The sequence below is a fragment of the Prunus persica genome, chromosome G1, assembly GCF_000346465.2.
Source record: "Prunus persica cultivar Lovell chromosome G1, Prunus_persica_NCBIv2, whole genome shotgun sequence".
Taxonomy (NCBI): domain Eukaryota; kingdom Viridiplantae; phylum Streptophyta; class Magnoliopsida; order Rosales; family Rosaceae; genus Prunus; species Prunus persica.
This window is the reverse complement of record NC_034009.1, coordinates 23,243,117-23,362,312: the sequence shown is the minus strand read 5'-3', so window position 1 is coordinate 23,362,312 and position 119,196 is coordinate 23,243,117. Positions and strand designations below refer to the sequence as shown.

The 119,196-nt window shown below is 37.3% G+C and overlaps 4 protein-coding genes and 1 long non-coding RNA gene across 10 annotated transcripts; all 5 read left to right on the top strand.

Annotated features, from left to right (window-relative positions):
• LOC18790611 (protein TIFY 9) lies at window positions 22,373-24,552 on the top strand. The gene is made up of 4 exons (XM_007223892.2): window positions 22,373-23,016; window positions 23,138-23,267; window positions 23,665-23,722; window positions 23,956-24,552. The coding sequence occupies exons 1-4, from the start codon at window positions 22,432-22,434 to the stop codon at window positions 23,990-23,992; spliced, it is 810 nt and encodes a 269-aa protein (XP_007223954.2). The 5' UTR covers window positions 22,373-22,431; the 3' UTR covers window positions 23,993-24,552.
• Window positions 25,548-26,682, top strand: LOC109948404. The gene is made up of 2 exons (XR_002271029.1): window positions 25,548-26,162; window positions 26,258-26,682. It is a non-coding gene; the product is annotated as an uncharacterized LOC109948404 (long non-coding RNA).
• LOC18793076 (40S ribosomal protein S27-2) lies at window positions 29,628-30,938 on the top strand. Its single transcript, XM_007226624.2, has 4 exons — window positions 29,628-29,791; window positions 30,112-30,213; window positions 30,327-30,355; window positions 30,494-30,938. The coding sequence occupies exons 1-4, from the start codon at window positions 29,789-29,791 to the stop codon at window positions 30,618-30,620; spliced, it is 261 nt and encodes an 86-aa protein (XP_007226686.2). The 5' UTR covers window positions 29,628-29,788; the 3' UTR covers window positions 30,621-30,938.
• Window positions 32,340-39,286, top strand: LOC18793962 (putative pentatricopeptide repeat-containing protein At5g13230, mitochondrial). 6 transcript variants are annotated; one of them, XM_020554473.1, is made up of 3 exons: window positions 32,340-35,111; window positions 37,868-38,039; window positions 38,821-39,286. In XM_020554473.1, exon 1 carries the CDS (start codon window positions 32,518-32,520, stop codon window positions 35,023-35,025), a length of 2,508 nt encoding a protein of 835 aa, XP_020410062.1. In that variant the 5' UTR covers window positions 32,340-32,517; the 3' UTR covers window positions 35,026-35,111; window positions 37,868-38,039; window positions 38,821-39,286. The 6 variants fall into 6 exon arrangements, with proteins under 6 accessions (XP_020410062.1, XP_020410063.1, XP_020410061.1 ...); XM_020554474.1 differs by lacking the exon at window positions 38,821-39,286 and adding an exon at window positions 38,134-38,428; XM_020554472.1 differs by lacking the exon at window positions 38,821-39,286 and adding an exon at window positions 38,127-38,428.
• On the top strand, window positions 56,029-64,251 carry LOC18791080. Its single transcript, XM_007227570.2, has 4 exons — window positions 56,029-57,477; window positions 57,634-57,684; window positions 57,806-57,878; window positions 63,632-64,251. The coding sequence occupies exons 1-4, from the start codon at window positions 56,531-56,533 to the stop codon at window positions 63,809-63,811; spliced, it is 1,251 nt and encodes a 416-aa protein (XP_007227632.2). The 5' UTR covers window positions 56,029-56,530; the 3' UTR covers window positions 63,812-64,251.

Below are 119,196 nucleotides of genomic sequence, written 5' to 3'. Positions count from 1 at the left end.
TCAATTCATTCAATTAAAATGCATATCAAATTATCAATTAAACAAACTATCATAATTGATCATACCTCGAGTCATGTGCCACGTAGCCTCTTCCTCCATGAGTTTGCTACATAAAGTGCCAAATTAGAAAAATAAAATAAAAAACTAAAAGAATAAATAAAACCAAAAGAGAAAGAACAAAAATACCTTGTGATTGGAATTTGGGACTACTGGCTGCTGTAAGAGCCTCAACGCAAGGAGGCTTCTTTAATTCAATTCATATTACAATTTGGACTCCGCTTTATATTAATGACAGCAGGTTCTACGGTGGAGGTAAGACTTCATATGGCAGGTTTCACCTCTTTTTTTTTTTTTTTTTTGGTCGTTGCGTTTTGGACAGGGACTTTAAAAAAAAGCTTTTTATTATAAATGGTCCCCAAGTTTAGCGAAATTATCACCTTTCGTCCTTTTTTTGTCGGTGACATTAATGGTCTTTAAGGTTACTCTCTATACATCAAATTGGTCCATACGGTTAATTTCCGTCAAATTTTCCGTTAATGTGCTAACATAGCACATATATGGAGCCCACACATCCAATTATATAAAGCTAAGTGGATTTTGAATAAAATATACCATAAAATTAAAATCCATAAAAAAAATTTAGATAAAGGAGAATAAAAACTTCAATTTTCAAAAAAAATTTGCAACCATCTCTCTCTCTCTCTCTCTCTCTCTCTCTCTCTCTCTCTTCCATGATCCAAACCACCCCCCAACCCCAGCCAGCCCTACCCGCAGTGCAAAAGCCCTTTCTTATGCTCTCACTCAACTCAATGCCCGTGACCAATTTTGTATTTCCTGCCATCTTCTTTTCTTGATTCTTTCTTGGAAGAGAGCAAGGTCTAAAATATCGATAGTCTAAAAATACGGAAATTTTGATGGAAATATCGGGATATTATCGATATCGATAAAAATTGAATAAAAACCATGGAAATAGTAAGAAAAACTTGAAAAAAATTTATTGAAACTTTGGAGGATGTTTATTTAGTCAATTATCTATTAGTTTATCACAAAAAATGGGAAGGAAATGCATTGCATGATGGGTACTGATTTAAGTTGATTATATAGTAAGCTGACAAACACTGTGAGTGTAGAAAATATGTAGTAATTAATCAAAGATGATTAAACACACCATAATTATTTATATATAATTATTTACTTTAATATTTTACACTTTATACATTGTATGGTAAGATACATGAGTGACTTAGTACCACATAGAGTTCCCATGTACGTATTATTTAAAAAAAAAAAGCAACATGGTGGTTAAGGCGTTGGAGGAGTGAAATGGTAGGGGTTCGAATCCCTTTTGCGTGTGTGCTTTGTGTTTTTTTTCTTTCCTTTTTTCCATTACATCGATATTTTTGATATTTTTGATATTATAGTGATATTTTGATAAAATATTGCTGAAGTGTGAGCGAAATTATACACATCGATATTTTTCGATATTGTCGATATTTATACGATATGTGTATGAATATATTCCAAAATATCCGTGACTCGAAAAAACGATAATATCCTCAATATTTCGTCAATATTATCGATATTTTCGACTATAGAAGAGAGAAAAAGAGAGAGAGAGCTCCGGAGAAATTGTTAGAAAAACTAATTATAAATATTCAAATTTATAATAATGTGAATGGAAATTATATTAAGTGTAGGACTAGTGGCTTTTCAATATGGTACATGATCATCGATTTTTTGGTATTGACCATTGGCCCTGTGTGTGACTATTTAATTTACACAAAATAAAATATTAATTTTAGTATCAACATTTACGATTGATGGGATGAGGCTTTCTATGAAAAGTCACTAATAAAATAATATTTTATGAAAGGTTGCAATTCAAAATTGCAGAGCAGTGCTAAACATTGTCATTACTCTGGTCTTGGTCAACGTGCATTTGTTGGGTAAATGGTGTATCAGTGTGTATCAAGACTGGCAGTCAAAGGTAGTGTCGACACATACTTCGAAGACATAATACCGTAAGACTTGCTCTCAAGTGGTATAATTACTATTTGTTTAGGCCCAAAAATTTACAATTGGGCCCAAATAAATTTCTGGCCCAACGCAATGCCGAGAAGACCAGATTTGGAGCATGCAAAAGTTCGTTCTTCACACTCGCACGAGTCATAATCCATATGCCATGCCAAATAAATATGCAATCTGTCATGCTAAGAGTTGAAATAAGCACTGGCTTTATGAGCCCAAGCTAATTATCCCGTCAAGCGTCATATCCCTCCTCAAAGCGACACAATTCAAGTACGGCAAGCAACATGTAATGCCAAGCGAAAAATCATTATTATTACACCTAGCCACGCTACAAGCTTAAGTGGGCTCAAGCCACATAAATGCCTGGAGCTTGCTTGAGTGGGTTGTGGTAGGGATGATAACGAGCTTTCATGAGGCACATTGATGAGCCGAGAAAAGGAAGTTTTGGGCTGCTTGGGAGTCCCAAAATTCAAGCCCATTTCTTGAGCCCAAATATGTGGGTAAGCATAAAAGAGAGGAAAAAGCTCAAATACCCTAGAAAATTGGCCCAAATACCCTAGAAAATTAACCAATCACTTAAGAAAATTAGCCCATGTCCTTAATGGGCTAACTCATCACTTTAGCAAGGCCCAAGCAAGCCAAGAAAAATATCTATAGTCTCCAGCACTTAGCTGGAAACATGAACCACGATGAAAAGCCAAAGTGTTATGTCGGGGAGTTGCTGAAAGGCTCCCGCACATGGGCTAAGAACGAACACCAAGGTGGAACACGCAAAGAATTAGGGGATATTAGCACGCGTAGGAGCCAAGGCACCCTTCAGACCAGCCAAAGTTATCTATCTCATTCCTTTACCAGACCTTGCACCAAACCTTGTTGTGAAATAGGGGAGGAAATGAGGAGAGATGATAGCAAAAAAAATAAAAAATCACCACTGAAACAGCTAAAGCCTAGAGCTCCCAAAACCTTGTTTTTGTGTGATTGGGTAGAGGGAATTTCACCAAATAGGATGAGTCAAAGGAAAAGAAGAGAAATGAGAGGAAAGACTTGGCCAAATTGGATAGAAACTATTAGGGTTTCTTAGGAAGAAGGAGCTTCCAATGCCAATAAAAGGAGGCTTCTTCTACCCAGCAAAATCATGATCCAGGGTGTGACCAAGCTTTGTCAAGCAACTGGAAATTCACTCAAACCACATTTAGAGAGCAAGCTTCATCTCTCACCCCTGAAACCTATGCAAATTCGCCCCCCATTCCTCCATATCCTCCCATTTTCTCTTCTGGTAAATCATTCCACAGCTTGACAGAGTTTTCGTCAAGTTACCGGAAATTACTCAACACATCCATTATACCCCCATCTCTCTCCCTCTTCAATAAACCCTCTTAGAATCCACTCCCCCTTACCTTAGAACCCCTATCTTTCTTAAGAACTCACAACTCTCTCTCTGTCTATGCTAAACTCATGATTGTTTTGCCCCTATGCCATTAGCCTCTCATGCCAAGCTATGATTCTACCTGTAAGCACTAAGAATTTATTTGTAAACAGCCATTATTGTTTGTGGTGATGGTAACCAAGGTGTTTCCTAAGGCTTTACTATCCTTTCGAAATATTTTGGGGTCTGATCTTTGAACTCAGACGCAGGGGGTAATTTCACATGTTTCTTTTTTCGGTAGCCTAAGCCCATTCATCAGGCTGATAGAATCCTCTCCCACATAAATTGGCGACTTCATTGGGGATCAGGCTATTATCTTCACCGATGCCTCCAAAGAAGAAGACCAGAAGCAATACCATGGCTTCCCAAGACGGACCAAACCATGCTAACTCGAAATCAAGGTAAAATGCCTCTCCTAGAGAAGAAGAACATGCAAGTGAGAGAGGTTTTACCCTTTCAGACCTCATTGCAACCATCCATGCTATGGGGTAAACCCAGAGAGTGATGGCAGACACAATCATATAGCTGAAAAACTCAGTCTCTAAGACAAGCAAAGAAAATGAAAGACCTCTCCAAGAGGAATCTGCTGCTATCGGAAAGGGTTCTAAACAAAAGAGACCATCTTTTGTCACTCAAGAAGATGTCATCGCTATGCTGAAGAAGGAACTAAGTCGAAACCAAGAGGATTGGAAGTATGTCCCTCAACCACCATATCCATTAAGCCTACTCCAGCAGCCATACCCCAATGGCTATGGAGCACCAAGCTTTGTCCTTTTCGATGGAAGGAAAGGAAGCCTGAAGGAGCATGTCAACCGTTTCATTGACGTCTTGGGACCACACGCTGGTGATCATAATCTCCGTCTCCGAGAGTTTTCAAAAAGCCTTACCGACCGTGCTTATACGTGGTACACAACATTGGCACCAGGCTTTATTTACTCTTGGGAAGATTTGTCAAGCAGGTTATGTAAGAAATATTTCCAGCATGAAGAAAGAGTTACAACCACTCAACTCAACAACATTCGCCAAAAACATGGGGAAGATCCTGTGGACTTCGTGCGCAGGTTCCGAGACCTGGCTCTGGACTGCTATGATGAGAATGATGAAGAAGCGCTTGTTGAAATTTGTATCAGCAACATTGTGGTAGATTACAGAGTCTATCTAGAGAATATTGACATAAACTAATTTTCTCGGCTACTGGAAGCAGTGAGGAAAACAAGCATTTCAGTTAAACTAAATGGGCAGGAAGCTTGGAAGAGTGAAGAGGAAGAGCGCCACTTGGGGGCTTCATTTGGTCAGCAAGATTATTGAGAGACAGCTGCCGTAACCTCTCATAATCTCACAGAAGTTGAAGAAAGTACAATGGGTTATGAGCTACAAATCACTCTTTGATTAGTTTGGTTATGAGCCGCATGCAAGTAAAGCAGCAGTTGTGGCTCTGTTAAATATCTCTGCAGAGCATGGTAGCCTTGTACAACGCATGCCAAATACATGCCAACCTAAGCCACAAGCTTTCATGCTGTTACAAGTCATGCACACCCCTTGGCCCTTTCATACTTGGGGGCTTGATTTGATTGGAGTATTCATCATTGCAAAGTGGCTCAAAACCTCACTACTGCTGAGTTGCTTTCGCACCTATCCTTTTGTTTTTGGCTTTTCAAATTTATTTCAAAGATGAACTCCTTTTGTGTTTTCACCATATGTTTTCACAACTTTTGTAGAATGCACCATCATTATGGCATGCCAAGGTGTAAGATGATATTTGCACTGAGAATGAGGTATTTTGGAAAAAGAAAAAAGCCTCTAGAATTCTTTCCTTGCTTTTATCTTCTTTGTTTTGCAAAACATGTTCTTTGAAAAAAAAAAAAATTGACAAGCAAACTTTCCTTAAAAAAAGCTAAGCCTCTCAGTAGTAACTATACCAAGCAAAGCCACTTAGAGGGGACCCCAAGCTGTTAACAAGCACCATGCACAAGCAATATCATGTGTCAATCTTGAAAAGAAAAAAGGGAGATCGTGCTATCAAGGAAAATATTTCTAGTCCCTGCAATATTTGAAGAGAGTGAATGCGTTTGGGTGCTATGAAAGAAAAAAAAAATCAGATCATGTAAGAAAGGCCTTGTGGAGGTAGAAAAAATGCAGAGGCAATGGGGCAAACACTTTTGTGATCCTGTAAAAAAATTGGCAGCATGTACCTTGCACCTACCACAACCCAACCTGTTAAAATCTCAAGCAAGTCTTGCATTTCAACCAAGCAAAGTGTACAGAACAAGTTGGAAATCATTATCTCAATGCATCCAAACCTCAACAAATTCATGCATTTCATTATTTCCAACCAAACAAAGAGTACAAACAGGCCGCAGCTTAATATCTCAAGCATTCTACATCAAAAGTTCTGACAGAAAGTATGCACCAATGTTGTGTTTCAAGTTTCCAACAACATGAGCTTTAGGCTCTCAAAAAAAAAAAAGGGTTACAACTCAAACCCAAATGCAGTCAACTGTGCTAAAGATCGATACACCTTGTGGTTTTAAATGGAAAAGCTACATGCATCGAGCCAGCTCCCCACAACAAAGAAATGCAACCTGCAAGAAAAAATAAGGATGCGTGTTAGAGAGGGATGGTGCTGGAAGATTTGGACTTGCTAAATAATATATATATTACGGTGTAAAGAAGGAGAATTGGGTACCTCAATTAGATCACGGTGCATGACTAAAACAAAACAGAAGAAGCGTGGAGAGATGATCCTTTCGATGTTTCCATCACACGCCAAGCGCCATTCTTAGTTGCTCATTTGTCAAGGAGAAGGTCGTGTAGCTTACGACACTGGCTCTCCAATTTGTGTTCCTGAAGGCTTAACACATTAACGACAACTCTTGTTTAAGGGGGACTCGAGATGCATCTTTATGCTACAAGCAGCCCGTGCTCTAAAAAATAATGTGACATATAACTTCTTCTAAATATGAAGCGGGAAGTCCACGCGAGGTCCTAATAAGATGCTTGCTCAAACCCTTTCGGAACACTACTCCCTTCGTGATGCTGCAGGGGTATTGAAAAAACTCAAGAAGTCGCTGGAAACACGTCTTTCTTCTATACAAGACCTGGAAATGAGAGTAGCCTCCAAAGCTTACTCAGTGCCTATGATCAAGTCTTGGCAAATGTTTCTAAGCTATGAAGGTAGCTGTCCCTTCTTCAACCCATTGTACAAGGGAAAATAGGCCATCACTCATCACAGAGGTCATTGTGACTCAGTGCTTGAATCTCTCCAAGAATTGCCAACAAAGAATATGCTGCAAAAGGTTAAAGTACAAAGTAAGTTCTCTGTGTTAAAGCCAAACAATCTCCACACTAGCATGCAAGCAATAGAAACTTCACATGCCAAGCAAAGCAAGCTATCTCATGTCAAGCGAAATGCATAAACAAAAAAAAAAATTTCGAAGCATCATGCAATCTATTACTCAAGCTCATGACAAGCAAAGTTCTCATTTCATGCTCAATCAATCATTCTAGCAGACCTTTTTTTTATTTTTTTTATTTCCACATAGCTAGTGTTACAAATTGAACACTACTTGCCTTCTAGTAACCTTTTTCACCAAAAACAAAAAAACAAAACAAAAACAAAAACAACAACAACAACAACAACAAAATCCCTATGAGTTATACAACATTCTTGCAGACCCATTGTAATAACCCAAAACAAAATATCTAAAAAGTAACAAAATATCTAAAAAGTAGGATTAATATCTTCTAGCAAAAAGACAATTTTGCCCTCGCATTATTTAATAGGGGAAAAAGTTGAATTTTTGATCGAGAAAGAATTTGGCAATTCCGCTTGCACTGTTGCGTAGAGCACGGCGAAACGAGTCCGTAGACACGGAGTAGACTCGAATCGGAGTTGTAACGAAGAAAATACGATCAAAATACCGCGAAAGGCAAAACGGTAATTTGGGAAACAGTCAGATTTTTATCTCTTCTCTCTCTCCTCCCCCGTCAGTTTTCTCTCTCCTCTCCTCTCTCTCCTCCCGCGCGATTCTCCCCCAACCTCCGCCTCTTCTCATCGACACCCCGGCCACCACAGGCTGGCTTCATCTCCGCCGTTGGTACCGTCGGGACCGTGACATCCTCGCCGTTCATCCCCGACCCGCCGCCGACCTGGGGAAGCCCGGAACTGGCCGGAATCTGCCATTTTTGCCGCTTTTCCAGTTCGAACTTTGAGCTCCTCGTTCTCCCTCAATTCTCCACCCAATCGATCGAGTGAGGTATGGTTTCTCATCTATTTTTCGTGTTATAACTGATGGATGTATGGGTTTCGATCGATTTTAGCTCTAGAACGTTATATTTTCAACTTGAAAATCGGCCGAAACTTTGGCCGCCGTGATCGGCCATTTCCGGTCACTTTTTGGGGTATGTCCAAGAACAAAATTGACTCCAAATGAGGTGTTTTACCTAGGATAGGAGTTTGGAGTCTTGGTTTCGAGTTTTTCCAGCAACCCATAATCGCTTTGGACACCCAATCTGCCCGCACGTGTGGAGGCGCGTGGGCGAGGGTGGTGAAGTGACTCTGTGTAGTTTTATGATCCTCGTGTTGTCACGAGCGCGTAGGATTTCGCAGATCTCGATTTGGAGTCCGTTTGAGCCCCGAACGAATTTTCCATATCCGATCCTTAGGTGCAGTGTCGTCAAATCGTTGGATCGCATTCAATTCTGGATATGTCGTACTACCTGATTTCAGGATCGTGTAGGATTCGACGGATTGCGAATCGGAGTCCCGGATACTCCGAAATCGCGAACCCTGGGGCTAGGGTTTGGATTTTAAGCGATAACGCGATCTTGGCCAATCCGACCGTCCGTTTCGGACCAAATTCGCGGAACGTGGTTCCTTCTCTATGAGACACCTTCAGAGAAGCCCAGATTGGCCATTGGAGATTGTGGACCCCACGGGTCCCGGATCGGCCGGTCTGGTAATTTATCGCTTAGTGAGGCTTCGAGTCTCTTAAGGCCGTTCTAATTGTCTAAAAGGTTAAAGTGGGCATAGGAGTAACTCTAAAACGTGTACACGCATTTCTAAGAGCCGGGGGCAGGGTGTTAAATTTAAATTCTTTTATTGAGCAGTTTTATTAATTTAATCTTTATGAGTAATCAGGCACCAGAGAACCAACGGAACCACAGGAGGGACCTTTAAGAGGTCCAGCTAGCTCGGACCAGCAGTGAGTGGACTTTCTTTCATAAATGATTTTATACAAATGAGTTATATAAATGATTTATATACATGAGTTTACATAAATGATTTTATATTAATTTTATATAAATAAGTTTATCTGAATAAGGTTTATGAACTGTTTCTTTCGAGCATGATTTGTACTGTTAAATACTTTGATTTACGTGAGGCTTAGTTACTGAAGCTCCAGTAATATAAAAAGTTGAGTTTGAGGTTCGAATCAGATGAGATAGCAGCAGAATTGAGATTGCAGTTATTAATCAGATTTTTCTAAAATTATTTATTTTTGGAAAACCACCATGTACCCGCTCTTTATTTGGTGATTACCCTCAGACAGACCGATGTCTATGGACATCCAGTCTGTTTACAGTTCTGTCAGTGCACTTGACATTGCCTCACGAGTTTCGGGGACGCTCGGACCGTGAGTGCCAGGATTTGCGGCTCGGTTGACTCTGTGTCCCCGAGACCTGTCAGGATTTGCGGCTCGGCTGGCTCTGTTTCCCCGAGACCTACCAGGATTTCCGGCTCGGCAGACTTGGTGTCCCGAGACCTGCCAGGATTTGCGGCTCGGCTGACTCTGTGTCCCCGAGACCTGCCAGGATTGTGGATCAGGCTGACTACGGTCCCCTGTATCTTGTCAGAGCGGCTCGAGTTGACTTGGTGTCATCGAGACCTGCCGGCGGATCAGGCTGACCATCGTCCCCTGATTTCGCCAGTTTGCTGCTCGGTTAGACTTTGTGTCGCCTGAGACCTGCCAGGGGATTTGACGGATTTTACAGGGGTACAATTAGGTGGTAGTTTCAAAGGATTTTGAGCTCTTTTATGCAGTTAGTGTTTTCACCCATTATATATCATCTTCTTCGATATTCACGCGTGTGTTATATCCATATATCCTTGTTCAGTTATACGAGTATCTATACAAATATATTTATCTATGTTTATTGGAATATCTCGAGTTGAATTATAATCATGCGTTAGATTTTCTATCCCTATGTATTCAAAACGGGGGTTATTATGTTCTAAATTGCTTTCAAGAACTTTATTTTTGTCCACTCACAACTTTAAACTTGTTTTTCGCCCCCAGGCGGTAGAAGTGCGCAGGATCCACCACCGGGCCATTCCTAGCTTCCGCGCCACCAAGTAAGGTAGAGTTTGTGGAAAAGTCCTTGAAACCCTGTAAACTTTAGAAAATGCTCTGATATCTAGTTTAGTGGGAAACTGGAGCTGGTGAATACTCGGTTATTCTATTCTGGCAGTTTGTGTGGATTTATTTAATTGTTTAACAGGTGGAAGATTTTGGGTTTAGTCAAAATACAGGGGAGACTCTGCCGAAATTTCGGCAGAAGTACAGGGAAAGTTTTCATAGTAACTGTAGCAGGAAGGGTAAAATGGTCATTTGTGCCCGTCAGTTGCCAGATGTCGGACACGCACAGGGCTTGGTTCAAATTCCAAAGTGGAATTGGGATCGGTTCCTGTCACCCATCATACACATGTTTGTATTTATCTCTATAAAGCCAAAAAAATAAATAGTTATCCATGTCCAAGCTCTAAGCTCATAAAAAGAAACCAATGGTGCTTTCCTCAAGCTTTCAACAGCCTCTAGTCCTATGTATTAATCATGCGGTTACACGCATATGTTAATGGTGCATATAGTTCAACAACAATCAAAAAAGGCGGTCAAGAACGTAGCACATGAGAAATATACGCCAAGCATGGCAAGTTAAGCTCACGCCAGAGGAAACGCTTAAGCAAATATCCAAGCAGCATGCAATTTATCCATGACAAGAAAAATTCTCAAGCAATTCCCATGACAAGCAAAACGATTCAAGCATTACAGAGCATGCATTCTGTCAATTTCTATTTCCACAACATGAGGAAAAAAGTCCAGATTTAATCAAACATGTGTTAAACAAGTCTAGGCCAAGATATCAGTCTATATCTATTCTTACAGAGTTAAAAAGAAGGACCTGAGATTCTAGCAAATGAGCAGAGCTACTTACCAAAAGACCGAGACAGAGGTCCAGATGAAGCTGGCGTGCTTAGAGCTTCCAGTAGTAAGGAAAGCAACGAAGGCTTCTAGCGCCTCTTCTTTTCATATGCCAGAGACATACAAATCTACAAAAATAGAAGCAGTGGATCACACAAAAGTTAGGCTTTTTTTCACTAAGCACAGAGTGGCCTAGCAAGCAATAAAGAAAAATGAAGAAAAGAAAATGGAGCAATCCATACCAGCGATCAAAAAAGGGATAACCCCAAAAACTGACGCAAACCCTTCCTTGCTGACGATTACTCTAACAAAAGATGGATGAGTCAAAAGGAGTGGGCGCTTGGCTACCAAAACAAAGAGCAAAACCCATGGGCATGAAAAACCCAACAAACCCCTAAATAGATTCAAGAAATTGCAACAGAAAATGGCATACCTTGTTAATCTCCTCAAAGGATAGCCTCAGATGCACCAAGAAATAAGGAATTGGGAATTCCGGAAGAAAAGTCTACATAGAGACAATCTCGTTCAGCAACAGCAAGTGGGTTTCTTCATGCAGGGGATGACGGAGTCAGGTTCGGCTCGAGCACCCTTTCTTACGGTTGAAGACATGAGGCTCTTCTTGATCTCACTCTCTCTCGCTCTGAGTTCGTTAGAGGAAGAAAAGGAAAAAGAAGATGAAGGTGATGGGAAAGGGTTACTCTAGTGCGCGTAAAGATGAAAAAGAAGAAAGGAGAAGGTTGGTATATGAGAAACCACAAATAATTGCTGGAGCTTATGAATTTGATTTTTGGATCAAGTTTAATTATTTGGCCCATTCCAACACTTGTTCTTGGCCCTAATAATTAAGGGGGCTAATGTTGAGGCTCAAAAATTCAGGGTTGGGCCCAAATAAATTCTCAGCCCAATGCAATGCCTTATTAAGAAAAGACCAAATTTGGAGCATGCAAAAGTTCGTCATTCACACTCGCTTGAGTCATGATCCACATGCCATGCTAAAAAAATATGCAATCTGTCATGCTAAGAGTTGAAATAAGTACTGGTTTTACGAGCCCAAGCTAATTATCCCGTCAAGCGTCATATCCGTCTTCAAATTTCAAGTACGCCAAATCATTATTATTACACCTAGCCACGCTACAAGCTTAAGTGGGTCCAAGCCACGCAAACGCCCGGGGCTTGCTTGAGCGGGTTGTGGTATGGATGGTAAGGAGCTTTCATGAGGCCCATTGATGAGCCAAGAAATGGAAGTTTTGGGCTGCTTGGGAGCCCCAAAACTCAAGCCCATTTCTTGAGCTCAAATATGTGGGTAAGCATAAAAGAAAGGAAAAAACCCAAATACCCTGGAAAATTGGCCCAAATGTCCTAGAAAATTAGCCCATCACTTAAGAAAATTAGCCCATGTTCTTAATGGGCTAACTCATCACTTTAGCAAGGCCTAAGCAAGCCAAGAAAAATATCTATAGTCTCCAGCGCTTAGCAGGAAACATAAACCACGATGAAAAGCCAAAGTGTTATGTTGGTGAGCTGCTGAGAGGCTCTAGCATATGGGCTAAGAACAAACACCAAGGTGGAACACACAAAGAACCAGAGGATATTAGCAAGCATAGGAGCCAAGGCACCCTTCAGACCAGCCAAAGTTATCTATCTCCTTCCTTTATCAAACCTTGCCGTGAAATAGGGGAGGAAATGAGGAGAGATGATAGCAAAAAAAATAAAAAAATCACCACTGAAACAGCTAAAGCCTAGAGCTCCCAAAAACCCTGTTTTTGTGCGATTGAGTAGAGGGAATTTCACCAAATAGGATGAGTCAAAGGAAGAGAAAAGGAATGAGAGGAAAGACTTGGGTAAATTGGATAGAAACTATTAAGGTTTCTTGGGAAGAAAGAGCTTCCAGTGCCAATAAAAGGAGGCTTTTTCTACCCAGCAAAATCATGATACAAGGTGCGACCAAGCTTTGTCAAGCAACTAGAAATTCACTCAAACCACATTCAGAGAACAAGCTTCATCTCTCACCCTTGAAACTTATGCAAATTCGAGCCCCATTCCTCCATATCCTCCCATTTTCTCTCTGGTACATCATTCCACAGCTTGACAGAGTTTTCATCAAGCTACCGAAAACTACTCAACACACCCATTATACCCCCATCTCTCTCCCTCTTCAATAAACCCTCTTAGAATCCACTCCCTCTTACCTTAGAACCCCTGTCTTTCATAAGAACTTACAACTCTCTCTGTTTCTATGCTAAACTCATGATTGTTTTGCTCCCATGCCACAAGCCTCTCATGCCAAGCTAAGATTCTACCTGTAAGCACTAAGAATTTATTTGTAAGCAGCCATTATTGTTTGTTGGTGAAGGTAACCAAGGTGTTTCCTAAGGCTTTACTATCTTTCAAAATATTTTGGGGTCTGATCTTTGAACTCAAATACAGGGGTTAATTTCACATGTTTCTCTTTTCGGTAGGCCAAGCCCATTCGTGAGGCTGCTAGAATCCTCTCCCACACTATTGACTATATAAGGTCAAGAGATAATTTAGCGGATTCGTTTATGAAAGGTTTGACGAGAGAGATAGTTAACAAATCATCAAGGGGAATGAGTCTAAAGCCTATATCTCAATAGTTGCCATGATGGACACCCAACATAGTTGACTGGAGATCCCAAGACCTAGGTTCAAAGGGACAACTAAGTTATGTGAGACTAAAGTGCAAGCATTGTAGGGATTCTATCCCTTGCCCATTCCTATAATGATACAATGCTCCCTGCATCGTGTATGGTCAAGCTAAGCTTTTAATAATTCCTGTGAGGAAATCCAAGTTGGGTGTAGCAGGATACTCTTTATTGGAAGTCACCTATAAAAGTACGAAATGAGGCTGTTTCTATGAGAATTGTCAGGCTCAATTATCTAAAGTATTGATGAACACCAAGAATGATCCATAGCCGTAAGGACACAACCTAGAACCAAATGTGTATGAAAAGGTATGATGTTTTACACGACGGCTGAACAGTTCAAGACATCATGTTCACTAAATAGCTAGTAAATCCGGTTTTACTTCACTATGGAAGGTTCAAGGCCAAAAGCTACCTATCTTGATGTGGTGCATTTTCATTCGAACTCTCTCAAGTGTCTGCATTGTACATTTGCATTTGTGACCAATTTCCATTCATGTGGGGAATTGTTAGAAAATTAAATTGTAAATATTTAATTTTATAATAATGTGAGTGGAAATTATATTAAGTTGTGGGAACAATGACTTTTCAATATGGTACATGATCCTCTTTTTTTGGTATATGACCATTGGCCCTGTGTTTAAGTTACACGAAATAAAATATTAATTTTATTATCAACATTTACTGTTGATGGGATGAGATTTCTATGAAAAGTCACTAATAAAATAATATTTTATGAAAGGTTACAATTCAAAATTGCAGAGAAGTGCTAAGCATTAGGGGTGGGTAATGTCCAGTTATGTCTGATTTCCATTGAAAATTTACAAATGATCCAATTTTATGCAAAAATAGATATTAGGCCATAAAAAAGAGATGTTTTGAAGTTCACTTAGGCAAATATTAGTTATGAGATTAAAAATGTTGCATTGGATTTAAATGATTTTGTAAAAAAAATAATTATATACACAACTGGTTCAGTCCGATTTGTAAGGTGTGAAATCATAATCGAAACCTATTGGAATCAGTTCGGTTTGGTTTGGTGCCATTTGAACCAATCTGGTTTGGTTCGGTGTCGGTTTGTTGACTTTTTTAGTCAATTGGTTTTTTTTTTCTTCTAGTTTTTTCATCCTGTCCGGCTCGATGTTCCTATTTTCCAATCTTGATGCCAACACCTACTAAACATTGCCATTATTTTGGTCTTGGTCAATGTGCTAATGTATTTGTTGGGTAAATGGTGTATCCGCGTGTATCAAGATTGATAGCCAAAAGTAGTGGCTACCCAAACATGAAAAGTTACACTGGTTCTCGCATGAAAACATACGACATTGTGTAAATTTTCAGTCGCATCTTTCCTAAACAGATGCTTAACTCTCTATAAATAGAGAGCAGTCCCAAAGTTCTGATTCATCCAATTGTCATCCGACAATAGTAGTTTTTGGAGCATTAATATCATTGTATTTTTAGAAATATAGTGAGATAGTAAGAGATAGTTCATACACAAGTTCGTGTTCGCTTTGCTTGGGGATTAGAGTGCTACTTCAACAAGAAGTCGATCGTTGTATCCTGGGAGACGTTTGCTAAGCAAATCCTAAAAGCACATGAGAGGAGACAATTTCGTCTTAAGGAAATAGAACCAAGTTCTAGACTTGATCATCTGTAAAGTATTCTTAATTTTCCTTGTCATTATATTCTTGTATTTATTTCGAATTTATAGTGAAATTTTATTTCCGAAATTCTGTAAATAGAGAGAGAAAGAGAGAGAGAGAGAGAGAGAGAGAGAGAGAGAGAGAGAGAGAGAGAGAGAGAGAGAGAGAGAGAGAAGAGAGAGAAGAGAGAGAAGAGAGAGAGGGAGGGGAGGGATGAATTCAATTTTTTTACTTATCGGAATTTTAATCTCCTTTTTCTTCAATTTTTTTTGTGAATTTTAATGTTTATGATATATTTTAGGCTTATTTACGGGAGTGCTCCCTGAAACTTTGGTCGAACATCGCTTTACCCCTTGAATGTTAAAATGACCCAGAGTACCCCATTGACCAAGGTTTAGTGGTTCACTTTGCCCCCCACTGTTAACTCAGTAAAAATTCGGTTAAAAACGCTGATGTGGCACAAATAGGACTTACTCTTTGTTGAAATATGTCACCTAACTGCCACATGTAAAAAAACAATAAAATATTTTATTTAAAAATTTTAACAAATAGAAAAAAAAAATTACATTACTTCTCTCTTCTCTCTCCCTCTTTCTCTCTCTACCTGAGTCCTGACCTCCTCCCCTACCAACCCACTTGGGGTAGCCATCATTGCCCCACCAGCTCCTCCCCTCGCTCAAACCAGCTTAGCCGTCCCAAAACCCTCAAAACCACTCCTTCCAAACGGAGCTGGAGCACACCGACTCGCTACTGTGGATGGAGTACAGGAAGATGAAAAGGCATGTGGCGTTTGCGAGAGCGACAGGGGACGGCATTTTCAACATGATCATATGGGACGTGGTGGTCAACCCCTCGTTTTAGCGGCTGGGGCTGGGGCTGGGGTTTGGGAAAGCAGTGATGGAGAAGTTGGTGGAGGAGTTGGTGGCGAAAGGGATTTGTAATATTGCTTAGCAAGTAAATGTTCATTGGATAGCATAGTTGTAAAGATTTCTTTTGTTTGGTAAACATAAATGGTAAGGATAAGCAGCAAAGCACATGCCATTAAAGAAATTCTTGTGCATGAAATTTAAGCAGCAAAGCACAGCCCCAAATGGAAAGTCAAACCCATTCAAACATCATACAAATCAAGAGGGATAATACCCAAAACCATTCAAGAAATCAAAACCAATAGAGCTGGGGCGCTCCTTCTATTTATAAATTAAATTTTGTTTTTGTTTTATGGTTTAGAAAATATTTGGAGTTTTTGGGTTCTGTTTGGTAGGCAAGAAAATTTCAATAGGAAGTTGAGATTTTGGAGGTGGGTTTGGTTGGGGAAGGAGTGGTTTTGAGGATTTTTGGGATGCGAAGCTAGTTAGATGGAAGAGAGGAGCTGGTGGGCAGGAGGTGGGGGCAGTGATGGCTACCCCAAGTGGGTTGGTGGGGGGAGGGAGTCGGGTACAGAGAAAGAAAGAGGAGGAGAAAAGAGAAAGGGGTGAGAGAAGTAATGTAATTTTCTATTTTTTTGTAAATAAAATATTTTATTATATTTTTCACATGTGGCACTTACATGGCATGTATTTTAACAAAAGAACGGGCCCTATTTATGCCACATCATCATTTTTAACAAAATTTTAAACAGAGTTAACCGTGGAGGGGCAAAGTGAACCACCAAACCTTGGTTAATGGTGTATTTTGGGTCATTTTAACGTTCAAGGGGTAAAGTGTGATTTGACCAAAGTTTCAGGGGACATTACAGTAAATAAGTCTATCTTTTATTTAAATTCACTTGGCTTTATATAATTGGATGCGTTGGGTTATTCGTTTTATTAGTCTTTGAACTTAGACCCGATTTGCATTTGAGTCCCTCAATTTTCAAAATCGTTTATGTGGTCCTTCAACTTCAGTTTTTTTGAAACAAATGGTTCTACCGTCAATTTTGTTAACTTTCTATTAAATGTAGTGGTAAAATGGTATTTATATATGTATTTTTTAATTTTAAATTAATTAAAATATGAATAAAATATTTTTAAAAAAAAAATTCAAGTTTTTAGGAATAAGAACTAATTTTAATTTTTTAGTTTGACTAAGGATTGGAATAAGATTTTTTAATTTTTAGTTTCTATTTTTTAACTTTATTTTTTGGGTAAAAGGAATAGTCAGAAATTGGAAATTAAAAATAATACAAAAATACCATTTTACCCCTGCATTTAACAGAAAAAGTTAACAAAATTAACGGCATGACCATTTGTCTTAATGAAACTAAAGTTGAAGGACCACGGGAACGATTTTGGAAATTGAGGGACTTAAATTGCGATCGGGTCAAAGTTCAGGGACTAATAAAACGAATAAATCTGGATGTGTGGACTCCACATATGTGCCATGTAAACATTCTAACAGAAAATTTGACAGAAGCTAACGTTATGGACCAATTTGACGTATAGAGAGCAACCTTAAGGACCATTAATGTCATAAAAAACATTAAGAACGAAAGGTGATAATTTCGTTAACTTCATGGACCATTTGTAGTAAAAAGCCAAAATAAAAAAAGATATGTGCGCAGCCCAGCAACACAGGCACAACAAATAGAAAAGAGTTTTGCTGAGTCATTTCATCGAGTGGTTGGTGGGCACTTCCATGGCAGACCAGAGGGGCAAATTTTGCGACCTCCAATCCAAATCGTTTTTCTGTGAAGGGCACCTCTTTGGATCTCCGTGACTGTGGGTCCACCAATGCTTATAGATGATGTTGAAAATATAACATGTCACAAGAAACACAACCCATATATAAAATCATACTGAATATTATTTTTTTGTCGAAAAAAAAAATATATTCAGTATGTTTTTATATATGATGTAACATGGATCTATGATGTGGTAATTAAACATAGTGGGTTAGGTTAGCTCAACTTAAAATTAAATGAGAATCGACCTACACAATTGTAAATTGCATTTAAAACCTCATTATCTGATTCTAGTGTTTTGATGCATAATTAAAATTAAAAAAATTGTACGGCTTAATGGAAAACTCACGGAACTCTAGCCCCTTGATCAGAAAACTCACGGTCTATGCTTGATTTTTATAAACTTGTAATTTATATGTTGGAACTTCTTTGGCCCTTTATAGCTATGTGTGGAGACATACATTTGTGCAACTGGTGTTGTTGATGTAGTCCTCCGTATTTGGATTAACCCTTTGTGATTATTGCACTTCCGTATTTGTAATAATCTTATGTGGTTATCTATATTTGTACTTATTCTTGTAACTGTAGACTTTTATACCTGAATTATAAATACAATATATCATTTTTATCTTTTAAAAAAAAAAAGTAAAATAAATTATCATGCGTACGTGTACCTAAACTCAACCCTAGTGTGACATAGGAACGGTTTTCCCTCAAGGACAACTTTCTTTAAATATAGCAAACCACTGCAAAAGGCATTGAAATCCATTTTGGTAAGATTTAGTATTATTCGCATGAAACACGTGCCGATCTTATTATAAAGACTTCAACAAGAAGTTTTTTTTTTGTTGCCAAAATTAAAAAAGAGTTGAACAACCGCAAAATCTTCAGTGCGGTGGGGCCAAGCCAAAGACCTGTCAGTCACGTTGTTTAAATGTAGCTTAATTATTAATTAATTAATATTTTATTTTATAAGCTGTTGCTTTGGGGAATCTCTCTCAACGAAAATTCTCAATCCATAGAGGTAGGGATTTAGTAGGAAGGAACTCGTTGACGGTGCGGACGACAAAGCCGACGACTTTTGCGGTCACACTCTAGTATTTCTCGTGAGTGGCCTCCAATCCATAATTAACACGTGGCTACATGGCAATGTCGGGGATTTGAATCACGTGATTATTGATCTTGTTCGTTTTGGTTTTCCTTTCACGTTACCTGTACGACACGAACTGCCCACTGCCCACCACTGCGCACATAAATAAAAAAAATCATAATTCCTTCCTACCCCCCATTTCCCCAACAAGTACAAATCCATTGTTTTTCGCCAACTTTGCTTGAAAATTTCCTTCCAATTTCTCTTTCTTGTTGGTACTGAAATTTCCTGCCATTTTCATCATGATACCGATGTATCAGGCAGGCACGCAGACAAAATGGATTCACCAGATCAAAAATTTCTTTCTTCTACTATAGTTTTATTCAATCTTTCAAGATTAGTGGGGCCGACAATGAGATTCAAGGATCCTAAAAATCTGTTTATATCACACTTTAGACAAATCAAGACAACAAAAAGAGCACCAAACAAAATGTGATAGAACAGATAATTGATATTATTCATACTAGTCTAAAATATCGAGGATATTATCGTTTTTTCGAATCACGAATATTTCGAAACATATCCATGCACATATCGTATAAATATTGAGAATATCGACGATAATATTAAAAAATATCGACGTCGATAATTTCGCTCACACTTCAGAAATATTTTATTACAAATATCGCTATAATATCGCTAAAATATCAAAAATATCGATGTGATTAAAAAAAAAAAAGGAAAAAAACACAAAGGGGATTCAAGGTGTTTCCTCTTGTAAAATTAGTCATCCTTAGTTTGCTTTGTATTGTAGCGTTCAAGTGGTAAGTTCTTTTTTCTTCTAAATACTATGGACAGGCAAGGAATAATGGACCTTACATTTCTTACTTTGACAAAGTTCACAAGATGAGGACCATGGGAGTAGGCGCGCAGGACCAGGAATTGGTGCCATAGGGAAGGACTATGCTCGTAGAGAAGGAGGCAATGCGATTTTGTCAAGTCAAGAAGATGATTCGTTATATATCTGTTGGAGTTGGAAGTAATAATTATGATTATACTCATAACCAACCATTTCCCTACCCTTCATATCTCATTCCTTTTGGGAAGGAATCAAGCAGCTCATGGAAAGAATCCGAGACTCAATCTTCAAATGATTTTGCTCATGGACAACGTCAATTAATATGGGTGGCATGTTAACAATTACATGTAAAACTATTTTGGGGATTTATCATTTGATGACTACTCTTCACAATACACTTATTCTACACATAGAGATGATGAAGATAATAAAAAATTTGAACCCTATAGGAACTCTATATGGTACTAAGTCACTTAAGTATCTTACCATGCAATGTATAAAATGTAAAATATTGTAGTAAATCATTATATATAAATGATTGTGGTATGTTTAATCTTCTTTCATTAATTATTACATATTTTCTATACTCACAGTGTTTGTCAGCTCGCTATATAATCAACTTAAATTAGTTAAATCCATCATGCAATGCATTTCATTCCAACTTTTTGTGATAAACTAATAGATAATTGACTAAATAAGCATCCTCCAAAGTTTCAATAAAAATTTTCAAGTTTTTCTTACAATTTTCGTGGTTTTTATTCAATTTTTATCGATATCAATAATATCCCGATATTTCCATCGAAATTTTCGTGTTTTTGGACTACCGATATTTCCGATATCACCGATATTTTAGACCTTGATCCATACTATCTAAACAAATATCCGAATTATCGAAAATATAATTGATAGAATAATTAAAATTTGGGGCCCCTTGGGCGACCACTTTTTGGGGCTGTCCCGGAGATATATATATATATATATATATTTTTAATATAAATGATAGTCTAAACTATAAGGAGAAGTTGATTTTTCACACATACTATCAAGGTGTTATAGGGTTCGAACTTAAAACCCTTGGATATGCAAGTCAATGCCTTTTTCACTTGATAAAAAAAATATTTAAAAAAAATTGTGACTGGATAAAAAATAAAGCATACTAGCTAATCCACATATAAGTGGAATTTTAGCACTCCAAATTTAGGAAGTGTCATTTTTTTTTCTTGAAAAAAAAAAGTGTTTTGAGTTGTTAAATGGGTGTGGTTATATGGTACATGTTTTTCCTATATGAAATGAACGGATAAGGAAGCATGTAAAAGCTGTTGAAAGTATTTGTCTCACATTGAAAAGTTAAGGGACTAAGCTTGGATTTATAAAGGGTTGAGTTACTCCCCCTATTGCCAATTGATTTTGGGGTAGAATCTCAACTTTCTTCAAACAAGACAAACTTCACGTTGTCCATATTATAAATAAGACACCGCATGAACCAAATTAAACTTGATATGATAGAATTCAAATGCAAATGCTCCAATTATAATGCGTATAGCCTTGACATGAACAACAATTTCATTGCAGTTGCACCAATAAAGAAAGAGTAGGAAATGGGTTGCATTGAGTAGATCCATGTTTTTTTGGTTAAATGTACCAAAATGGTTGGCATTTTATGATCTTCACCAAATCGTCATGTGCCTTTGCGCCCCAATTATATGTGCACATGAATCTGATCATAAATCCAATAATCAAGGCTATTATTAGATAAGCTTAAATGATTACAAAGATTACAACGTGACAAAGGGACCAATTACATCAATGAGCTTAAAAGACAACAAACAAGTTTAAGTAAAAAAAACAAATAGGCTCACCTAATTTTTGGCCCCCGCCGTAAGGTACTTATAAGTTCAAACATTTCATAATTTATTTTTGGACAGCCATTGACAAACCATGTAACACACTCGACATTGTCTTCTTGCCTAAGCAAGCATCCCTACAAAACATAAAAATGTGACAAAATTTGATCACTGAATTTTAAAAATGAATAATGATTAAAAATTCAAGGAAGATTCACTATTATACCTAATATAGGAACCCAAATTATAAAAAAAAAACTCTATATGAAATGAACTTTAAAAATACACCTAAAGCCCATTTACAATATAACAAAAAGGCTTTTAATTTCTTTTGAATTACAAAATGCCATTGATTTTTTAAAACAAACACAACCCCAAACTCTCATAAAAAATCAAAAACACTCAACATGACATCAAAGTAATTTAATAATCAAAATTAAATTCAATAGAATCAGCTGTTATTTTTTAAGTTTTTTTTTGTTTATTTATAAAAATTAAATGGTGTATGATTTATTTATAATTTTAATCATGAGAATATATATCTCAAAATTCAAAGCAAGAAAAGTAAAAGCAAGAGAACATTCAAAAGCATTGAAAAGAAAATGAAGATTGAAAAAAAAGAAAAGGGGGGTTTGGAAATTGGAATAGTCATCTCATATTGCCGAAATCGAAAGGCATCTAGAAAAGCAAAGACCATGAGGTTTTACTCCGGCGAGTCTCAAAAACCACGAGGCCAAACAAAAGTTGAACCCATATCACACGTGTCAAGTCATTGAGAGGCTATTGGGACACACACAGGGATTAAGACCTACACACCACCAAACAATTGTCAAGTGGCCATTTGGACCCTTACAATAATTTTTATTATGTTTTAATTTTTGGGTTAAGAGTGTATTAGTTGGACCAGCTTCTCTCTCTCTTTTTTCTGATTGTTCCTCGTGGAAGACGTGTGCCCATTAAAGCACTCAAAAACAGTCCTCTCTGTCTGCCTGTCTCTTTCTCAGCTTCCTTAACATGAATCTCGTGCCTCTTTTAAGACCCTTCTCTCTCTCCCCCTCCTATTTAGAGAAAAACCCACTCCCGCCTTGTCATTTAAGTCGCTCCTCCAACCTCCCCAACATTCCCCCAAACAAGCAATTTAGCAAACAGTTTGCGAGCATGTCCAGGGCAACCGTTGAGCTCGATTTCTTCGGCATGGATCAGCATCGTGACCCTTCCTCCCCCTCCAAATCTCAGTTCCAGAAGTTCCTTCATCGCCAGAGAAGCTTCAGAGGCATTCAGAATGCCATGTACAAGATCAAGCCTCAGGTTCTCAAATCTGTGATTGCGTCTGGTTCAGTCCTTCTCAACCACCACCAACACGGCTCTGAAACTCCAATGGCTTCAAGGAAATCCTTCTCTGTGCCGTCCAGCCCCAAAGCAGAGCAAATCCCATTTCCCTCTTTGCCTGTTTACATTCCCACCGGCACCTCTGTCTCTTCTTTCATGCCTGCTCCAGCTGCTGCTGCTGCTGCTTCAGAAAAGCTTGAAGAAACAACAACGCCTCTGACGATTTTCTACAACGGAACCGTCTCTGTTTTCAATGTCCCTCGCGACAAGGTTTGTTCTCTTCTTTCTAAGATTTATAGTCATCATACATATGTGTTCACACAAAAGTTGAGAGTATTTGGTTTTTGTTCAATTGTTAACCGTTGAGAGACAAATGCTTGGATTTGTTTAGGCTGAGAGCCTATTGAAGCTTGCCTTGGAAGGAAACTCGGCCAAAGCTGCGGAATCAGCGTTAGCTGTGGATTCAAAACTTGCTCTTCACTCAAGCGACCAGCAACAGCTTCTGGATCCTCTTGACGGAGGTCAGTTCACTGCCTTTTTATTTTCAGTTTTCCTAAATGCTCGACCATTTTCTGCTTATTTTCCTTCAACTCTGATACTCGTATTAATTTGGATTATTGTGTATAGTCTTGGAGAGGAAACTTCGTTTAAACGTTAAACCTTGGTAAATAATAATAACCCATTCTCACTTTGCCTTTGTTACCTACAAACTTTGCAATTAAAAATCCAAGATAAACCTTAATACGAAGTAAAGTAGCAATTTTTCTCATCGTGAAATATATATATACCTTCTACTGAGGGATCTCTCAAATAGGACACTCTTTAGGATCTCTTAAGAATTTTTTTTTCAAATTAGACAGAATTTTGTGAATTGAAAATTTTAAGTGTTCTTATATTTAATTTTTATTAATTTTGCAGATTTACCAATTGCCCGCAGAAAGTCTCTGCAGAGGTTCCTAGAGAAGCGCAAAGAAAGGTAACCCACAAAACCAATTTCTTGCTTCATATATTTTTACCCTGCATAAAAACTTTTTTTCTTTTTTCTTTTGGTGAACTGCATAAAAACACCAGATTTCTTTTCCCCATGTATTTTATGTATGGCATAGCAGATTATTATGTATTTTATGCATTATAATTAATGAAGTTAAGCCTGACCCTGATCAGAAAAATAACAACGTTTTTTTTTTTTTTTTTTGGATATGAAAACAGGTTGAATTCGGTGTCCCCATTTGCCAGCCATGCCTAAGAAGCTTGCTTTATATTATAATATACGCGTCTTGACAACCACAAGGCAAGGCAGCAGAAGAAAGAAGACTCATTCCAAAGTCCTTTTTAGAAACACTTATTTAGTACTAGCTGAAAAGAGAAAGATAAGACCGACAATATAGTAGTTGTTATGTAGGTTTCCTTCTCAAAAGCACTTCTCCTGCTTAAATCCCAATACTCCTTTTTTCTCAAGTAGATTTGGTCATTCACGTTTTACTTAAGGGCCTTGACTCTTGTTGGGGCAAACCCTACCCACCTAGCAGCTACCTATTATTATTCGTTTGTCTCCTTCCTCGCACTTTCATTTCATGTGCTCTTCCAATGTGAACTTGAGACCATCCCTTCTTTTATTTGTATTTCTAAGGTTATTTTATTAGTATTATTAGTCACATGTTGTATACTCAACCTAGCTTCTACTTGCAAACCCAATTTGATATATTTTATATTAATATTGAATTTCGTGGAATCATGTGTTTTGGCTTTGCTACCTATTTTGGTCTCCTTTGGAATCAATTTGAATTCGTCTTGTTTGTACTTTAATGGCATATCTAAATTGAAATTTGGAAACGTGTGTGTTTTTTATGTGGATTGAAAATATAGTGGCTGATATATGTAAATTAGGCCAGTTGGTCAATGACTTAGTGAGCCCAACACCTTGCACCCAAATTTGAATCCCTATTCCTCAGCAAACTACTTGAGCTACAAACTCTTAATTTAAAGGGAGACTTTGGAAAAGCCCAAAGGAGAGAGAAAATTTTTAAAACAAGCAAAAATGGACAAAATTGCATTTATTTATTTTTTGATTTCCTAAGAAATCCTTTACATTTGCATGTCTTTGGTTTGAAAGTTGAGAGGTTATTCTGTCTTTTTTCAAAAAGCTTTGGCTTTTTCCAAAAGTGAAAGTTTTTTTATGGGTAAAACCTAAATTTACTTAATTTTTAAAATAGTTCAAATTATTGTTTGTATTTTAAAAAAAATCATAACCGACTTAGATTAGATGACCATTTTTTAAAAAATTTTAATTTTATAATGCACAAATTTTCAACACAAAGAAGCTGATTATTTATTCTCTGCACTCGAATTGAAAGATTTTGAATTTTGGTTTAGCTCTTCTTGTTGTGGCATGCATTCACTTTATAAACTTTAAGTAGTGAGTGGTTAGGTTAAGAGTTGGTAAAGAATATGAATACTACACCCACCAAAATGTTATTTACTTTAGACCCTATAATATATGCCGCCCTCAAATTATGTTGGGCAACGAACCAAGAAAATAAAAATCTTAGTGGTCAAAGACAAATTGAATTATTAGATAGCATCCGTGCCAAACCTCTCCTCGAGGTCGGAAAGTCAGGTCCAAATCTGGTATGCCTTTATTGAATTAATGTTATTTCATTTTTAGAAAAAGTCAATTTTTTTTTTTTCAAAAAAAATAAAAAAACTTCTCAACTTTGAAACTAAAGATATGCAAATGTAAAGAATTTCTTAGGACATCCAAAAATAAATATGGGAAATTTTATCCATTTTGGCTTCTTTTAAAAAATTTATCTCTCCTTTGACTGGTTTAACATTAGTGAGGAAGGCCGAGTATCTAAGGCATGTTTGGTAGGCCTCATTAGACTGAACTGCACAAAATAATACTTAAAGCCCTGTTTGGTTTGAAAATGGACTAACTTAATAAGACTGTATAGTCCCACGGGAAAAAAATGGCTCGCGCCATTCTAATATAGTGATGCAAAAAATTGGTTCGCAAAATAGCTCTCTCGCTTAATAGAACAAGCGAGTCCGACACAGCGCAAACCAGTTTCTTCTTCTTCTTCACCTGTGTCGTAATATCTTGGTGCAGCGTGTATCGACTCTGCCACAGAATCCTACCATTGACCTTCACAATGGAATTGATTTCAGGAATGATAAGTAATTGAAATATTTCTCCATTCTGAGGGTGCCATCCATGTGGGTCTTGATTGTAAGAGTGAATTTCTTGTTTCTAATGATGCTTTCAGGCCACCTGAAATTACAAAGCCTATGAATGTTGTGAACAACATGGTCATCAACCAATTGAACGAATCTGTTTGTACTTGAAGTGGGCTTTGTGGTTTTTCAATCGTGAATATCAGCGACATCGCAGATTCCCGAACCCAAATGCACGAAAGGTTTGCTTGTTTCTTTGTCTTATTTTGTTGCCATTATATCTGGGTCAGAGTCCATTGGTTTTGTTCATAAGATTAACAGGTTTCAGTTTTTGAAGATTTGGGTTTCGGGGCTTAATGCTTCTGGTGTTGTGAAAGAGTCCATAGCACAACATGCACTCCAACTGTTCGCTAAAATGTGGCACTCAATTGGGTTATGCAATGGGGTGGTAATGCAATTCTGATTTTGATTTGGGCTACCACATGGGCATTCGAGACAAAGGTAGTGATGAGTTTCTCAAGAGTTGCTTCATTGGAGGACTAATGACATGCTTAGTCATTGGTTTGGCACCAAAACATGCCAAATTTTAGTCTTGTTTGTGGTTGTGTTAAGTAGTCTAGCTTATCTATTGGATAACTTGTCCCCTGTTTTGTAATAAATAGATGCAAGACCAAATTTTTGGATTTTTCATGTATCTCATGGTGCCAAATTTAATTTCATGGTCCAAATTGCTATGAATGGGCTTGATGGCATTTTTGGAACGCTTTCTTTGTTGATTTGTTCTGACTTTTTGGAGAAATTTTGACTTTGACATCTACATGTAAATTTGGTATCTAGAAAGTATATTCATAGTTTTAAGATCTTATTAAATTATATTTAATTATCTAAAAATTATTATATTTAAATAATTATTTTTAGTCCGACACAACACAAACATAGGTATTCACTATTTTTACAATCCAGCTTCTTAGTCCGACGTAGCACCAAACATAGGTCAATACTTAATCCAGCTTAGGCCAATCCGAACTAATCCAAAACAGCCCCAGAATTTAGTATGGTCCATAATAGCTAGGTGTACCAAACGACCCCCTAGAGTTGGCAGGTTGGCTGTAAGTATGCACCCTTCGCCATATCTTCCAAATCCAAAATCAAAATGTGCAAAGATTTGACTTACTCGCCGGTTCAATAGGTTGTTAAATAGTCAGTTGTTTTCCAAATCCGAAAGAGTTTGGGTTCTATCTTTGGTTAGTTTTATCTCGTGGGAGATTTGGGAAACAAGGTGCAAGTTTCTCTTTGAGGACATTACAATCGATCCCAGAAGTGTGGTGGAACAGGCTGTCTCAGCAACAGAGGAATTTGATGTGGTGAGGCGCCAAGCTATCTCCACCAGAAATGAGGCTGGTGTTTTCACCCCGTCTGCTGGTATTTGGAAACCCCCTGTTAACGGTGCAATTAAGATCAACTTTGATGCTGCTTGGAAAAACCATGAGGTAGGATTGGGTGTGGTGATGAGAAATCAAAACAAGGATTTCTGCTATGGTTTTGCTAGTAAACGTTGTTGTAATAGTGCCTTGAATGCAGAAACAGAAGCAGCCATCGAGGCTCTAAGATGCACAAGACTGAGAGGCTACTCAAAGTTAGTGATGGAATCGGACTCAAAAGTCCTCATTGATAATATCAAGATTAATGTATGCATGAAGGCCTGGAACATGCTCCCTTTGCTAGATGAGATTAGACACCTGAGTGCAGGTTTCTCTGATGTAGAATGGTGTTGGATCCCTCGTGGAGCAAATCGCGCGGTTCATGTGACAGCGATAATAGGTTTAAGGGTGTTGTGTCCGCAAGGATAGGCTAACCAGCCACCTCCGTCCCTAGTGCGGGTTCTAGCTTTTGATGGACTTCCTAGTCCCCCTTAATTGTATCTTTTTAGTGTTTTGTCTCTGTAGAGAAAATTTGATTTCTAGACTCTTCGAGTTTAGTTTTTTTCCCTGAGTTTCTTTTATCTCTTCAGGTTAGTGTCAGTTTGTATTCCTCCTTTGTTATCAATGATAGCTTCTTCGTCCAAAAAAAAAAAAAACAATTAGTGAGGGAGGCCGAGTATCTAGAGTTAGCAGGTTGGCTGTAAGTTTGCACCCTTCGCCATATCTTCCAAATTCAAAATCAAAATGTGCAAAGATTTGACTTTTTCAGTTTCCCCATGTTGTCTGAGTTGGACCTCCTTTTTCCTAACCACGCGTAGACAAGCTGAATGTAGCAAGGGTTATAATGGCTGGCCCAGTATAGGCAACTTGCTGATTTTTTATACTCAGCTCAATGTTCATGGGCACAAGCTTAACAACATCTGCTACTTCATTCCCTTTGTTTGTTGGCTGAAGCAACTAACCCTAGCCCAAACCTTATTTGAAAGCCCACGAGTGAAGAGCCCATTCATTTTACTTATAAAAAGAAGAATCTTCCTCTCATTATCATTATTTGAATAATAACTTCACTCAAGTATAATCAAGTATAATCAAATGATTATGTGACTTATATGAAGGCCCGAAAGTCCATATAGTGAAAAGCGGAACAAGTTAATTTCGATTATACAAATGGATTACCATTAATTTAATCCTACTTGAGTTACTTGAGACTGATGATGAAAGAGTTTTTGTTAATCTTATTGATTATATTCCAAAGGAATGGGTGCCTTGCCATGGAAGGGACTTCTCAGTTTGAGAAGTCAAATTATAATAATGATCTAAACATTGCTTATAATTCTAGACAAGGGTAACAATGACTACAAATTTAGGGCAGTAACCTGAATTGAAACATGACGGAGAACATGCAAAACCTTGAAACTGCCCCTATAAATCAGATATTGGCCGGGTGAAATTGAGCCCTCACATTAAAACGCAAAAGCACATTTGAAACGGCCGAAAATTCACTTGCAAAAACCAGAAACTTTAAATTGACAATCTGTGCAACACCCTTTTCTTCAACGTAAGAAGAGAAAACAAAACATCTTCTAACAAAAAGAATGGAATTACTTTTGAGTTTTCTGTATGCCCGCAACGGAACTCAAGCGCCATCAAACAAGGTTCGCTCGGATCTCTCATAGGCAATGTCTCAAGGACCAATCAAACACAATCTGCAGAACCAATCTAATCCTTAAGAAAAAAGGAACTGTAAAATCTCCATTTAATAATTGAGAGGGAGAGAGAGAGAGAGAGAGGGAGAGGGGGGAAGAGGAGATTATGAGCATCAGTTTTAAAAAGCTCGAATTTTGGAAGCTTCATGGCTTTCGCCAATCAGTCGTCAATTCCAAATTTTTTCTCATCATATGCTCTCATCCTCTTTTAACTTTGCCTTCAGATAACACAAGCATAGAATAACAAAATAAGTTGCAGAGCAGAAAGAAAAATTAGAAAGAAGAAACGCAGAGCAAGTAGCATCAACGAAACAATAACGAAGAATTGTAGAACAGCCGCTGGAAGACGAGGCCAATACAGAAGCATCCGCAACACGCTTTATATAAAGACTGAGGAACTAAAGAAAACCCCCCGAAACCCTAATCGCCAACAACTCACTCGCACCTTCAACGCGACGCCGTTTCCTCCAGTATAGTCCTTCGGTCAGATTAGAAATATGAATATTGTAGGGGCCAATCACGAAATATTATAAATAAGACTGAAAGGACGGTAATGCCCCATATGGCGGTAAATGCGCAGATCTAAGTTTGTGTGGATCTGACGGCCTACATTTTTGGCACATTCGTTTATATTCATAGCCCTATAAACCCTAATCCCCTTCTCAGTCGCTCTCCTCTCTCTAAGCTCCCCAGAGGTTCTTGCGGCTCTGTTTTTGGTTTCTGCGATCTACAACAACCAAGATGGTAAGCCCAGCAGAACTATCTTGTACTTGTATTTTCCTAGACCTTTGTTACGATCTGAACCATCTTCTTCATTAGGCTTACAGATTTAACGCCATTTGTGAAAATCTTCTGCGCTAAATAACATCTTTCGTTTGTTTTCGTTTCCTGGGTGTATTGAAAACATGGCTTTGAATCTAGATATGATCCCATAAGCGGAAAATGAAACGCACTTTTAATTGATTCATTCTGTGCTTATCAAACTAATGGAAAAAAAATAAAAATTTTTTTTTTGAGCAAATGGATTATTTCGTGGTATATATTAAACTGCTGGTTGCTTACAGGTGCTCCAGAACGATATCGATTTGCTGCATCCACCAGCTGAGCTCGAGAAGAGGAAACACAAGCTCAAGCGTCTTGTGCAGTGTCCTAACTCTTTTTTCATGGTACTACTATTAATTATTCGATGCAGTATGCCTTTTTGGGACATTTGTTTCTTTTTGTTTGATTCTGATTTTCTAGAGAAAATTCTAATCTTGATTGTTTTAAATATGCACAGGACGTTAAGTGCCAAGGATGCTTCAACATGTAAGTAATTCTTCCCATCTTCCGTTACCTTTTCTGATGATTATATTGAAGTAGTTGCTGCATATGATTTAAATTTATGAAAAAAGGAAATTTATTCATTGTCTGGAGATTGAACCAAATTAAAATTCATTTGTGCAGAACCACCGTGTTCAGTCACTCGCAAACAGTTGTGGTTTGTGGGAACTGCCAGACAGTGTTGTGCCAGCCTACTGGTGGGCGTGCCAGGCTCACTGAGGGTTGCTCTTTCAGAAGGAAGGGAGACTGATGCTCAAGCTTTGATTGCATTGATGTGTATTTGGAGAATTGAGAAAGGGCTTTTTGAGGGTTGATTAAGGTTAAAATGTGGGTGCTCCTCATTTTTGTTTTGCTTTTTAGTTTTTAATATGTAATTTGTTAGGGGCGGCTTCTGGACCTTGTCATGGGAGTGCTATGTTATGCATCTGGTTTAGTTATGTTTGGTGGTTTACATTTTCAATTGCCCTTCAGATGAAGTATTGTTTGAAATTTTCATGTCTGCCCTTTTCAGATTAAATGACAGGTTATCGATGAACAAGTTCTTTTGCATGAAAATGTTTCATATCAATGTTCTTTGTTGTTCCATTTTGTATTCAAACTTTATGGGGTGTTGAAATACTACAGCTTTTCAATTGATGTCTTCTCAAATCCTCTGTTGCACGCCGTTTCATTTAGCGGGGATGAGTAATCCTGTGCTCCGTACCTCTGCTCATTTAGGTCTAAAGCTCGTTGGTTGGTTCATTTTAGGTTTCTCTGTTTTGTTCTAAGTATCAGCTACTCTTTAACTTGACTCTGAATGGGTACTGTGTACTCCATTTGCGTTTCGTTGATAATTTTAAACCCTTTCTAGTTTTATGAAAGAGTTTGGTGAAGACAGAATTGGAGTTTGTACACTTGAGTTATGAGTCATACGATGTTATGCATTGGTGCTTCTGAGCGTTTTTGTTTGTTTAAAGTCGTTGGACTTTAGTGCTGCTATAATTCACGAGGAGTTTGTTTTTAAGAAGTAATTCCAGCGAATTATGTTTCATATAGTTTGTGCTGTGAGTATTGTTTGAGTAGAACATTTGAAGGCTTTCTGTTTCATCTAACGGATTTAGGAAGGATTTGAAGATTTAAGGTTGTTTCAGTGCTTTTTGGTCGATCTCTAAACACTCAGTTTTCGTAATGGGCGCTTCTTGTTCCAAGGAATTTGGTTCTTTTTTTATGGGTTTTCCCCACTTGCTTAGAGGAAATTCGTGTGATACCAGAACTGCACCCCATGAAGTTCCAATGTACAGTATTAAATGCAAACCAACCGTTCGTATTGCTCTATGTTTAAGGAATGAAACGTTTGGGGATGTTTCACAAGAACATGATGATGGGGAATGCCATGAACTAAAAGAACAAATGTTGATGGATTTTTTTGGCTAAGGAGTCATTACCAGAATTTAAAAACCAATCAAAACCTAAGAATCTTTTTCAATTATTAACTTTGTATAATATGACGGTGTTACTCACAATAATCCATGTAATATTCGCTTTGGGTTGAATGCAATATTATTTTCTCTATTTAAAAAAAAAAAAGAGCTTCAATTTCAATTTGAACAACATAAGTAAATCTAACTGGATTATTTCCGCACACGTTAGTAGTCCCTCCAAAGTCTCTAATCACAAAACTGAGCTAGGCGGTTTTCAAGTAATTAATAGTCAATATATTGCCAATGGGTCCATAGCTCGGTTTCAAACTTTGACAAAAAAATAAATAAAAAGGCTTTATTATATAAAACAATATAAGCTATTAGTAAGAAAACAAAAATACACTTGTAAAAAAACAAAAATATGCAAATTAAAAATTAGAGATCACGCTTTGAATTTGACATAGTGGTTTAAAATGAGTATAACACTATTTTACTATCTTGACCAATAAAACTATTACACATGTGATAACAATTTCACTAAACATAGTATTATTGATCGAATACTAACAGTGCTATCCCGATTTCAACTTGCAACAAAGTTTTTCTCGCGAAGGTGAGCCTTCCCACTGCAACATATTTGGTCTCTCTCGACGCGTGTCTGTGTGGTGGGCCGAAGGGTGCAGTTTCTTATAGGAAGCCAAGGTTTACACAAATTACTTGCTTTTTCAAAAAGAAATTTACGCGGGCATGCTTAGATTGATTTGTCAAAAAACGTTTCAGTGTGCAAATTTCGCTACGCATTGTAAAACCAACGCTCGGATTAGCTTTTCGCGATGTGGGTACGCTGCCCAAGCAGCAGCAGCTGCCTCATTGCCCCAACACCCCCCTGTCCACGCAGAGCTTCCCAACTCGGAGTTCGACTCTCACGCATACGCTGCTATGCTTCAACATTGTATCCGAAACGGTGACTCGAATTCCGCAATGGTTCTTCACTGCGGGATCTTGAAGAAAGGTGGTTGCTTGGACTTGTTTGCTCTCAACATTCTTATTAATATGTACGTGAAAGCGGGTATGCTGTCTAATGCCACTACGCTGTTTGACGAAATGTCTGAAAGAAATACTATTTCTTTTGTTACGTTGATCCAGGGATTTGCGGACTCTCAACGTTTTTTTGATTCCGTAGAGTTGTTTCGCCGGCTGCATACAGAAGGCCATGAGCTTAACCAATTTGTTTTTACTACAATTTTGAAGTTACTTGTGAGGATGGGATGGGCTGAGCTGGCTTGGACCATCCATGCTTGTATTCATAAGCTTGCACATGGCTCTAATGCCTTTGTTGGGACTGCTCTCATTGATGCCTACTCTGTTTGCAGCCACGTTGATGTTTCTCGGGATGTTTTTGATGAGATTGTTTGTAAGGATATGGTAGCTTGGACTGGGATGGTAGCATGCTATGCTGAGAATGGCTGTTTTGAAGAAGCACTCAAACTCTTCAGTCAAATGCGGATGATTGGATTCAAGCCTAACAATTATACTTTTACGGGTGTGCTTAAGGCCTGTGTTGGTTTAGAGGCCTTAAATGAAGGGAAGAGCGTCCATGGGTGTGTAATGAAATCATGTTATGAAGGGGATCTATATGTGGGTACTGCATTGCTTGATATGTACACCAAGTTTGGAGATGTTGAGGAGGCTCGGCAAGTATTTCAAGAGATACCCAAAAATGACGTGGTTCCTTGGAGCCTCATGGTTTCACGGTGTGCTCAGAGTGACCGTTGTGAAGAGGCTCTGGACTTGTTTTGTCGGATGAGGCAAGCATTTGTTGTTCCCAACCAGTTTACATATGCTAGCACACTTCAAGCTTGTGCAACTATGGAGCGTCTAGATTTTGGGAAGCAAATCCATTGCCATGTAATCAAGGTTGGTCTTGATTCAGATGTCTTTGTTTCAAATGCTCTCATGGGTGTCTATGCTAAATGCGGAAAGTTAGAGAATTCTATGGACTTATTTGTGGAATCACCAAATAGAAATGATGTATCTTGGAACACGATGATTGTTGGATATGTTCAGTTAGGTGATGGGGAGAAGGCGTTGGCTTTGTTTTCAAATATGCTTAGATGCCAAGTGCAGGCTACAGAAGTGACGTACTCTAGTGCGCTCCGTGCTTCTGCTAGCCTAGCAGCATTGGAGCCAGGAGTTCAGATACATTCTATAACGGTCAAAACCATATATGACAAAGATACTGTAGTGGGTAATTCTTTAATAGACATGTATGCTAAGTGTGGGAGCATCAAAGACGCCCGCCTGGTGTTTGATAAGTTGAAGCAACGAGATGAGGTTTCATGGAATGCGATGATCTCAGGATATTCTATGCATGGTCTTGGCCTGGAGGCTCTAAAGATTTTTGAAATGATGCAGGAAACAAATTGCAAACCAAACAAGTTAACTTTTGTCGGTATTTTGTCAGCATGTAGCAATGCAGGACTATTGGATCAAGGACAGGCTTATTTTAATTCTATGGTGCAGAACTATAACGTTGAACTGTGCGTAGAGCACTATACTTGTATGGTCTGGCTGTTAGGGAGATCAGGCCATCTTGATAAGGCTGTGAATTTGATTCAGGAAATCCCATTTGAACCTAGTGTTATGGTATGGCGTGCTTTGCTCGGAGCTTGTGTTATCCATAATGATGTGGAACTTGGAAGGATTGCTGCCCAGCATGTTCTTGAAATGGATCCCCAAGATGATGCTACCCACGTGTTATTGTCAAACATATATGCCACTGCAAGGAGATGGGATAACGTGGCTTCTGTCAGAAAAACCATGAAAAGGAAAGGAGTAAAGAAGGAACCCGGCCTAAGTTGGATTGAGAACCAGGGCACAGTTCATTATTTCAGTGTGGGGGATACTTCACATCCTGACATGAAACTGATCAACGGGATGCTGGAATGGTTGAAAATGAGAACTTTAAAGGCAGGACATGTTCCCAATTATAGTGCCGTTTTGCTTGATGTGGAGGATGATGAAAAGGAGCGCTTCTTGTGGGTACACAGTGAAAGGTTAGCTCTAGCATTTGGGTTAATTAGAACATCACCTGGGAGCCCTATTCGTATCATTAAAAACCTTCGAATATGTGTGGATTGCCATGCCACAGTGAAGTTAATATCAAAAGTAGTGCAGCGAGATATTGTTGTTCGAGATATCAATCGATTCCATCACTTTCAGAATGGAATTTGCTCTTGTGGTGATTACTGGTGATTGATCTGCCTTATTGGGATCTATGATTCCTGGAGGGTTGAACTGATGAAGTCACCTTGTTCTCAAGGTAATGCGCTCCATCCCAGGTAATTCCTTATCGATGACCAATTATGTGAGCAATTACTTTCACTTTCTTGGGTCTAGCTAATGATTTTTCTTTACAGTTCTTAATGGTTCAAAACTGACTATTAAAACCTTCTACTAGTTGCATTCTGGCATGAATTTGTGCACATAGGTGTTGCCCACTTTTTTATGTCTCTTTTTTTTATGTTCTTCAAGTAATTCTAGGTCATGAAGTTCTCGTTGTGTAGAGTGCATAAGTCCACATGAAGGCGTTACTCATTGATTAATAATTTCTCTCGAAATCTTTGGCCTTTTAGTGTAGAATATCTAGTTTGGCCTTTGTGATAACCATTATAAAGTTTGCACCTCCTTTTCTCATTTGCAGTTCCCAGCATGTCCTTAAATAAAGACTTCTGGATCCAATTGTCTAAATGTGAACTGCCACTTCTACTGAACTTGCTAAATGATTTCTTATTGATACTTTGGAATTTTTTTTCCTTTTTCGCCGTTCTTGCTTTGACTAAGACAACTTCCTTGCTCCCATTGTATTCTTTTTATTTAATTTATATATTTCATTGTCTAATTTCAGAACTACGAACAAAAAGAACATAGTTTTCAATTTCAGTATTATTTGGCCTACCAATTATGACCAACGTGAAATAAGAGTATGACATTTCATGTAATGATTTTGTCCAGTACTAATCTATAATCATGATATTAACTTCATACTCATCGTGGAAGTTTTACACCACCTCATTACAGGTATTTGTCTGCATGCGTTGTCGTTGTCACTATAAAGATTATAAAGATAATGTAAATTGTACATCAATTTATCCCTATCTATTTGGGCGTCACAGTCAGTTTAGGAAGGAAATGTGACCTTGATCCTTATATTTCTTTATTTTTGTCCAACTTTTTTCCCTTTTAGAAAAGTGTGCTTATTTGGTTTGTACAAAATAACAAAATTTTATTTTTCTAACAATTGTTGATATGTTACATTTATGAATGTCTGTGTTCATGCACCCATGTGTACATAGTATTTTACCTAATTATATATGTATGTTGGCATATTCATGACCTTAATCCATATTCAAGTATAGGATCAAAGATTAATAATATTTTAATGGTTTTCCTTTCAATTGAAGTATGTGCAAGCATAATCAAATTGTGAATGCATTGACTTGATACAAAAGAATGCGTCATTTTCTCTTTTTAGTCTGAGCGTTGATAATCATAGATTCCGCGATATGCGATATCCATCAATTATCTACTATAAATTGCGTGTCATATCAAACTTGTTAGTCATTTGTGACATTAGACATCATATCACACTGAAAAAAATTCCATATTGGCACTTCAACTTTTGAATCATCTTAATTGCGATTATGTATCACGACTTTTTGACTTATGAGTCTCATCTTGTAGATATCGTTTTAGGTGGTAGTGGATTGAGAAAATTCATGATGGATTAGGTAATTATATACTTTTATACACTCCTTTGTTGAGATCACCAGGAATCAAAGGCTTTTTCGCCTGTCTTCACAAATTACTGAAGTGATATTTTAGGCTAGGGTCGAAATTTCTAGCCTTTAGGAAAATCTTTTGTGACAATAGACGAGGCATTACTAACTACTTACTCTAAACTACTATGATCACTTCAATAATTACATAACGCTATATTAAGCCTGGTATAACATGAATTTACTGTGAAATCAACTGATGAAATTTTTTATTGAGAATTGGTGCTGAGAAAGGTTTTCTGTGCTTACAAACCTCACCCATGTATCATGTGTTGTAGCTGCATATTTTCATTTGCTCAGAAACACTTTATGAAGCACTTATCTTTTGTGTTTCCCCAGAAGAAAATTTATCTATAATTTTCTGTAACTAATTGCATTCCATTTGAGGGAATTTATCTCTGAGAAAGCAACAGCTCATCTTACGGAAAACGAATCTAATTTATTGGTAAGGCTTTGGTTCAAAAGAGAATTGACAATCCAACTATAAAACCCACTATCACTAGAAATATTTTTAGTTATTCCAAATCTTGTTGAATTACTATTTGACTTCATTCTCATTGTGTTCCACTTAGACTTATTATGAGTTATATCTACCTTCTGATGGTGCGGTAAAGGTTGAACATTGGATAACATTTTTATCACCCACTTTGAAAGAGATTTAATGTCAATCATTTCCTAGAATGAATCAGTTATGTGTTGTAGTATACATGTTAAGTTATAATCTAAATATTTGTTGGCCATGTGTGTTTATAAGGAAATTGTCATTCGTAAAGTAGGAGCGCTTGTCATTGACTCAACTTGCTTTTGAGATCAGCAAGAACAAACTAATGTCTAAGGTTAATATTTTTCTACCTTTCATTGCTCTGAAGAATCTCAGTTTTGTTCAATTAATATGTCAATTCAAAATTCTTCAGGAAACTCATTATGGTACATGGAAATTTTTATAAAGTAACAAGCTAGTTAGCTATGAACTTGCATATTTTTTAAGTTAGCTATGAACTTGCATATTTTTTAACTTGTGTCTTTCCTGTAGCAAGAGAAACCATTTGTGTAATGGAAACAATTTTTATTGAGAATTTTTAACTGGTGGGCCATTTTCTCACACCTCTAACTCCTGGCAGAAGCTGTTTCTACAATTCATCTTCTTTTCCAGAATTATATGTCTGCATCATTACTATTGCCATTCTTAGTCTGGGCTTTCATGTTCATGTTGCGGATGCTAACTATTGGTGGAACTTGTTTTGTGCTTGACGACTTAGGTGTGTAACTAAAAGTGAGAGAAGATGTGGAGCTTGATACGTCAGCACCAGTTTGTAAGCGGTACACAGTGTGTTCTGTTGTCAAAGCAAGAGAATATTAAGGTGCCTCTGTTTGACAGCGAGACTTCTCCTATTCAAGACCAGTCTGATTCTGAGAATGTTGGTGGGAAAGGTAACTTACAGAAGGCTAAATATAGTCAGTTTCAGGAGATTGCTTACGTCAATTTTTTGATCAGGTTAGAGTGTTGCTTTTGTTAAGCTTTCAGGAATTTAGAGGTCTTGAATATACTTCCAAGTCACACAAGCTTGTCAGAATCTTATCTTGCCAATGGTGATTATTAGAAGAGATTGGTGAAACTATTTGGAACTTGTATGAGAATATTTACATGCTAGATTTTAGAGCCCTTTGAAGTAAACACATATAAATCTTGAAACTGTAACAGCTAGTCGTACAGGTCTAAATTCAAAATTGTTGTAGCATCATTGAAGTGGCCGCCAATGATGGTCTTTGTATCATGCAATGGATATGTATCCTTAATTAATTATACTCAATTTTGATCATCTGGCCCCTAAATTTTGTTGTCGTGCTCAAACCCTGTTTCATTACGTAGTCATAGGTCAATTATTTTCTTTTTAGAATTGAATGCAGGCTGTAACTTGTAAGTGGTAACAACATGAAAAGTTTTCCTTTGAGGAGCCTTGATAGTGGATCTGGTTCTAGGTAGAGATTGAATCTAAAGTACATTGATTCTGGGATGAAAATGTTTAGATGAGTTGAGTAGCCAAATGATGGGAGGCCATGATAAGTGGCAGTGATGAAATTAAATGGATCCCATTTTTGTTGGTTAAGAAGAGTGAGTTTTGTACAGAATGTCCTATATTTCCATAAATATTGATTTTAAGTTATAACACTTTTGAGGTTTATTGTTCACTGTTCTTCTGCCCTTGTATAGAAAATCTCCTAAACCCTAAATCCTTGGGCCATTTCTGAAGTTGTACGCGAGCCCGTCTGATCAGTGATTGCTTGGGAAGCTGACATCTCACTACAAAACATTGGGGGCTGGTCTGGTCTCACAAGGTTCGATTCGATTAACCTAAAATTCATTGACAGAGTTACAAAGGAAAGGAGAGGAAGACACAGTGTACACACACAACACTCTAAACAACAGAGCTGTGTCCTTGATGTTCCCATTCACATTAGCCAAGCTTTGAACGTTTAAGCTTTGAGAATAATGGGGGACAAAATTGTTTGGTGAAGCTCCTGTCTATGGCACATGACATGCATATATAGAAAACACACATACACATATATTATGTATGCATGGCGTGTAAAGTATTTGCATTGCAATTTGCAAATGTGCTTAACCTATAAATATAATATATATCGTGTGAACAGCCACCTTTCCTACAAAACTAAACAAAAAGAAAATTAATATAAGTGTCATATGAAAAGGGTAATTGAACATGATGAGGTTGTCTTATTTGACAATTGACATGTGCAGTAGTCATCACTAGCTAGTCTCTCTTGTTCAATGTTCCACTTGTTTTGTTTCTACGTGTACACCTACCTAGCTACCTAGCTACCTAGCTACCTAGCTACTTCCAACACAACACAACCCTACACTACACTTTTATATATATATATATATATATATATATTGTTCATATACGTACGCAAACAAAAACAAAAACATATACACATACGTGTTTGAAAACTGCAATGCAAAACAAAACAAAACAAAATCAACCACATTTTCCAAATTAAAGTCCTTTGCTTTGCAGCATTCATATCAATACAACCCTATGGAGACGACGTACGTTTCTCCTTCTGGTGAATATCCCTTGGACCAAAATTGTAGCTACAACAGAAGAAATAAGTAAAAGATATTAGGAGATTAACATAATTATACATATATTTATTTGTGTTGTGTTGGGAGAGTTGACTAATTAAAGAAATATATAAAAGAAAGATGATTGACGAGGAATCCTGTGCTGTGTCAAGATCTTAGTAGTGGAATTACAAGACGATCATGTAAAAAGCTATAAAAAAAAATGTTCTTCCTCTTCCTTCCTATAATAATGTTCCCATTACTAACTGTTTGACACTTTTCATCACTAATAATCACACGTCCACGTGACTCAACCATGACAATGCATTGCAACCCATCCATCCAGATCAACATGTGTCTTGTCTTTTTTTTTCCTTTAAGGAACCCAAAAAGAGGATATATAAAAATTCCATGGTCATGATAGCTCTGGTTATAAAATAATGCAGCAACTAGAGGCAATTAGAGAACAAATGGGAACAGGAGATTAATTATTTAATTAAGGCTAAATAATATAATATCTTGGAAAACTGTAGTTGCAGGCAAAGAGGCAATGTATGTGGATTAGTATTAGTAAGAGAAGATAATGAAATGATGGCGGTAATAGAAAATGGAAAATCAGAGAGAGAGAGAGAGAGAGAGAGAGAGAGTATATATATATATCTGTAGAAGAATAATATAATACAATACAATACAATTTGAGGGGTATTAGTTTAGGAGGGACCCACAGGAGAGCCCCCCACGAAGTCCGGCTTTGCACGCGCAGTCAGGAAGGAGGGGCCCACAGGAACAGCCCCACGCCTGTCCATGCAAAAGAAAAAAAAGAAAAATAAAAGCGTGGAATTTTATGGCCCTTGTCTTGTCGGGAATTTCGAGGGCCTAACGCTGTTATCGTGAACCTGCACGCACCCCCACACACCACCACCAACACAACACAACACACTTTTTTCATTTCATGCGCATTGCATGGCATTGGCTGCCTTTTCATTTCATTATCAATTCTCATCATTTTTCACCTTCTCATCTCAAGTTTTATGTGACATGTGTAAACTTAATGTTGGGTAAAATTATAAAACTCAATCCATGACTCAAGATCTTAAACTTTATAATTTTCACAATAGTAAGGCGGAAATTTAATTAAACTTCAATTACATACATATCTTGAATGATTAGTTTTCTACCATATGAAGATATTTGTTTTGAGAGATTTATAGGTGAGCCGTCAGTATAGAGAAAATAGATTTTTCTCTCTAGCCTTTTGCACATTAGAGAACCCTAATACCTGTTTTCATCAGTCTACACATAAGATGGATATGTGCATTATTATAGGCAAAGAGATGACTTGTTTCCTAGTGAAATCCATAATCAATTACCACTCATCACAATAATAAAATAGAAAACAACTTTTCTTTTTTTATCAATATAGTTATTATTAAATCAATTAAATAATTTATTTATCATATAAGTGACTTCATGTGGCCACACCGAATATTTATATAATATTCTTACAACATGGACATGGAGAATTACTTGCAAAAGAGGCTCCTCTCTCTCTCTCTCTCTTTCTCTCTCTCTCTCTCAAAGAATGCAACCAAACCTTATATTATATATAGCTCTACTTTAACATATATTTTTGACATGGCCATAATTCTGATATTCAAGTTGAACAACATATAGCTAGCTAGGTTGAAGTACTAGCTACTATATATAAAGGTTAGCTTTAGGCATATGCTTGCTTAGATATACTCCATCCCTGTTCCAAACATATGTGTACCTACTTCTTATAAGAAATTTCCAACTTGAATATCCATGTCAATTTCCATCCCAAAAGGTCACCTTTAGTCAACAAATTCACAAGGGATTTCAACAATCCCCTTACGCAGGGACGGACCCAGGAATTTTGTGTCGTGGGGTCATAGTGTAAAAGGTTGTGGGGGGTGGAGATTGGGGATTTAGGTATGAGGGTTTAGAAAATAGGTGTTTTGGGAAGAAAATTCGGGAGGAAGAAGAAGAGAAATTGATCTGTGTTTTTTTTTTATAACACCTGGGCCAAAACGACGTCGTTTTGGCCAGGTATTTAAAAAAAAAATTTCGCTGGTCCAAAACGACGGCGTTTTGGCCAGCGGATTTTTAAAAAAAATTCGCTGGTCCAAAACGACGCCGTTTTGGCCAGCGAGTTTTAAAAAAAAATTCGCGCGTCTGGTCCAAAACGACGCCGTTTTGGCCAGCGCGTTTTAGTCCAAAACGACGCCGTTTTGGCCAGTCTGTTTTTAAAAAAAAAATAGAAGCTGGGCCAAAACGACGCCGTTTTGGCCAGCTCCTTTGAAACAGAACACAGCCCCCTGTTCATCTTCTTCTTCCTCTTGTCTGCAGATCCCCTCTCTCATGGGGTCATACCCCATTTCAAAGCTACCTTGTAGCTTGCTTCCATGGACTCCATGGGGTCGTTTGACCCCATTGACCCCACTGTGGGTCCGTCCTTGCCCTTACGCATACACAAATGAACCCTTGTTGTTTAGTTCCTTTATTGTGCATAAGTCTTTGTTAACGTAACACACATACACTTCATTGGTGGTGGCTCTTATAGACTAATACATAAGTTTTCTTTAAGTATTCAGCCCAACAGGTCAAACTGTTAGTTGAAGAGACACCGATGAGCTAAATATAACATCATTAGGCAGGCTTGCATGCACTTAGCTCAACCCATACTCGGCTTCAGCTGAACACCATGCTAAAACTAATACATAATTGATCACTGTAACAACAAGAAGCTTTCTGGTTTTAGATAGCTTCTACAAAATCTTTTATGTAGAAGTCAATTTCTATTGAGGGACACCATTTAGAATCATGACGATTTGTTTTTTCAACGATTCAAATCGTATATTTTTCAAGTCTTCGTTAATAAATCATTTTTACAAAAAAAATCAGGCAAATTGAATATCCTTAAGCTAATTTGGATTTGTGTTGGTTCTCAAACAATGGTTTTGTTTGTTATGATCTCTTTGGTTATATTATAATTCTTGCACATTATGAAGAAATAAGAAAGGTGGTTGTTATTAAGTAGGTTATAATTGCTCTAAATGATGGTATTATTATAGATGCTCTTTCACACAATGAGGGGTGCCGTGGAAAAATCGAAATTGTTCAGGTCAGTGCGTGTAGGTATAATTATACACGTTGCATATTTTATTTGTACACAATAGTGGAGAGGTAATGATGATAACCCTTTACTCGTTATTCCCATTCACACAAACTCATCGGACAGGTACATGCTAATATGCTATTGCTATAGCATCTGACGAGTTGAAACAATATATAATATACACATGTACAAATATACATATACATATACATATGCATATACGGGTATGTATTTAGATTTCTATGTACATTAAGGCATATATACATGCACTAAAGAATGCCTAATGTTTGAAGGAAACTAGGAAACGAGTAAGTTGTTGTATATGTAAGTCATTGCCTTGCCTTCGCTTTGATAAAAAAATGTTTGGCTCTCTCTTTGTCAAATACGTTGGATTAGAACCTCCGCAAAAATGAGCTGGCTAGCATGAAAAGTACCATAATCAAGTATGAGTGAGAGAAAAGGAAAGTGAAAAAAGTTTGATTGCCTTCCAAGGCCATTCATTGGCATGCATAACTGGTTAAAAATAAAAATAAATTAGAGTAATAATAATCATACTTCTTATAAGAGATTATTTTTATAATTAAGTTGGACTTATTAACTGTGGCAAAGTAAAATGTTCATATTCGGCGGCTGCTCTTAGACCTGGAAATACTGTACAACACCTGTTAACACAACATGAAATTTCCCCGAGAAGAAAAAACAGTTTCGGTGGAAGTTCTATCACGAACCGGAAATATGACTAAGAACCTAATATTTTGATAAATTTCTTGGATGTACTTGAGTTTTGGGAATATGGTCTACTAGATATTTTGATGACAATAGCACACAGTAATTGTAAAATAATCCATCTAATTGATCTGTAGGAAGCAAAAACGTTATTAGAGATTGAATGTAGTAGCTAAGAGAGAGAGAGAGAGAGAGAGAGAGAGAGAGAGAGAGAGAGATGGGAAAAGGAGATGGAAAGAAAACGCAAAAGGTGATCACCAAGTCAATTTGAGTGTAATTGTTGCAAGTACCCTTTTGGTAGTAAAACTAATAATCAAACAGAGGGAAGTAAACAATGATAAAAAGGAAGAAAGTGGTAGAGGTTTTGTAAAAGAAAGAAAGCCATCTCTGAAAACCAGCCGGCCAAGGAAAAGAGAAAATGTAATAAAAATCAGAGGAAGGACTATGCAAAAAGAGTTGGGAATGATGAGGTTCGTAGTGATGATGGTGCGTGGGAAGCAGTGAAGAAGAAAAAGGGAATAGAAAAGAACGGAATATTTAGGGTTTGGTGACATGCAAAGTGTACATAAATTAATTTGGTTTAATTATATAATTACTAATTAAGTACTCTGTTTTCCTTCGTAATTTCCCATGCATGTGTGCTTTGATCAAATCACCAAGCGTGCCTGATGTGCCTGTGTGCTCTCATAGACATGAAAGAACAAGACCTCTGTTTATTGGGCTACTCAGCCTCTGCACCCTATACCAATTATTTTATTTACCAATTTCACTACAATGTCATCAATGTATATATAGCTAAATTACATGCAAGGTGTAGCGCTCGATTTGTAGTTTATAAACTTAATTTTCTCAATCAGACGGTGAGCATTTCAATGTGAAATGAATATATAATTACATCAACTGAGTAAAGTTCATTGGAGTTGATTATTTTCATTAATAATTAATGCGCACTTGATTATAAATAGATTAGTTCATAAAGTGGGGTGTGGATAAATTTATCCAAATGAAGAAAAAGGGGTGGGCACATAACGGTTTTTATTTATTTATGTGGAAATGAAATTGGGAGAATATTTCAATATATATATATATATCCTGTAGACGTGAGAGGCTTTTGCTTGCATTTAAAGGGGACATGCAATGCAAAGTGGTAATCCAAAACGGAGAATTTATAGAAAGTTGGCCCCCTTTTCATCACTTTGGAATGAATATTAATCACTTAGCTATAGTAAGTACCCCACAGGCCACAGCCCACTATGAGAGAGAGAGAGAGAGAGAGAGAGAGAGAGAGAGAGGCGCCTATGCCAAGCCAAAAGCTATCAAAAGGCATCTCCTCGATCGCACATATACATGTACAATTTTTTTAAAAAAAAATCTATCCAACAACAAAGTAGACACAAACCCTACGTACCTGTCTCTCCAAGACCAGTCCCTGTCACAAGATTGCAAAAGAAAGCATGGCATATGCTATATTGTTCATTTGTTTGTGCGATGAGTTTGTGGGGAGAGAGAGAGAGAGAGAGAGAGAGAGAGAGAGAGAGAGAGAGAGAGAGAGAGAGAGTTTTTAAAAGTTTGAACAGAATTTGGAGAACTGAATTGACCAGCAAGCAATAAGCAATCGATAGAGGGAGAGGGAGAGGGAGGGAGGGACATAAATTTCTAGTGCTATATAATTGCTTGATGAGAACCTCAGAGCAATAGTTTTTGCATAATCAAGTTGGTTTGTACTTTCTTTTGATATTTTAACAGAAAAGAACAAATTATACCCTTTAAAGATTAACTCTATTTCTCATTGAAACTTAGTCAATAATTAATCAATTCTTAATTTGATGATTTATACGGTCATCAACAGTCGAGACTATTACATGGTGCCATCAATTGACGTGTATGAGACAATGAATGATGGATAATATTGTGTGATATAGACAATACTATAGAATCCAAAATAAAGTCTTCAATGCTAATGATTGTGAATGTTTCTTTAGGTAACCTCAAAGTTTACAGTTTATTCTAGGGTTTTATAACTCTCCAATGACTTCTACTTTTCAGACCGCTTTGTAAGAAAAAGAAAAGGAGACAAAAGCATAATCCTATTTTCCTCTAAACTTAGTTTTGTCTATTGTCAACATTTTCTTCTAATAAACATATACGTATTGAATGTTTACTTTCTTGGAATGGGGGAAATCATGAATCAAGGAAGTTAAGATTACGAGAGATATAATCGAATTTTTTTTAAAAATAAAATAACACTAAAAAACAGAAAGATAGTACTTTCATTTATAATTCATTGCAAAACTAACTTAGTTTTGCATGTTGTCAACATTTTCTTCTAATAAAGGTATACGTATCAAATGTTTACTTACCTAGAATGAGGGAAGTTATGAATAAGAGAAGTTAAGATTACAAGAGGCATAATCAGTGGCAGACGCAGGATTGTGACCTCATAGGGTTATAGTCTAAAAGTGTCGAAATTTTTTTAAGAAGAAAATAACACTAAAAAACATAAATATAGTATTTCCATTCATAATTCATTGCAAAACTAACAATACAAGCTATAATTGTCCACGACAAGTTTTCATATTTTAAAAACATTGCATTATAGCTTCGTTATCAATACAAGCAAAAACGTCTCTCTCAATGTACTTATCTAATTCAATAGGTCTTGGTCATATGCTTGCACTTGAACTACTTGGATTAGACAAACTATAATTTTCTGTTAAAGTATCGTTCCATAATTCTACACATTAATTAATTAATTCAATCAATTATAAAGTCTACTCTAATCCAAATAATAATATCAATCAATATAAACTCTAATCCAATCCAATTATCCAAATAATAAAATCAATCAATTTCATAATCATATCAATAAATTCTAATTCAACAAAACATCACATATAAACTTTAGAGGCTGCTGCTGCTGGAGGAGTCGGGTAAGTTGTTGGGAATTTATTATTATTATTTTTCTAAACCTAACTCAAAACGACGCCGTTTTGAAGCCATGTTTAAACAAATATATATATATATATATATTTAAAGCGCCTGGACCAAAACGACGTTGTTTTGGCCATGCGTTTAAAAAAGAAAATTTGAAGCCTTGGGCGCACAAGGCTTTTGCGGCATTTCATAGAACAGGTGGTGTGCGCCATAGGGTCACACACCAGCAAGGCTTGGGGTAGCCTCAGACCTCCATAGCCATTTTTCCGGCGTCCATGGGGTTGACCCCATTTGTCCCTCTATGCGTTCGTCCCTGGACATAATGAGTATGAGATCAACTACTCCTATAATCAATATAATTTCTTTCTTTTTTGTATCAGGTATTGAATTGCTAATTATAATGGGTAACTCACGTACTTTTTGATTCCATAGGATGTTATCAAATGTATGGAAAATTAGGTATCAAAATAATTACAATACCTATTTTGTTGACTTGAGTCTCCTAATTAATTAAGGATATTTATTTCCTTGATTAATTAAGGGACTTACTTTCCTATTCTATATAGTTGACAAATCATTGTATAATTAGAAGATATTATCCTAATTGATTACTGTATCTATTTCCTTATAAAGCACTCAAGTAAACTCCTATATATACCTCCTTATGGAAAAGAATAAAACTCAACCCAAAATATTCAAACCATATTCATATTTTAGCATGGTATCAGAGTAATCGATCCTAGGTTGTCTCTAAACCCTTATCTCAAATTTCTTATATTCAAATCCAAAACCCTAAATCAAATTCCTCATATTTTTTCCCATATCCAAATCCTTCAAATCTAAAGTCCTGAAATCCTCTTATCAAAATTCCTAAACACATACCCTCAAATCTTATACACATACCTCTCAAATCCAATTCCTACATCAAATTCCTACATCAAATTCCTCAAATAAAATTCCTCCAATCACAATTCCTCACATTCTCATATCGCATCTTACTTCCGCTGCGATGTCAGGAACCCCTACGATTCTCCCCCTTATTGCAAACTCACAAAAGCATGCGGTTACTCCTGGTGACCCAGCTACCCGGACTCATGCTTCTATCGCTACCACCAAAGGTTCTAATTTTTATACGTCCTCTCAAAAATCTGCATGGATTATCGACTTGGGTGCTACGGATCACATGACATTTGATCCTACCCAACTTATTAGTCGCAAATCATCCACTCCGTCAGTGGTGTCTAATGCTAATGGTACCCCTCCCTTGTGGTTGGGGAGGGCTCTCTATCTCTCTCTACTTCCTACATCTGGATTATGTATTACTTGTTCCATCTTTGGACCATAACTTGCTATCTGTTGCACAACTTATTACTACTTTGGGGTGTACTGTAACATTTTGGCCGAATCATTATGTTTTTCAAGACATCTTCACAGGAAAGACGATTGGTTATGGTACTCGTCGAGGCAAACTCTACTACTTGGACTGGGCACCGGATAGTGAGGTTAAAGTTGTTCAAGCTTTCACAACCAATGGAACTCGTTCTGAGGGGGAAATAGATAAAATTTGGTTATGGCATAAACGTCTTGGGCATGCCTCGTTCGGTTATCTTAAGAAGTTGTTTCCATCATTATTTTTCAGTCTTGATGTTTGCAGCTTCCAGTGTGATATGTGTGAATTAGCTAAGAGCCATCGTGTCCCGTTCCCATTAAGTTCAAATAAGAGTTTGGTTCCATTTTCTCTTGTTCATTCTGATGTTTGGGGACCTGCTTAAATTGCCACTCCAGCAGGGGTGCGGTGGTTTGTCATGTTTATAGATGATTACACACGTATGACTTAGGTTTCTCCTCTCAAAACTAAAGGAGAAGTCAGTTACAAGTTTCAACAGTTTTATCAAATGGTGGAGACTCAGTTTCATGCCAGAATTCAGGTTCTTTGTTCTGACAATGGCGAAGAATTTCTCAACCATGATCTTAACCAGTTCTTACAAGATCATGACATCATACATCGACGCTCATGTCTTTACACTCCCAAACATAATGGGGTGGCTGAAAGAAAGAGCAGACACTTATTGGAAGTCGTTTGTGCCCCTCTCTTTAGTGCCAATATGCCACGATCCTTTTGGGGCGAAGTCATCGTCTCTGCAGCATACCTTATCAATCAGATTCCCTCTAGTATCCTAAATTTCCAAACACCTCCCACCCTAAACCTGAAACCCCGAATTTTCGGCTGTGTTGTATTTGTCTACTTACATGGTCACCAACGAAGCAAATTGGATCCCTGAGCCGAAAAGTGTGTTTTCATTGGCTATGTACCGCATCAGAAAGGACATCGGTGTTATCATCCTCCTAGTCAGAAGGTATTTACCTCCATAGATGTTGTGTTTCGGGAACATGACTTATATTTTTCAAAAGCCCATGAGGAGAATCGAGAATCCACCACTGCTTCAATTCTCGATTTTTTTCCCCAGTGCATCAAAATGACCGGTTGCCAGTGGAAAGCAACCTGTCGCCCCCTCTTAGTTCTTCAACTACAGAGAACCTGCTTCAAAACGACTGGCCGCCAGCAGATAGCGACCGGTCGCCAGAGTAAAACAATCAGTTGTCACCACGCTGTCAAAATCAGGATGAGAAAATTGAACCGTTTTATGAGATTTTGCCCGCTTCAGCTCCAGTACTGCACTAATCACCTGTTGAGGAAGTCATTCAGGTAACATATTTTCCTAAAACTGATAACATTAATGAAATATCCCATGATGATTTGATGTCAAAAGGCATAGAGCCTACATATCAACTTCCAGAAAGGAAGAACCGTGGCAAACCTCAAGTACAATATGAAACAGATCTTAAAGCCAAAGGGAAATACCCCATCAATAATTATATATCTCTCAGCAAATTATCAAAGTCATGTGTGCACTATGTGAAGCAATTGGCTTACATATCTGTCCCCAACAATATAACTGAAGCACTAGAAGACCCAAAATGGAAAGAAGCTATAAATGAAGAAATGCGAGCTCTCCAAAAGAATGTCATATAGGAACTCGTGCCCTTACCTCATGGAAAGAAGACAGTAGGATTCAGGTGGATTTATACTGTGAAACTCAAAACAGATGGATCCGTTGAAAGATATGAAGCTAGATTGGTGGCGAAGGGGTACACACAGAGATATGGGATAAACTACGAGGAGACCTTTGCCCCAGTGGCCAATATTAACACTATTAGAGTCCCATTATCTCTAGCAGCAAATCTCGATTGGCCACTACATCAGTTTGATGTCAAAAATGCATTCTTACATGGAGACTTAGAAGAATAAGTATATATGGACTTACCCCCAAGATGTAATTCAGCTCATGACAAGAAAAATCAAGTTTGCAAACTCAAAGTCATTACATAGGTTAAAGCAATCTCCCAGGGCATGGTTTGGCAGATTTACTAAATCTATGAAGAATTTTGGATATACACAGATTAATTCAGATCATACCCTGTTCTTGAAGCTTGATGAAGGAAAACTTACTCCATTGATTGTTGATATAGATTACATAATCGTAATTGGAAACGATGCAGAAGAGCAACTGAAGTTACAAAAGTATTTGTCTCAGGAATTTGAGATGAATGATTTAGGTGATCTAAAGTATTTTCTTGGATTCGAAGTAGTAAGGTGAAAAACTGGTATATTTGTCTTCAAGGAAGTATGTAATGGATCTACTCACTGAAACAAGAATGTTTGGATGTAAGCCTACTGACACACTTATTAAGATGAATCACAAGTTGTGTGAAGACATGGACCAAGAATCAACCAATAAGGAGCCTTGTTGGAAGGTTAATATGCCTGGCACACACAAGACCAGATATTGCATATGCTGTGAGTGTGGTTAGTCAGTTTATGCATTCGCCCAATGTTTCTTATAGGAATGTAGTTGATCGGATCTTAAGATACTTAAAGTTAGCCCCTGAGAAAGGATTAATGCTCTCAAGAAATGGAGATCTTGAAGTTGTTGGATATACATATGCTGATTAGGCTAGTTTCATTACAGATAGATGCTCTACTTCTGGTTACTTTACATTCGTGGGAGGTAACCTAGTCACTTGGCGGAGTAAAAAGAAAAAGTGATTTCTTGGTCTAGTGCAGAAGCAGAGTATCAAGGAATGGCTCACGGATTTTGTGAATTATTGTGGATCAGAAGACTCTTGACAGAATTAGGCTTCAAGCCAGAAAAACCAATAGAGTTGCATTGTGACAACAAGTCAGCTATCGATATTGCCCATAATCCAGTTCAACATGATCGAACCAAACATGTTGAGGTGGATAGACATTTTATCAAACAAAAAATTGAGAAGAAGATCATCCGCCTGCCATTCCTAAAATCAGAAGATCAACTTGCAGATATCTTAACAAAAGCTGTTTGTTGCAGAGTATTTCATGACTCACTTACCAAGTTGGGCATTGGTGACATATATGCACCAACTTGAGGAGTGTTGACGTGAGTCTCCTAATTAATCAAGTAGATTTATTTCCTTGATTAATTAAGGGATTTACTTTCCTATTTTATATAGTTGACAAATCATTATATAATTAGGAGATACTTTCCTAATTGATTACTGTATCTATTTCCTTGTAAAACACTCAAGTAAACTCCTATATATACCTCCTTATGGAGAAAAATAAAACTCAACCCAAAGTATTCAAACCATATTCATGTTCTAGCACATTTAAGGTAAGTACACTTGCAATTAATATATATTTTCTTTTCTTTTCAACCTTTTTTATTTTTTTATTTTTAATGATGAGCAAAAATTTAAGGAGAGATTAACTTTTCGCACCACCAACGACAGAGTATACCCATATTCTCGAACTGAAATGATTTACATGTGGCAAAGTCCTTTTCCCTCTCCTTTGCCAGTTTTGAAAGCAAAGTCTTTTAAGGGGACAAAATCTCGGCTTCCAGGAATATGAGTCACTGGCTTATGAATTCTTATACATATCCTTGTCAATTGCCAATGAGAGAGAGAGAGAGAGGTTGTAACTTGCAATAGAGGACACCATGCAAGCCAACCATTTTATTTTCTCACTTTTCAACCTACAGGCTACATTCGATGATGTATTAAACATCAAATACAAATATATAAATGGGAACGAACCTCTTTGTCTCATTAGTGAACATTCTAAATGGTACTGAATATTAATTGCTCCATCCTTGGATGAGAATTAAGCAATTAAACTATTTGGAAGATAACAATAACTAGCATGAACTACCTAATGTTACTCGAACTGGAATTCATGGGCAACAGTAGCCTTGTCATGTAAACGACAACACGTGGTTTTCATGAAAGATAATTATTTGTGGTGATTCTTGTTTCCCTAGGAAGAAATGCTATTCCCCAAGACCCATTTGCCCCAAAAGAAAGTTTGTCTAATTAAAGATCACTTGTAATAGGAAAGAGTAGTAGCTGTGGCTCAGGCAGAAGAGAAGAATATGTTTGACTAAAGTTGACTGGATGGGAAGGGAGAGTAGTAGCTGTGGCTCAGGCAGAAGAGAAGAATATGTTTGACTAAAGTTGACTGGATGGGAAGGGCTCTGAATTTAATTAGTATATAGAGAATGGGAAGGAAGGACTTCTCACATCACATGCATTCAAACCCAAAAGCAGGAGCAGAGAAAAAAGAGCAGAAAAACAGAGACTAAAGAGAAGCAGCAGCAGCAGCAGAGAGAGAGAGAAGCAGAGCAGTTTGTGCCGTGCTCACAAATACCTGACAAACCCCCGCTATACGCCATGCACTCTTTTCTCTCTCTCGATTTCAACAAAAACTGATTTATCCATTCCTCTCTCTCTCTCTCTCTCTCTCTCTCTCTCTCTCTCACAATCACATGCATGAAGACAGACTGCCTGACATTCGCACTCATTGCACCACATGCACATGCAGACACAACCAAACAAATAATTAAACACCTACAGCACCCCAGAAATCTTTAAAAGAAAAAACAAAACTTAAAAACCCATCATGTATGGGAGAATTAGGAGCTTTAATGATGATGGCATTGATGATGCCATGATGACGAGATTAAAGCCCAAACCAAACCAAACCAAACCAAACCAAACCCATTTTGGTTTTTGGTTTTTGTTTTTGTGTTTTTTAATTCTTCAACTACAAATCATATCCAACCAATTAGTGGGGGGAAAGGAAAGGGAAAGGGAAGGGAATTGGGAGCGCAAAACAAACCCACTTCCAATGGGAACAAGCACATTACAAAGCCATCATCATTTGGCCCCCCGCCTCTCCCCTTACTTAGTACGGTTAAATCAAATCCAATGGACTCTAGCTAATCTAATGCATTATGCATGACATGAAATCATATCCCTTTCTCTATCTCTCTCTCTCCAAAGTCAGAATTGATCGAAGAGCATCCCATGCATTATTATTACGTATTCACCAAAACTTGTGCTTTCTTTTCATCTTTCTACACCCTTCAAATCAAAAGCCGAACCCAAAAGGGATGTTTTTCAGTTCAGATACATGTTTGCCCCTTTGTTTCGCATATTTCGGAACTCTCCATTGAACTCATTTTTGACATTTTGCTAGTGTTCTTGCTTCTTTAGGGAGTGAACGGGATTAGATACCCTGATAGTCGATGCCATAAACGATGAGTGTTCGCCCTTGGTCTACACAGATCAGGGACCCAACTAATGCGTGAAACACTCCGTCCATGTGATTATTACTAGTCACATATTCACGAGTCTAATAAGAAATTTTTTTTTTCTATGGGAAAGATGGCTAATTTTGCTTACTGAACAGAACACATGAGGTTTCGTGTAATTTCATGATTGAATTGAAAAGCAAATTATTTTCGTGCTAATAATTATAATTGTCCGATGTCTGATTTGTGTGTTTGTTTTCTTTTTCTAGTGTTAATTATCTTGTGCACCCCATAGGCATAGCTAACGGGTTGGCATGACTTGGTTAAATCTTTCTTGGTCCAGCCCAATTTGGCAAAACTATGGATATTATATGTAACTCCTTATATAATTAAGGTCAACCACCTACTTAAGTAAACCAGACCCAAGTTAAGTAAAGTAATTAGGAGATCAAAAGGAAGGATTAAAATTGGAATTGCAGCTAGTAGTAGTAGTAACAAAATACAAATTCAAGAGTTGTGTTTTTATGGTTTAAGATTGAATAATAAGAATTTAACTCAAAATGTTTGCCTGAACGCTGTCCTATATATTTTATGTATAATCAAATAAAAAAGAGAGAGCAGTCGGCGTGACGTAGGACCGTTGAGAGCACTAAGGCAATATCTTGCGGATGAATTTTGGGTAGAAAGATATCACTATCAATAGCCTTTCACCTTTGCTTGCTTTTCATGCTTTTATTCCAAGCTTAAGTCATTCCATCCCATGCCCATGCACTGTCACCAGCCAGGCATGCCATCTCACTCACTCACTCACTCTCTCTGCTACCTCTTCTTCTCCTTTTATATATATCCATACAAATTTAACCAAAACCATCATCATGTTCATCACACTACTTCCCTCCCACTTCTCTCTACCACTCTAATCTAAGCTCTATGTCATATGTGGCACCCAAGTAACTTTTTCATTTTTCATTACAATGTATTAGTTAGTGAGTTTGGGAATGCTTATGTAGAAAGCACTTCTGTTTTTGTTCATAAGCACCTTTATTAGAAAAATGTCAAAAAATATCAAAGTGATTCCTCAGAAAGCACATCTATTAATAAACCGAATCGAGCCAAAATTAAGTATACTAATAAATCGAATGGGCATGCATGATCGGTAATTGAGCTATAAACCAAACTAAACCAAACCGGGTCATACACTTGAACCTATGTTACCACAATTACAGTTATTTGAAATGATCTATGTTTTATTTTGTATCCGCGGGTGGCGTCCAGGTAGAATAGTCTGTAGAATAGTGTGGTTGATCACCTATAGTACTATAGGAGTGCGCCCTGAGCCGTCCATCCATCAATGATCAAATATATATATATATATATATATATATATAGGGCTTTTAATTGAATTTAATTAAAATTGCATGTGTCCTGTATTGCATGCCATGGCATGGCATATATTTCTCCTCCACAGTTTCAGAGCTTATAGAATTCGCTGATTGACGCGTCTTTGAAAGGTCCCTTCATTTCAAAAAAATTCAAATAAAGGTGTGTATGATGGGCTGGAAAAAAAAAATTATGGTCAGCTTTTCAGGATGAGAGGCAGCCAAGCCAAGCCAACAACCACCATTTGAATTGAAATGTCAGATTTTCAATTTTGAGGCTTTACTAATTAAAACTAAGCATCCTGCTGGTGCAGATAGAATTTCGACAGCAAATTAATAGTCAGATGCATGCTATTGGCAGTGTCATTGCCATTGCCGTACATGAGGCAGGAGGAGATGCAGGGAGGGTGGGAGGCACATGGGTTTTGGAAGGAATATAGATTGTTAAATTCGTAATTGGAAGCCCCACGTCGCTGTGTTTCGATTCTTGGGTTGTGGTTGTGGGGAAACACCATCATATATGCATGCCCAAGTCCCCCAAGTCCCCCAAGTCCCCCAAGTCCCCCAGGTCCCCCAATTCCCCTGTTGATTTGTTTATAGTTAATTACCTCTCTTAATATAAAACTTAGCCCAATGTGCTCTGAGGATTAATATCTTAATCAGCCTTGTTCTTGTTTAGACACATGACAGGTAATGTCATTATGCCCTGCCACTTCCTTCCTTTTCTCAATTTCAGGCATTTAAATTTAATTAATTACTTGCTTAATTTAATCTTTAAAACCAAACCAAAAGTACTGCACCTTGTTTGACTAAAATAAACACAGCCCATATCATTTTTATTGGGATTACTCTTAATTACTTTGAGGGTAGCTGCTAATAATAATGTGACTTCATCATCGATTTTCAGATCAGAAAACAACTAGTCTTATGTATGGATTATGATAGAGTACCAAATTGAAAAGCACATATGATATATATATATATATATATATTCACAGTACAGAACACAAGTGATGGCTTTAGCACATAAATCCACTACTGCTATGCCTAAAAAGGGATCTTTTAGAGATATCTCAAAAGGAGGAGAGAGCCGTTATGTCATTTCATTCATTCAATTAAAGATGCACAAACAAACATTAATAATCTAGCTAGCTTGTTATTACCCTTTTACTTTTCGATTGATAAAGTTACTTATACTTTACATGTAATTATTATTATTATTATTATTTATCACCAATTAATTTTTAATCAATGAAAAGTAAAAATCACCCTTACTCAAATGAATTGCTACTTTCATAATAATCTCATGAATTTTGTTAAAAGTTACTATAATTAAGAACAAAGTATTTACCCATGTTTTTTTTTGGGTCTGAAGTATTTACCCATGTTTGTATACATATATATGTTGTACAAGAATCATGGTACCGTAGCCTAATTATTTATTAGAAAACAGGTGGGACGTATATTTCTTCTTAGTTCTTAATAAAGTCAAGAATTTTTTTATTATTTATTATTTAAAAAAATCACCAGTACTGTTCGACCTCTCCTTCAGCATATATAGAATAGAAGAACAAAAATACATATATAATATAACTGACTGATCACCATCTCTCTCTCTCTCTCTCTCTCTCTCTGCAACTATTTCATCTCCATCCACAAGCTTCCAAAGAAATAGAATTAATGGAAAGTGAGATTTGCAAGGTTTATTCTCCCTATTTTTCTGGGAATATCATATCTCGACTAGGATGAAATGAAACTGCTTCAAACAAAAGCCCACCACATGATCATCATCATCATCAGCCGCTGCAAGACGTTCATGTTCATGGGTGTCTCTCTCTTTCTTAATTATACCACTACCCCAATTAGTACTAGCTCAAAACATTCCTCCCATGGCACCAGCAGCAGATCTCACTTCCCCATCTAAACCCCAGATCATTCAAGACTTAGTTTCTTTATCAACTCATGGCTCAAGCTGAGGCCTCCAATCAATATTATTTCTCCTTTGGGTTGGTGGGTTGCTCAAAATGACCATGGTTCCTGCTGCTCATCAAAACTTATCCAAACAACATCATCGATATCTTTACAGTGGTTATGGTGGATGCGGTGCCAATTACAACACGGCAGAAGATCAGAGCTTCGGTCTTATGAGTACTACTAGTCAAGTAGAAGAAGGTTATGAGTATAATTATTATTGTTGTAATAATAACAGCAGCAACAACAATAATAATATTAACAGTATCGTTACGGAATCTGATCATCTTCATCACCATCTTGCGGCGATTGATCCAATGGCTGAGGATGAGTCGAGAACCAACAGTGTAAACGAAGCCGGTTCAAGTTCAAAGGATGCTCCAGATGACAGGGACAACGAAGGATGGCTTCAATTGACTATAGGCGGCTCCAACAATCATCAACCAGCTGCAACCGTAGACCAAACCCCCAGAGGCTTAAGGGACACTCTTTCTGGTCCCGGTTTGATTGAGCTCGATCTATTACCACCTGGCCAAGACGCTGCTCTTTCATCATCCATACGACAAGTCAGGTCTATGCAGCATCATCATATGCCTCCAATGTTTCTTGTTCCTCCAGAAATCCGTCCTCTTTCTTCTTCTTCTTCCGCTAGGCTGCAATTTCATTCGAATTTCTCTACGAGTGCTACATCTTTATACTTTCAACACCCGGGGCCGGGAATGAGCACCTCCTCATCGAGTTTGTTTCCTCACCACGAGGGCAACTGGCAATTCAGGCCAACTGTCCCTCATAATAATATAGGGATGGCTTCAACCTCTTCTTCTTCTTATTCAACTTCCTCTTTCACACAACTGGGTTCCCCCTATTTTCCTCGTCCGCTTCATCATCAGTATCATCACGACATGAATGTTGCTGGGCCAAGCTTAGATTTCAGAGTTGTTGATCCTCCCAGGAGGCCCCAGTCGGGCATTTGGTTTATGCTCCAAGCATCCCAGAATCAGTAAGTAATATTGTATCAGCATTATTAGTGTTGTTGGATAGCCGACCCCACTGATCATTCTTTTCCTCTTTTTTTTTTTCCTTTCTTCTTCATGTTAATTTGTGTTTAATCAATTCTCATGATAATTAATTATGTTCGGTTTGTCCATCAATGCAGAGAAAAAGAACCGTTCTTGCCACAGATACCCAAAAGCTACCTAAGAATCAAGTAAACTCTGTCTATCCTTCATCTTCTGGGATTTGGTTAATCTGAGGTTTTTTTTTCCCTTTTTACTTACTTATCACTACGATTAATTTTTTTAATAATTTTTTTATGTGGGAAAATTTAGGGATAGAAGGATGACAATCCGGTTGATAAAGAAGTATCTGGTTAACAAGCTGAGACTGGATAGCGAATCAGAGGTATGTTTTCTGACCATTAGCAGAAAACTTGAAATTCATACTTAAAGAGTTGATCATTAATTGATAGCTTGTAGTGCTGCTTACTAACTTAACATCATCGAGAAACATCATTTGTCAAGTAACTAAGCTAAGCTATGAGCACATGGTTGGTGTTAGGGACGTGATAGAAACAGCAGAACTAGAATTGGGCTTGTATATAGTGCTATTTGTTTCTTATGATAAAACCATATTTAGGTGGTGAGTATATTTCTCTTCTCTTTTTGTATTGTTCGCCTTAGCTTTTCTGCTCATAACTATTTTCTAATAAAGGGGGAAAAAAATTAGTCTTTCTAAATGGGTCATCTGCTTGTGTTTAGTTAGTTAACTTGGTTATGGAATTAAGGGTAAAAGTTGATTAAGGTTAACTACTATCAAGTGCTTTCTTTACCTACCACCGCGCTATGCTCAAACCTCAAATCAATGGTAGAGAAAAATGAATGTCCTTTCGTCTTTGCTTAAAAGGAGTTTCCTCTTTCATATCTTAAAATTTATGAAAGTAACATTTCAATGAACTGGCAGTATCTGTATGGAAAAGCAGAATAAAGCACAACCAACATTCAAAAAAAAAAGAAAGAAAAATCTCTACATTACCATAGATAGAAACACCACTATGAAAGCCAAACAATAGGAATTCGAGTACACATACACTCGTATCTTACGCGTAAACTAACATTCGATTGGAGATTATTAACTTTAAATAGATGGAATATAAAGGAGAGTTGGGTGGGATTAAGTGGCTTAGACTGATCTTTTATATAAATTATGTCCAAATTTTACTTGAAGAGATCGATCTTCCTTTCTTGTTTATATGAGTGTCCTCTTAGAATAAACAACACCACTTTTTACCTTCTTCTTTTTTCCTAGATCAGCGTACAGCATATATATGACTCTAGCTAGGATTTCTTGGAGTGTATATACTTTCGCTTGATTTTAAGCTTATATTTCCCACTGTCTCTCAAATCATTCAGGCTTGTTTATATGAGTGTCCTCTTATAATCAACAACAACAACACTTTTTACCTTCTTTTTTTCCTAGAAGTTTGAGAGAAATCGATCTTTCTCTCAAATCGTTCAGGCTCCACCAGTCCTCCTTCGCTTCAGCGGTACTCCTTGGCTACTTTTCTTTGTTTCTGATTCCCCCTAGAAGTTTGATCCTCCAAGTGCAATGTTAACTGGCATATGCATGTTAGGTTCTTTTTTTTTCATGTGACAGATCTCTAGATAGAGTAATTAAGTTTTAATAAACCTTAGATGTATGCAAAAATACTAGTATAGGTGCACGAGTTGCATTAATTACACATAATACAGTAATAATGTGCATACTATTGCCGCACCATAAGGAATTCTTCTAACACACACTTGATGATGAAATACCTATATGTTTCCTAATAATTTTGCTCAACTTAAAATTCCTTAAAACATATCGAAACATAAGTCGTGTCGTGTTTAAAGCAACTTAAGCTTTCACAATGAACTAAGGGTTTCTTAACCTACTTGAGAGATCATATTAATTATATATATCTTGAAATGATTAGCATACTGCACCCTTGCTATTAGCCAGCATTCTTAGATTATAAAATTGTTTATGCAACGAATGAGTAAACTTTAATTATTAATCACGGGTTTAATCAACAGCATGATGTGTAAGACATAGTTGCAGAGAGTAAACGAAATCTCAGTATTCAATAATAGATGTTACGTGAAGGCCTGAATCATGATGTAAAGTCAGCTCTACATATTATATATAACTCGATGAAAATGCATGCATATTATTTGTTTAGGATACATTTGTATTCCATGCATGCAAGTTTAAGCTATATATAATATTTATTAAGATATAATTAATATCTACTCTTTCTACATGAATTAAGAAACACAAGTCTTGTCATTAAAGAAAAGGTGCATAAATCTAAATTTATATCTCCCACAAGCAAATGTAACTGTATTAGTGTGGTATTTTTTTCTAATTGAATTTTTTTGGGTTCTATAGTGAATATATTCAATAGAAATAGCTTCGTCGATAATCGAATAACTATGAATCTACTTAAAATTCCTCAATTAATCCATTATGAATTTACAAATGAATCGAGAATATATATAATTGCTTTGAATAGGAGTTGACATGGTTAAGAATGATAATAATAATAGAATGAATTATTTCAGTATATCCCTGCTACTTTTATATAATGCAAGGGAAATTGGGAAAAATAATAATTATGACCTAGGGAAATTGATATAGGAACCAACACAGGTATATCTAGCAGGGAAAGAACAAGGAACCACAACTTAATTCACATTAAAAATAAATAAATACTAGATAAGCTAACGTGTTAGGCTGAATGCCTTAATAACTTGTCTTCTCTTGACCTAAATTATCATATTCATACGATGTCGTTGTAGCCTACTTAAATTATATATATATATATGTCTGTGTGTATGAACTGATCTGCATGACATACTCTACATGCCAATGTTTTGCAATTTGAAGTTCAATCCTTTCCATTTGTTAAAATACATGGAAAATAGTTGTTGACTCTACATCTTTAACAGTTTTTAGTTTTCTATTTATTAGAATATAAAAATAGTGGAAGGAATGATAAACCAACAAAATGTATTGTATATAATATAGGGTCAAATGTTTTACGATGATTTGATGATAAAATTAATCTTGTTTTGTTACCTTATACTCCATGCCACCAAGTTAGGAGACGAGAGATGGAGACAGGATCTTATTATATTAATCATTCCCGAACAAAACACCTAGCTAGCTATATGCAAAACAACCAACAGTCGAACTCTGCAGCTAATGTTTCCATGCACCCCATATATTCATATCGCCCCCTAATTACAATTAAAACTTTCATCCATATCTATACCATATTAATAAAATATAGCAATAATTTAGGATGTGTGACACGCTAAACATTCTGCTTTGCTTTTATATATGTACTCTACATATTAATAATGGAGCAATTGTTCTCTTAAGAAATGTTTTGGTTTCGAGTCATAGCATCTGTGTAGTGTGTGTAAGTTTAATTTAGTATCGCCCTTCTCAATAAAAAATATCTATAATTAAAAAAAAAAACTAAATAATTTTCACGTACTTTAGTATTATATAAGTCAACCTTACACATTGATTTGGCAATTTCTTTTGTTCTTTTTGGATCCACCGCCCAGGTTAATTACACAAATTTTCTAGGGAGAAATCAAATTAAATTCCATGCCGGCCGGAAAGCCAACTCGCACCCTTCACACCTGGCATGCAACTAAATACCCAATGATTAGGTTTATAAGTGGGCATGAAAGATGAGCTCTAACTTATTACATTAAATACACTTAGTCTCATGAACCCCAAAAAATATAAACAATCTCTAATGATTTTAGCGTAAATTTAGGAGTGTTTGTATCTGTGGGTGATATGATTCTCAGATGATCAAGATATGATCTTTTGGGTTCGTTGATTTGGTTTCACACTAGCTGGTAGCTAGGCATGCATGATGCTCTTTGTGGTGATTAGCCACAATCCATGAGAATCATAAAAAATTATTCTTCTTTTTCATCGACATGAATAACATGTATTTTGTAATTGCTTCATTGACTTTAAGTTGTTGCAAATCAAACATCTTCGATCATCTTGGATTATCTTGGCCAGTTGACACTTATTACCATACAATAAAGTGTCGATAATAACACATATCGGTCGGTCCAAATTATATTGTAGGGCCTCAAAAATCACACGTGGACCCTGTCGTTCTCAAAACCTATTGCATGCGTTTGGTTCTCTCTCTCTCTCTCTTTCTCTCGTTCTCCTTTCGTCACGCTTTCGTTTCTTTCAACTCATACTCATCTTTCATATCTTTCCATTCCACAGCTAATGTAGGCCCTTCTAATTCGCTCTCTTTTACTAGATATAGATGCATTGTTTGTGCTTAAAAAAAGGCCCATCAAAACCTTAAGTGCTGCACTTTGATGCATGGAATTTAATAGACCCCATCATCCTCTCTCTCCCCACAACCAACTAGGAACCTAGTTGTAGCTACCTTCATTTTGACGGTGTAGATTCGTTGTATTAGCTCGTTGTAAATGCTATAGAAATCTGAATAAATATTACAAAATACTTTATGTTGGAGGAATTAAATGCATGGTGTTACTAAGAACAAAAATAAAATCACAAAAGACAGATAAGAAGCATGAAAGTGAATGAATAGTTTATAGTTGGTGAATGCGATGCATGCACATTAAAGAAATACAAGGATAATCCTTGTTTGTTGGCTAATATAAAAACGACCTTTAAACAACTTGGTTTTGCCAGGTTTCAAGCAGTGTCTTAGAGATTATAATATTTAATATTTTATTAGCCAGAAAAGATCTTACGGTGGAAGCTAGTTCATGAAGGAATATTGACCTTTCAAATTAGGGTTTTCAGAAGCAACGTGAAAGAGACGTGCATGAAGATGAAATTGGATTGGAATAGTTAGGCTTTGGCCCTTTTGAAAAAAATAAAAGATCGATAGTGCCTATTCGTCGCCGTGCTTTTTGGATCCATTACGTGATTTTTTTGGATTTATTTTTATAAAAAAGAATTATATTATTTGATATTTGCTAATTTAATATTAAAGTCCAAAGCGTCATGATTTTGGCTTACCAGCAAAGTCTGAGTAGGTCCCCTAATCATTAAAACCGGGAAGTTTAAGATCGTGCGATGGCGGGCAGCCCCCTCACAGTCGATTTTAATGCCTGACCGCTGACCGAATTAACTTTCTTTTCCAATATCCCTTATTTTTCTGTGGGACAATTACAATTATTACATACTAATACGTAATTTTTCATTGTGTGAATGTTTTTTCTTTATTATTTTGGAATATAAAAGTTATCAACGTGGACTGTTTGGTGTGGGGCATGAAGAATCTCTTGGGAGTAAAGATAAAAAGTTGAGAGAGATTTATGGGTAAAGCAGACGTTACAAAGATTTATATGGAACACATAGCATGGAAAAGACGTAAGCTAGTGACAAAGCATGACTTCAACATTACATAATATTTGCTCATTTTATTTTCTCATATATATATATATTTTAAGACCTTTCTTTTTATGATTAAAAGCGATAATAATATTTTAAGACCTTTCTTATTTAAAGGAGCGTTGTTAATATACTAAACTCACACAGCCTATACGAATTTTAGGATTTGACTCAGGACCTTAGATCGTTACACTCTCTAACATTATATTTTTGAATAGTTAGAATTTTTTTTTCTTGTCATATAATCCAATATATGTGTTAATAAGAGACAAAAGATCACTTGCATCCTGTTTCCGAGAGTTTTTATAATATATACTCGATTACATTTCATAAAGTCCTGGTTTAATATCTGCATGGCTATCAATTACACTTACCTAAAAGAAAAGCAAAAAGCTAGTTTTCATAATTATGCTGTTCTAACATGCACAATTATTATAGCTGCACGTATGATATGATTGCACCTAAGAACTTCTCTTTTGACATGCATGTGAAATCAACAAATATAGCTAAGGGGAGCCCATTACTAATAAGTTGTTTCTGTTTGTCATTATATAGTTAGTAAGTAATTAAATTAATTAATGATTACATTTTATTAATGTACGTGTGTGTGTGTAAATATATATGTATATATATGTGGAGGTGTGAGAATTTGGAATGTTGTTGTGATTGGGATTGAAAATGATATGAAATTACAGGTAGAGATAACATGTAGAGGACAGCAGCTTCTACCTTTCTTGACGTTGCAGCATGTAAGAGATAACATATGGAGTCTAAGGGAAGCACCGGCTTTGCTTCCAGACTCCTCAACCACAGCCACTGATCATGTCATGGTGCTGCACTACGCTAGGACGGCCTCCACTTCTGCTTCAAACTGATCTCACTTTTTTTTCTCTCATCATTTTATTTGATCATCATCGGGTCCCATCCATGTTTGCATCATTGTTTATTTAATTATGTAAACCCCTCCTCGGCCCTCTCCTCTTTTTGGCATTCTTTTTCTTTTTTTCTTTCTCTTTAATTTATATATTGGTTTTCTTTTTTTTTCTTTTTGGTTCTTTCACTTCTCTAATTGATGGAGAAAAGAAAATAGTTGGGTGGGAATACCCCAAAAGCAATGTTAATTATGGTTTTGGGGTCGAATAACATTAACCCAAATTAATGTATCTCAAAGCTACAGGCATGGCATGCTTGATATTTATTTTCCTTATGATTTATGTTAACTAGTACAAGCTCCAATGTGACTAAATTATTAACTGGCTTACATTTTGTTTGATTCATTTCTCAATGGATATGCATCGATCCTTTTACTTGTTTCGATATTGCTTCATTTTGAATTTGAGATTTTAATTTAACATGTGTTGTGCTTGCTTTCTCTTTTGTTGATTATATCAGAATCAAAGACATACGGTAGTCCTATTGGATTTATAATATCACAAATTTAAGAACTGTTGGGCTTGATTTCCTTGAATCAATAGCCTTTGCCGTGCTGGTACCTGAATGACTATAAAACGGTGAATTAGTGACAAGATGTACATGATGTGAATACGGTGATATAATCATCAAATAGGTCTATAATTTGATGATACAATTCTTGCAAGTTTTTATTTATTCATTTATTAATTTTTTTAATGGGGTTGTGAAGCAATAATCTAAACTAGTTTAATGTACAAAATTGGGAATTGAACTTGAGTATAAGGGCAAAATTGGGAATCGAACCTAAGTGTAAAGAGACAGCGAACACATTGTCCTGACGATCTGGGCCAACTTAGATGTGTTCAAATAATTGGCCGAATCTCTCATTATGCCTGTATTAGGCCACAACTTTAATGGACTTAACTTAATAATGGCCTCATGCCTTGTGCACGTGCCCAACCCAACCTAGATTCATTATATAAGAGTGAATCTCTATTGAGGAACCTCAATTGAGGAACTTAAATGAGGATAGATCGCAGCCGTTGGGTAAAATTAAACGGCTGGATTAAAAGAGCAACTTAAGTTGCATCCAGGTTGAAGACAACCTGAAACAAAATCCCAAAGCTTGACAAATACCGATGAAACACAGCTGGCTCTTCATTAAGCGTAACTCATCTGGCTCTTCATTGAGCTTGGACGAGATTTGAGGGCAAACTCATCCAATTTGTTTCTTGACCCGCCTTGGTCGTACAGTCTGTGACATCATCTGAAGCTCAACTAGCCCAATATTTTCTCAACTCACCTTGGGAAGTGCATTACTAGTAAATGATTATGAACATTATGTAGTTTTTAGTCAGAATTTGGTTTGGAATGTTTATGAATGCTGGCCTCTGTTGGTTACTTAAGGGCATGTTTCAGCTTTTCTTTGGTTCCCTGGTTTGTTTGATTCTGAAGGAGCAGTTTGTGCCGTTTCCTCCCTTCTCCATTTTCATATTAAAAGTGGATTTCAACCAAAAAAATAAAAAAAATAAAATGATCCAATGGAGATGGGGAATATAGTTATATTAACAGTCGCTTAGACCATTTGTTAGGATTGCATCGAGTATGGTGGAAAGCAAAATTGTTTTTAGGTTAAAAGAACAAAAATTTATAAGAGTGTCTTATACTTCAGTGCAGATAGCTGTAATTTTGTTTATATGTTAAACAAATATCACTCAATTGTCAATATGTTGGTGATGAAATATGATTAAATAGTGAATAGGTATGAGAAACTCCTATAATGAATATTTGTCTTATTGGTATGATTAAGAAATGGGCAATTGTTGTATTACAAATAATTATTATGTATAACAACTATTAATTGCACCATAATTTATATGAAAGATTGCATTAAAATTGCACCATATATACTGAGAGCTTTTGAAAATAATGTGATTTTAATTGTGTTGTTGCAACTTTTAGAAAAATGGACGTGAATACAAAGGTGGAAAACCAAGTGGATGGGGCAGAGGTGCATAACCAAGTTGAGGGGGCAGAGGAAGTTAGTAGTCAAGTAAATGATGAAGTGGGAGTAATACTAGTAGTAAGTATAAATTTGAAACCACAAGTGGGGAAAGAATTTAATTCACTTAATAATGTGTATGAGTTCTACAAGACTTACGCAAGAAACTCCAGGTTTGGTATTCGAAAACATTCAAGTAGAAGGACAAGATTTACAAATAAGCTAATAAGAAAGAGTTCATAAGTTGTAGACAAGGGTGTTATGAGCCACTCGAGGATCCTAAACCCAAAAGAATGGGAGGCAAATGTAGAGTAGGCTGCAAGGCAAGAGTTGTGGCCTCAAAAGCAGTTGAGTCTAACAATTACATAATTTCTTGGTTCACTAAGAAAGATAACCATATGATGTCAACCCTGAATAAAGTGCATTTGGTGAGAAGTCACCGTATAGTTACAGAGTCAAAGAAGGTATTTAACCGAGACCTAGGTGCAGCCAATATATCTACCAATCAACAAATGAGTCTTCTTAAGGTACAAGTGAGAGGAATGGAAAACATTGGGTGCACTAGTAAAGATTTGTATAATTGGGAGAGAGAACTTCATGCAAAGCTTATCAGGCATGATGCAGAGCTTTTAAAAGAACATTTTTTGGCTGAGAGAAAAAAGAATGATGACTTTTACTTCAAGATGAAGGCAGATTCAAATGTAAGACTAGCTAATTGTTTTCGGCAAGATGCAACCTCAAGGCGTTCATATGGATATTATGAAGATGTAGTTGTTTTTGATACCACGTACAACACCAACCGGTATAGTATGGTGTTCGCGCCATTGATAGGGTTAAATAATCATGGGCAAGCAATTGTTTCTGCATATTCTTTTTTAGTGAATGAAACAGAAGACTCCTTTATTTGGTTATTTGAAGAATTTAAAAAATCAATGCTAGGTAGTGCTCCGAAAATGGTCTTTACGGACCCAGATATAGTCATGGCTAAGGTGATTGTGCAATCTCTCCTTACGACATTTCACAGGTATTGTATATGGCACATAATGAATAAGTTCTCAGAAAAACTAAACAGTAGATACAATATTGAGGAATTGCATAATTGTATATGGGATATAGATAGGAAAGAAGAATTTGATGTCAAATGGCAGGACATATAGTTGGAAGTAATGGATTGAAGGATCATATATGGTAAATTCAATTTTTGATTTGCGTCATAATTGGTTTCCAGCCTATTATAAACATGTTTTTTCCGCTGGAATGTCGAGTAGTCAAAGAGTTGAAAGTTCTCATGCATTTTTTAAGCAATATATTGGTAGGAAAAATTCTTTGATGGAATTCATTGTAAGATTTGAGAGAGCTCTTGCTTATTAGCATCATAAGGATTTGACAGCTGACCATATTGATCACAATGAAGTACTTAGAACGCAATTGTCTACTCCAATGGAAAGGCAAGTTAGGGAAATCTACATGAGAGAAATGTTATAGAAATTTCAACGAGAGCAAGATAGAAGTGTTTCATGTTTTTTAGAACGTACAAATTTAGATGATACTATTTGGGTGTACAACGTAACAAAGAGGGTAACACCAGGAGTTTCGAAGGTCAAAGAGGTAGTTTATGACAAATTCGATGATGTAGCGTCATGCAGTTGCAAATTATTTGAATATTCTGGAATTCCACGCTGACACTTACTCGCCTTATTATGGAAGAAGCCGGAAGAGCATTTATCAGAAAAGTGCATATTAAAAATGTGGATGATAAGTGCGAAGTCAAGTGTTGTTTTTTATACGGAGGGCAATATAATCAAAGATTGTATTGATAATGGTCGTGTATTAAAGCGATCGATGTTGTCCATGCTTTTAGGTCAATTGATTGATGATGCATTACCGTCAGAGGAAGGTTCCAAATTACTACAACAAACTTTTGAAGGTCTAAAGCCAACACAGAAGTCTTTGGGGAAGGCAAGTAATTGCATCCCATCTACTGTAGAAGATATGAGAAATAGTTCCAATCAAGTTAACTGAAGGATCCATAGTAGGTGAGATCCAAAGGCAGAGTAAAAGGAGGGAAGAAAAATATTGTAGATCGATTGAGACGACGCTGCACTGACTGTAGGAAGACCCATCACGATAAATAGAATAATCCCCGTATTGTTAACCCGTAAGCTATTATACGATTAAAGATGACATCCTTAATTTATATTTAAGACTATTTGCAGCAAAAACGTATTTGTTTTATGTGCATGTTTTATGTGTCATTTAGGTCCCCCCCTTGCAATAGAGAAGATACAAATCGAAACACACCCTCTACGCAGAGTTCTCAAGAAGATTTGTTCGTGCAAGAATTTGACGCGACATTTGGGCTATGGTTGTCAACCTAAAGTAGTGACTACAAACAAACATCGCTAATGATATGTTTTTTTTTATTTTTAATAATTATGATTCAGTGGTAGGGTTGTAATGGACAACAACTAATTTGTTTATTTCAATGGTCATTTTGGAGTGAAAAGCGATTTGCTGTTTAACCATATTGCCAATCTATTATATATTTTGTTGGTTTAGGACATTATTGCATTAGATGTACATTTGATCCAACAATTGACATTAGCTTTTCTTAGTTGCAAAGTGGTAGAGCTAGACATATGTTTTTTTTAATGCTTCTAGGGTTGTAATGGGCAACTACTTTGTTCTTTTATACCAAATGATAATATGAGACATATATTGGCTGGTTATTGATTATGAGCTTGACTAACAACAAATATTGGTGCACGATTTTGTAAACATTGGTAACTGAAGGACACATGAAATGTGCACTATGTTGGAACAAAATGACTAGAAAGTAGCGTTTGAAATTAAAAAACAAACTCCATTACGACATCTTCACTACCAAACACTATGCATGAAAAGTACACTATATCTAATCACAATACTAACGCTTAGAGCATATTAAAGTCTATACTAACATTTCAACTAATCATAATTCCGCACACACAAGAAAATTACATTGCAAAGCATATTATTTGCTCTCTCTTAGCAATACCAAGATCACCCCAACTGAATTTCGGTAGCTACAATCACTCAGTCGTAGCTTTGATGTGCTTAAGCTCACTGATGTCTACACCATCATCTAATATCTCTCTCACAATATCAGGGGATACATAGTCCCAATTATAACTTGTATAAGTAGTTGCCACAAATGCTTGGAATTTGTCAAATTCTTCATTGAATGCCAACTCCATTTCATTATGGTACTCTTTGCATTGCATATGGTTCATCAAAACATCTTTTATTTTATCATTCGTTATTGTATCCAACTACTTAGCTTTTAGCTTCCTTTTATGACTTAGCTTCATGTACTAGTTTTTTTGGGAGAACGGTCTGTTAACTCTAATGTTAAGATCAGCCAAAGTTGCCTCGTCTTCAACACATTTCCGTTGCCATGAATTGATCAGTCTGGAATTGTAATCCAACTCGCTACTGACGGCATGTATTGCCTATAATGGATCATCGAAGTCCCCCTAACCCCCCACTACTACAAAAAGCGAAAAAGACGACCAGAAAACAACGACGGTCTAAGTGAAAACCGTCGTGGTTTTTAAAAAGACGACGGTTCTAAAAACACCGTCGTGTAATACCACCTTAGACAACTAAAAATGGAGATTCAAATGGCTGTTCAAAAACAACGACGTACCTAATTAAACAACCGACGTCTATTTGAAACAGATTTCCGCAATGTAAAATCAAAGCAAACAAAGAACGGCAGAAGTTATGAATAGACCGACGTAGAAAGTAAAGACGACGATTTCAATAAAAGCCGCCGTTTTTACTCATAAAATAACACGACGAGGTTTTCGTATAAGACGCCGTATAATTACAAACAAATCCACGGCTTTAAAATACAAAATAATCTTAACAGATGACACAGATTTGCAATCAGAGAGACAATTTTTTGGAAGTTGATCAACGTCGTTGCAAATTTGCAATCAGAGAGACAATTTTCAACGACGGTTATATTATACCTAACGACGTTTAAAAACAAATCAACGTCGCTCAACAAATATATTACGTCGTCTTAGTCTTACTTAAGACGACGAAAAACGACGACAGTAGTACAAAAACAGTCGTTGTTTTTATATTCTTATTTTATTTAAATCTGTCGTGTTAGTTAAAAACGACAGCATAACAAAAAACCGTCGTTTTGTTTCAAACTGAATTAATTTAAAATTTCTTCAGGAAAGCAAAATCTATTTATAATTTCCTCGGGTTAGTAATATTGCGTCGTGTTAGTTTACAAATTCTAGAACATTAATTTCCCTCATTTTAAATTTCCTCGGGAAAGAAAAATCTATTTATCACGCTTTGTAATTGAAAACTAAAACTGAAAGAATTCTGGAAAAAAAACTCTATTTATAATTTAAAAATAAAATCCACGTCGGTTGTATTACACTTAACGACGTTTAACAAAATAATCTACGTCGGTAATTATAAATCTACCGCCATCTTACCTTAATATAGACGACGAGAAAAGCATTGACAATGTCTTCATCATATCTCCCAGCAACTACTGATTTGATTGCTCATGCTTTAGAGGCCATCTGAAGCCATTTCTATTCTTTATCGCATTCTTGAAACCCATCTTCTTCTTCTGAAGCTCTACGGATAAAGGAAGAGGCTATCACAAATCTGACGGATCTTCTTAGTCAAAAAAATCAAGCAGAGGATCAGGCACATCTGATCTTCAGATTTCCCTGAGAAGCGAACTTTCCTTCGACAGCGAGTGGAGGCCAGGCTTGCATCTCTTTTGATGGAAAGCAAGGAGTATTCAGAAGCACTAAGTGTCCTATCAGGCTTGATCAAGGAAGTGAGAAGGCTAGTTGACAAGCTTCTTCTTGTCAACTAGCCTAAATGTAAGCTCAATTTCTCTTTGAGAAAGACATCCAAATTATTGTCTTTGAGATGTGAGAGACAGTGTCTCTGAGAGAGGAAGAACTTGGAACCCTAAATGTAAACCGCGAAAATGAATGAAAGCGACAAATTTATAGAATAAATTTTTAAAACCAACGGCGGTCCTTACCAAAAAACCGCCGTTTAAATTGTAAAATCAACGTCGGTATTACTGACGTATATTACAGAACTCCACGTCGGTACATTAATAATCACGACGTCTTAAATAATCTACCATGACGCGAGTTATTACTTATGTACTTTAATTTTTGAGTTTACTACGACGGTACCTACAACACTACTGTCGTATTTATTTACCACGTCCGAAGTTAAATTTACCGTCGTATTTTGTACTTTATACGTCGTAGTTATATGTAACCGCCGTATTATTTTTTTGAAATGGTTTTATATGTAAGCAACTTTTCGTCTACTTGACTTACACATTCGTTGTTTTTATATTCTTATTTTATTTAAATTTGTCATCCAAAAAAGAAACTTTACATATTGCAGAATATTAATTTCCTTCGTTTTAAATTTCCTCCGGAAAAAAAACTCTATTTATAACGCACTGTAATTGAAAAATAAACTGAAAGGTCACGGGAAAAAAAATTCTATTCATAATTTAAAAATTAAAATCCACGTCGGTTATATTAAACCTAACGACGTTAAATGAAATGATTCCACGTCGAACGAAAAATATTGCGTCGTGTTAGTTAAAAACGACGTAGTTAAATGTAACCGCCGTATTATTTTTTTGAAATGGTTTTATATGTAAGCAACTTTTCGACTTACACATGCACTGTTTCCAAACCCGATTAAAAATTTCAATCTCCCAGAGAAACCTTTTCGTCTTTTTTCCTTGTCAGAGCATTGTCAGAGTTTCTCATCGTCTTCCTCTCGTCTTCTTCGTCGTCTCTGAACTTAAACATCGATCATCTTCCTCTTGCTTTCATTGCACGCAAAAGGTAAGCTTTCATTTTCACTATTTTGGTTACTGTTTTGCATGCTCATACGTTTTTTGTTTGAAAAATCTTTTTACCTTTTTTCTGGCCAAAATCATTTTACTTCTTTCCAAGTTTGATAAAATATACAGACAAAGAGGGAAAGTTTCCAACTTTGAAGACAACTACCTCAACTAAATAAGACGACGGTAGACCACGACGGTTCGTCAGTTGTTCTAGCGTCGTCTGAAAATTGACAAAGTTGTTTTTAAAATAATAGTCTTTTTTTATATGCTTGTTTAATTGCAGGTTTGATTTCTCTGAACAATGGTTTTTGTTTTTCCCTTATTTGATAAAATATAAAGAAAAAGAAACTAGGGTTGGTATCTAATATAGACGACAAAATATCTTATTGTTTTACGTCGTGTGAATGTTAATACCACGGCGGTGTATTACTATTGACGTCGTATGAACATAAATACCACAACGTTATATAAATAATAGTTTTACCACGACGGTGTATTACTATTGACGTCGTGTGAACATATATACCACGACGTTATATAAATAATGGTTTTAAACATTTATTACGTCTGAGATTATTTCATTGCGTCGTCTAAAATCATATCATACGTCGTATTTTTTTAATACCGTCGTTTGTGTTCTTAATGTTTTCCTGAAATATTTTCACTTGCAGTTTTGTCTGTTAAAATGGTTTCTCAACAACAAACTAAGGATTCTGGCTCCAAGAAGCTTGGAATGGTAGCTCCTCAAGACAAGTCTTCGAAGGAGATGAAGTCTTCGAAGAAGATGAAGTTTGCTTCATCATCTGCTGAGACAGAACCAACCAGCCAGACAACAATCTCTGATGATTCAAAGACTGGTCGAGGTATGAGCACAATGCCTCGTGTTGTGAAGAGAAAGCTTCAGAAACTGAGGCCAATTGTTGAGTACAATAAAAGGGGGAAAGGTGTTGGCCAAGCACATATTGAGATGCAGTCGTATATTGGTGTGTTGGCACGCTCCAGGATCCCACTTGTGGACAAGAAATGGTCCCAAATCCCCAAGGATATAAAGGAGCAGATTTGGGAAGCAGTTGACATGGCTTTTGTCGTAGGCCAAGGGGGCAAGACCTCTGTTTTAGCTTCTGCTGCCAAGAAATGGAAGGATTTCAAGTCTACACTAACGAGGCATTATATCCTTCCATACACCAATGACAGGGAGAAATTAAGCCAACCCCCTGAAACATATAAATTCATAGAGAAAGCACAATGGGATGCCTTTGTAGCTTCAAGGCTATCCAAAGATTTTGAGTCTGTGCATTCTCAACATGCACAGATTAGGGAGAAACTCGAGTACAATCATCGATTGTCTCGAAAAGGATATGCTGGATTGGAGGATCAATTGGAGGAAACCATGCCTGGGGTAGAAATTGATCGATCTACCTTATGGAAGAGAGCTAGACAGGACAAACATGGTAACATCCCTGATCCAAAGGTGGCAGAGAAAGCAAAATTAATTGTAAGCCTACTATCACTCTGTTTTAAATTTTTATTAAACTGTGAATTATTCTTATTACGTCGTATGTTATATTTTTCGTCGTGTGAATGTTATTACCACGTCGAAAAGTTTTTAAAAACGTCGTTAAAGGTCTAAATAGGAATCACTACTATGTTTTCTGTAATTATAGCATAAGACGTCGGTGGTTCATTTTCGCGTCGTGTGAATGATATTACCACGTCGAAACTTTTTTAAAAACGTCGTTAACGGTCTAAATAGGAATCACTACTCTGTTTTCTTTAATTATAGCATAAGACGTCGGTTGTTTATTCATTTCGTCGTTTTAAATAAATAACCACGTCGGTATAACTACCGTCGTGATAAGTTATAATAACGTCGGTTTATACGTTATTCCGTCGTGTGAAATTATATAATACGTCGTTTGTACATAAATAACCGTCGTGTGTTTTTTTGTTTATCTTTGTTTTAGGATGAATTGCAGAAACAAGTCTCGGAAGGCAAAGTCAGAGTAGATGGCAGCAATGATGTGCTGACCATGGCTTTGGGCCCCGAGCATCCAGGCAGAGTGAGGGGAGTTGGTGCTGGTGTTTCCCCAAGGCAATATTTCAATTTGCCCAAACCACAGAGGGTGAGCTTTGACGACCGTTTGAAGGACAGTTTAAGAGTTCTCCTTCAAGAAGAGACTAAAAAGATGGAGGCTAAGGCAAGGGAAGAGGCCTTAAGGATGGAGGCTAGGACAAAACAATTGGTAGAGGCTGAGAGGGAGCATTTCCTGAATCAGCTTTCCCAATTAATTCCCAATTTTGATCCAAGCATGCTTAAACCAAGAATTAGCCAAAGCCCCAAAAATCCAATGTCTGACAAAGCTAGCTGCTCTGGAGGTGATGTGAGATCCCTACATTTGGAGGATGATACTGCCAAAATGGGGAAACATCAGCCAGATGAAGAGAAGGAAGAAGAAAAAAGAGATGAAGAGAAGGAAGGAGAAAAGGAGAAAGAAGATGAAGAAAAGCATGACGACAAGGTATGTTCACATAACTTTGCCTTTTTTATTTGTTTTTCAAAATTTCAGACGTCGATATTTTTATTTAATCCGTCGTTTGTTTACAACTTAGACGGCGGAATTTTTTTAAGACGTAATAAAATATTTAAACGACGGTTTTTGCACCGTCGTTTAAATGGTTTCAGACGACGCTTTATTCATAAAACCGTCGTCTTTATTGAATTACCACGACAGTTTTTTCACCGTCGTTTAAATACTTTTAAGACGACGTTTTATTCCTTAAACCGTCGTCTTTATTGAATTACCAAGTCATTTTTTTAATTTCTTTAAACAGGTTATTGAAGTTGGTGATTATTCAAATATGGAGGCGCCATCTTCTTTAAAAACCCTTTGTCGTTTTGTGGAAACGACACTCCTGCCTGAGGATAAGACACTCCAATTTACAATTGATAAGGAGGTGTTTGGTGGTGAGCGCGATACCTTCCTCCTGCCTGAAGATATTACACAATTTGCAGGCATGGAAGAAATTGGAGTTACTGTATTGGCTGTATATATGAGGTTTGTACTTCTAAAATAATACCTCGTTGGTTTATATATTGAGTCGTCTTAACTAACTAACCACGTCGTCTTAACTAACTACTGTCGTGATAAATATATTATAACGTCCTCATCTATTTCAGTACGTCGTGTGAAATATTATAATACGTCGTTTTTTTATACATAACCGTCGTGTTTTTTTGTGCTGACTTGTTTATATTATTTTATGTATTTAGGTACTTACACGATGTTTTGAAACAAGCCAATATGTGCAGCATGGTTGGCTTTATCGACCCTGCTACAGTTAGTGCCAACTCTGGCACAATAACTGAAAGATCACGACTGGTAGCAGCTCGACTTCAGAAGACAGACGGTGAACAGATTTTCATGATGCCTTACAATCCAGGGTTAGTCTCCTTAGGATTTTGTTTTTATGATTTTCAATAAATGACAGCTTATAAACTAACCACGTCGGTGTTTTATTTTATTTAGTCGTTTGAAACTACTAACCACGTCGGTATTTATTTATCGTCGTGATAAATATATAATGTCGTCGTTATCTACTTTATTTCGTCGTGTGAAATACTATAATACGTCGTTTTTGTAAATAACCGTCGTTTTTATATTAATTTTGTGCAGCCGTCATTGGATCTTGCTGATTGTAAGAGCAAAGAAGGAGACCGTCTATTTTCTGGATCCTCTGCCAGGTCATCGTGTGGTCGACGAAGAGGCGAAAAACATCGTGAACAGTGCTTTAAAAATATATAATACCCACATAGCCCGAGCAGGACGTAAAAATGTAATTTGGAAAACTCTCTGAGGCACACCAAAGCAACCCAGCAATGTCGAATGCGGGTATTATGTGATGCGCTTCATGAGGGACATCATCATGGATCCTTCCTTGGGGTTTGAGTATAAGGTAAGAAGAAATTACCTTCATACATTTCACGTCGTTTTTTGTATTATCAACGACGGTCATGTAAAATTAACGTCGTTGAATGGATATACTACGTCGGTTATGAAAAATATCGTCGTCTGTGATTGAATTTCTTTTTATTTATAAACCCTAATAGTCATTGTTTATGCAGTATGCCAAGGGAAACCAGGAAGCTTCATACCCCCAAGAAGCCATTGATGAAGTCCGGAATGAATGGGCAGAGTTTGTTTTCCAAATTATTAAACAGGGCAATTATTAAACACTTGATATTTATGTATAATGTACAAATTTTCTCTATAATATGTAATGTAAAAATTTGTTGAGGTTTTCTTAAATTAAAAAAAAAAACAAACATACAAATTGCTTAACCGACGTGTAATACTTTTCCAACGACCTAATAAAGTCAAAAACCGTCGTATTTTGTTGTTTCGTGTTTTAAACAAATACGACGTAAAAATATAGTTAGACGACGTTCTTTGAACAATTGAGTCGTTTATGGTTTACAACATCTTCAATTTCTTAAGGGTTCAGGGTATCATCGACGACGTTTATGTAACGACAGCGGTTAAGTCGTGGAATATATATTTTACGTCGTATAGTTAAATAGCCGCCATGGTTTCTCATTTTAACGACGTCATTTTAACGACTTAGTAGTCTATTACAATTTACAACGTCTACAATTTATTAACACCGACGTGGTTTGTTGTTGTGGTAAGAATATTTTATTATTTTTATATCAAAATATTCAAAATAAATTTAAAATAAATCAGAAAATTGAAAAGTCAACTCCTATGAAGTCATTGATATATTTTCTTCCACATAAACCTTGAAAAAATTCATTTTGAATAACAAAAATTTAAAATGACCATCCAAAACAAAATTGTTTTGATGAGTCATAAAATCACTTCTAGTTTTATGGTTTAGGGTTTAGAGTCTAGGGTTTAGAGATTAGGGTTGTTATTTATTGGGGTTTATTTTTAAAGTATAATTTTTGGGTAGTCTAGGGTATATGTTAGGCTTTAAAACCATAAAACCTTTTATAAACTTAATTTTTTAAATTGTATAATTTAGTTTTATGGGTTTAGGGTATTAATTTTTAACGACGGTGGTTGCGTCGTGGGATACATATTTTACGTCGTACAGTAAAACATACGACATGGTTTACGCTTTAAATGACGTCATTTTAATATGTAAGTCGGTTTATATAATTTACAACGTCTTTAATTTCTTAACACCGACGTGGTTTTTCAGTCGTCGTTATATAAAAAATTCAAAATAAATTTAAAATTAATCCGAAAAATGAAGCTTCAAAATGAACGGCCTTACGTTCTTAATCCGAAAAATGAAGTTTCCGTCGTGGAATATTAAATTTACGTCGGTACTTGTAGAACTTTCGCCTTGGTTTTTCTTTCGACGTTTTAAAACGCGCGAGCTCTAAAAATTTTCGCACGACCTAAATTTTTTTAGATTTGGCTCTTATTCTTATACTTCGAACCCTGAAACCTAAAATTTTCAGATTTCGCGCGACATAACATTTCGCTCTCTCACTTCTGCTCTAATTAAAAGTTGCACTCTCCAGGCTCCGTCGAATCTGTGAGCTCGTCCAACCTGTAAGTACAAACCCTATCTTCCCCTTGTAAATTCATTGAATGATATAGGTTGTTTTGTTAAAGGGTTTTATGTGTATGCTTTGCGATCTGTTAATAATGTGCTTATAGGTATGGGTTCATGGATTTTCTGTTTAATGGGTTCATGGATTACATTATCTGTTATGTTGAATTGGGAATGGATTTAATTTTGTCGTATCTTTTAATCACCCTATGTTATGTTGAATTGGGAATGGATTTATTGTTTTCATGCTTGGTTTCATGTATATGTTGGTTTCTTGCTTGGTTTCATATATATGTTGTGTTCTTAATGGGTTTTGTGTTCTTGAAAATAAACTGAGACACGACGAATTTTAAGGCATACGACGACGATTACACGACGGTTTTTTTAAACTACCGTCGTTGTATTACTTATACACGACGGTTTTTTCATAAACCGTCGTTTGTATTACTTATAATAGACGACGTCTGTTGAAAATCCGTCGTCTATATATGCCAAATACGTCTGTTTTTGTTTAAAACCCGTCGTCTCTGTTGTGTATTACTTGCGATTAGATCATTGTATAATCTGCTATAGTGATGGTCATTGCCTGTATTTTCACTTTATTATAGATAATAGGTTATAGTGTCGGAGATGGATAAGTCATGGATGCACTCGGATGGAAGATCGAAGGCATATGAATTTGGGGTGGAAGCATTTTTGAACTTTGCTGTAGAAAATCTTCTAACTACAACACATATCCGTTGTCCATGTGTTAAATGTGTTAATTTGAAGTTGTTTGGGGTTGGAATTATAAGGGATCACTTATACTTTAATGGAATTGACCAAAGCTATAAGAATTGGACATTTCACGGAGAACCTTGGGAAGCAACTACTAATGCTAGTAGAAATGTTGAAGAAGATGATGGCCATAGTAGGTACAGTTTTGTGTCTGAAGAAATTGATATGGATGATAATGATTTTGGTGATTTTGGTTCGGATCCGTATGAGTTTGCCAATGTGATTGAGGATGGAGATCAACCAGTGTACCCTGGTTGTAGAAAGTACACGAAGTTATCGGCATTAGTGAAGTTGTATAATTTGAAGGCAAAACATGGGATGATGATGTCTGTTTTACAGAATTATTGATACTTCAAGGCGATTTGCTTCCAGAAGGAAATACAATACCAACCTCCATGTATGAGGCTAAAAAGACTTTGTGTGCATTGGGGCTGAGTTATGAGAAAATGCACGCATGCCCCAATGATTGCATCTTGTATAGGAAGGAGTATGAGGATTCAACTAATTGTCCTACTTGTGGTATCTCAAGGTGGAAGGAAGGCAAAGATTCAATCTTGAAAGAGGGTGTGCCAGCGAAGGTGGTGTGGTATTTTTCCCCAATTCCAAGGTTTAAAAGGATGTTTCAATCACATGAGACAGCTAAGAGTTTGACTTGGTGGCATGCTGCTAGAAAATCAATTGACGGTCAGATGTCTCATCCGGCGGATTCCCCGTCTTGGAAACTTCTTGATGATAAATGGCCTGAGTTTGGTAATGAGCCGAGAAACTTGAGATTGGCTCTTTCATCTGATGGATTCAATCCCCACAGTTCTCTAAGTAGCAGATATAGTTGTTGGCCGGTTATCTTAGTTACATATAATCTCCCTCCATGGCTGTGCATGAAACGAAAGTTCATGATGTTAACCTTATTGATTTCCGGTCCTAAACAACCCGGAAATGATATAGACGTCTACTTGGAGCCTTTGATTGATGATTTAAAATCCTTGTGGGTTGGGATTAGAGGAGTGTATGATGCACATAATGGAGAATACTTTACACTCAGAGCTGCATTAATGTGGACAATTAATGATTTCCCCGCCTATGGAAACTTATCTGGTTGTGTTGTTAAAGGATATAAAGCTTGTCCAATATGCGGCGATGATACACCTAGTCACAGGTTGAAAAATGGCCACAAAATTTGTTACATTGGGCATAGAAAATGGTTACCAATCAATCATCCATATAGGAGGCAACGTGCAGCTTTTAATGGGAAACCTGAATATGGCATACCTCCCGAGCCATTAACCGGAGAAGAAGTGCTGCATATGGTTGAAAATGGTGACAGAGTTTGTTGGAAGAAGAAATCAATATTCTTTGATCTCGAGTATTGGAAATACCTTCCTGTGAGGCATGCCCTAGATGTTATGCACATTGAGAAGAATGTTTGCGATAGTATCATTGGTACATTGCTGGAGATCCCTGGAAAAAATAAAGATGGGATTGCTGCTCGATTAGATTTATTGAACATGGGGGTCAAAACTGATTTGCAACCCGAGTATGGAGAAAGACGTACTCGTTTGCTCTGGGCCTTGGAATTTGTCAAGAGCAGAGAAGAGAGAGGTTTGCAATTCTTTCTATGGTATGAAGGTCCCTGAAGGTTATTCTTCAAATATTAAAAATCTTGTATCTTTACAAGATTCAAGACTTCTTGGCCTTAAATCACATGATTGTCATACCTTAATGCAACAATTGCTCCTTGTGGCAATTCGTTCTGTTTTGGAGAAGCCTGCAAGGTATGCAATAACTCGTTTGTGCTTCTTCTTCAATGCTATATGTGCAAAGACTGTTGATGTTTCCAAGCTAGATAAGTTGGAAGAAGATGTAGTAGTTACTCTGTGTTTGCTTGAGAAGTACTTTCCCCCTTCATTCTTTGATATCATGGTTCATCTAGTAGTACATCTTGTCAGAGAAGTTCGTCTATGTGGGCCAGTATATTTTAGGTGGATGTATCCGTTTGAAAGACATATGAAAGTGCTGAAGGGGTATGTTCAGAATCGTACTCGTCCCGAAGGTTGCATTGCTGAGCGGTATATAGCTGAAGAATCGGTAGAGTTTTGTACTCAGCATTTATCTGATGTTAGTACAGTTGGAGTGCCTTCAAGCCAAAAGATGGGAGTTTCAAAGCCATTATCAGGTTGCACAGTGAGCGTAGTTGATCAGGACCTGTTGAATCAAGCACATCTATATGTCTTGGAGAATACGGAGGAAGTGCTACCTTATATCGAGTACGTATGAGTTTTATTCTTTAAGTTTCCATTTTAAATTATTTCTTATGTTTATCTTATATATTTGGGACCGTAATGCTTGAATTTTTCGTGTCATGTAGGCAACATATGATCCACATCAAGACTGCTTATCCAAAATTTAGAAAGAGAACAAAGTGGCTGCAGGATAAGCACAATAGCACTTTCATTCAATGGCTACGCTTCAAGGTATATGTTGTTGAATAACATATTTCTCTTTTAATTTTCTTCTTATTTCTATGTTAGATTGAATTAAGATTTGATTAATTTGCAGGTTCAAAGTGAACTTGAGGAAGACAATAATGGCGTATCAGAAAATTTAAGGTGGCTAGCAGCTGGTCCAAACATGGCAGTGCCATTATATAGGAGCTATCTTATTAAAGGTATTAAATTCAATATCAAGGCACAAGATGATGTGCGGACAACTCAAAATAGTGGAGTTTATTTACTTGCACATACCATGCAAGTTGCTAGTGCCAAAGATAAAAACCCAATTCTCTCAAATATGGGTTTCTATGGTGTCATTCAAGAAATTTGGGACCTTGACTACCAAAAGTTTACAATCCCAGTCTTTAGGTGTGATTGGATAGATAGTTCTGGTCTTGTAGTCGACGAACTTGGATTTACCCTTGTAGATTTGAGTAAAATTGGACATAGGAATGACCAATTTGTTTTGGCTTCTCAAGTCAAACAAATATTTTTTGTTGACGACCCGATGCATCGTGGTTGGTCGGTAGTGTTATCAATGCCTAATAGAGAATATAATGATGTTATTGGTGATGAAGTCTTAGGTGATGTGATAATTGAGTGTGAGCCATTTACTAGAGGGATGCCAAATGTTGACACATTTGATGAACTGGTGGGTGAGTTAGGTGCTCAAAATATTCGAGGTGGGTGTGAAGATATATGGATTGAATGATGCTTATGTAATTGGCAGTGTATGACATTCATTTTATAATATATTGTAATGTGATTTCTTCACTTTCATTATACAGGTTTTGGCCACAAAACAATCAGTGCAAAAAATACTGGATCCAGATTACATCATTATATTCTGCATAAAAAACAACGTCTGTTCAAATAAAACACGACGTTATGGTGAACCATTTATTCAGCATATTTACCGACGTCTTAAAGCAACGTAACAATGAAGAACCACGACGCTATTGTGAAGCAATTATCCAGGATATCACGTCGGGGAAGGATTAAGAACCGCTATGTAATTCAAAATAACACGACTCCAATCCCATAATAACGACGTCTAAAAAATGAGATATATAATCTGAACGTTAAAAAATACGACGTCATCATACATTTTCCACGTCGCAAGTTCTTTTATAAACGAAGAGGAATGAAATGAATTCCGACGGAAATTCATTATAACCGCCGTCTAATAACAATTAAACGACGTTATTTGTAATACGGCTCTCATCATAATCTACGCCGTCTATATGTTCTGTAATACGGCTCTCATTTATTTGGAACCGACGTTGTTTAGAAGTTCAACGTCGTCTATATTATTAAGTGCGTCGTGAGTAATGAATACATATAAATACAATGTCGACTATATAAATGTATACGTCGTAAATAATGACACTGACAACTATTTCCACGTCATCTTTTTTAGAAAAATCGAAGTGGAAAATTTATTTCACGACGGTTTTTTGTAAATAAGAGACGTAGTAGATTTCAATAACGTCGTCTTCTCATGTATTTAAAGACGTCATATTTTTTCTTGTCGGGTAAATTATATTTAACGGCGTAGTATTTTAGTTGTCGTCGTTGTATGTATATCTTGCGGCCTTGTTCTTTTAATATGTGTCATATTTTTCCTTTTTAACGACGGTGATTTTTTTGAGTTGGTCGTCTATTCTCATCCTCGACTATTTTCTAGAACTTTAGCAGACTAAACACGTCTGTTTTTATTTTTTTCCGACGTTGTTTTATTTAACAACGTCTAATATTTATCGTCGTTGTTTGTTTCTGAAAATAGGACGTATAAATTTTGTAATACGACTCTCATATATTTGTAACCGACGTTGTTTAGTTTTTCAACGTCTACTCTATTAACATATACGTCGTAAATAATGACACTGACAACTATTTCCACGTCATCTTTTATCGAAAAATCGAAGTGGAAAATTAATTTTACGACGGTTGTTTTTATATATGCGACGTAGTAGGTATCAATAACGTCGTCTTCTAATGTATTTAAAGACGTCATATTTTTTATTGTCGTGAAAATTATATTTAACGTCGTCGTATTTGTATTTTCGTCGTTGTATGTCTATCTTGCGGCCTTGTTCTGTTAATATGTGTCATATTTTTCCTTTTTAACGACAGTTTTTTTAGAGAGCTGGTCGTCTATTATCATCCTCGATTGCTTTTTTTAGATCTTTTTGCAGTACAAAGACGTCGTTTTGTATTTGTTGATGACGTTGTATATTTTAACAACGACGGTTATTTAGCGTCGTGGTTTATGAGGGAAAAGATGACGGTGGATTCCACGACCATTGAAAAACCCAATACACGACGGTGATTTACCGTCGTCTTTTTGCTTTTTTGTAGTTGTGCCGAGATGATGTTGAAAATAGAAGGGGTCAGCGAAATGGACGCGGAAATGGAACTTGCCACTTCAAATTTTCATCTTCGATTGTGTTGTTAGTGCTTGAAGAGGTTGGGGTGCTTGAATAATCCTATTTGTTTTTAGAGGATGAGGATTGCATATACAATTTGGTTTGAGAAAAGGGGCATAGCTTTATAGACCAACATACCAAAGCTTTCGTGTTGTCCTCTGCTGTACTCTATTTCAATTTTTTTATAAAAATGCTAGTTTTTGTTTTTGAAGCATGTCAACCTCATACTATCCTTACACTACTGTCAATGGTTGAAAGAAACTCAATGGAAGTGACATCTACTTAGTGAACCCAACCAAACAAACCAAACTAGTTAGGATTAAATTTGGATTGTATTAGACCAAAAAAAAAAAAAAATTCATTGTCAAGCAAAGGTTTTTTTGGCGGGAACCTTTTCATTGGTATTAATATGACCACCCCTTCCCCCTCCCCCCCCCCCCCTCCCCCCTCTTCCATAGAAACTCTTTCCTCCACAGAATCTCTCTTCCCCTACTAAAAGTCTCATCTCCATAGAAACTCTCTCCCTCCACATAATGGATTTACTAACCAAATTTGATGTCACCTTAATAAACACCCCTCCTGCCAAAGACCAACTTCGAAACCTAAGTGAGTCACCAGAGAAGCATTGTCACATTCATAGACAAAATTGCCATTATGTCGGTAGTTTTGAGTCCGAAAGAATTATTGAATTCTGAAAGAATAGGCATCTTGAACTTGGAGATGAAATCGAAACTGCAAGAGCATAATTGGAATTTGTTGAAGGCCAAATCGAAGATGACAAAAGGCAGGCCAATGTGGATAGGGCGAAGTTGCAGCGCATGAAGCGTAGACACAAACGACTTCGGAGTGTAGTTGTTTAAAAGTTCAAGAACTCATCTAATGCAGTGGTGTCAAAGAAGCGTATGATGCAAGCTGGATTCAACTACTTCCAGTCCTATGCAAAACTCGTAGTACCCGGGTTTGACTGGTAAGCTATTATAGTTTCCAACGTTAACAAATATACTGAGTAAGGGAAGTAACCATTTTGGTTCTAATGTTTGAGCAGAGGCAAATCAGGGGAATTAGATTTTTCATTAAACTCTGCTTCAAACCTATTTTGATGCTTACTACTATGGAAGGTTTCATCCTTTATATTTTGATGTCTTTAATTAGGAAAACACAAGATGCAAAGTGCAGAACATTTCGGCCATATGTTGTTGCCATGTCCATTTTTTTGTGATTACGTATCAGATTTGGACATAGTTACATCATATGAAATGTTGCCTTTATTTATTATATGTTAGGGCAAGGTTTATGGAAAGGCATTCGTGGGTGTGTTTGTGACAAGGTTATGGAATTATTTTGTACTAGTTATATGTTGTTTGCATTTGTTCATCTGCTACTTTTGCAATCTTTCTTTATATTATATGTTTGTGGAATCCCTCAAAGTAAACATATACTGAGAAAATAATAATAATTTAGAGTGAAGATATAAACACTCATATAGAAGAAATAAATATTCAGCAATATTTTAAAATTCTTTTTTTTTTATACAAATAAACCATAAACCATTTACTAAACAATATATAGCACATGGTATGGGATAACTCCATATTTGTGTTTATTTTCTATACCCTATTCCTATGATTTGCATTAGTTTCTTTTGTGAAATTGGTTGTTTTGATGTGTTTATTGTGAGTTTTGTAGGAAATTGTCCCTAAAGTTGGGTTGGAGTTAAAAGGAGAAAGATATGGTGAAAGAGAACAAAGAAGGTAGAAATTTGGATTTAGCAACTTGGAACTTAAGAAACTGCCTGTGCAAATGGGTCAACTTTATAGATTTAACTTTACGTGCTCAAGAAGAACCAGATAATATGCTTTATATGTTTAAAAATTTCTGGAAGTCTAGTTTCTGGAGAATTTTACGGTTTGTGATTTCGAGTTTTGTAGAATAAGTTACATCAGTTTTAGTACCAATGAGTTAGTGCTGGAATTATGCGCGAGTTTTGACAACTTAGCTTCACAAGTTACCATTCTTGGAAAGCAAGCTTTGGACGTCCTTTGGCAGTCAGGAGGCACCGAATCTTGTGTTAAGTCAATTATAAATCAGTTATAATTGCCTAGATCAGTTGGTGTTTGGTCTTGTCAAAGAAGTGCAGCAAAAGTCAAAGCCTAACTCAACTAGGAAAACAAACTCCCTATTCTAATTGGATTTTATTATTATTTTTCTGACCTATCTTAGGCTAACCTATTTCTCCTTTTTGGTTAGCCTATAAATATATCTTTTCCAAGGCTTTTGAAAAAATTCTAGCGTATTATTCAATATCTCAAATCATCCAATTCACATACTCACTTTCTTAGCCGTTGCCTTCAAGATTTGCTGGGGGAGGAGTTCAACTACAGTGGATTCATCTAAGGGTTTTTCTATCTTAATTCAAACTTTATATTCTATGTTCATAAGTATATTGTTTGTTTTCAAGATGGCTATGGGTATCTAAATTCTTTTTTAGGATCCGGTGTAACATAACATTATGATTCTATGTTATTGAGTTAATACATTATTTTTAATCAATTTATATTCTTTTGTTTAATTCATTATTATAATTGTGATCTTGATACTTGTAATTGGCCGTATTAGGTATTTTGGATTGTCTAAGATAAGATTGGGTGAGGGGTTCATCTCTAATCTTATATGCACTATGAATGAATGAGTTGTTGTTAAAACTGGGGTTCAAGCTAAGACACTTCTTGGTTCTAATTGATTGTTCTTAAACTTAATGGGTTCTCGAATGAATTTGACTATGAGATTCATTAGTTAGGTTTAATTGAGGTTTGCTTCAGACTGTCAAATGAGTTGATGGTGCGGGGTTCAGCCTGTAGAACCAATTCAGGGCCGCGCCACTGAGGGTGGAAGGGAAGAGGAGGCACATGCCTTCGTTAGTGAGACCCTTACACCCAAGGGCAGACTGGAAAGAATGTATGTGGGTGAGAGGATACTCCGTGCCAGTGTAGAAGGCGATGCGGAGTGGCTGGATGTCTTTCTCCTGGTGGTAATTAAGGATGCGTTCGATAAAGGGCCCAGGTCGTCGCTTCGCCTAGAGGGGTTGGTGGCTGCGGTGCTGCTCGCTCTCTAGGGGTCGGACCTTCTTAAAGAGAAGCCTTATGGCCGGGTCGGCATGAGGGAGAGTCTCGGGTGCTGAAGGCATGGGGGGTGGGCGGCCAGGGGCTAGGTAAGGTTCCCACTCTTCAAACGCCTCGATGTGATAAGACTCCCAGTCTTCTAGATGGTAAGATTCCCAGTTAACCGAGTCCCCTGCACCTTCTCCAGCTGGTAGGTGGGTGGGCTTCGGTGGGGGCCTATGTGCGTCACCCTTGGGTCTCTGAGATTAACAGGGATAGGGATAGGGTCTGTCTGACGGTCCAAGAGACGGTCCCTGCAATCCCTGTAGACCTTCGTCGGTTCATGGGGCCGGTCCTTCAAGTGGGGAGATGTGAAGGAGCCGCGACTTAGTTGGCTCCAAGTAAAGAGGGCCTTTACCCTTACCGAGCCTAGATTGGACCGGGGTGCTGTGGTGGGAGTGCACTGGCTGGTTCGGCTGGGTATACTCAACATACTGGGTAAACTCATGTTGGGAGCCCTGGGCTTGAGTCTTCTCCCAGTTACACTTCAGGGTGGGGTAGTCATGTTCCAGCTCGAAGTTCTTGGTATGAAGGTGTTCGTATTTCTCGGACATCTTAGCGACGCTGGCCCGGAGGAGCTCTACCTCTGTCTGGAGATTGACATCTGCCGAAGGTTTCCTTCAAGAGGTACCCCCGCGGGGGGTATGGTGCTGGGTGTCGTGGCTATCCTCGGTCATCATAGTAGAGTATGAGGTGAAGAAAAGGAACATGGCCTGATGGGAGAAGGAGCCAGCTGGGCTAGTAGAGAAAAATAGGATTCAAGTGTCGTTTCCCACAGACGGTGATAGGACCCGCCCTAGATTTCCTCGAAAACAGGACAAATCCCATCTTAAATCCGACATCACCTCGATACCGGGCCCACTTACTAAATACTCGAGACTTTCTACCAAAAAAATTTGGCAGTCTTCCCTGTAAATTGAACAATTCCCAAATTTTCAACTTACTCAAAATTCACAGTTTAACATCCCAACCAACAACATGCTTTAAATCGAATAAACAATTTACAACAAAGGCCTCCGGCCTCACAAATCAAACCCTAACAGGGGCGATAATAGAGCATGTCTAAGAATTTCAATTTCAACAAAATAGAGTTCAAAGGGAACAACATGAAGAAAGAGTCTTACGAAGGCTCAAGGCTCGGAAGCACACGATCCGGCTCTGCTGTGGAGCTCAGTCAACTACTGGCTGGGGGCGCAAAACAGAAAAGCTTGAGTGGACAAAAATAAAATTCGATTCAATGTAAACCAACGTAATATAACCCCACCATTTAAAAAACCATGCAAGAAATCTCATACATCCCAAAACCATCATAATCAAGTATATATATAAAAATATATATCAAAACAAATCAATACCAGATGCCAAGTCCGAAATCCATAAAGAACACTTTACAAACTCACATCCAAAACTTATAAGTCCCAAAAACTAAACTCTCGAAAGCGTACCTATTGGCACGACCGGCGAGGAAGTATCCACACCGAGAAACAAGAACAAATGAATAGCTATATATATATAGTTATATAATATAAGATATATATATATATAATATAATATAACCACGCCTAGTTGTACCGGGGGAACAATCCAACCGGGGGATTGTTTGACTAGTCCACATGGTAGAGTCCCAGTAAACAAATTCCTCAATTCCCCATGTGGCTAGGGCGTCCAACTGGGGAACCAACTCTCAGCCAGCACGTACAACCGAGACCCTCAAAGCTCGTACATTTGTGACCAGTCCTACGCTTGCAGACTACCCAATCAAGGGTCTACAGCAACATCCCATCAAGGATGCACCGGGTTTCGACAATTCCAAGTATCTCAAGTTTTCGTATCCAAATTCCAAATCCGGGGAGGTACATAGGGTAGTGCTTATAGCACTCCAAACTGACATTCTATACTCATCACATTCCACAATCTCATCTCAACAACCCAAGTACCCCACACATAGCCAAACATATACAGAAATTCTCAAAATCCATATATACATATTCAAGATACTCAAATATGTCAAAACCCAAAACATATTTCCAATGCATCACAAAAATATCACTTTCAACAATTGAATAAATAATATGTCCAATATACCATTTAAAACATCATGCATAATATTTCCCATCATAAAACCATGCATAAGATTTGAAAACAAAATCCACTCACAAGTAGTCCCACACTGCTTGACCCTGAGAGGGTCCCGCCTGCTGCGTATGCGTGGTCGAAGTACCTATTTCAGAATACGTATACAAGATTAATACAAAGCGTTTCGAACGAGTACTTTGAATTAAATATCCTAATTTCCCAGGTTTCTAGTAAGTGTACTAGGAATGAGACGTTCTAAGGTCCAACTACCCAATTCGGATGATGGAACAGCTTCGGGAGACACTCAGTCAACCGACGGTCAAACTTCCCAATTCGGGTCAACCGGGCCCACGGAACCCAAGAGCTTCGTTTTACAATCCGAAAGTTCCTAAAAGTTTCACAGGGTCTAAGATACCCGTCACACAAGTTTGGTCCGAAACAGACAGTTAGATCGCTTATGATCGCACGATCGGATGGTTATCGTAAAACGTAAACTTAAGTTATTGAATCGGAACATCCGGGGCTCCGATTCATGATCCGCGAATTCCTACACGATCCTAGGAAGGTCTAGAGTAACATGTATTGGAATGAAGTCGATCCAATGGTCCGAACATATCAAACCCGGATAACACACAATATGCGAAATTCGTTCAATAGTCAAACGACATCCGAATTGGAATCCGAGCACACCTACGAGCTCGTGAGGACCAGAAGAACACAGTGGGATAAAAATGCACCTTTACTACAGTCCCCACGCCCCCTCCAGCACGTGGGTGTCCAAAGCGGTAAAGCTTCGCCGGAAAATCTCAACATCTGGCTCAAGCTTCCTACCCTAGGTATAACATCCTATTTGGAGTCACTTTTGTTATTGGGCCTGCCCCAAAAAGTGACCAGAAGTGGCCGGAATAAGAAATCTATAATCGGCCTAACCCTAAATCCAACATTGACCCACTTACGCTAGAAATTTATCAAATCCTACCCAACCATCAGCTAGAGCATGGAAAGTAAATAGAAATCCATACCTTACTCGACTGAATCGGTGAAGAAATGAGAGAGAACGAGCGGTTTGAAAATATGTGAAAACCGGCTCATTTTCTGCAGATTCCGGCGATTGGAGTGGCTGACGGTGGCGGAGACCGGGTGGGATGAGAAGAGGAGGTGGCGGTTTGAACAAAACCTGTCTCGAGGCCGGTAGTTGACGGTGGCGGCGACGGTGGTCTTGGAGGGTAGCGGCTGCGAGAGAAAAAAAATGAAGGGGAGAGAGAGAGAGAGAGGTCAGATTTTTTAACAAAACTTCGAAGAAATTATGGTTATGCCATTGAACTTGTTTTGCTCGTAACTTCTTCGTTACAACTCCGAATCGAGCCCATTACGTGTCTACGGACTCATCTCAGTACGGTCTAACTAAAAATACCAGTCGTTACTCCAAACTCTTTTCGGATAAGAAAATAACCAAAATACCCCTACCCAAAGGTAAATTCGTAATTTCACTTAAATAATTTAAATAAGTGATTAAATTTGGAGTCGGGGTGTTACAGACGACGCCAAACTGTTGATGCTATTTTTGGGAGGGTCAATGTAGAGAGAAATAGGTAGTCTTCAACAAGGGAGAAGGGGAGGACCTTCGGTAAGGGAAGAGCATGCAGAAGACAATGTAGGAGAAACAGTCGTTAAGCTTCGGACGCCGGTGTGGTGCCGACCGAAAGCTCTCCGATGCTTAAGTCAGCTAAGAGTGGTAAATTTGACAGAGTAATAGTAAAAGTGAGAGAGTAGTTATCCTTTTTACTTTGGTACTATTCCCTATTTATAGGGAGGTGAAAGTGGGAGGTTTGCACAAAGTTGAGACTTTGTGCAAGTCGCCGTGGTGGTGACACGTGTCTTGGAGATTAGGTTCGACAGTCGAGAGTTTCGGCAGGTGTCTGGCACCTCGGAAGAGTGTCTTCCTTCGGCAGGGGAGAAGGCGTGTCTGCCTTGGTGCTAGTCGCTTTAAGGCTGGATATGCTCGGTTGATAATGGTGTAAACATACTTGATAATACCGTAGCCAAACGAATCATCATATTATAGAAAGAATGAACCCTTAGAATTGAATTGGAATTTTATTATCCAAATCAACTCAATACATAGAAAAGGATTATTATGGCAAAGTCGGAATCCTAATTTTCATCCATTATTTTCAAAACCAATTTCCAACCTTTGTTAATTTTATTTTCTTGATTTTCAACACTTGGATTAAAATTGAGTAATCTTATTTTTGGCTACTTTAGTACTTTTAATATTTCATTTTTATTTTCTAGTTTTTTTAAGGTATTCATATTTGGAATTAATTGATAAACTTACCAATCTCTGTGGGAACGAATCTTGTATTTGCTTGCTATAATATCATATTGATTCGTGCACTGCCGAGATATAACTTTTTAAGGAGAGTACTTCTGAGTGATGTGTGAGGTTTTTCAAAAAAAGTACATCATCAGTTTTATGTGAACGAACATGATAGCGTCACTTTACTAATTCCCTATGTGGCGTCATATTGATACCTTATTGAACAAAATTTCAGTTCAAAGATCTAGACGCACACACCCATGATGACTTGAAACCATTGTCCAATTATTATATATGTAGATTATTATAACAAAACCGATACTTTCAAGGATATATATGAAAGGAAACTAATACTTGTATTATTATAAATTAGATAATGAACATTAAGGAAATATACTTCTAATGTTGGTTATTGCAAAATATATTGTTACAGTTGAAAGGAAAGTGAGTTATCAAAATATTCTGAACATTCATGGGAGATACTTGTTGATGGAGGTTATTGAAGTTGAAGTTAACAAGGATATATAGTTAGCACTACTACAAAAAGTGAAAAAGACGACCAGAAAACAACGACGGTCTCAGTGAAAACCGTCGTGGTTTATAAAAAGACGACGGTTCTAAAAACACCGTCGTGTAATACAACCTTAGACAACTAAAAAATGGAGTTTCAAATGGCTGTTCAAAAACAACGACGTACATAATTAAACAACCGACGTCTATTTGAAACAGATTTCCGCAGTGTAAAATCAATGCCAACAAAGAACGGCAGAAGTTATGAATCGACCGACGTAGAAAGTAAAGACGACGATTTCAATAAAAACTGCCGTTTTTACTCATAAAATAACACGACGAGGTTTTCGTATAAGACGCCGTATAATTACAAACAAATCCACGGCTTTAAAATACAAAATATCGCCGTATTAAATTAATTTACAACGACGGAAAATATAAATATATCGACGTCATTCTCGTATAGTTCTACTACGTTATCTTTAAATCGTACAATAAAATTTATCGTCGTATTTATTCATTTTATACGTCGTACCTTTAATTTTAACGGTCGTCTTAATAAGAATTTTTGTTAACAATTTTTTTCTTTGATTTTCTTATCCTACGTCGGTAGATCTACTTAATGACAAGAATTGAAATAACCACGACGGTTTATATAGAACACCGCCGACATAATCAGTTTTGCTGAGATCCCAAGGGTTACGAAATCTTACCAGATGGAACTCTGTTCCACATCATAATCTTAACAGATGACACAGATTTGCAAATATTGCGTCGTGTTAGTTTACAAATTCTAGAACATTAATTTCCCTCATTTTAAATTTCCTCGGGAAAGAAAAATCTATTTATCACGCTTTGGAATTGAAAACTAAAACTGAAAGAATACGGGAAAAAAAACTCCAAAAAACTCCATTTATAATTTAAAATTAAAATCCACGTCGGTTGTAGTACACTTAACGACGTTTAATTATATTCTTATTTTATTTAAATCTGTCGTGTTAGTTAAAAACGACGGCATAACAAAAAACCGTCGTTTTGTTTCAAACTGAATTAATTTAAAATTTCTTCAGGAAAGCAAAATCTATTTATAATTTCCTCGGGTTAGTAATATTGCGTCGTGTTAGTTTACAAATTCTAGAACATTAATTTCCCTCATTTTAAATTTCCTCTGGAAAGAAAAATCTATTTATCATGCTTTGTAATTGAAAACTAAAACTGAAAGAATTCTGGAAAAAAAACTCTATTTATAATTTAAAAATAAAATCCACGTCGGTTGTATTACACTTAACGACGTTTAACAAAATAATCTACGTCGGTAATTATAAATCTACCGCCATCTTACCTTAATATAGACGACGAGAAAAGCATTGACAATGTCTTCATCATATCTCCCAGCAACTACTGATTCGATTGCTCATGCTTTAGAGGCCATCTGAAGCCATTTCTATTCTTTATCGCATTCTTGAAGCTCTACGGATAAAGGAAGAGGCTATCACAAATCTGACGGATCTTCTTAGTCAAAAAAATCAAGCAGAGGATCAGGCACATCTGATCTTCAGATTTCCCTGAGAAGCGAACTTTCCTTCGACAGCGAGTGGAGGCCAGGCTTGCATCTCTTTTGATGGAAAGCAAGGAGTATTCAGAAGCACTAAGTGTCCTATCAGGCTTGATCAAGGAAGTGAGAAGGCTAGTTGACAAGCTTCTTCTTGTGGACATATATTTGATGCGAGTAAGCTCAATTTCTCTTTGAGAAAACATCCAAATTATTATCTTTGAGACATGAGAGACTGAGAGAGGAAGAACTTGGAACCTTAAATGTAAACCGAAAATGAATGAAAGCGACAAATTTATAGAATAAATTTTTAAAACCAACGGCGGTCCTTACAAACAAACCGCCGTTTAAATTGTAAAATCAACGTCGGTATGATCGACGTATATTACAGAAATCCACGTCGGTAAATTAATAAAAACGACGTGTTAAATAATATACCATGACGCGAGTTATTACTTATGTACTTTAATTTTTGAGTTTACTACGACGGTACCTACAAACTACTGTCGTATTTATTTACCACGTCCGAAGTTAAATGTACCGTCGTATTTTGTAATTTATACGTCGTAGTTATATGTAACCGCCATATTATTTTTTTGAAATGGTTTTATATGTAAGCAACTTTTCGTCTACTTGACTTACACATTTGTTGTTTTTATATTCTTATTTTATTTAAATCTGTCATCCAAAAAAGAAACTTTACATATTGCAGAATATTAATTTCCTTCGTTTTAAATTTCCTCCGGAAAAAAAACTCTATTTATAACGCACTGTAATTGAAAAATAAACTGAAAGGTCACGGGAAAAAAAATTCTATTCATAATTTAAAAATTAAAATCCACGTCGGTTATATTAAACCTAACGACGTTAAATGAAATGATTCCACGTCGAATGAAAAATATTGCGTCGTTTTAGTTAAAAACGACGTAGTTAAATGTAACCGCCGTATTATTTTTTTGAAATGGTTTTATATGTAAGCAACTTTTCGACTTACACATGCACTGTTTCCAAACCCGATTAAAAATTTCAATCTCCCAGAGAAACCTTTTCGTCTTTTTTCCTTGTCAGAGCATTGTCAGAGTTTCTCATCGTCTTCCTCTCGTCTTCTTCGTCGTCTCTGAACTTAAACATCGATCATCTTCCTCTTGCTTTCATTGCACGCAAAAGGTAAGCTTTCATTTTCACTATTTTGGTTACTGTTTTGCATGCTCATACGTTTTTTGTTTGAAAAATCTTTTTACCTTTTTTCTGGCCAAAATCATTTTACTTCTTTCCAAGTTTGATAAAATATACAGACAAAGAGAGAAAGTTTCCAACTTTGAAGACAACTACATCAACTAAATAAGACGACGGTAGACCACGACGGTTCGTCAGTTGTTCTAGCGTCGTCTGAAAATTGACAAAGTTGTTTTTAAAATAATAGTCTTTTTTTATATGCTTGTTTAATTGCAGGTTTGATTTCGCTGAACAATGGTTTTTGTTTTTCCCTTATTTGATAAAATATAAAGAAAAAGAAACTAGGGTTGGTATCTAATATAGACGACAAAATATCTTATTGTTTTACGTCGTGTGAATGTTAATACCACGACGGTGTATTACTATTGACGTCGTATGAACATAAATACCACGACGTTATATAATTAATAGTTTACCACGACGGTGTATTACTATTGACGTCGTGTGAACATATATACCACGACGTTATATAAATAATGGTTTTAAACATTTATTACGTCTGAGATTATTTCATTGCGTCGTCTAAAATCATATCATACGTCGTATTTTTTTAATACCGTCGTTTGTGTTCTTAATGTTTTCCTGAAATATTTTCACTTGCAGTTTTGTCTGTTAAAATGGTTTCTCAACAACAAACTAAGGATTCTGGCTCCAAGAAGCTTGGAGTGGTAGCTCCCCAAGACAAGTCTTCGAAGGAGATGAAGTCTTCGAAGAAGATGAAGTTTGCTTCATCATCTGCTGAGACAGAACCAACCAGCCAGACAACAATCTCTGATGATTCAAAGACTGGTCGAGGTATGAGCACAATGCCTCGTGTTGTGAAGAGAAAGCTTCAGAAACTGAGGCCAATTGTTGAGTACAATAAAAGGGGGAAAGGTGTTGGCCAAGCACATATTGAGATGCAGTCGTATATTGGTGTCTTGGCACGCTCCAGGATCCCACTTGTGGACAAGAAATGGTCCCAAATCCCAAAGGATATAAAGGAGCAGATTTGGGAAGCAGTTGACATGGCTTTTGTCGTAGGCCAAGGGGGCAAGACCTCTGTTTTATCTTCTGCTGCCAAAAAATGGAAGGATTTCAAGTCTACACTAACGAGGCATTATATCCTTCCATACACCAATGACAGGGAGAAATTAAGCCAACCCCCTGAAACATATAAATTCATAGAGAAAGCACAATGGGATGCCTTTGTAGCTTCAAGGCTATCCAAAGATTTTCAGTCTGTGCATTCTCAACATTCACAGATTAGGGAAAAACTCGAGTACAATCATCGATTGTCTCGAAAAGGATATGCTGGATTGGAGGATCAATTGGAGGAAACCATGCCTGGGGTAGAAATTGATCGATCTACCTTATGGAAGAGAGCTAGACAGGACAAACATGGTAACATCCCTGATCCAAAGGTGGCAGAGAAGGCAAAATTAATTGTAAGCCTACTCACTCTGTTTTAAATTTTTATTAAACTGTGAATTATTCTTATTACGTCGTATGTTATATTTTTCGTCGTGTGAATGATATTACCACGTCGAAAAGTTTTTAAAAACGTCGTTAAAGGTCTAAATAGGAATCACTACTATGTTTTCTGTAATTATAGCATAAGACGTCGGTGGTTCATTTTCGCGTCGTGTGAAGGATATTACCACGTCGAAATTTTTTTAAAAACGTCGTTAACGGTCTAAATAGGAATCACTACTCTGTTATCTTTAATTATAGCATAAGACGTCGGTTGTTTATTCATTTCGTCGTTTTAAATAAATAACCACGTCGGTATAACTACCGTCGTGATAAGTTATAATAACGTCGGTTTATACGTTATTGCGTCGTGTGAAATTATATAATACGTCGTTTGTACATAAATAACCGTCGTGTGTTTTTTTGTTTATCTTTGTTTTAGGATGAATTGCAGAAACAAGTCTCGGAAGGCAAAGTCAGAGTAGATGGCAGCAATGATGTGCTGACCATGGCTTTGGGCCCCGAGCATCCAGGCAGGGTGAGGGGAGTTGGTGCTGGTGTTTCCCCAAGGCAATATTTCAATTTGCCCAAACCACAGAGGGTGAGCTTTGACGACCGTTTGAAGGAGAGTTTAAGAGTTCTCCTTCAAGAAGAGACTAAAAAGATGGAGGCTAAGGCAAGGGAAGAGGCCTTAAGGATGGAGGCTAGGACAAAACAATTGGTAGAGGCTGAGAGGGAGCATTTCCTGAGTCAGCTTTCCCAATTAATTCCCAATTTTGATCCAAGCATGCTTAAACCAAGAATTAGCCAAAGCCCCAAAAATCCAATGTCTGACAAAGCTAGCTGCTCTGGAGGTGATGTGAGATCCCTACATTTGGAGGATGATACTGCCAAAATGGGGAAACATCAGCCAGATGAAGAGAAGGAAGAAGAAAAGAGAGATGAAGAGAAGGAAGAAGAAAAAAGATATGAAGAGAAGGAAGAAGAAAAAAGAGATGAAGAGAAGGAAGAAGAAAAGGAGAAAGAAGATGAAGAAAAGCATGACGACAAGGTATGTTAACATAACTTTTTTATTTGTTTTTCAAAATTTCAGACGTCGATATTTTTATTTAATCCGTCGTTTGTTTACAACTTAGACGGCGGAATTTTTTTAAGACGTAATAAAATATTTAAACGACGGTTTTTTCACCGTCGTTTAAATGGTTTCAGACGACTCTTTATTCATAAAACCGTCGTCTTTATTAAATTACCACGACAATTTTTTCACCGTCGTTTAAATACTTTTAAAACGACGTTTTATTCCTTAAACCGTCGTCTTTATTGAATTACCACGTCATTTTTTTTATTTCTTTAAACAGGTTATTGAAGTTGGTGCTTATTCAAAAATGGAGGCGCCATCTTCTTTAAAAACCCTTTGTCGTTTTGTGGAAACGACACTCCTGCCTGAGGATAAGACAGTCCAATTTACAATTGATAAGGAGGTGTTTGGTGGTGAGCGCGATACCTTCCTCCTGCCTGAAGATATTACACAATTTGCAGGCATGGAAGAAATTGGAGCTACTGTATTGGCTGTATATATGAGGTTTGTACTTCTAAAATAATAACTCGTTGGTTTATATATTGCGTCGTCTTAACTAACTAACCACGTCGTCTTAACTAACAACCGTCGTGATAAATATATTATAACGTCCTCATCTATTTCAGTACGTCGTTTGAAATATTATAATACGTCGTTTTTTTTATACATAACCGTCGTGTTTTGTGTGCTGACTTGTTTATATTATTTTATTTGTTTAGGTACTTACACGATGTTTTGAAAAAAGCCAATATGTGCAGTATGGTTGGCTTTATCGACCCTGCTACAGTTAGTGCCAACTCTGGCACAATAACTGAAAGATCACGACTCGTAGCAGCTCGACTTCAGAAGACAGACGGTGAACAGATTTTCATGATGCCTTACAATCCAGGGTTAGTCTCCTTAGGATTTTGTTTTTATGATTTTCAATAAATGACAGCTTATAAACTAACCACGTCGGTGTTTTATTTTATTTAGTCGTTTGAAACTACTAACCACGTCGGTATTTATTTATCATCGTGATAAATATATAATGTCGTCGTTAGCTACTTTACTTCGTCGTGTGAAATACTATAATACGTCGTTTTTGTAAATAACCGTCGTTTTTATATTAATTTTGTGCAGCCGTCATTGGATTTTGCTGATTGTAAGAGCAAAGAGAGAAACCGTCTATTTTCTGGATCCTCTGCCAGGAAATCGTGTGGTCGATGAAGAGGCCAAAAACATCGTGAACAGTGCTTTAAAAATATATAATACCCACATAGCCCGAGCAGGACGTAAAAATGTAATTTGGAAAACTCTCTCAGGCACACCAAAGCAACCCAGCAATGTCGAATGCGGGTATTATGTAATGCGCTTCATGAGGGACATCATCATGGATCCTTCCTTGGGGTTTGAGAATAAGGTAAGAAGAAATTACCTTCATACATTTCACGTCGTTTTTTGTATTATCAACGACGGTCGTGTAAAATTAACGTCGTTGAATGGATATACTACGTCGGTTATGAAAAATATCGTCGTCTGTGATTGAATTTCTTTTTATTTATAAACCCTAATAGTCATTGTTTATGCAGTATGCCAAGGGAAACCAGGAAGCTTCATACCCCCAAGAAGCCATTGATGAAGTCCAGAATGAATGGGCAGAGTTTGTTTTCCAAATTATTAAACGGGGCAATTATTGAACACTTGATATTTATGTATAATGTACAAATTTTCTCTATAATATGTAATGTAAAAATTTGTTGAGGTTTTCTTAAATTAAAAAAAAAACAAACATACAAATTGCTTAACCGACGTGTAATACTTTTCCAACGACCTAATAAAGTCACAAACCGTCGTATTTTGTTGTTTCGTGTTTTAAACAATTACGACGTAAAAATATAGTTAGACGACGTTCTTTGAACAATTGAGTCGTTTATGGTTTACAACATCTTCAATTTCTTAAGGGTTCAGGGTATCATCGACGACGTTTATGTAACGACAGCGGTTAAGTCGTTGATATATATATTTTACGTCGTATAGTTAAATAGCCGCCATGGTTTCTCATTTTAACGACGTCATTTTAACGACTTAGTAGTCTATTACAATTTACAACGTCTACAATTTATTAACACCGACGTGGTTTGTTGTTGTGGTAAGAATATTTTATTATTTTTATATCAAAATATTCAAAATAAATTTAAAATAAATCAGAAAATTGAAAAGTCAACTCCTATGAAGTCATTGATATATTTTCTTCCACATAAACCTTGAAAAAATTCATTTTGAATAACAAAAATTTAAAATGACCATCCAAAACAAAATTGTTTTGATGAGTCATAAAATCACTTCTAGTTTAATGGTTTAGGGTTTAGAGTCTAGGGTTTAGAGATTAGTGTTGTTATTTATTGGGGTTTATTTTTAAAGTATAATTTTTGGGTAGTCTATGTTATATGTTAGGCTTTAAAACCATAAAACCTTTTATAAACTTAATTTTTTAAATTGTATAATTTAATTTTATGGGTTTAGTGTATTAATTTTTAATGACGGTGGTTGGGTCGTGGAATACATATTTTACGTCGTACAGTAAAACATACGACATGGTTTACGCTTTAAACGACGTTATTTTAATATGTAAGTCGGTTTATATAATTTACAACGTCTTTAATTTCTTAACACCGACGTGGTTTTTCAGTCGTCGTTATATAAAAAATTCAAAATAAATTTAAAATTAATCCGAAAAATGAACGGCCTTACGTTCTTAATCCGAAAAATGAAGTTTCCGTCGTGGAATATTAAATTTACGTCGGTACTTGTAGAACTTTCGCCTTGGTTTTTCTTTCGACGTTTTATAACGCGCGCGCTCTAAAAATTTTCGCGCGACCTAAATTTTTTTAGATTTGGCTCTTAGTCTTATACTTCGATCCCTGAAACCTAAAATTTCAGATTTCACGCGACATAACATTTCGCTCTCTCACTTCTGCTCTAATTAAAAGTTGCACTCTCCAGGCTCGTCGAATCTGTGAGCTCGTCCAACCTGTAAGTACAAACCCTATCTTCCCCTTGTAAATTCATTGAATGATATTAGGTTGTTTTGTTAAAGGGTTTTAGGTATATGCTTTGCGATCTGTTAATAATGTGCTTATAGGTATGGGTTCATGGATTTTCTGTTTAATGGGTTCATGACAAGATCAAATAAAGGTGTACTTTTGCTGGAAATCAACACAAAAAGACACATCACCAACTTCCAAATGATTTCCAGCAAAAGGACACCTTTATTTGATCTTGTCATTTTCCGCTCTGGAGAAGGTGCAAAGTGCACCAATGCTTATAGGTATGGGTTCATGGATTTTCTGTTTAATGGGTTCATGGATTACATTATCTGTTATGTTGAATTGGGAATGGATTTAATTTTGTCGTATCTTTTAATCACCCTATGTTATGTTGAATTGGGAATGGATTTATTGTTTTCATGCTTGGTTTCATGTATATGTTGGTTTCTTGCTTGGTTTCATATATATGTTGTGTTCTTAATGGGTTTTGTGTTCTTGAAAATAAACTGAGACACGACGAATTTTAAGGCGTACGACGACGATTACACGACGGTGTTTTTAAACTACCGTCGTTGTATTACTTATACACGACGGTTTTTTCATAAACCGTCGTTTGTATTACGTATAATAGACGACGTCTGTTGAAAATCCGTCGTCTATATATGCCAAATACGTCTGTTTTTGATTAAAACCCGTCGTCTCTGTTGTTTATTACTTGCGATTAGATCATTGTATAATCTGCTATAGTGATGGTCATTGCCTGTATTTTCACTTTATTATAGATAATAGGTTATAGTGTCGGAGATGGATAAGTCATGGATGCACTCGGATAGAAGATCGAAGGCATATGAGTTTGGGGTGGAAGCATTTTTGAACTTTGCTGTAGAAAATCTTCTAACTACAACACATATCCGTTGTCCATGTGTTAAATGTGTTAATTTGAAGTTGTTTGGGGTTGGAATTATAAGGGATCACTTATACTTTAATGGAATTGACCAAAGCTATAAGAATTGGACATTTCACGGAGAACCTTGGGAAGCAACTACTAATGCTAGCAGAAATGTTGAAGAAGATGATGGCCATAGTAGGTACAGTTTTGTGTCTGAAGAAATTGATATGGATGATAATGATTTTGGTGATTTTGGTTCGGATCCGTATGAGTTTGCCAATGTGATTGGGGATGGAGATCAACCAGTGTACCCTGGTTGTAGAAAGTACACGAAGTTATCGGCATTAGTGAAGTTGTATAATTTGAAGGCAAAACATGGGATGAGTGATGTCTGTTTTACAGAATTATTGATACTTCAAGGCGATTTGCTTCCAGAAGGAAATACAATACCAACCTCCATGTATGAGGCTAAAAAGACTTTGTGTGCATTGGGGCTGAGTTATGAGAAAATGCACGCATGCCCCAATGATTGCATCTTGTATAGGAAGGAGTATGAGGATTCAACTAATTGTCCTACTTGTGGTATCTCAAGGTGGAAGGAAGGCAAAGATTCAATCTTGAAAGAGGGTGTGCCAGCGAAGGTGGTGTGGTATTTTCCCCCAATTCCAAGGTTTAAAAGGATGTTTCAATCACATGAGACAGCTAAGAGTTTGACTTGGTGGCATGCTGCTAGAAAATCAATTGACGGTCAGATGTCTCATCCGGCGGATTCCCCGTCTTGGAAACTTCTTGATGATAAATGGCCTGAGTTTGGTAATGAGCCGAGAAACTTGAGATTGGCTCTTTCATCTGATGGATTCAATCCCCACAGTTCTCTAAGTAGCAGATATAGTTGTTGGCCGGTTATCTTAGTTACATATAATCTCCCTCCATGGCTGTGCATGAAACGAAAGTTCATGATGTTAACCTTATTGATTTCCGATCCTAAACAACCCGGAAATGATATAGACGTCTACTTGGAGCCTTTGATTGATGATTTAAAATCCTTGTGGGTTGGGATTAGAGGAGTGTATGATGCACATAATGGAGAATACTTTACACTCAGAGCTGCATTAATGTGGACAATTAATGATTTCCCCGCCTATGGAAACTTATCTGGTTGTGTTGTTAAAGGATATAAAGCTTGTCCAATATGCGGCGATGATACACCTAGTCACAGGTTGAAAAATGGCCACAAAATTTGTTACATTGGGCATAGAAAATGGTTACCAATCAATCATCCATATAGGAGGCAACGTGCAGCTTTTAATGGGAAACCTGAATATGGCATACCTCCAGAGCCATTAACCGGAGAAGAAGTGCTGCATATGGTTGAAAATGGTGACAGAGTTTGTTGGAAGAAGAAATCAATATTCTTTGATCTCGAGTATTGGAAATACCTTCCTGTGAGGCATGCCCTAGATGTTATGCATATTGAGAAGAATGTTTGCGATAGTATCATTGGTACATTGCTGGAGATCCCTGGAAAAAATAAAGATGGGATTGCTGCTCGATTAGATTTATTGAACATGGGGGTCAAAACTGATTTGCAACCCGAGTATGGAGAAAGACGTACTCGTTTGCCTCCTGGGCCTTGGAATTTGTCAAGAGCAGAGAAGAGAGAGGTTTGCAATTCTTTCTATGGTATGAAGGTCCCTGAAGGTTATTCTTCAAATATTAAAAATCTTGTATCTGTACAAGATTCAAGACTTCTTGGCCTTAAATCACATGATTGTCATACCTTAATGCAACAATTGCTCCCTGTGGCAATTTGTTCTGTTTTGGAGAAGCCTGCAAGGTATGCAATAACTCGTTTGTGCTTCTTCTTCAATGCTATATGTGCAAAGACTGTTGATGTTTCCAAGCTAGATAAGTTGGAAGAAGATGTAGTAGTTACTCTGTGTTTGCTTGAGAAGTACTTTCCCCCTTCATTCTTTGATATCATGGTTCATCTAGTAGTACATCTTGTCAGAGAAGTTCGTCTATGTGGGCCAGTATATTTTAGGTGGATGTATCCGTTTGAAAGATATATGAAAGTGCTGAAGGGGTATGTTCAGAATCGTACTCGTCCCGAAGGTTGCATTGCTGAGCGGTATATAGCTGAAGAAGCGGTAGAGTTTTGTACTCAGCATTTATCTGATGTTAGTACAGTTGGAGTGCCTTCAAGCCAAAAGATGGGAGTTTCAAAGCCATTATCAGGTTGCACAGTGAGCGTAGTTGATCAGGACCTGTTGAATCAAGCACATCTATATGTCTTGGAGAATACGGAGGAAGTCCTACCTTATATCGAGTACGTATGAGTTTTATTCTTTAAGTTTCCATTTAAAATTATTTCTTATGTTTATCTTATATATTTGGGACCGTAATGCTTGAATTTTTCGTGTCATGTAGGCAACATATGATCCACATCAAGACTGCTTATCCAAAATTTAGAAAGAGAACAAAGTGGATGCAGGATAAGCACAATAGCACTTTCATTCAATGGCTACGCTTCAAGGTATATGTTGTTGAATAACGTATTTCTCTTTTAATTTTCTTCTTATTTATATGTTAGGATGAATTAAGATATGATTAATTTGCAGGTTCAAAGTGAACTTGAGGAAGACAATCATGGCGTATCAGAAAATTTAAGGTGGCTAGCAGCTGGTCCAAACATGTCAGTGCCATTATATAGGAGCTATCTTATTAAAGGTATTAAATTCAATATCAAGGCATAAGATGATGTGCGGACAACTCAAAATAGTGGAGTTTATTTACTTGCACATACCATGCAAGTTGCTAGTGCCAAGGATAAAAACCCAATTCTCTCAAATATGGGTTTCTATGGTGTCATTCAAGAAATTTGGGACCTTGACTACTAAAAGTTTACAATCCCAGTCTTTAGGTGTGATTGGATAGATAGTTCTGGTCTTGTAGTCGACGAACTTGGATTTACCCTTGTAGATTTGAGTAAAATTGGACATAGGAATGACCAATTTGTTTTGGCTTCTCAAGTGAAACAAATATTTTTTGTTGACGACCCGATGCATCGTGGTTGGTCGGTAGTGTTATCAATGCCTAGTAGAGAATATAATGATGTTATTGGTGATGAAGTATTAGGTGATGTGATAATTGAGTGTGAGCCATTTACTAGAGGGATGCCAAATGTTGACACATTTGATGAACTGGTAGGTGAGTTAGGCGGTCAAAATATTCGAGATGGGTGTGAAGATATATGGATTGAATGATGCTTATGTAATTGGCAGTGTATGACATTAATTTTGTAAAATATTGTAATGTGATTTCTTCACTTTCTACGTTCAAATAAAACACGACGTTATTGTGAATCAGTTATTCAGCATATTTACCGACGTCTTAAAGCAACGTAACAATGAAGAACCACGACGCTATTGTGAAGCAATTATTCAGGATATCACGTCGGTGAAGGATAAAGAACCGCCATGTAATTCAAAATAACACGACTCCAATCCCATAATACCGACGTCTAAAAAACGAGATATGTAATCTGAACGTTAAAAAATACGACGTCATCATACATTTTCCACGTCGCAAGTTCTTTTATAAACGCAGAGGAACGAAATTAATTCCGACGGAAATTCATTATAACCGCCGTCTAATAACAATTAAACGACGTTATTTGTAATACGGCTCCCATCATAATCTACGCCGTCTATATGTTCTGTAATACGGCTCTCATTTATTTGGAACCGACGTTGTTTAGACGTTCAACGTCGTCTATATTATTAAGTGCGTCGTGAGTAATGAATACATATAAATACAACGTCGACTATATAAATGTATACGTCGTAAATAATGACACTGACAACTATTTCCACGTCATCTTTTTTAGAAAAATCGAAGTGGAAAATTTATTTCACGACGGTTTTTTGTAAATAAGAGACGTTGTAGAACTTTAGCAGACTAAACACGTCTGTTTTTATTGTTTTCCGACGTTGTTGTATTTAACAACGTCTAATATTTATGGTCGTTGTTTGTTTCTGAAAATAGGACGTATAAATTTTTTAATACGACTCTCATATATTTGTAACTGACGTTGTTTAGTTTTTCAACGTCTACTATAGAAACACATACGTCGTAAATAATGACACTGACAACTATTTCCACGTCATCTTTTATCAAAAAATCGAAGTGGAAAATTAATTGTACGACGGTTGTGTTTATATGTGCGACGTAGTAGGTATCAATAACGTCGTCTTCTAATGTATTTAAAGACGTCATATTTTTTATTGTCGTGAAAATTATATTTAACGTCGGCGTATTTTTATTGTCGTCGTTGTATGTCTATCTTGCGGCCTTGTTCTCTTAATATGTGTCATATTTTCCCTTTTTAACGACGGTCTTTTTAGAGAATTGGTCGTCTATTATCATCCTCGATTGCTTTTTTTAGATCTTTTTGCAGTACAAAGACGTCGTTTTGTATTTTTTGATGACGTTGTATTGTTTAACAACGACGGTTATTTAGCGTCATGGTTTATGAGGGAAAAGATGACGGTGGATTCCACGACCATTGAAAAACCAAATACACGACGGTGATTTACCGTCGTCTTTTTGCTTTTTTGTAGTAGTGTAGGGTTGAGAGGAAAGTGAGTTATTAAAAGCACTTTGGAGTTTTTCAGTATGAAATGGATGATTTACAGCTTCCCTCAGTTTTATAACATCACAAGGAGCCCGAAGCAATTTTTGGGGCATTTTTCCGATTTTTCTACTATTTATTACCATTTATTAAAAGAATTTTGCACTATAAAATTCAAAATTAACGCAATAAGACACTTGGCGCGACCTGAGCCCATAGTCTTTCAGCAGGTGCACACATGTACATCAGTCAACATGGCCAACATACACGTGCATCACCTTAAACCAAAAAACACTCACACGGGAGATATTTGTTCAGTAGGGCAACATATACGTGCATCACCTTGAACCAAAAAATACTCTCACACGATGCCATTTCCATCGATTGCAACAAATCCAGAAGGCATGATTTATATTTTCTTCAATAGGCCAACATTCAATACAAAACACCAGTCGTTGTTGTTACAAGTGTTGCAGTGTTCGAACTTAATCTTCCCATAGTTTAACATATCTACTTTATGTCTTGAAACAGAGAAAACTTGGCTTAATTCTTGTCTCAAAACATCCCTAGTTCCTTTGTTATCAATGATGATACGTTGATTCAAAGAACACGAAAATTCTAATGCATCCTCTTTTAACTGACCAATTCTGTACGTACACGCCAAGTTGTCCAAGTAGATATGCCACTTCCAGATAGTCTGCCGTGGACACAATACACATCCCATACAACGCTTCCACATTACCTTGCATGAAAAAAAAACTTCAAAGGCTTCTCTAAATATCGACCTAGGGTTTGCACATGCCCTACATTATTGCAAGAAAAATTGGACTGCAGAATTGGCATGGTATCAGCTAGGATGGTCTAGGTACTTTGCCATTGAAATGATGTTCGACACTTGTGGAGTGTTTGACAAAGTATGAAATAGTGGGCACATAGAAGCCAGACGAATGAGATCTTCCGATGATTGAGTCACCACATATAACATCACTTTAAACTAAGCTAACTCCGGGATGAAGGCTTAGGACATATTCAAATGGAGATGCTTCCTTCTCTTTCCTCCGATTGTAGTGAAATGTTTCCAATTCATTGAAAGTGTTTTGGAATGGAGCGATATGGGGAGTTTAAAAGGGGAGAAATGAAAAGATAGGGGGTTTTGCTTTTGTTTTAGCTTCTGTTTTTAGTGTTATGAGTTGGTGTTTCGAACCGGGGTTTTACTTCTTAAATCCATTATTTAAACAACATCCCATTGAGAGTTGGGAAAAAGCCAAAGTGGGTTGCTATCAACTGGCTGCCTACGAGTGCTTGCTTAAGCAACCACTTTACTGGCACCCTTTAAAGGATAAAACTGATGGATTATTGATTAGTGATAAAAGGTCCCATAAAATACTTTTTCATTTTCCCACCCTAAACCAACCTCAGTAAGCTTATTCAAATCGAACCAATGCTGATGGATTCTTAGCCAACTAGTTACCTTCAATGAATTAGAATTAAAATAATATATTGCAAGAAGTGTCATATATCTGTAGCAATTTTCAAATTAATATTTTGTTGATTAAATATTATATTGCCTTTTTGCAATGCAAAACTAATGTGCTCAAATATTCGACATTTATCTATGATATTTCTCCATGTTTACACCTTTGTTTTACTCTTTTATATATGTTTTACATTCTTTTATTACTTTTTTAGGTAATCACAAGCGAATGGTGGAAAATGAGCTAAAAAGAGAATGTTGAGTTTGAAGGGCCTGTGCAGATCAGTCAAGTTCACGGATTATACTGTACTGACTCAGGAAGAACCAGAACCTGAGCCACATATGCTTGAAAAGCTACGGATGTCTATTTTCTGGGGAATTTTACGGTTTATGAATATCATTTTTCTAGAAGAAGTTATGGTGGTTTTAGTATGGGTAGTTCGGGCTGCGCGGGAATCTGCAATCTTTTTTGAAGTCCAAGTTTTGAGGCCCAAATCACATCAATTGGGCCAATGAAGAATATTCCTATTTCCCAGGGGTTTATATGTCTGAATAAAAAATATGTAGGGTTTTCAGAAACGTGGAGAATACAAGGAGCAAAAACGTTATTTTGAGAGAAAAAAAAAAAAGAGCGGCTGCTATGCAAATAAGGAGCTGATTTTGGAGTCATAAAAATAGAAAAGAGAAAGTTGAAGAAGAGGGCAGCCACACCATCCCATTCTCCTCCATCCTTCAAGGTTCCAAGGTCTGAAAGGCGTAGGAAGCAAGGAGAAACGTCAAGGCATCATCCAATCACTCTGGCTGACCGACACATCATCAAAGAGCTATCTTCTTCCTCTTTTTATTTTCTGTTTTGTATGTTCTTGCTGTCTATTTAAATTATGGGTAACTAAGTACTTTAGTTAGGGCTCGATTGAAGCCCTAATCATGTTGCTTTAAGGATTTCGATATGCCTTTGCTGTAAATTACTTTTGTGATGCTTAATTGATTAATTTCAGATTATATTTTACTCTTTACATACATTATGTTATGCTTGATCACCATATGCATGCTGTGTATTAAGTTTGTTACATAGGTAAATTTAGATGATCGAGTCTTGTGCCTGTGAGAGAGTAACAAAATAATTGGTTATAAGTTCTTGAAATTAATCATCATGAATAACTAGAATAGATACCACGTTCTAGGAGTTGTGTGTTTGTCGATTTCCATTGTGTTATGCATTCTTAAAGTGTAACTTAGTAGATACCATGCTAAACACTTTAAGAATGAAAAGAGTTAGTGTAGATACGCATGCCTAACTTGTTGCTTAGGGAAATCAATAATTTAAAGAGTAGATATCATGCCTTTAGGTTGACAAACATGAGCATCTAAAATCTGTTTTGTAGCATTGTGCATGTCATTTGCTTAAGGAAGAAGATTAGTGGTGAACATCGAATCCCTAATTGGTTTTCCCATTGTTTTAACCTTAATCCAATTCTATTTTTAATCAAACACAGTTTTTAATATTTTGCTTCGAAATTTTCAGTTTTCAAAATCATCTTACAATCATTTTTTTGAACACCTTGTCTACACCGACTGCCTTTGTGTATTGCACCTGAACTTTGATTAGAAATCTTAGAGTTTTGAAATAAGTTTTTTTTGGGTTTTCTTTCACTTTTGCATTCTTAGTTTGTGCCATTTAGTTAGTAGTTCTAGGAAATGAATTTTAAACACATATTAATCCAATCCTCGTGGGAATGATCTCGTATTTGCTTTGTATACTATTTGTCTAATCTTGTGCACTTGTGAGTTAAAACGTGCATATAGTTGCTTAATTTTTAGGTTGCTATTTGTACAACAAAAACAATTAAATAATACAATTGAGTATAAAAGGTGGCACAATCCTAATGGTACAAGTGTCCAGATCGTTACCAACCCAACCAAACACACCAACAAAGGATATAATTCAATTTGGATAGAGATGAGAGAGATATGAGTGAGAAGATTTGAGTGAGAAAGTGTACGAGTGAGAAGATTCATCATATCTTCGTCTTCATCTACCACTTAAACAAAGAGGTGTCAGTATTGTGGAGCTGTAATGGTGCTTCAGGTTTCGAAATCAGATAAAAATCGGGGGAAACCATTTTGGAAGCGCCTAACCTCCTATGTAATTTTTCATTTCCATAACATGTATATCTAGAGAACCTACGTCTAACTCTAACACACTTGTTCTGCATATATGATATCTCTAATTAGAGAGCCAGCAGGTGCAATGGATTCGAACGGATTGATGTAACCTCCCCTCAGGCAGAACACCAAGATGACACGTACGAGGCTAAGGTGCTGAATATGCTCAAGTCCATTAAGGACATGGTTTTATTTTTATTACTTGTCTCAATTATCAACTTATTTGTCCTTTTAATGACCAATGAAGTGCACAATTTCAAGGGTTGTAAAAGTTCTTCACAAAATGACCTATTGTGTGAGGCCACACGACATCCTTTCCACTTTGGTACTATCCAATTGCCAGATAGATTGTTTTGGTTTAAAAAATGTTGTTTCTACTTGAAATGAAACATTGGTTGAAAAGGTTATGGAAAATTATCTACATTGTAACACCCCGACTCCAAATTTAATTTCTATTTTAATTTATTTGAAGTGAAATTATGAATTTACCCTTGGGGTAAGGGTAAATTGGTCATTTTCTTATCCGGAAGGATTTTGGGACCACGACTGGTATTTTTGGGTAGGTTCTACTGAGACGAATTCGTAGACATGCGGTAGGCTTGAAACGGAGTTGTAACGAGGAAATAGCCATCAAAACATTATCAGTGGCAAACTTGTAAATATATCGAAAAAAGGAGAGTAAAATCTGATTTTCTTCACTTTTACCTCACTCTCTCTCTTTCTCCCGATTCTCTCTCTCTCTCTCTCTCTCTCTCTCTCTCTCTCTCTCTCTCTCTCTCTCTCTGCGCGCGCGACCTCCCCTTACCAGTTACTATTCACCGATACGGAAACCACCGCACCGCCACCACATTCGACCACCCCAGCCCTCGAGACCGGTCCCGTTGGACTCGTCGTGAAGCCCCGAACCAGAATCACCCAGTTTCCCAGTCGGAAAACTCGAGCATCGCCGACGGCATCAACTGGTTCGAACTGGAGATTCTCGTCGTCACGACGTCGTCTCCGCCGCCCAAACCCGGTGATTGAGGTGAGGTTTCTTCCTCTTTTTCCTTGGTCTAGCTGACTGTTGCATGGGTTTGGATCGATTTGCTGTGTAGAAACCGATTTTGTAAACCTAGGTTTTGGCCGGATTTCAAAGTGAAATTCCGGCCAGTTATCGTCCGAATTGGACCTCCCCGTAGTTGAATGAAGTGATCCTGACCTTGAGTAGAAGGTAGGATAGGAAGGGTGAGCTCGGGTGTGGAGTTTTTCCGTCACCGGAATTTACTCTACATACCCACTCGCTGCCGGGGTGTGTGGCGGCACGTGGGCGAGGCTGGTGAAGTTACAATTTGACCCGATGACATCCTTAGGTTGTCATGAGTGCATAGGATTTCGCGGATCTCAATTCGGACGTCGTTTGACTATCAAACGGATTTTCGCATATTGTGCGTTACCTGGGTTCAATAAGTTCTGACCGTTAGATCTTTTCCCAATTAAAATATGTTGTTCTAGGTATTCCTAGGACCGTGTAGGACTTCACGGATCATGAATCGGAGCCCCGGATGTTCCGATTCAATAATACAAAGTTTGTGGGTTAGCGATAACCGTACAATCGTGATCGATTCCTAAACCTGTAATCGGACCGTAGGATACTTCCTTCAACGTGCACGTACTGGGAATTTGGGGATTTAAGTATTTAATTTGTGATTTCCGCTTCGAAGTAATTTTATATTAATTAAGGGTTCGTATCTCGAAATAGGTGTTCCGACTGCACGTACTCAGCAGGCAGGACCCTCTCGTGGTCAGGCAGCGTGGGAATATTTGTGAGTGGACTTTGTTTTCAATCATATGCATGGTTTTATTAATGAAGGATTTATGCATAATGTTTTTAATAGTTTATTGAATATATTATATTCATGGGTTGAATTTGATGTTTGTATAGCGCTTTGGCAATATATTGTGGGTTTGGCATATTTGGGTATCGAGAGTATATTTTATATGGATTTTGGGGAATTATATATATATATATATATATTCTCTATAGGAGAGATACTTGGGTTGTTGAAGTGAGTTGTGGAAGAACTTGAATATGAGGGGTTGTTGAGAGAAGTTGTATGATTACACTCTGTAAGTACCTTCCCCAGTTATTAGACTTTCCACACATGGAGTTGGATGTTCCGGCGTGTGGAAAGAATAGGTTATCAGTCTCACACGCGAAATTGGATGTTCCGGCGTGTAAGACACTTTTCATATGCGGCGTTGGATGTTCCGGCGTATGGAAAGACTCTGTATATTGTTTGGGATCATCACCCATGGCGTTGGATGTTCTGGTGTGTGATGATCCAGTCTGCACGCGTAGGACATAGTTTGGGAGCTACACATGGCGTTAGATGTTCCGGTGTGTGAGTTATGGAGTTTCGTCCCCCGGTTGGACCGCTCATCCCTAGACGCAGGATAGCACCTGAAAATCCTTCGGGCTAGTCAAACGATCCCCCGGTTGGATTGTTTCCCCGGTACCTAGGTAGTGTGATGAGTATATTGTATAGTTATTGTCTAGTTATATCTATATAGTTACATATATATATATATATATAGTTGTGAGAGCGAAGCAATTAGAGTTTATCAGTGGGTTGGTAAAAGTAGCAAGATTGTGGGGATGTGGCTCACAGATGAAGTGAATTGTGTTTTAAAGAATTTTAAATGAAATATGTTTTGAGTAATTAAATAATGAATTGTGAACCTGCATGTCTTGAGCATTATTTTTACACGGTGGGGTTACTATATTGTTTTAAATGAGAATCTTGTTTTTGTCCACTCACATATTTTCTGTTTTGCGCTCCCTAACCAGTAGTCGCTCCAGAAAGTGTGCAAGTGACGTACGAGGCTCGAACTGTGAACTTTCCTAGTTAGGATTTGAGTAATTTCTTCTACTCAACTGTTCTTGTAATCTAAATGCAGTAGATGCTCTGTTATTACCCATGGTAGATTTTACTTGCGAAGCTGGAGGCCATTTAGTATGTTTTGATGTATTATGAAAGCATGCTGCTGGTTGGGATTATGTTTGTATGTTGCAGGTTGAAATTTTTGTTGGGTTTGCTTAAATTACAGGGGAGACTCTGCCAAAATTTTGGTAGAGAGTCTCGATTTTTAGTAAGTGAGCCCGGCATCTGGATGATGTCGGAACAAAGATGGGGTCTGCTTTGGTTTCCGAGAAATTTCGGGGCGGGTCTTGTCATACATATGTTGTTTTTAATATACGGATTTGCAGTTTTAGCCACTTTGCTTGCATCTAATTAGTTGTTTTAGGAAACTCCCGATATAATGATGTTACTCTTAATACTACCCCTAAAAGGCTCAATCATTTTTAAACTATCTACAACACTAATGTATTAAGGTTCGTATCAGTAACACATAGTCTCAACTATCATAAAATGTTTCAGACAAAAAAAAAAAAAAAACAAAATCATCACAAAATGTTCAACTAATAATTATTTGTAAGCATCTTCCGCAATATCTTTGCAATCAACTTCAACTGGAAAAATGACATGTTATGTGAGGTGTGTAGGGGACTTTTTCTTCCTGCAGCTGTAAATGGGCTGGGCTGCCGTAAAGGGCAGACTGATGAAATTGTCCCCTCTGTCTGAGTTTGAAAATTAAGCCTCAAAGATACTTCGAAAGGGCAGCAGAGCCTTAGGAAGTACTTTGGTTACCTTCACCAGCCAAAATAATAGCAACTTATAGGTAATTTTTGCATACTTACAGATAAACCTTTGAGCTTGGAATGAGAGGCATGTGGCATGAGAGCAAAATCAACATGAGTTTAGCACTGAGGGGAGATTTAGGCTTTCTTAGGGGGGAAAAAGGGAAGTATTAAGGTGAGAAATGAGAGATTTGTAGGAGATTTGGCTAGGAATAGAGAAATGAAGAACAATGCTCTTCCGGCGGCTTGACAGATACTCTGTCTGCCAAAAGAGAAGAATGGAGAAGAGGGTGAACAGTGCACGAGATTGCTAGGTTTTTGCAAGTTAGAGAGAAAGCTTGCTCTCTGAATCTGGGTTGGATTGGTTAGGTAGGAGAAGTCTCATTTTATAGCCGCTGGAAACCACCGCTTCTCAAGAAACCCTAATGGCTTCTACCCATTTTGGCCAAGCTTTTCCTCTCATTTCTCATCTCCCTCCTTGACTCTTCCCATTTTGATGAAATCCCTTCTGTCTATTTGCACTAGATCAGAGGTTTTTTGAAGCTCAAGGACCCCTTTTTCCATAGCTGTCCTAATGGCAGATTTCCATTCCCAGCCATCTATTTTATTGCTTTCTTCCCTTTTTTACATGGCCAAGTCTGATGAGAAAAGGAGTTGGGATATATATGCTGGTTCGAAGGGTGTTTCTCTCTTTGGTATCTTACACGCTAATACCCCCTGGGTCCTTGGATGTTTTGGCTTTGAAACTTGCTCCTTCCATGTGTTGGAACCTCCTAGCAGCTCTGTTCAATGATCCTGCAGACCTTCTCTACGTGGCTTCTATTTTTCCAGCAAAGGACTGAGATTTTTGTGACTTATTTTGGGGTTTTGTATGGGCCAAGGTGGTTCCTTAAGCAAGTGGGCTATTTTTGTTAAACATTGGGCTTTTTAGTTGTGTCAATAGGCTATTTTGCTTGGGCTTTGGGCTATTTTTCTCTCTTGTGCTCACCCACATATTTGGGCCTAAGAAATGGGCATGAGCCTCGAGGCTCCCAAGCAACCCGAGACCTCCCATTTCTCGGCCCATCAATGGGCCTCATGTTGATTCATTATCATCCATGCCACAACCCACTCAAGCAAGCCCCAGGCATTTAAGTGGCTTGGGCCCACTTAGACTTGTACCGTGGTTGGGTGTGAGATAACTATTTCGTGCTTGGCATGGCATGTCGCTTGACATGTTTTAATTATGATGCTTAGTGGGATAATTAGCATGGATTTGTAGAGCTAATGCATTTTATAATCTTAATCTCGATTCCTAGCATGACGGATTGGCATGGCACGTGGAGTGTGACTCGTGCATGGTGGACTTTTGTGTGCTCCAAATTTGGTCTTTTCTCAATAATATATCGTTTTGGGCTGAGAATATATTCGGGCCCAACCGTGGATTTTTTGGGCCTCAACATTAGCCCCCTTAATTGTTAGGGCCATGGATAAGTGCTGGAATGGGCCGAATAATTAATCCTGACCCAAAATCAAATTCATAAGCTCCAGCAGCCATTTGTGGTTTCCCAGACACCAACTTCCTCCTTCCTATATATTATTTCTTCCTTATTTTCTTTCTTCTTTACACAGACCAGAGTAAACCTCTTTTTACCACTTTCCTCTTCTTTCTCTTTCCTTCCTCTGACGAACTCAGAGTGAAAGAGAGAGAGAGAGAGAGAGAGAGAGAGAGAGAGAGAGAGAGAGAGAATGAGATTCGGCAACAACCACCCGTTTTCAGCCGCGGGAAGAGAATTCGAGCCGAATCTAACTCCGTCATCCCCTTGTACGAAGAAACCCACTGGCTGTTGCTGGAAGAGATTGTCTCTGTGCAGAATTTTCTTCCAAAATCCCCAATTCCTTCTTTCTTGGTGAATCTAAGGTTATCTTTTGAGGGATTAACAAGCTATGCCCTTTTCTCCTACAATTTCTTGAATCCATTGAGGGGTTTGTTGGGTTCTTCATACCCATGGGTTTTTCTATTTGTTTTGGCAGCCAAGCACCCACTCCTTTTGACCCATCCATTTTTTGTTGGAGTAATTGTTAGCAAGGAAGAGTTTGCGTTAGATTTCGGGATTATCCCCCCTTTTGATTTCTTTCGTTTTGCACGCTGCCGGAAAAGTGTGAACTTTGTGAGAATAAATCGTTGGTGTAGATTGCATCCTTTTCTTTTCTCCATTTTTCTTCCCCTACTTTTATCATGTGGCGGCCCTTTTTTGAGCTAGTGAAAAGGCTGAACTTTGCATGATGCGTTTGTTTTTTATGTAGGTGTATACGTCTCTAGCACAGGCAGGGGAAGGTGAGTGCTGGAACCTTTGACGTTTTTGTTGCTGGAACCCTCGAATCTTCTAGCCTTCTAGGTAAGTGATTTTTTTGGGCTTCTGTTTTAGTCTTTCGGTAAGTGACTCTGCCAACTTGAGTATTTGAGGAATAAGGATAGACTGGTGTTTGGCCTAGGCTTACTCCCCTTGTGAACATATGCTTGATTAATTGTAGAGTTTGTTCCTGGCCGTGAGAAGTAGAAGTTGATAGGACGCATGCAATGCTTGAATCTTTTTGCATTTTGAGGGAGAATTTGCTTGTCATGGGAATTGCTTGAGAATTTTGCTTGCCATAGATAAATTGCATGCTGCTTTGATATTTGCTTAAGCGTTTTCTTTGGCGTGAGCTTGACTTGTCATGCTTGGCTTATATTTTGCGTGTGCTACGTTCTTGACCACCTTTTTTTTATTGAACTATATGTATCACGAGCATATGCTTGTAACCGCATGATTAATACATAGGATTAGAGGCTGTTGAAAGCTGGAGGAAAGCACCATTTGTTTCCTTTTATGAGCTTAGAGCTTGGACATGGATAACTATTTATTTTTTTGGCTTTATAGGGATAGATATAAACATGTGTATAATGGGTCTGCAAGAATGCCGTGTGACTCATAGGGATTTTGCTTTTTTTTTTTTTTTGGTTTCTATGAAAAAGGTTAATTGGAGGTAAATAGTGTTTAGTTTGTAACACTTGCTTTGTGAAAAAGGGTCTGCTGGAATGATCGATTGAGCATGGAATGGGAACTTTGCTTGTCATGAGCTTGAGTAATAGATTGCATGATGCTTCGAAAATATTTTTGTTTATGAATTCCACTTGACGTGAGATAGCTTGCTCGGCTTGGCTTGTGAAGTTCATGTTGCTTGCACGCTAGTGTGGACATTACTTGGCTTTAACACAGAGATGCTTTGCTCTTTTGCAGCATATTCTTTGTTGGCAATTCTTGCGGGGATTCACATAACAAGTCCCAATGACCTTTGTAATGAGTGATGGCCTATTTTCCCTCGCACGATGGATTGAAGAAGATATGCCTACCTTCATCGCTTAGAAACACTTGCCAAAACTTGATCATAGGCACTGGGTAAGCTTTGGAGGCTACTCTCATTTCCAGGTGCTGTATAGAGAAAATGCATGTTTCCGGCGGCTACTTGATTATTTTTATTTATTTTTTATTTTTTCAATACGCTTGCAGCATCACTAAGGGCTGGCCAGAGTGGTTCGATCGCGAGTTGACAGACCCAACTACCAAAGATGTTTTGCGGATGATTGAAGGTTGCAAAGGAAACATCGTTTTTTGACCTTATAGTTACCTTATAGTAGCGTGCTCAAAGGGCTTAAGCATGTGTCTTATTAGGACTTTGCGTGGACTTCCCGCTGAATACTTAGAAGAAGTTATAGCACACACTATTTTTATAGCACGAGCTGCTTGTAGCATGAAGATGTATGCATGATCCCCTTAAGCAAGAGTTGTCGTTAATGTGTTAAGCCTTCAGGAACACGAATTGGAGAGCCAATGCCGTAAGCTATGAGACATTCTCCTTGACAAATGATCGACTGAGAATGGCGCTTGGTGCATGGTGGAAACATCGAAAGGATCATCTCATAGCACTTTTTATATTCTGTTTTAGTCATGCATCGTGATCTAGTTGAGGTACCCGATTCTCCTTCTTCGCACTGTAATATATAGTTTTTTTTTTCTTTTAATAGAAAGGGCATATCTTCCAGCACCAATCTTCTCTAACACCCATCTTTATTTTGCCTTGCAGATCGCATTTCTTTGTTGTGGAGAGCTAGCTTGGTGCATAGTAGCTTTTCCTTTCTAAACCGCAGGGTGTATCGATCTTTAGCACAGTTGACTACATTTGGGCTTGAGTTGTAACCCTTTTTTTTGGAGAGCCTAAAGCTCATGTTGTTGGAAACTTGAAACACAACCTTGTTGCATACTTTCCGTCAGAACCTTTGATGTAGAATGCTTGAGATATTAAGCTTTGGCCTATTTTGTACGCTTTGCATGAATTGTTGGGTTTTGGAATGCATTGAGATAAAGATTTCCAGCTTGTTCTGTACATTTAGCTTTGTTGTAAATGCTGAAATGCATGAGTTGCTTGAGATTTTAACAGGTTGGGTTGTGGTAGGTGCAAGGTATATGCTGCCAATTTTTTTTTTTACAGGATCACAAAAGTGTTTGCCCCATTGCCTCTACGTTTTTTTTTCCTACTTCCACAAGGCCTTCCTCATGTGATCTGATTTTTCTTTCACAGCACCCCAACACATACACTATCTTCAAATATTGCACGAGCTAGGATGATTTTCCTTCATAGCATGACCTTCCCTTTTTTTTTTCTTTTTTTTTTCTTTTTTTTCTTCCAGGTTGAGAGCATCTCATAAGTCGCGGAGGATACACTTCCTACTCCTCCTCTTGGGACGTCCAGCGTAGCTGCCGACACTGCCCTGCGCCTTCCAGCAGCGCAGCCTCCTGCTCCTTCCAGCAGCGCAGCCTCCTGCTCTTCTTTTCCTAAGCACATCCGACACAACTGCCGACACCTCTCCACAGCTTCCAGCAGTGCGGCCTCCTACTCCTCCTTTCCTAGTCACATCTGACACAGCTGCCGGCATCTCTCCATAGCTTCCAGCATCACTTAGTCTTGACACATGCCTTCTTTCTTCTTGCGGGTTGTCTTTCCTTGGCTTGGTGATTGACTATCTTGGCGCGTGGTTCTATTTCCTTTAAGACCATAGGATGCATAGGTCTTTAGCATGTGTAGTTTTATCTTGCTTTGACTGTAATTTTTTTTTTTTAGACACTCTGACGACCACGTCGTTATGACTTTGTAACGTAGTGTTGAATCACTGGAGCTTGTATTAATTTCTGAATGCTTGAGGCATGTTGTAATCTGCATGTCCTATATATATATATTGCTTGGTTGGCAAAATTTGTTTTTATGAACTGCTTGAGATTCTCCAACAGGTTGGGTATCCTTGAAAACAAGGTACATGCTGCTGAAATTTCGACAAGAGCGGAATTTCTAAAGTTTCTTTGCATGGTTTATCTAGCCTCTGGGCTTGAAAAGCAACTTCTTGCCTTCCTTAAAAAGGGTCAGGCTAGCATGTGCATGATTCTTACCAAGGCTTCATAAAACTCCCAGATGTTGCGTATCATGTTGTTCCAGCACCTCAAGATTGTGTGCTTCTTTGTAATAGATCGGTTTTTTCTTGCCTTATGCTATTTTTTGCTTAAGCGTGATGCTTGTTGATAGTTCGGAACCCCATCCAAGTGACTTTGCTTGGCATGTCTTATTGCTAAGCGGCATGTTTTGTTTTGTTTTGTTTTGTTTTGTTTTGTTTTGTTTTTTTTTTTTTTTGTAAAGGGGGGTTTAAAAATGTATAAAGGGGTAATAAAACTCCATACACATTTTTTTTTTTCCAAAATAATCCTTCATTCTCATTGCAAAGCCTCTGCTACCATAATGGTGCATCATACAAAAGTTGTGAAAGCATATGGTGAAAACACAAAAGAGTTCATCCTTGAAATAAATTTAAAAAAAGCCAAAAAACATGAGTATAGGTACAAAAGCAACTCAGCAATAGTAAGGCTTTGAGCCATTTTGCATTGATGAATACTCCAATCAAATTAAGCCCCCACGTATGAAAGGGCCAAGGAGCGTGCATGAATTGCAATAGCATGAAAGCTTGTGGCTTATGTTGGCATGTATTTGGCATGTGTTGTACTAGGCTGCCATGCTCTGTAGAAATATTCAACAGAGCCACAGCTACTGCCTTACTTGCATGCGACTCATAACTCAACTAATCAAAGAGTAATTTGCGGCTCTTATGAGAGGTTATGGCAACTGTCTCTCGATAATCTTGCTGATCAAATGAAGCCCCCGAGTAGCGTTCTTCCTCTTCACTCTTCCAAGCTTTCTGCCCATTTAGTTTGACTGAAATGCTTGTTTTCCTCACTACTTCCAGCAGCCAAGAAAATTGGCTGATGCCAATATTCTCCAAATAAACTTTGTAATCTGCCATGATATTGCTGATGCAAATTTCGACAAGCACATCTTCATCTTTCTCATCGTAGCAATCCAACGCTAGGTCTCGGAACCTGCGCACGAAGTCCACGGGATTCTCGCCATGTTTTTTACGAGTGTTGTTGAGTTGAGTGGTGGTGACTCTTTCATCATGCTGGAAATACTTCTTACAAAACCTGCTTGCCAAATCTGCCCAAGAGCGGATATAGCTTGGTGCCAACGTCGTATACCATGTATAAGCACGATCGATAAGGCTTTTTGAAAATTCCCTAAGTCGGAGACTATAATCACCAGCATGTAGTCCCAAAGCATCGATGAAGTGGTTGACATGTTCCTTCGGGCTCCCTTCCTTCCGTCGAAGAGAATAAAGTTTGGTGCTTCATAGCCTTTAGGATATGGCTGCTGGAGTAAGCTTGATGGATACGGCGGCTGAGGAAGGTACTTCCAATCTTCTTGGCTTTGACTCAGTTCCTTTTCTAGCATGGCAATGACATCTTCTCGGGGGACAAAAGATGGTCCCTTTTGTTTAGACCTCTTTCCGA

Excerpts from the sequence above, each read along its gene's own strand:
- LOC18791080 (XM_007227570.2), top strand. The coding sequence starts at position 56,531 with ATGACCATGGTTCCTGCTGCTCATCAAAACTTATCCAAACAACATCAT. Across the intron at positions 57,685-57,805 it reads AAAAGCTACCTAAGAATCAA|GGATAGAAGGATGACAATCC; the intron begins GTAAACTCTGTC and ends GGGAAAATTTAG. Across the intron at positions 57,879-63,631 it reads GACTGGATAGCGAATCAGAG|GTAGAGATAACATGTAGAGG; the intron begins GTATGTTTTCTG and ends ATGAAATTACAG.
- LOC18793076 (XM_007226624.2), top strand. Across the intron at positions 30,214-30,326 it reads GTCCTAACTCTTTTTTCATG|GACGTTAAGTGCCAAGGATG; the intron begins GTACTACTATTA and ends AAATATGCACAG. Across the intron at positions 30,356-30,493 it reads TGCCAAGGATGCTTCAACAT|AACCACCGTGTTCAGTCACT; the intron begins GTAAGTAATTCT and ends TCATTTGTGCAG.
- LOC18790611 (XM_007223892.2), top strand. The coding sequence starts at position 22,432 with ATGAATCTCGTGCCTCTTTTAAGACCCTTCTCTCTCTCCCCCTCCTAT. Across the intron at positions 23,017-23,137 it reads TCAATGTCCCTCGCGACAAG|GCTGAGAGCCTATTGAAGCT; the intron begins GTTTGTTCTCTT and ends GGATTTGTTTAG. Across the intron at positions 23,723-23,955 it reads CTAGAGAAGCGCAAAGAAAG|GTTGAATTCGGTGTCCCCAT; the intron begins GTAACCCACAAA and ends ATATGAAAACAG.
- LOC18793962 (XM_020554473.1), top strand. The coding sequence starts at position 32,518 with ATGCTTAGATTGATTTGTCAAAAAACGTTTCAGTGTGCAAATTTCGCT.